This window comes from Mauremys mutica, chromosome 9 (genome assembly GCF_020497125.1).
Source record: "Mauremys mutica isolate MM-2020 ecotype Southern chromosome 9, ASM2049712v1, whole genome shotgun sequence".
NCBI classification, from domain to species: Eukaryota; Metazoa; Chordata; order Testudines; family Geoemydidae; genus Mauremys; species Mauremys mutica.
The window spans coordinates 38,323,475-38,461,667 of NC_059080.1; the positions used below are offsets into that span (position 1 = coordinate 38,323,475).

At 50.5% G+C, this 138,193-nt stretch overlaps 8 protein-coding genes across 18 annotated transcripts; 2 read left to right on the forward strand and 6 right to left on the reverse strand.

Moving 5' to 3' along the window:
• Positions 1–853: 853 nt before the first annotated feature.
• On the reverse strand, positions 854–6,939 carry LOC123377813 (aryl-hydrocarbon-interacting protein-like 1). The gene is given in 9 exon segments (XM_045031111.1): positions 854–1,437; positions 1,439–1,507; positions 1,509–1,584; positions 1,663–2,202; positions 3,611–3,752; positions 4,521–4,697; positions 4,904–5,092; positions 5,710–5,889; positions 6,844–6,939. Coding segments are annotated over 9 exon segments (1,659 nt in total). The 3' UTR covers positions 854–1,247.
• A 758-nt stretch (positions 6,940–7,697) lies between these two features.
• Positions 7,698–18,500, reverse strand: TAF7L (TATA-box binding protein associated factor 7 like). Of its 3 annotated transcripts, none has more exons than XM_045029203.1 (13): positions 18,362–18,500; positions 17,731–17,781; positions 15,817–15,890; positions 14,565–14,643; positions 13,545–13,678; positions 13,018–13,144; positions 12,667–12,725; positions 11,395–11,473; positions 10,801–10,917; positions 10,182–10,370; positions 9,927–10,039; positions 9,486–9,545; positions 7,698–8,506 (listed from the first exon to the last, which is right to left on the reverse strand). In XM_045029203.1, exons 2-13 carry the CDS (start codon positions 17,741–17,743, stop codon positions 8,462–8,464), a joined length of 1,089 nt encoding a protein of 362 aa, XP_044885138.1. In that variant the 5' UTR covers positions 17,744–17,781; positions 18,362–18,500; the 3' UTR covers positions 7,698–8,461. The 3 variants fall into 3 exon arrangements, with proteins under 3 accessions (XP_044885138.1, XP_044885139.1, XP_044885140.1); XM_045029204.1 differs by having other exon boundaries at positions 11,395–11,467; positions 18,362–18,493; XM_045029205.1 differs by lacking the exon at positions 17,731–17,781 and having other exon boundaries at positions 18,362–18,489.
• On the forward strand, positions 18,443–25,900 carry LOC123376921 (magnesium transporter NIPA2-like). 5 transcript variants are annotated; one of them, XM_045029199.1, is made up of 7 exons: positions 18,626–19,155; positions 19,266–19,342; positions 19,921–20,068; positions 21,055–21,111; positions 22,883–22,973; positions 23,111–23,271; positions 24,760–25,900. In XM_045029199.1, exons 3-7 carry the CDS (start codon positions 19,930–19,932, stop codon positions 25,386–25,388), a joined length of 1,077 nt encoding a protein of 358 aa, XP_044885134.1. In that variant the 5' UTR covers positions 18,626–19,155; positions 19,266–19,342; positions 19,921–19,929; the 3' UTR covers positions 25,389–25,900. The 5 variants fall into 5 exon arrangements, with proteins under 5 accessions (XP_044885136.1, XP_044885133.1, XP_044885135.1 ...); XM_045029201.1 differs by lacking the exons at positions 18,626–19,155; positions 19,266–19,342 and adding an exon at positions 18,443–18,492; XM_045029198.1 differs by lacking the exons at positions 18,626–19,155; positions 19,266–19,342 and adding an exon at positions 18,466–18,608.
• Positions 25,901–27,670: 1,770 nt separating this feature from the next.
• On the reverse strand, positions 27,671–30,679 carry TIMM8A (translocase of inner mitochondrial membrane 8A). The gene is made up of 2 exons (XM_045029206.1): positions 30,407–30,679; positions 27,671–28,668 (listed from the first exon to the last, which is right to left on the reverse strand). Exons 1-2 carry the CDS (start codon positions 30,662–30,664, stop codon positions 28,507–28,509), a joined length of 420 nt encoding a protein of 139 aa, XP_044885141.1. The 5' UTR covers positions 30,665–30,679; the 3' UTR covers positions 27,671–28,506.
• Positions 30,680–31,912: 1,233 nt separating this feature from the next.
• Positions 31,913–62,049, reverse strand: BTK (Bruton tyrosine kinase). 5 transcript variants are annotated; one of them, XM_045031402.1, is made up of 20 exons: positions 58,934–59,401; positions 56,011–56,075; positions 48,771–48,962; positions 47,813–47,911; positions 46,839–46,907; positions 45,517–45,598; positions 42,947–43,075; positions 42,715–42,779; positions 41,839–42,020; positions 41,176–41,238; positions 39,221–39,275; positions 38,127–38,209; positions 37,832–37,959; positions 36,565–36,639; positions 36,101–36,272; positions 35,544–35,760; positions 33,618–33,682; positions 33,113–33,231; positions 32,804–32,961; positions 31,913–32,443 (listed from the first exon to the last, which is right to left on the reverse strand). In XM_045031402.1, exons 1-20 carry the CDS (start codon positions 58,974–58,976, stop codon positions 32,372–32,374), a joined length of 2,133 nt encoding a protein of 710 aa, XP_044887337.1. In that variant the 5' UTR covers positions 58,977–59,401; the 3' UTR covers positions 31,913–32,371. The 5 variants fall into 5 exon arrangements, with proteins under 5 accessions (XP_044887337.1, XP_044887336.1, XP_044887340.1 ...); XM_045031401.1 differs by lacking the exon at positions 58,934–59,401 and adding an exon at positions 53,518–53,716 and having other exon boundaries at positions 56,011–56,066; XM_045031405.1 differs by lacking the exons at positions 56,011–56,075; positions 58,934–59,401 and adding an exon at positions 61,871–62,049.
• A 1,551-nt stretch (positions 62,050–63,600) lies between these two features.
• Positions 63,601–67,909, forward strand: RPL36A (ribosomal protein L36a). The gene is made up of 5 exons (XM_045029329.1): positions 63,601–63,727; positions 64,283–64,388; positions 64,714–64,781; positions 67,367–67,489; positions 67,840–67,909. The coding sequence occupies exons 1-5, from the start codon at positions 63,725–63,727 to the stop codon at positions 67,858–67,860; spliced, it is 321 nt and encodes a 106-aa protein (XP_044885264.1). The 5' UTR covers positions 63,601–63,724; the 3' UTR covers positions 67,861–67,909.
• A 2,405-nt stretch (positions 67,910–70,314) lies between these two features.
• On the reverse strand, positions 70,315–79,051 carry GLA (galactosidase alpha). Its single transcript, XM_045031221.1, has 7 exons — positions 78,811–79,051; positions 77,419–77,593; positions 76,430–76,607; positions 73,933–74,024; positions 72,824–72,985; positions 71,875–72,072; positions 70,315–71,607 (listed from the first exon to the last, which is right to left on the reverse strand). The coding sequence occupies exons 1-7, from the start codon at positions 78,990–78,992 to the stop codon at positions 71,281–71,283; spliced, it is 1,314 nt and encodes a 437-aa protein (XP_044887156.1). The 5' UTR covers positions 78,993–79,051; the 3' UTR covers positions 70,315–71,280.
• A 28,334-nt stretch (positions 79,052–107,385) lies between these two features.
• Positions 107,386–132,926, reverse strand: LOC123377536 (glycine receptor subunit alpha-4). Its single transcript, XM_045030578.1, has 8 exons — positions 132,796–132,926; positions 131,938–132,005; positions 129,593–129,816; positions 127,238–127,320; positions 125,280–125,420; positions 124,585–124,799; positions 121,085–121,234; positions 107,386–107,676 (listed from the first exon to the last, which is right to left on the reverse strand). The coding sequence occupies exons 1-8, from the start codon at positions 132,872–132,874 to the stop codon at positions 107,386–107,388; spliced, it is 1,251 nt and encodes a 416-aa protein (XP_044886513.1). The 5' UTR covers positions 132,875–132,926.
• Positions 132,927–138,193: the final 5,267 nt, after the last annotated feature.

A 138,193-nucleotide genomic window follows, 5' to 3' on the forward strand; every position in this document is an offset into this window, starting at 1 on the left:
CAGCATATCCCTCTCGCCCTTTTAATTTGTAATGGGCAGAAGCCAGCAGTCTCTGCTACTAATGGTGGAACAGCATGAGCCCTCAACAGGCCTGGTTGTAGTTCTACGGGGCCTCCCCTGTTCCCTTCCCCAAGCCTCCTCCCATGCTCAGTTCAGTCACAGCATTTGGGAGCTCCCTCCCACCATATGGAAAAGGGAGAGCTGAACTGGGTCCTGACCTGCTGGTGCTGAATTCCAATGCAGACGGCGCTCTGGGCAGGTCAGAAGCCTTTGGACACTAGTAACTTCCCCATCCTGCCTCACATTCTGAATCTAGCCTCTGGTTCCAGGGATTACACCAGTAAAATGGGGACAATTTCCCCCCTTCTTGCCTGCTGCTCCCCATACACCCTCCCCCAACTCTGCCCTAAAGACAAAGTGAAAACAGTAAGCTCCACCCTCTGCCCCGCTTTCAGACAGTGAGCTCTGGGGGCAGACGGCCTCGTTCATGGGAGCTCAGGTAGGGCTGTCTGGGTTTAATAAATAACACCCTCCTGGGGCTAGTTGGGAGGCTGGGATAAACGGGAAGATGCATGCAGGGAAAGCAAAGCTTTTCAGGGGCCAGGAGTGTCCTTGGTCTCCGGGGCAGCCTGGGAGCCTGCTGGCTCAGAGACGACAAACCAATCATACATAGCCAGGAAAGAATCCTGCCAGGGATGCACTTTATTTCTCAGTGAGCAAGCTCAGCAGCAGGAAGCAGGGTTAGCACTGCTGACCCAACACAGCGTGAACGCGGGCTCTAGCACCGAGCACAGGGCGGGCTGGGAGAGCAGGTGCATGAGGCGTCAGTCTGATTCACAAAGATGAAGTTGGCAGCCTTGGCTCCTGCACTTTTGAGTGAGGTTATGTGGTCAGATCCTGCTTTCATTGGTGGCTCAGCAGTGAAAGGGTTTGGGAGGAAGCCTGCACCATACAGATGGCACAGAGCTCCAGCCAATACCCAGTCACCTTTCACTGAGCCAGGGCTGTTCGTTCAGGCCAGAGTCTAACTACTCACAGAGCAGCCCAGCTGGACCTGCTAGTCCCCCACTCTCTGAGCCTGGCCCTGGGCCCCCTGTATTGAATTTCCCTCCCTGGGCTCTCTGCTGTCCTGCACTACACTGATAGGGGCTGGGACCCTGTGCCTACCTCTCTTTGCCTGCCTAGGCAGCCCTCGCGAGCGGCAGCATTGTCCCTCAGTGTGTTAGCAAGGAAGCATCTTGTATTTCTCAACATTCATCTCGAAAGATCCTACTGTTCTCTGCCCCAGGCCCAACCCCTTCCCCCAAGTTCTGCTCTGCTGCTGTAGTGCTGGAGCAACCTTCTGCTCTCCCTCCCCATTCTTTATCTGCCTCTGAGCTCCTCTCCCTGGCTCCTGCCCCACGACTCTCCCTGGCATTCTCTTCTCCAAGGCCTCTCTAGTGGTCCCTTCTGGCCATGAATGCTATGAGACTCTGCTGCACAATCACCTTGGCTTGCTTTTTCCCTCTGCTCTGGAAAATCTTTCTCCAAGACCTGTCTCTGAGTTTCCTTGGCCTCCCCCTGCACCATCGACCCCACAATTCCCTTGGTCTGTTCCTTCCCCTGGCTCTTCCCTCTCTGCTTCTATGTTCTCTTCTGCCCATCCTGTCTCCTCCTTCCCACCATTGACCTCACTATTCCCTTGGTCTGTTCCGTCCCCTGGCTCTTCCCTCTCTGCTCTGGCACTCTCTTCCCCAGATCCTCTCTCTGTCCCAGACTCCCCCAGGCCTTGTTCCCTCTTTGTGTGTGTGTTCTCCTCTTCAAGTCCTGCCTCTCTTGTACCCCGCTCTGCTCCAGAAATCCCTTGGTCTTGTTCTTCCTCCTTGGCTGTGGAGCTCTCTGTTCCCAGTCCTGTCTTCTCCCTACCTTCTCCAGAACCTCCTCCCTCCTCCGTTCCAGCTCCAGCATTCCCATCTCCTCCCCACTGCCCCTTCCCTTTTGTTGCCCGCTTGAGCTGAGGCTGCTGGAAGAGGCCCTGGTATCTCTGCCGCTCTTCCACATGTTTCTCTCTCATCCTCTCCCCCAACAGCCTCAGCTCTTTCTTCACAGCCGCTCCCAGTGATGGGTCCAGTTGAGCCACCCTCAGGAAGTCTTCTCGTGCCTCTTTCTCGTTCCAGACGGCGGCATGGGCCTTTGCACGCTTGAAGTAAGCCTTCACGTTCTCTGTCAAGTGCAGAGAAGCGTGGGGTTAATTCCTTTCCTCTCTCGCCCTGCTCGGCCACCACCCGCCCCTGTCCTGCCTGCAGAAGAGGGCCACAGGAGCCTCCTGCTGCAGGTGCTCAGTGTCCCAAAGGGGCTGCACCAGAGCAAAGATCTAGGCCCCGCTCCCTCCTGTGGCAATCGCAGCAGGGCGTTGTAGCACTACACTGCTCTACAACTTGACTCCCATTGAATTCACTGCCACGCAGCAGGATTCCAATGTAGGAACTGCCAGAGCACCCATCTAGTCCTGTATCGGTGTCTGGCCAGTACAGCTGCTTCCCAGGAAGGTGCAAGAAAGCTCAGAGGGGACAAGTAAAGCATAGCTTGCCCACTGGGGACGTTTCTTAGTAGCCCCTGTCAATCACCAGTTTGCTCATGGCCAGAAGCGTGAAGGTTTCATATCCTAACTGGAGATGTTCTCATCAGCCAAGTCTGGCTTCTGTAATCTTACCAAGCTCTGGGCCTGCAGATCTAGTGGCAGTGAGGGTCACAGGCTGTTACACCTGGTGTGACAATATTCCCTTTCCAGGGCAGAGTTCTCACAAGGGGAAAGCAGCAGATGAGAGAGACAGGAAAACACCCAGTGACCAACCCAAACTCTCAGCCAGAGTGAAGGCTACCAGCCTGTTCCTGAATCTGCCACTCTGCACTAGCATATCAGCTTGCATCACTGACTCAGCCTTCTATGGATCTAGTTCAAGCTCTGCTCGGGCTGGGTTTGAATTCCATGTAAGGCAATACTCCTCCAGCCAGCAGGCCCGCCCCTGAAATGCCTTCTCTACGTGAATGTAAGCCCTGGAGGAAGGGAACAGCTGAAAACAAACTCCTAGGGGAGCAGTAGCAGGGAGGAAGCTCCTGCATGACAGGCAGGGGCGGCTCTACGTTTTTGGCCGCCCCAAGCAGTCATGCGCGGGAGGCGCCCCGTAGCCCCGGGAGCAGCGGACCTCCCGCGGGCATGACTGCAGAGGGTCCGCTGGTCCCGCATGGCTCGGCTGCACCTCCCGCGGCTGCGGACGGTTCACGGGTCCGGTGGCTCCGCTTGAGCTGCCGCAGTCATGCCTGCGGGAGGTCCAGCCGAGCCGCGGGACGAGCGCCCCCTCCGCAGTCATGCCTGCGGCAGGTCCAGTCGTCCCGGGGCTCCGGTGGACCTCCCGCAGGCATGACTGCGGCAGGTCCGCCGGCCCAGCCTGCCGCCCTCCCCGGCGGCAGAGAACGCCCCCTACATTTTGCCGCCCTAGGCACCAGCTTGTTTTGCTGGTGCCTAGAGCCGCCCCTGATGACAGGAGCGCTGAATGCAGAGTCCCATGAGACCAAGAGCCCCTCTCTGGAAGCCTAGTGGAAGATTGGGGCAGGCTGCCGGGGCGATTACCATTGTCCTTCTGGAGGAGGTCGGTGGTGTGCTCTAAGACCTCATAGTATTCCCCCAGCTCTAGCTGGCACTGGCAGTAATTCAGCACAAGGGGCATGATGAGTTTCTCCAGGCTCAGCCAGTCTTCAGCCCAGGGCTTCTCCTGTTCACAGAACCAGCAACATGCAGTATGAAGACACCAGACCCCACTGGCTAGGCAGAGAACTCTCAAAGGGACAGCACCTGTAGCCATGAACAATACATAGTGCATCCCGCGGGGGCTTTGCGGGTAAATGGAGGACTGTAGCTACCATCGAAGTGAAACAGCCAGCATGGAGTGTGCTTGCTGGGAACACCCCAGTGCATGCATGACCTTCAGCCACCTGGCTGAGTATGCCGTTCCAAGAACTGCTGTCGGAGCTTTCTGGCTCCCCTCCTTGCTGGAGGCCACAGCTCAGAAGTGGCTGTTTGCAGCAGGCCCTGCCTGGCCTTTCCCAGTCACTAGTTTTGATTTAGTTTGCAGGACTTTGTACCCTGAAAACATCACCGCGAAGGCCTAGGAGTGCAGGTTCTCCCAGCCGCAGGGAACCACGGTGTGAGCAAAGCAACAGGCAGACGTGGCTGTTATTGTCTTAGGAATCGTATTGGCTGCCGAGGACCTCCTGAAGCGCTATAGCTGGTGTGGGGTGACAGTGCAGCAGTGAGCTGGCTGCATACTGCAGGCAGGGCCTGTGCAGACGGTAGGGGCTCAGCAGAGGAGGGAAGCGGTGCTAGGCATGACGTACCAATGCTGTGGGGCTGGGCGCAAGAAGCCAGAGCAGAAGGTGGCTGTCCCTGCTCCAGCTGAACGCTGGCCCATCACCCTGGGCGGCAGTGCTATGCCAGCCCACCCCTCCCCATTTGCAGTGTCCACCAGGGGGGCGGCTCTCACCTTGGCCTGGACGTTCCGCAGGCAGATGACTGCTTCCTGATACTTCGCCGCTGCTTCCTGGTACCTCTTGAGCAGGACCAGCCGGTTGCCTTCGCTGTGCAATACAGGCACTGCCGACAGTTTCTCCTCTTTGGTCATGGCCCAGGTGTCCCGTTTATAGGATGAGGGGCCATCCATCTGGTGTGTGTGTGGGGGGGGAATAGACCTTCACACCGCTGGCCCCGTATGCTCCTCACACCACACCCCGGAGAGGTGGACCAAGGGCTCCCCCTGCCCCAGAGGGGCTACCAGCCCAGGCTGTGCCACGCTGAGCATCGCGTGGTCTGTCCCGACTTTACTCTCCCTCACCCCAATTGCCTTTCCTCCCCTGGCCCGGGCCTTACTTTGAAAAGCTCCATGATGAAGATGAGAGGCTGGGGGGCCCTCTGGAGCTCATCAAGGTCCGCATAACCCGTGCTGTGGTAGTCGAACATGTTCCCCATCCCGCAGCGGTGCTTCTGCCCCTCCAAGGGGTCCTTGCCCTCCGCAATCCTCCTCATGCCCTTGGAGACCAGCGCGTACATGCCCGTGTGCTGAAATATTGGGGGGAGGGGTGGGAAGGCACCTTGGCTCAAGCACATGTACAAAACATTCCCTCTAGCCCGGGGGCCAGTGAGAGCGGGTGAGAGAGAGATGGTGATGGGAGGCACCTGCTCTCAGCAGGGTGGAAGTGGAGTTAAAGCCACCTGCTTACCGACTGGGGCCTGGAATCTGGGTCAGGTATTCAGACAGCAGGCTAGGAATAGTGTAAAAGCAGCTGCCTGCCACAGCAGAAATAAATGGCTCCTCTCCCTCCAGGGTGAATTGCAGCCTGAGCTGGGGCTTTTCAGTCTGTCCTAGAGTTAGAACCTGCACCCACCAAACCTCAGGAATAAAAGGCCTTGGTGAGGGAAGACATGCTGCTGGACTGAGCAGCCCAGTGCTCCAGCTCCCAGTTACATGCCGCAGGGTGCACGGAACCATGCATAAGACAGGTACAGATGTGTATGCCAGTGCGATCCTGCCCAGAATGTATCTGTGGGCTGTGCACATGTGTAAGTGTTGAGACCTGTGTGTGTTTTGGTGTTAACGCGTTGAGTATATGTGTGTGTGTGTGTGTAAATCAGTGTCTGAAATCTAGGTGTTCTCAGACATGGGGGTTGTCACTCACAACAGCGTCACACCAGAACTCTGCCACTTCTCCGATCCTCATGGAGGTTAGCAAGGTCTCCCACACCTCGATTTTGAATAGTTTCCCCACGATGATCTCCATGGGGATGCCAGCCTGTCGGCTGTCGTCTATCACCGTGCGCTCAAAGTCGTCTTTTAGCGTCTGAAAGTGGAATGTGAGCTGCGCCAAAGAGAGACCAGTGCAGAGTGGGTCAGCTGCAGGCATGACAGTCTGGGATCAGGTCACTGGAGTAGTAAGTAGCCTTCTCTCCCTCCCCTCTCTACCCTAAATCTTGGCTCAATCCCACCCTTAGGTCACTGAGAAGGGGTGACCATGACCCCAGCTTAGTGTTAGTTCACTCAGCTGTTCTCATGGGGTGAAGAGATAGGCTTTGAGGCACTCCACCATCTGCTGTTTATTCATATTATATACAGCTGCTCTCTGCCAATACCTCTTTTTAACCCAACTCAGGGCTCCAGTAGAGTGAACTTCCTCACAGCAGTGCCCTGCAAATATAGCATGCACACTTCATAGCAGCATTATTGCAAGCTAACCACAAAGAAAAACATTAGTTCCCACTGCTAGAGGCTTAGAACACTGGCTATATCTATACAAACAAAGGGCACTTGGTCACTCCCATTATCTGCTCCCTACATGCATCCCTTAGCTGTGGCTGTCACTTGCAAACGCCTTTGTTCCTTCCGTTTGCTGTGCTAATGTGGCTCCAGGAGCCTGAGCTGGATTACAGCATACAAAGCTGTCAACTGGATTCCAGTGGCAGAACCTATTAGTGCCCTTGATGAAGGAGGCAGACAGAACACAGCTGGAATCTCAATGCCTGCAGTTAGAAAAACCTGCTGCCTGGTAAACTCAGCTAATTTGATCTGGACTCAATGAGAGAAGAAATCAGCTGTTTTTATTTTTAGAGTCACTTCTGACTACAGGTGCTTTTAAAGGAGACACGTGTGCAGAGGATTTCAGTAATAAGGGCTCTGGGTCACCCTCTACAGCCCAAGAGCCTGGGAGACAGCTGCTGGGGAACCCAATACTGGCTGTCATTTGAGGGTGTGGGATAACATCTGACCTGCTCTATCCCTCCTTAGCCAGTTTGAGATGCTTGCTGAGAATAGTTACCTTGCTCCCATCTTTGAATTGCGGCAGCTCCCCACGGCCTCCATGTAAAATCTTTTTCTTGACTCCTTCCACATTAAGCAGGTACATTTCATCCATGTTGAAGCTGTTGGCAGATCTCCCGCCTCACCTCTTTGGTTGCTGGTCACACCCACTGTTATTCTCACTCTTCCTGAAGCTGAGTGTTTCTTCGTTTCCGGTCTGTTGGGAGGAGTTTTCTTCCTACTGGGGCTCATCTAACAGTCTTTAGCTACTGCATATCTGGCTTAAGGCTGAATGAGGCTGTGACGGCACTGCACCCTAAAGCCTTTTCTCCCTGCACTTCCCCTAGGTGGAGTTCAGCCGTTCAGGAGCAGAGAGAACTGTGCTGTACAGTAACCACCTTAAGGAGCCAGAGTGGCCCTGTTGTCTGTTATACTTTCTTACCCCTCTGTCTTCACCTCGCTCTTTCCTCCCCTGTGGTAAGGAAGAACCTCCCACCCAACACCCTGTGATGCGTTCTGACAACTGCTGACCGGACTGCCTTTCTAATCCCCTGCCAGGTTAATCTAGGATTGGCCTCCCTAATCTATCTGGGATTAGAGAAAGCTCCCTACTCACAAGGGCTCTACCCAGTAGGGGGGAGGGGAATGCCCCCACGCTGACAGCACAATAGCAGCTTCCCAGTTTTCCCTTGGGAGGATCCCATTTGTATCTAGCTCGTTTTCTGAGTGAGAAGGCAAGGCTGCTGCAGCACCCCACCACTTTTACATCGACAAGCACCAGGGAGCTCTGCTGCCATCAGTCTCCAGCTGGCAAAGGGACAGTGCCAGTTACAGCACAACTCTGAGGAAATAAGCATTACAGGACAGAGCAGCGTTGGAAACACACATACTTTATTCATTCCAGTTTTGTTCAAGCAGATGTTCCCCAAGCATGGGCACAAACTCCCAACACTGCAGACCCATCAGAAAGTCTGTTAAGGAAGCATATGCCCCTCCCCGCCCCCTCAGGGAATGCTGCTTTGCAGGTTCAGATGATAGCAACAACCAGGTGATGCACTGACCTGGCTCTGCTCTTCCAGGCCTGCACAGTACATGGGGAGTTAATTCCTGCCCTTTGCACAGCACAGCTTTCTGGCACCATGAGCTAAGGTGACCCAGAGCGACAGTGCTGTGCATTAGCCTGTCGGGAAGCAAAGTGCCCTTGAAGGAGTGTTCCAAGGTATGAATGATTTCCACTGAGAGAAAGATGGGTCAAACTAGTCAAGGAACGATTTTCCCCAGCGGTGCAGCTAAACCACTAGCCATGTGTTTCTGCTGCTCTCATAGAACCAACTCCAGGTTACTGCCTTTCTTTCTTCAAAGGTTAATGGTTTGAAGAACCATTAACCTTTGATGGTTTGATGTTCCTTGTGCTGCTTTGTCCAGCACAAGGAACATCAGCCAGCAGCTCTAGAAACAGTGTCCAGGAGAATACCGAGTGCCAACATTAACAAGAGTAGGCTTATCGGCAGTGGGGTCATGCCAGTAACATCAGGTCTTCAGCACAGAGGATGGCTCCAGAACCCATGGGTGAAGTGTCCATCTCAGCACTATGCCTGCTTGGAGGATACAGCTCCCACCCTGATCAAAAGCCCTCCTCACTTCTCCATAAGGGATTCCAGTTGTTCTTGCAGAGAGGTGAGCTGTGGAGAGAAGGTTGGAGGGGAAGGAGTGAAGCATTAGAGATATTTTATATTTAAAACTTAGATCTCTCTCTCATACCAAAGGGGTAATAATACTCTTTCTTTTCAAAGGGATCCCCAAAACTTTTTACAAACTATAGGTCTCTATGAAGACACCTACATGTAACTGCCTGAACAGAAATACCCATGCCTAAATGAGGTGCACAATGAGCACAAGTCTTATTCTGCCCCTAAATGGCATGTTAAATAACCAGTTACATGCACAAACATCGGATTTGCTTACACAACTGGAGTAGCTGTGTGCACATATTCGGAGCATGTTTTTAAAAATCAGGCTCAGATGTAAAAACTAGTTTGTTCGCAACTGAAATGCAGCCACTTCTTGGGTGGAATGCTGCAGCTGTCTACAGCAAACAACATTACGCAAGCCAGTAAGTGGGGGGAGAGGGAGGACTATAGTATTCAACTGAAACTGCAGGGAGAGATGTAAAGCAGCAGAATATAGTTACCCAGCTTGGTAATTTGCCAAGTGACCAGAGCTACCCCTACTCTTCAGAAAGTGCTACTGTATCTTTAACGGACACACGTCGTCAGGGTCTTCATTTTACATCTCACTCTAAATATGGCAACCTCAGCCTCAAAGCACCCTCTGGAACAATGTGACTTGGCTAACTAGTGTCCTGGAGAGAAGACTACCACCTACTGTATCACCATTTCCAGCAGCTCCATTGGTTGTAGGCATTCTACCACGTGGGTACTGATCAGGTACAGCCCTGCTTACCTTGTGGCAGCCGATGAGATCACAGCCTGAGGTGGTGTGGTGCAGGGCTCAGAGGGCTTTATACATTAAACTACTGAACAAGCATGCAATGTGTTGCTTCCTATTGCTGAGAATCACTCAGCATCATCCCACAACATTGCACACTTGTTGCTTCTTCTACAGAAACATGGAGGAGACAGTAACAGAGGCTTCCCTAACCTGCTGCTTCTCTCTGTCCTCCTGCTGTTTGAATTCATCCAGCACAGCCTGGAGACGGGTCTGGAAGAAAGACACAAGCAAGAACATAACTGCTGGTGCTTCTCGACAGTGGCCATTTATGTAAAGAGAACAAATCTGCAGTCGCAATTTGATAGCCAGCAAAGTAAAGGGAACATAGCATGGATTGCAGGACCCTTTTCTTCAGCAGTTCCATGGTTTGCTCCGTATCAGTCTCAGGTCATCCACAGATGACTGGCTGGAATGTATTCCTATAGCCACTTTCATCTTAAATTCCACATGGCAAGGCCATGGGCTACTCCAGGACAATAGAGTTAGATGCTTTCTGGTTCCAAACCTTCGCTGCCTCCGCTGAGCTGAACATGACCCCCGAAAGAATGCATTGTTTGGGCTAGAAGGTACTAGATGGTGGACAGCACTCACCTTGAGGGCTAGATTCTCCACTTTCATAATGAGATCTTCCTGGCGCTTTCTCCGTTCCTGGGTCTCCTGGAGTTTACCCTTCAGGTTGTCAATCTGCTTTTGGATCCCCATGGCTAAGGGAGACAGCAGAAATGATCCACACCATAGTCTGAATTATAGCACTAGCAGAGCAACATGCCAATCCCCCCTAGCACCAAGCCTTCCGGGATACTGCCCATCCTCGGCACCAACCTACCACTGCCTAAGACTGCTCACCTATCTGGTTTGTTCCCTCGTTCTCCTGCTGCTGCCCATCAGATTCATTCAGTTTGTCCTGCAGTTGCCTCTCCAAGTCTTCTTCTGTGTCCATGATGTTCAAATCTTCATCGTCATGATGATCTCTCTCATCTTCGTCTTCGCTGCTGCTGCTGATGTCATTAAATATCTCCCGTAGTTCATCATGTTCTAGTGGTGTGAAACAAGGAGAAAAACACTGAGCTGATGAACTCCCATCAGATTCCGGTGTGTTCTCAACTCTCCCTGAAAGGCACTGCACATCCCTATTTTCTGTATCCAGTGTCTATCTTAACACACCTATCATCCTTAACCTTCCTTATGGGATCCAATAAACTATAAGCAGATTAATTCAAACCCCAGAAAATACTGATTTTCTCTCTTCTGCCATGTTCACTAGAATGGCAAATGCATATCTGCTTGACCAAACTACTATTGTCCTTTTCTCTCATACCAATGAATACAATCTCAGCATCCAATTCTGCTCATACAATAAAGTGTGTCTTCCATGTATAACTACCCCATAAAGACCAAAACTAGGTGACCCTGCCTTCTGGCAGTGAAATGACGTTACTAAAAGCATAAGCCTTCGTCAATGTACCCGATGAGCCATGGCCCTGCTTGTGTCCAGACATCCCAGGAGAGGAGATGTCCAAGCCGGTGAGTGAACCATGGTTGTCTGCTTCCTTTGTTTCATCTTCAGCAATGACCTCCCAGCCTGAGAGCGGATACAGAAGAGTCAAGGAAAAACCAGAAGAATGACAGAAGGTGGTACCAGCAAGAGCCCACTGACAGCAAGGTGCTAGAAGAAGTTCTCCAGCTAACACTACACCAGGGATGACTCCAGTCTCTCTTTCTAATTCTGTACTGTGTTGGCAGGGTCACGCAGATGTGGCCAATCTGGCCCTGCAGGCCTATTTCTGTGAAGGCCTGTCTTCTGGGGATGATGCAACCAGTTACCCCAGAGTAGCTGATATACAAGGAGGGCTGTGACGAGTGCCAGAGAGAGGTCATTGAGGAGAAGCAGCAGGTTTTGAACAGGGTAAAGCTCAAGCTATAATTTCAGTATCTGTCACATGCTCATGTCCTGCCTGCTGCTATCCATGTGTATTGTGAAATGAACTTAACTTCTATCTCCTCTGAGCCTTCCTCAGCCACTCTCCTGCTCTGCAGAGTTAATCAGAAGAAAGGATACGGACACTGACAGCTTCAGCATCTGTACTCAGCAGACGCTTCACCTCCTTTTCCACGTCTGGAGACTCAATGTACTGGGCCAGAGAGGGGAAAAAGAGAAGAGACGGTGTTAAACACCCTTGGACAGACAGTTCTCCAATTCAGAAGTATCTTGGCTGTTGGCTGCCTCCCATACCTCACCCCATTCCCAGCCCCTTATTTTACGGCTCTTTTATTTTACTCTATTATTTTAGACTTCGAGCTCACTCATATCCCACCGGAAGATTCTCCCTTGCCACTACCTGCCTTTCAAGACAGTGTTCCATCTTCCTCCTCTTTGCCTCAAAGCTCCTGAATGAGCTGAATCTTCTCACTATCCTGACTTCCGCTCCGTTCTCACACTCCCAACACCTCCTCTGAATAAAAGCCGGCCTGATTGTATGGCACATGAGAACTCCCCAAGGCTGAATTAATTTATGAATCCTCAGTGAAAGGCCTCCCAGGTTTGAAAGTCACCTGCTGAATCACAACAAGGTTTCACTTTTTATGATTATTAAATTTGTTGGGAATGCTGGCTAAGTGTTGCTGCACTTCTCCTAGGGGAAAGTCTCAGTGCTTCCAGGGTCTGGTTTCCCTAACGTTACATTGAAATATTGCTCCATTGTGTGAAAGTGAAGTGCAAAGCAGAGGGAAATTAATTCTCCCAGCCTGTCCCATAATGGGCAGCCACTTAGTATAGCTTAATTTCCCCTCCAGAGTCCTTTATTACTGGGGAATTCTGCACAAAGACAGAATTGGAAGGGTTCATCTGCTCCCACTTCCCTTCTGAAGTCATTCTGGGTGCTACATCGTAGCTGGTTGCTGTGAAAATGATTGGGCCCCACACAGAGGACTGGGATTTCAGGTGGGGAAAGAGGAGGAGCAGATAAACTCTCTTGTTTCTATGCAGATATTTCTAGTAATTCAGAAGGAAGAGACACATTGTATGCAAAATGGACACACAGAATCGATCCATTCCTGCACAGTGGGATTTCCCCACTCCAGGGCATCTTTCAAAAATCAGCCAGGAGATTGCCAAGAAAATGTTAAAATGTCCTAGTTGCCTTCCCCTGTGCTCTGTCTGAGTGAGGTGTGAAGCAGTTAATAAAACCCATGTTATAAGAATTCATCGTGCAAAGACAGATTGTTATGCTCCTGACCCAGCTACGCACAGTACTACTGTCTTCTTCTGTCCTCCACCTTTGGGCACCTCTGACACCATAAGTGCCACCATGGATGAGGAGATGCAACTCACCTTCTTCTTAGCTGTTTTCCTGAACCGCCTCTTCCTTACATTCTTCAGTGGAAGAGTAACTGGAACAAAGGAAACAGGCTGTGTGTCAGGCACGTGATCTCAGGGGAAAGTCATGTGCATGACAGACTCATGGCGTCTGAGCACAGGAAACTCCCACTCCACTGTGAGTGATCCAGCAGCACTTTGGTGGGCTGAGAGCAGGTTCTCAACTACACAGCTGAGTGAGGAGCCCTGGTAAACTACCCCTGTATTGTCAAGAGTGGAGAGGAAGGACGGGGGTGGAGGGGTGAGCAGTGGGAGCTAGGGGTCACGCCAGGGTAAGATAGGTAAAGCACCCTGTACTCTACTCACTGCCATGGTTCCAGATGAATTTCTTCTCTCTGTCCTTATCCTTTTTCTTGTTTGCCTTTGGGTCAGTACTCACAGTTGGCTCTTCCAGAGGGGGGTAGAGATCACCGTCCACAGTACACACAAGCATCTGAAGCCCCAGAACACAAAGGAGCTGATTATAATGTGAGAGCAGAGCTACTCAATTAAATTAAAGGCTGGTACATTTACAACATATACAAGGAAATGCTACTCCCTGCAGCATGTAGTCAGCCTCTGGGATTCACTGGCATAGCTGACAAAATCACCTTTTGTGGATGGATCAGTTTATGACCAACCTTCTCTTCAGTTAGAAGAGAGCAGAAGTCAGGAAAGGAACTGCTATGCTGTGGTGGGAAATTTTACACCACAGCTGCTCCACTCACATTCTGAGGAGGTGGAAATTAGCAGTGGGGTACCATATGTTGCACTGCCACAATGTAAAGGGTCAGACTTTTGTCTGAAGGAAGCAAGCACAGGACACCAGAGTGAACAGAATGGGCAGCCCATACCTGACAAATATCCGCTGTCTTATAGAATGTTTTCTTATCTATGGTTTTTAAGCTCTCAGTGATGCAGGGCAGGTCCACCAGCTTGGCAGCTAAGGGGACGCGATCTACACGGACAATCCCATGACGCCCATCCGCTGCAGAAAACCAAGAAACAAATTAATGCAGTGGCCAGCCCAGTAAATGGCTAACCCGTATGCTGCATTCCTGGGCCAAACACTTTAAAACTCCTGAGTGAACTGGAGGTGCACAGAACTGTCTGGCATTTTCCTGTGAAATCTGTGATGCTCGTAAGCAGCAAGATAACTACAGATAGACTCACAGAAAACACCTCTGAAGGAGAGGAAGGAACAGTGGGGTATGCTCTACAGCTATGGCTATTCTAACAGCTAGAGGCAGAGCTTTCTTGCCTTTGAGTCCTCCAGGGCAGGACTGGGAATTTGCTGATGGAGTTGAGCTAGAAAGAAAATTCTTGGGATTTCCTCCAGGGCCAATGACTTATACCCGTGTTAGTAAGATGGCTCTACCCATGTGATTAGTGCATTACATGAATCAATAGTACTTTACCTTCAGAACCACAAATATTCACATCACAATCTCTGGCAAACAGCGAGATGCCCATTTTGTGAGGTGAGGAGAAAAGCGACAGACAGCTCGGGCCAATCACAATAAAGAGGAGCTGTTCTATGCATACCCTCTTTATTGAGGTTGTTGGCCAAGCAGGTTCTCACAAGATGTGAAGCTTGTCCAGTTGGGGTGTGTGCAGCTTTCATCTACTTTACTAAGATGAACTCCTCTGGGTCTCCCAACGGGAAACCAGTTCTTGGTTTGAGGCACATTTCCACCAGAAATCAGACACCCACATTGCTCAGTGCACCCTCCTTAACATGTCTGTATGATCCCCCGAGAAGCCCTGATGTCTCTTCCAACTCTGGGCTCTGCAAATCAAGTCACTCTCTTTCAAAGTCTACAGTACTTGCTCCTGAGTTGAGAGATTAAAGGCAGCTGATCTTGGCTACTCACGGTGTAATTCGATAGTAAATCTATCCTTCAGGTTGACGCTTCCAGATTGTACTGCCCTCCGCACAGTGGAGGCATATTCCTGAGAAAAAGCAGATGAATGAGACAGGACTAGACCTGTGTGTGTTAGCTGGCAGAATGGCTAAAGAGATAATCTGCTTTCAAACCCAATCTTAATCCATACTTTCACCTAAACACAGAAACTCAACTGAAAAGCGCCATTAAACACAGGAAGAAAAGAGCACTTCTCCTAGAAATGTGCATTAATCTCGTGGCTCTGCTATTCTCAATGTATTTCACAGCCAGCAACCTAATGTAATTTGAGAAAGATTCTATCGCTCGTTTAAGGTCCCTTAGAAAACAGAAGCTACCCCATGTTTTTATGAACTGCTCATGTCTATTTTATTTATAGGGCAGCTGAGTGACAGACCCTTTCAGCAGAACTCAGATGCCCACTCTTACAGCTCCTCTACAATGCCCTTGTGGATAAACAGAGGGGCTCCATCAGGGTCAAGGGGAGATGCCTCATCAGTGTGTTATTTGAAGAAGCTTCTTCCCACATTAAGCATTTATTGAATGAGATTAACTGCACCAAGAGTGAATGATAGAACTGAACACTGGCAATGAGGACAAACTGAACTATCACTTGTAAATGCTTTGCCTTGATCTGCAAAGAGTCCTGTGGCACCTTATAGACTAAGAGACATATTGGAGCATGAGCTTTCGTGGGTGAATACCCACTTCGTCGGATGCATGTGGGATGCACGAAGTGGGTATTCACTCACGAAAGCTCATGCTCCAATACGTCTCTTAGTCTATAAGGTGCCACAGGACTCTTTGCTGCTTTTACAGATCCGGATTAACATGGCTACCCCTCTGATACTTGCCTTGATCTGTTTCACAACACCATAGTTTCTCCAATCAGCAGTGCACCCAGATGCATCTCACAGGCATAGACATGAACAGGAATGGGTAGAAGGCTGGTTTACGAGGAGTCATTTAAGGGAGCTACATTACAAACAGGCAGGGGTTCAGTGAAAATAGCCAACCTGCCTCGATATTTCAAACAGTGTCTGTAGAATTCCTATTGCTTTCACTCATCTCTTTAAACCCTCTCTGCACCTTCCAAACTGGGGCTGGACTGGATGGGTGCCTTGGGAACTTGGTGATTTTTGCAGAGTGATGGTAGCCTTGTGTGGGAATGTTCCTCCCACTTTGTCCTCTTTAGTCTGGCCCAGATCTAAGGGTCTCTTACCGGAGGCAGCCGCAGAATAAACTGGCTTTCCAGCTCATGGGGAGCGTCGTCCTTGTTCTTACTCATCTTTAGTTCTTGAAGTCAGAAAACAAGATAAAACACAACGTCACCATGATGTTTGTTCAGTCTGTTTTGACCTCTGACAGTTGATGGCTACTCAGCATTTATAAATAAAGTGGATATTCTCCCTGTTATAGTACTAGGAACTAGTACTAGGGATGCAGACACCGATGGGATAGACACTTAACTCAGAAACTCCTTAATTGACAAAGCTAAAGAATTGCTGCTGCTGGTCCCCAGTGTTTACATGCTGTCACCAAATTTCTGTAGGATCTCTCTTATATGAATCAAAAGAAAGTACAAAATATTCCTGATCACCAGGATGCATTTGGGACACGATATAAGAGTTTATGCCTACACACACACACAGCATAGAAGAGCTTAAACGAGAGACAAGAGCTGAAAAGAGCAAGAGCAGTTTCTGTGACTACATGGGATTCATTTCTGAAGTTATTTAGGGTAGGATTTTCTAAAACACTCAGTTTTGGCCTAACTGCTCCTATTGACATCAGTGGTACAGCTCTCAGTTACTTCAATAGGAACAGAGCTAGGCCAACACTTGACACTTTTTAGCATTCCTCCCTTAAATTCTATCAAATAAGTTTCTGCACCTAAAACTTACATGATCAATATTCTGTTCTCATGAGAACAACTTTAATATAATATTACAAAGGGGGGGAGAGTGGGTGTCTCTATCAGTTATGTATCTGATGTTACAATTACATGTGAACAGAAGAATACATTAGAGGTGAAATCATGCATTGCCTGAAGTATCTGATATACTGGTCTACCAGCTCTGCACCGCTAGGGGAGAAACTCAGGGTACTACTTCCTGTCCTGCTGTCTTGCTCCTAGAATGGTGGTGCTTAGAGTGCTCAGCTACATACAGCACAAGTCTCCTATAACAATATTCAACTGCAAGAGCTCCATTGACGAAGGGCATCCTGCCCACTTCTCCTTGCTAAAAGATGCCATTATAATAGTAAGACAATATCATCATCTTCAGGTCTCAATAAGAGACAATGGAGACCTTGTAGGGAGAAAGACATGCTTTTGATTCTGCTCCATTAAGTTTATCACACGCACTAAAGATACGTTTTCATTATACTCAGAACTTCTCTGAAAGGAGGACATTCCAGGTGTATAACTCTCAAGCAGAAGTCCAGGAAGAGGCACCTGAGGGAGGCAGCATTCTGTGCTTGTGAATCTAACACAGAAGCACAGGAACCCTGCACTCCACATTAGAAACTGTGTTTAAATATCAGGAGTCCTTGACAATGGGAGTATCTCCTTGAGGAAGCACCAATGGTGGATCCATAGTTAAGGGCTTATCTACATTTACTGGGGTTTGACATGTGGCGATCAATGCATCGCGGTTGATTTAATGGGTCTAGTGAAGACCCGCTAAATCGACCACTGATTGCTCTCCCATCAACTCCTGTACTCCACCTGAACAAGAAGCACAAGGGGAGTCGATGCGAGAGCGTCTCCAGTTGACATCGCATAGCGTGGACCCCACGGGAAGTAGATCTAAGTATGTTGACTTCAGCTATGTTATTCACATAGCTGAAGTTGCATAATTTAGATCAATCTTCCCCTGTATTGTAGACAAGGCCTATGGCTGCATCAGGATTTTCCTTGGGGGCCTTAGAAATCATATATACATAGAGTGTATGTTGTTTGTTCTACAGATTCGATTTCAGCCCCAACAGCTTGGTGTTCTCCTTTGGATACTTCCAAAGAGTTAGAGGGAACACAGTGAACTTATGACTTTGAAGTATCCTTTTTCCGCAGAGAGGAAGCAGAGACAGAGAGACCCAGCACCAGAGAGACATAAGCAAACAAATTCATTACTTGTAGATGTCATCTTGCCTCTTCTTGCTTCACACAAATGTTTATAAACATCTGTATCATTCAAAAGCCAAATACAAATGCCCAAAAGGAAAAAAAAAGAAAAGAAAATCAGTTTTTTAAAAAATAAATGAAATTAAAAGTGATGGGGCAGAATAAAAAAGGCCAAAATAAACTTAAAAACCGCACTTCTGCCTGAGAAGCGTTGACCTGCTAGTGACATAACACCGGCTATTGCAAGAGCCGAAAGGGGAAATACTAGTCCCCACGCCCCTATTTCAGTAGCCCTGTCAGGGCTAACGAGGCCCGGATCCTGCAAGCCCGTGGGCGGACACCCCCCGCGGCAGCGGCCGGGGCCGGGCCGTTCACACGGCGAGCGGGGACCCGACACAGGCTGGAAAGAGGAAGCGCCGTGACTGGGAGCGGATCTGACATCTCCCGCGGCGCGTCCCCGGGCTCAGAGCGGGGCGAGCGGCGGGTGCCAGGACACGAGCTCGGCGGTGTCCTTGTTCCGGCACCGGGCGGGGGCTCTGGCTGAGACGGTGCCGGGACCCGCCCGCCGGCGCGCGCAGCGGGGCCTCGCTACCCCGCGGGGCCTAGGCCAGGGCTACGCTCCCGGTTCCCCGACACTCACCAGGCCCCGAGCAACAGGGGCGGAAGACAAGAGTGACGCGCTCCCGCTAGGCGTCCTCCTCCTCCCGGAAGGACGCCTTGTTCCCGAGGAAGGGTTTGGGTGACGTACCGAAAGCGGAAGTGAAGGGCGAGGTGCTGGTTCCCGAGGAAGGGTTTGGGTGACGTACCGAAAGCGGAAGTGAAGGGCGAGGTGCTGGTTCCCGAGGAAGGGTTTGGATGACGTACCGGAAGCGGAAGTGAAGGGCGAGGTGCTGGTTCCGGAGGAAGGGTTTGGGTGACGCTACGGAAGCGGTGTCGGGAGCTGCTCTAGGTCCCGGCGGGGAAGGGGCTCGGCTCTGTGCTTGCTGCCCCGCGTCGCGGTACAGGGGGCGGGTGGTGCCGCCGCCCTGCGCTGACAGGGCCCGGGACTCCTGTCCCCCTACAACCTGGGGCTCGGGGGGCACCGGGCACTCGGGCTCCTGGGTTCCCGCGGTGAGGGGCGAGGCCCGCTTGGCGGACGGGGCTGTCAGCAGCGTATGACACGCAGCGCTGCCTGCGCTCCCCCGCTCCGGGACAGTGCCCTGCACGCGGAGATTGGTGCTCGCCGGGCGGGGCACGGCACTCGCTCCGGAAAGGGGAGCCTGGTTCCCAGCGAGGAGCGGAGAGCGGCACTTGCGGGTCGGTTGCAGTTGGACTCTAAGGGTTTCAGCTCGCGACTTGGACAAGCAGGAGCTGCAGAATCAGCTCCAGGCACCTGTGCACCGTGAGGGATCTCAGGTCGTGCCCAGGCTTATGATTATTACTGAGACACTGCAGGTACACTGTCGTCTCAAGAGCAAAGTGTCCCGTCTCCCCACCACACACACCCACCATGTAGCTGTCCATTAGGACAGAGGTTCTCAAATATTTTTTTGAAAATATTTCAGACTGTGATGCCCCCCCACACACACTCTGCTACTGGACATAGAATTTGTGGCACCAGTGCACATGCTTACAGAGCTAAGTAACCATACCATGCCATCTTTACTTTGCACTGCTGCCTTCAGAGCTGGGCACCTGGCCAGCAGCCACCACTCTATGGCTGCCCAGCTCTGAAAGCAAGGGAAAAGATGATCTTGCAACCCCCCCTACAATACCCTTGCCCCACCCCGTTTTGGGTTGGGACCCCCAGTTTAAGAAATGCATTAGGAAATGGAAATGTCAATGACCTTAGCACTTGAAGGTGTAGAGATCAGTAAGAGCCCCCCACGAGCTGCCCTACGAAGTGTTTATTTCATGTGCAGCAATCTTTCATGTTCCAGGAGAACACCCTGCAACTGGGGCTTTCCTTAGATTTGTGTGGTGTAATGTAATATAATATAAATGTAATAATTGGAGATATACCAATCTCCTAGAATTGGAAGGGACCTTGAAAGGTCATCAAGTCGAGCCCCCTGCCTTCACTAGCAGGACCAAGTACTGATTTTTGCCCCAGATCCCTAAGTGGCCCCCTCAAGGATTGAACTAACAACCCTGGGTTTAGCAGGACATGCCTAACCTTCTTCTCTCTGTGAATCTCAGTGTTCTTCCTTCCTGATGCAGGGGGCTGTGATGGAGGGCGTGTCAGGTCGCTACGACTTCTACATCGGACTAGGTCTGGCTCTATCCTCAAGTATTTTCATTGGAGGAAGTTTTATCCTAAAGAAGAAAGGGCTTCTCAAGTTGGCCAGCAGGGGCTCCATTAGGGCAGGTACCTTCCATCTTTATTGCTGCAGTTGGCTGTACAGTTATGTTCCCACCATAGGCAATGTTCTTATTGTCCGAGTAGAACAATAAGAGAGTTTTCAGGGGCTTGCTACACATTTGGAAAGATTGCTCTTCAAAAATTGCTATTCAGCTAGATGATGTGAAAACATTTCAGGCTTTAATACAGCTCTTAGTCACTTTAGGATCAGCCAGAAGGGACACGTTATTTTCTTGATCTTGGAGCTGTTAATACAGTCGAAATACCAGACTGCTGTAGTGTATCTTGTAACCAGGTGCAGTCTAATATTGCACAGTATTGTGAGCAGAGAGCTGGAGAAGTGCAGCATTCAAAATCTGTAGAGGGCTGGGACAAATGACAAGAATTTAAATGAATAGAGAAATAGATACCTAATCTGGACAGAGGAACGGGATGCACCATGGGAATATTTCAGCTCCAAGTCTGGCCCAGATCAGTAACCTTACTCTCTGACAACTGCTTAATGGTGTACTATATCATATGAGTTTGGTCTCAGTCCAGTTCTTAGTAGGCAAGTATTTGCTTCATAAAAACACTTACTTCAGCTGCTACCCTTGATGGTATCTTCACCAGAGATGGAATAAAGACCAGACTATCTCCTTGTGTTGTAGATGTGATCCTGGCATGGTTGGGCACATAGCTGAGGCAGAGTGGAAGAAGCATGTGCTGCCACTGTCCATGCTGTACTTATATTTGAGGATAAATTGGACTTCTGTCCCCAGGGATGGCTAGCCAGCAGTCTTCACCAGCATCAAGCTCTTTTTTTAAAGGTGCTAATATCATCTGGAAATTGGCTCCTTTACAGAGGAGGAGGAGTGCTGGAGGATTAGCCCACCCCTCAGAGGAAAATTCATTCCTTTCTTTATAGGTAAAAGAGATCCCGAGTTGTTTGTATACCTTGTGCCATTGGAACCTCACCCTGGATTTGTTGTTGCTCTCGCTTTCTTTCTCAGGACAAGGAGGTCATGCATACCTGAGGGAGTGGCTTTGGTGGGCAGGACTACTGTCCAGTAAGTACTTGCTGTGGAACTGAAATATGAGCGAGAGATGTTCTCTTATTTCCTTTGTCATAATCAAGGCTCGCTGCCTTGTTTTATCATTGAGCAGTTTGAAAGTGGTGTTACCTGTCTAAACAAACCATGTTGTGTGCTCTCATCTTACATATTTCTAAATTTCTCACTTAAAGATGATAAAGTCATTGCGGAAAAACTAAATGGATTCTTTGCTTCAGTCTTCACGGCTGAGGATGTTAGGGAGATTCCCAAACCTGAGCTGGCTTTTGTAGGTGACAAATCTGAGGAACTGTCACAGATTGAAGTGTCACTAGAGGAGGTTTTGGAATTAATTGATAAACTCAACATTAACAAGTCACCGGGACCAGATGGCATTCACCCAAGAGTTCTGAAAGAACTCAAATGTGAAGTTGCTGAACTATTAACTAAGGTTTGTAACCTGTCCTTTAAATCGGCTTCGGTACCCAATGACTGGAAGTTAGCTAATGTAACGCCAATATTTAAAAAGGGCTCTAGGGGTGATCCCGGCAATTACAGACCGATAAGTCTAACGTCGGTACCGGGCAAATTAGTTGAAACAATAGTAAAGAATAAAATTGTCAGACACATAGAAAAACATAAACTCTTGAGCGATAGTCAACATGGTTTCTGTAAAGGGAAATCGTGTCTTACTAATCTATTAGAGTTCTTTGAAGGGGTCAACAAACATGTGGACAAGGGGGATCCGGTGGACATAGTGTACTTAGATTTCCAGAAAGCCTTTGACAAGGTCCCTCACCAAAGGCTCTTACGTAAATTAAGCTGTCATGGGATAAAAGGAAAGGTCCTTTCATGGATTGAGAACTGGTTAAAGGACAGGGAACAAAGGGTAGGAATTAATGGTAAATTCTCAGAATGGAGAGGGGTAACTAGTGGTGTTCCCCAAGGGTCAGTCCTAGGACCAATCCTATTCAATTTATTCATAAATGATCTGGAGAAAGGGGTAAACAGTGAGGTGGCAAAGTTTGCAGATGATACTAAACTGCTCAAGATAGTTAAGACAAAAGCAGATTGTGAAGAACTTCAAAAAGATCTCACAAAACTAAGTGATTGGGCAACAAAATGGCAAATGAAATTTAATGTGTGGCATTGGCCACTGTTGGTAGACAGATACTGGGCTAGATGGACCTCTGGTCTGACCCGGTATGGCCTTTCTTATGTTCTTATGTTCTTATGTAAGAGTTGAGTACTGAGTTAATATGGTGATTGGGCCATTTTGGAAGTTCTGTCACCATGCAAAGCATTCTAGAGCATTATGCAGATTGCCATATGTGCTGCATAGTTGGCTCCTTAGCTTCTGGTGTTGCTGGGTAGTCAGCAGAGCTTCAAGGCAATTCACAGACGTGATGCTAAGTAAAGACTGGAATATTTCACAATGGACACCATTACAGGAAGGCAAAATTATACAAATATATGTTGAACTGTAAGAATGTTAGTATTTCTTTTCTCCACTGATGCTGGTTAGCAGTATATCCATATGTAAATAAGCTTTCTCCTTCATCACCTCTTTGTCTTGCTCAGTTCTTGTCTGCCCTGTCCATACAGTGCTCAAGCAGATGGACTGTGCTATTGCAGATAACAAATTATGGCATTGTGATGGAATCAGCAAGTGGTAGTGGTGCCTCTGTCCGGTGACTAACTGCACAATGGCTATGAGCTGACATGAATTGTGCTGTGTTGGCTCCAAAGTTATGCTGCTCTGCTGTGACTGACTGGGTCTCTCTTGCAGTGGGAGTTGGAGAAGCAGCAAATTTTGCTGCATATGCCTTTGCCCCAGCAACACTAGTAACTCCATTGGGTGCATTAAGTGTCCTAGTCAGGTAAGCAACACAAGAACAAACAGTACTTGTCCCTTTGCCCTTTACCACTGGAAGTAGCTGTCTACCCTCACCCTATCTTTTCCCTCAAATAATGCACCTCCTTGGTGTTTGTTTATCCTTTGCTTTCAATCCTACAGTGCAGTTTTGTCGTCCTACTTTCTGAATGAGCACCTGAATGTCCATGGAAAGATTGGCTGCATCTTGAGTGTTCTGGGCTCCACAGTGATGGTAATCCATGCTCCACAGGGGGAGGAGGTATCCAGCCTGGAGTCAATGGCAGAGAAGCTTAAAGATCCAGGTACCCAAACAAAGTGGGCTGTGTTAATTTCTCTTTCCCCTCCCCCTCGCGTAAATGGCAGTTGAAGGTGGAATAACTTGTCTAGCCTGAGAAGAATTGAATAAATAATCCTTCCATTTTACCCTGCACTGAAGTGATAGAAATGTGCCCATTGATCCATGATAGCTTATTAGTCTCCTTCTTTGTGATGGAAAAGATTAGATTGCTCATGTTTTTGGAGACTAAGAGTGAAAGCTTGTGCTACTGAGATAGATAAAGGCTAGTTATTGTCAAATCTGACACAAGAAGTATGATGCAAGTGTTTGCTATATTTGCATTTTATTTTAATAAAAAAGAAATGGCACTTCTCATCTTCAGGATGTTTTGCCAGACAGAGGTTAAGTGACTTTCCCAAGGCCACAGGAGTCAACGTCAAAGCGGGGATTAGAACTCTGGTACTTTCGGGTCTTAGGCCTGTGCTTAGACCACTATCCATGACCCTTGTGGTTATAATACAGCCCCTTTAATACCAAAGTGCTAAGCAAGCATTACAAAGGAAGAATAACCACAAAACTAGTAGCAAAATCAACAGCAATAACAATTAACCCTAATATAATGCTGGTTTGGAAAAGAGGATTGTCAATACACGAGAGGCAGCATTAGTGGGAGAAGGAGAAGAAAGGCCAGAGAAGAAACTTAAGGTGAAAAGAAACAACAGAAGCAAAGAAGGAAACAGAGTTGCAGGTAGGTAGAGCTCAGAGGAAAAAATACCTCCCAATATGAGAAAGGAAGTTGGTATCAAGGGAGGGATTTGGGCAATAACATGATAGGAAAGAATGAGTGACAGTACAGAGAGGAAGCCTGCAGGGAGAAGGGAAGAGAGTAAAGCGTGTCAATCCCTCCCTCCAAAACCTAAAGGCTTATGCTGCAGTTCATCATAGACACACTGTGCTGATGCCCCAGAACGCCTGACCAGCAGCACCCCTTCCTATCCCAGGAGAGTCCTAATCCCAAGATGAACAGCTCTGCTAGTACCACTCTGGCCTGACTTGCAGCATTTTGATGTTCCAGTCCTGGGCTCCATGTAACTCTGCCAATACTTTACAATCCCACTTTACAGCACCCCCTACTATATCAGTGGTGTATTATTCCCTGCCCCCAGCCAATTCTGCATCTCTACCTCCATCCTGACCTGTAGTTTCCCTATTCCAGGCTTTTGTATTTCCATAACAGAATCTGTTAATCATGCCAATGTGTGTGGTAGTCTTGTACCTTGGACCATAATGCACTAATGAAGAGAGAGAGCCCTAAAATCTCTCTGACATGTAACCACTTGTTTTGAACCCATCACTAAGGTGAAAGGCGAGTATACTGACCCATGGGGGCATATGCCACCCTATCTTGCATCTCCATTCACTGTTCTGTTATACACATAAGTATATGTAACAAATGTACAAGAATGTTAACCACTCTAATGCAAATCCTAATGATTATTCCTTCTTATCAAAGGGTTTATAGCCTTTGCAGTGTGTGTGCTGGTGAGCTCCATTCTCCTTATCTTCGTGGCTGGGCCCCGTTATGGGCGGAGCAACGTTCTGGTGTATGTTTTGGTCTGCTCTGCCATTGGCTCACTCTCAGTGTCCTGTGTCAAGGGCTTGGGCATCACACTGAAGGAGCTGTTTGCTGGGAAGCAGGTCCTGAAAGAACCGCTGGGCTGGATACTCCTGATTTGCCTGGTGATCTGCATCAGTGTCCAGATTAACTACCTGAACAAGGCCTTGGACATCTTCAATACGTCTGTGGTCACACCTATCTACTACGTCCTGTTTACCACAGCTGTCATGACTTGTTCCGCCATCCTCTTCAAGGAGTGGCAACACATGCTCCTACACAACATAATTGGCACTATAAGTGGCTTTCTAACCATAGTCTCTGGCATTTTCCTTCTGCATGCATTCAGAGACATCCCCTTCACCCCAGACCTGCTGCCCCTCTTCCTGAAGCAAGGAAGGGCAGACCTGCATACTTTTTGGAGGGGAGCAGAAAAACACCAGTCATGTCTACACCAGCCTCTTCTGGGCCCAGAGGACATCCACAATGGTTCTCAGAGTGTGGAGGAGGAAGGTGAACGTGTATAACAACTCATGAACCTGTTGCCTGGGAAAGCCTGGAACTTCTACCCAAGAGCTTTCTAGTCTCACTACTGAGCTCCCCTTGGTGAGTTTGCTAGATCAGACTCCACCAGCTACAGGTGTGTTATTGGGAATAAGTAAATGTCTGCTGCCTATTCTGTGAGAGTGTTCTCTGCTTCCGCTGCTGGGGACCTAAAAGGCAAGTGAAGAGACCTGATTGCAATTTCCAGCTGTTAAGAACAAAACCTGGAAAAGATCCCTACCAACACTGTAACTTGAGTTTCCTTTGTAAGAACATGCTGCAGCTGCTATCAGGCCACAGACTTACGTGGGAAGAGACCCAGCAGTAACACCACACTAATCCTTACTGAATGGAAGGACCACTCAGTGTAGGTGGCCTTAAAGCAAAGCTTTTTAAAAATATTTTTATTTAAAGATTTACAAAACATTCTAGCCATGTGCTGAGATCCTTATATGTTGTCCCTGCCCGTACAGCAACAAGGGATAATGTGTTTTAAGATGATGTGCATAGCATGTTATTTCATAACCTCATCTGTACTTTGCTCTCTGTCAGGTGCCAGCTCTGCTCACTCAGAGGTTACTGACCCAAAGCTAAAAGCAGAACTAGATTTCCAAACCTGATGACTCTTGAATGTTGTTGCTGCCACTAAATGATGTGGGTTTTTTGGATCAGATTTCATTGTGGAGTGTGATCCCTTCACCCCAGCACTTATCTTGTCCGGTGGGAGGCATTATAAACCTGTTTTTGGTAATCACCTAAAACCCATTTGCTCAGTTACCAAGAGTGCCCCACAAAGCATTATAGCTGATTGCCACAGAAGCAGCACAGTGCACAAAATGAGTACTGCTTGGGAGAGACTAACAATAGGGACAGGTATGAAAGCCTGAAACTAACCGGAAGGAGAGTTCAAGAGTTTCTCATAGATTTGCTTATTGCAAGGATGGTTGTGACTTTGCTACTGGTTTTAGTGCCTGAAAGATGAGTCTATTCTGTTCTCTCATCTTTGTGTTTGCTCTCAGAAAAGCCCCACTGTTATTCTAAGGATATGTCTACCCTGCACAGTATAGATACTCCTGCTTGTGCTGGAGCAGGAGCTCTGAAACCTGGCAGGAGTGGGGGGGAGTCTTGGAGCCCAGCTGGGAATGTCCATAATGCTATTTTTAGCCTTGGAGCTTGAGTCAGTTGATCCAGGCTCTGGGACTCTTGGGTTTTTCTTTGCAGTGCACACATACTCTGTAGTGTGAATTTACATACAAGAATCAGAAAGCTGTTATTTAGAGGTTAGCTCTGTCCTAGGATTGGCTGGAGAGAATAAGAAAGTTGACTTGTCTCATTGGTCCAGTAAGTCACTTGTTCTCTGGAGGATACCAGTTGTGGGAGACTGCAGTGGAAACTAGCCCAAGTACCAGCTCATATAGCCAAGCAATGGCTCAGAAAAATCACTGTAGACAACTGCTACAAAAGGTGAAGGCCAGCTATGGCACTTCTCCCCTGGGTAGGTAATACACAGACAACTTACATCAGTAAGCACTGTCACCTGATGAGGCATATTAAAGTATTGCTTTATTAGCTTCCACTGTAGAACTCAGAAGTAGCAGTCACAACCATGCTCAGGAAACAGGCAGGACCATGATTTCAATAATTTATTTGGGGTTTCCAGGGAAAGGTAATAGCACAACTAAGCTTTTCAGTTGCTGATTTTTCAGCAACCTGTATAAGAGGAGATGGAAGGTCTATTTCCTGTGGGAAAAGATGTTTGGTTCAGAAACCCCAACTAGAATCACTCCTCTTGTTGGGTGAATCTCTACAAAGGCACAGAGGATCAAATGGTCATGAGAACAAATTTCCTTCTTACGAGAGGTAGTAGTCTGGTTAGATGAGAGAGGTTTTTGCCTAAGGAAATCTGCACCATTTTATCTGCTTTGTGGATGAAGTGGACTTAATCCCTTTTCACAAACAGTAGATTTACGAAGTGGTGGATTTCTTTGTTTTTTAGTTGGCAGAGGAGCTGATCCAGTCCCAGAGGCCATGAAAGACCACTGCGAACAGCAAATCAGAGTTCACAATAGGATATACAGGCTTTCTAGTCAGAACAGATCCATTGTGTTTAACTGTAAGAACTAGCCTGCATATTCTCTCCCTGCCCAAAAATTATTTTATGGTGAACAAAATGGAGGAGGCAAGGAATGTGCAGAGACGCTGCACCCCATGTGAAAGGTAGGTCTGACATCCCCACCAGCCCTCCTACCTAAACACAACAAGCTAATTTTAAAAAATTGATCCAATTAATATTTATTCCAATGATCAGGAGAAAGCAGTTTATGGAACAAATCAATTTTAACAATGTTGCACTTTTAATTGAAACAACTGTTACTTGGCCACATGACTGACTATCTTAAATGAGGCTTAATCTCTTCCCATAGCTACATCCTTAGGCAAATTCTTCGCTCAAAGGACAGAGTGGTACAGTCCTGCAACCCAAGCTGTTGTCCTCCCCTAGCAATGCTTCACAGGCAGGTGGAAGGCACAGATCAACTCAGCTGCAGTGTGGTTCTAAGACCAAGATTCACTAGTCTCTCTCTTAGTGGAGGGTTAATCATAAACGATTCTGAATACAGGACCATTTAAGGTAGTGGTCCCCTTCCTAATCTTCACTTAGTGTTTCATTCCCCACTGTCTCCAGTACGTGAATACTTCCTCCTAGATATCTTGGTGTGCTCCCCCCGTTAAACATTTTGGAGTTAGTGTGCTTGACCTAAGAAGTTCTGTCCACACAATCCCAGTATGAAGCCAGTATATGAAAGGTAGTCAGTGGGAATGAGAACAGTACACCGCCAAGTAGAGTAGTAAATATGCATCTGTTACAGGCTCTCTTGTCTAGCTGTGATTTTCACAAGATTGGCATTTTAAAGGACAAAACAAAAAGCTGATCTCAGCTCATTCAGATGACAGGACACTCTAGAATCTTACAGAGGAAGGAGCCAACCTCCCCACAGCTTGTCTTCTGTAGCTGTCCCATCAGCTGCTCTCCTTTTCCTCTCTCTCTCTCCCATTTGATGTGCAGTTCTCTGTATTAAGGGAACAGAGAAGTCCATGCCCTGCTCAGTCAGACAGGCTCTCTGAGAAGGCTGACTTGGATTTCTGTGTCTGCTCCAACCGGTTCAGAATAAACTGACTGGTATCTATGAATCGCTCAACACAGTTCACAAAACAGGTCTCTGCCCGACTGTCCAGCTTGGGCCCAGGCTTGTCCATGCATTTCTCCTGCTCAAGAAATGAAAAGAACCAGTCAGAGGAGGAGTCAAGAAAGGGTCACCACCTACGAAGTTAACATTTCACAAACAAAAGGTTTGTTATTTGGAACAGCAGATCCATCATAGGCAGTAGCTTTGGCAAAGGGAAGGGTCCTGGCTCTCTCCCACCCAGTGCACACTTAGCATGCTTTGCCATAATGCTTATTGGCCCACTTTACAGTCAAACCTAAATAAGCTGACACGTACAAGCCTGAGAACTAAGTCAACTACGAGGGTGAGAAGAACCTGTGTTGTCAAGTTTCTCTACGCTCGACATTTAGGCTTGGTCTACTCTACACAATAGAGTTAGGTCAACATAAGGCAGCTTACATCGACCTAACTCTGGAAGAGTCTATACTAAAATGTAGCTCCCACCACTGTACCTTGCTCACTCCATCAACTTAATAACTCCACCTCTGCAAGAGGCGTAGCACTTAAATCGATGTAGTTAGGTTGATGCAGTGTCAGTGCAGACACTGGTTTGCTTACAGGGACTGTTGCTGCCTTTCAAAAACCCTGAAATTCCCCACACTGGCAGTTAAATCGGTGCAAGCGCTCCTGGTGAGGAGACACACCTCTGACCCAAGGAGCATAGGGTGGATGTGTAAATTCAATTACTGAGGTGATTGTGTGTCCACGTAACTTAGGTTGACTTAATTCTGTAGGCAAGATTTGCCCTGAGTGTACAGACACCTGCCCCCTCTTCTCAGCTTGCTCCTGCCTTGTCCATTGAGGTTTCCAGCTCCTGCTGCACACCTCCCTTCACAGAAAGCTGCACCTGTGCTCTCCCTGAATTTTGTACAAAGTGGCAGCTCCAGCCATTTTGTCCCTGGCTTCCCCCTGTCCTTGGCAAGGGCCAGCAGTTACTGAAACACTAATTTGTCCAGAATTTCTGCCTACCCATGGTAAATAGCCCAGATTCTACTAGTTTGACACATTACACCAAGTTTCCTCTTATGTTCAGCAAATATGTTCCATTTACAAGTCAAGATGATTTCCCCAACAGCCCGGGAATACCGATTGCAATGTTGCTGCTCTGTCTCACTACCAGGAGTAAAGATGCAATCTCTAGCTGAAAGCTGTTTCTGGGGCTAGACCTAAGGGCATCTCCCTGGCTCTATCCTAGGGGATAATTAGTGTTATATATCCGGGTTCCCGCCAAGCCACTGGTCTCAAGGACGCTCCAGGTACACTACCCTAACACTCTCAGGGTTATGGGCTCCTCATCCCTGGGTTCACACCTGCGGTCTCCTTGTGTTCTGATGGACATCTGGATACACGCTGAAATTCTGTCTTGCGTTTCCCTCTCCATCGCCACCCATCAGCGCTGGGGAGACAGGTTACCGGGACTGGACGTGCCTCCGTGTTCTCCAGCAACCCCCCCCCACCCCCCATACACACACACGTGTAGTGGGAGGTTCCTACCCTTCTCACACAGCGAGCCTCGTGTTGGTGCCTAGACCCCTCTACTCTCCCGGACGCTGTCAGCACAGGCCCCAGATGGAACAAGGGGGTGGGGGGCATGTCGGCAAGGGCCGCACCTGCGAGATGCGCGCAGCTACCTCCGGATGGGGCGGGGACCCCGGTCACCCCCGAGCGAGTGGGGGGAAGTGATGGGCCCCCATTCCCCGGGGGGGGCGGGGAGCATCTGGGGCTGCCTCCTGCTCCCTCCCTGCCGGAGAGACCTGCCCGGCCCGCCCGGCCCCTACCCAGCACAGCTCGGTCATCTGATGCACCAGCTGCTGGAAGCGCTGCTTCTGGGTCTCCACCTCGATGAAATGCTGCAGCTGCGGGTCAGTGGCGCCCAGGCCCGCGGGGGACGAGGCCTCCATGCCGGGCTCCGGGCACGCAGCTCGCCGCCGGGAGCGACCTTCACGTGTCTGCCAGTAGCTTGCTCGGGGGTGGATGATCACCCCACCACGCATGCGCAAGAGGGAAATTGTCCGCACTGCGCATGCTCGGAGCATCCTCACTATTATCCCGGGGCTACGAGGCCTCGCTCTCGTGACGAAGCCAGAGACGAACCAATCCCCGCGCGGCGGATGACCCAAGGCGCGCGCATTCATTCACGAGGGTGGGGGCTGGTGTTCAGAGCGAGTCTGAAGGGCGGGCTCAGCCCGGGGACGGGATCGAAGCGCCTCTCTGCCGGTTGGGGGAGGGGAAGCTGCTGCGCCCTCTGCGGGGGGGGGCAGGACAGGGCGGGTCTCCGCGGGCAGCAGCCTTTGCCCAGCCTCGGGTGCGGGAGGGCGGCCCCCAGCCAGCTCGTGGGGCCGGGCTCTGGCCAGGCAGGCCCAGGGGCAGAGGGACCAGGTGTCCAATACTTGTGGCTTTGTCTTATATGGGCGTTAGCGTTGCCAACCCTCAAGGATTGTCCTGGAGTCTCCCGGAATTGGCATCGATCCCCCGGGGTCTATTGGCAGCAATTGGGAGATTTTAATAGGATATGTTAAGAAAATGACATCATGTCAGGTTGGGGGAAAAATCTCCTGGAACAGTTTACCCCCTCTCCTGATTTTTCACACTTGCTCTCTGGTCACTCTACCTGGGGGAAACATGGCCCAACCAGCCTGTGGGGGCCTGGGTGGTGGGCCCCAGGGAGATGTACCTCAGCCAGCCCATGCCGGTGGGGGTGGGGGGCTGGGTCCAGTGCCAATGTGTCCCAGCCAGCCTGCATCTGCAGGGTTGGGGGCTGGCCGGGCAGGTGCTGGGCTGCAAGGAGACGTGTGTCCTCCTGCCAGGCAGGTAACTCAGGCCAAAATGCACCACACAGTGGGTTGGCATAAGTCGCCTCGTCTCAGCCTCTGTGTGCATGTGTCCATGCTCCATTTTGTCTTTGACCAACATACACACTCACGCCAATGCAGCAAAACCACCTCCCTGACTGACAGGTAGCCATGTGGTCCTACTGGGGATGATGCTGTGAAGGTGCAGATACTGTGCAACCTCTGTCAATCCTACCAGTCCTCCAACAGCTGTCCCATAATGCCTCATTGCCTGCAACAGGGACCACTTTGGTCACAATTGTGACCACCACTGACGGGCCATGGAGTTTGGAACCCATCCCCCATCCCAGTATTTTGGAAATGCCTTTTCTTGATTGCCCAGAGTGGCAAGCACACCTAGTAGCACTCTCTTGTTGTGGGCTACTGCCTAGCCAACCATACCAGAGCTGCACACTAGATAGATAGGCTCTTTCCTGGAGTAGACAGGAGCTATTGGATCTCAGTGACCCAATTCCTCTCACTTTGTACCGTTTTATTTTACAAAAATCCCTAGTTTCTTTGATCAATCTCTGTTCGTAGTTCCTGCACGGGCCATTAGTACCTGGCTATTGCCATTTATAATCCCTTCAGTCTCGGCTGTAGCAAGAGCCCAGTGCAGCAGTGAAGTGCTGCTTTCAAGGATCCTTTCTCCAGGGCGGTTCCTGATCTGTAACGATAGCAATTGCTATTCTTTTTAGTACCAGGAGGGCTCCAACACAAGTGAGTTGTTGGATTGTGGGAGAAGCTAGGGTCCGATGCTGTTTGATGGATCCAGATATTTTCTGCCTTTCTGGGTATGGCGGGCTCTTTCAGGACTTTTCCGGTGCCTGTTAGGGCAGGTTTGTTAGTCACAGAAAAGATAAAATGGCAAAAATAAACACTAATAAATGACAGCTTGGTTCAAGTAGCAGTTCAGGGTTCATCATCTGTTATCTCGAGGATATTTCCCAAAAGGACTCTGAAGGTTGGTCGCTCATCTGCTTTCTGAAATAAACACATAGAGGAAAATACCAGTGAAGTAGAAACCCATGATTACATAAATACTGGAGTCTTGTCTATGCTAGGAAAGTTTTGCTGATGTAAATATACCAGTAATAACTGCATCTATACCAGAAGGATTTTGCTGATTTAGCCATGCTGGTAAAAAAAAAATCATACCCCTAACCAAGTCAGCTATACTGTATAAATTATAAGTGTAAAGCAGGCCTGAGATAAAAAGCCTCTTCCCCGCCCCAGGACCAGATGGCATTTGCCAAGCAAGGTTGGGTTCACTGGATGGAGTGACTATGCAGACTTGCAGATGAGTAGACACGAAGAATGTGTACTGATGGGAATAAGGCCTACCTCATGCCAGCAGCTGTACATGATGGCATAGACTCTTTCTGAGGCCAGCTGAGGCCGATAGAGACGCAGTCCTTGGGTGACGTGTTCTGTTGTCTCACTGTTGTTAAACCTCTCATAGGGCATCTTTCCCAGAGAGTAAACCTCCCACATCAGAACCCCTGTCAAACAGAAATGTACATGGACAGTTCATGGGGCAGAAAGAATATAGGATCATAGCTGAAGCAGTTTCCTAGAGGAGCTGATTCTCTCTGACTCCATGCAACCACTCTTTCCTTGTCAGCAACTTGAAATTTTGTCCTCTCAACTCACCAAAAGCCCAGACGTCAGACTTGCTGCTGAACTTGCTGTACAGAAGGACCTCTGGGGGAGACCACCGGACTGGAAATTTGGACCCCATGGAGCTTGTATATTCATCATCTAGGACATACCTGCAGTAGATACACATTTTATGTGATTTTGCTTCACACTTTTTCCCCATTCATTCACTCTTTCATCTAATGAACCTCTCCTGCACCCAGTCAAGCCTGAAAGGAAATGGAGAGACAAGACAGAGACAGAGCGGGAGGAAAATACACCTGGATGAGATGGATGGGGTGGAGGAACGAGTGATAGAGGGAAGAGACAGGAAGAAGGGAGAAAAAGCTTGGAGAGAGATTTGGATGAAGACAGGTGAATACAGCGAAATGGGAGAAAAGAAAAACAAGGGTGAGAAGGAGGAAGAGAGTGAGAAAGGGATGAAGAAGATAAAAGAGATGCAGAGAAAAAGTGTGAAAGAGAAAGGAAGAGAGACGCATGTGCATGCATGCAAACTGACCTGGAAAGGCCAAAATCGGAGACTTTCACAATTCCTTGGTCATTCACCAAACAGTTGCGAGCAGCCTGTAGGCAGAGATGGGAAGAGTCATAGTATCAGCATTGAATATGGCATATGAAATACACAAAGCCCTTCCCTGAGGGGGAATCACTGCAGCAGTGACCATCCCCCATATCAAACAATGTGCCTGGCACAGAATGGCTTGCCTTGGTCTCCAGGGGCTCAGAGGAAGGCACTGGTTGCCAAACCACAGCACCATGGCTGTGCTGTGCTTAGTTCATGAACTAAGATTTCTTTAGGTCATGTTACTGACACACCAACTATGGGGAGGAGAGAACTGAGCTTAGCAGAAGTTGGTGTTTCACCCAAGATATGTCAGAAAGACTTGGCAGATACAGATGCACCACAGCTGACACCATTCCTGCATCGCTACAAGGTAGATCAGGCCAGGTTGGAGATTTTATGAGCAGTATTAACCCTACTCACCATCTTCCCAGGTCCTTTAACTAACTCTCCAGCATCAGGATTAGAACTGGAAATTCTGCCTACATGTTACCCAGCTGAATGGTTCATTTTAGCTCTTGTATTAAATTTGCAGCCTTCTGTCCCAAATATCTCTCAAGTGCTGAGGCCCTGACTTTTAAAGCTGTCTTCGGTTTTGCAATGGTAGTTTATGGATGCCAATAATTTTTCTCATTTTCACACCCACAGGTATTTGCAGGTCTGTTACATTAGAGCTTTAACTACCTGATACGGGGGTCCAATCAGACAGACATCTAGGTGACGTTAACTGCATTGGCAAATTTCAGATGTAAAAAGAGAGTCCTGCTTTTAAAAATGCGGTCCTGAGATTTGGCCTACACGTAAAATTTAGATTGACATAGCTAGACATAGTTACATCGGTCCAGGATGTGAAAAAACCACAACCCTGACCTAATTCCCAGTGTAGACACAACTCTGTTGATGGAAGAAGAATGCTTCCGTTGATGTAGCTAACTTTGGGGAGGTGGTGTCCCTACACTGACATCAAAACCCCTTCTGTCTGGGTAGGTTGCATCTTACTAGGGGGTTACGCTGGCATAGCTACGTAGACACAGCCTGAGTCTGTTCTTTTTTCTACTACGTTTGACTCAAAAAGAATCCTGCCTGTGTTGCCTAAAGCAATGTCTACCACTGCCTGAGACCAGAGAGATCTTCCAGCCCTACTTATTTGCTGAGAACACCAAGTGGGCAAAAATGTGGTTGAAAAATCTTGTGCTTTCTTCAGTCTCTCTACTAAACCACAAGAGGAGCAGAGGCTTAGGAGGGCTGGACTGTACATACAGTACACACTACTCATATTCTGGGAGGGAAAGGAGGGTGAGAGAGATGCTTTGCAGAGAGAAGGCTGCATTGCTGCCTCTACATGCTCATGAACAAGATGGACTCAAATCAAACTGGTCAAATTAATGTAAAGGAATATGTAGAACTTGCTTCACTGAATCAGTCCATTAGTTCCTCCAACCCAGGATCCTCTCCAGCAGTAGCTGAACCCTTCAAAGGATGCTAAGCCTTTGGCTCTTCCTGGGAGGAAATTCTTTGCTGACTCCTGCAGCAATCCGCTGATTGTCCAGAACATGAGATTTGAAGTTGATTTTCCTCCCCATTTTTAATCTACCTAACTACAACTACGATCAAGCATTGAGTTGTCCAGCCCCAGGATATGACTGTGACCTCCCACATCAGTGACTCTCACAGGGTCATTACACCCTAAGTGAAGAATCATTTCCTGTTATTTGTTCTCAATTCACCGCCCATTAGTTTCACTGAGGAGAACTAGATTTTTTTTGGTTTGTCTGTAAGTTCAGCCAAGGCTTCTTTAAAGATGCCCAGTGATTCTCACAGCACAAGATGTGTGTCACTCATCATGTTCCTTATGGACCCTACCAGGTCTCGGTGCAGGAACTGCTTGGATTCCAGGTACTCCATGGCCTCACAGACGTCCTTGCACATCTCCAGCAGCTCAGAAGGCTGGAACCGCCCCCGGGTTTCCCGCAGGTAGCTCAGGAGGCAGCCCTTGGCCATGTACTCAGTGATAATAAAGATGGGGCGCTGCTTGGTGCAGACACCATACAGTTGTACCAGCTTCTCGTGTGACAAGTTCCTGCATTGTAGGACAAGAAAGGAAATTAAACTTCAGAAAGTGGCTGGGGAGAAGCTAGGAGCATGGAGACTGAGATCCTGGCAAGGGCAAGCATTCCAAAACTGGCACCTGCTGGCAAAATTGTGGGAAGGAAGCTCAGGAGGTGGGAATGGCAGTGGCCTCTCATCGCAGAACAGGGTAGTTCCTCCAGGGCAGGGTTGGTGTCCATAGGTGGAGCAGTGCAGGAATGACCAGGAGTGAATGAACCTGGAGGATGAATTCTGAGGATGTAGCAAGGCCAAATGAGACATCTCTGTAGTAAAGACCCCACAGAAGACACACAGGATTTGTTGCCACTTACATCATGACTTTGGCTTCCTCAATGAACTCATCCTCTGACATGGAGCCCTCTCTGATCATCTTGATGGCCACATCAAACTGGCCTCTCCATTTCCCATGCTTCACCACTCCAAACTGCCCAGTACCCAGCTCCTTCAGGAAAGTCAGGTCTTTTGGGTCAATCTCCCACGACCCTGTAACAAACAGCAGCATGGGCAATGATGTGGAAGTAACGCACCTGGACAAACATATGCATAAGAAGGGATGCTGTTGGGAAAGGTGCAGGTGTCCTGATTGCAGGGAGCCCTCGCAGCCACCCCAACCCTTTTCTGTCCTAGAAGGGAAGGAACCTGGTAAAGGATGTTCTAAGAGCTCTGGCAGGGGAGCAGCAAGTCACTGCAGGGAATGGTGCAGTAGCACTGAAGGCAGACACAAGTGGTAACGTGCAATACCATCACACACATATGGAAGAACAGCGGGCATTACCATAGCCCAGTCCTGCTGTGGAGGGGGCATTCTTTTGTTGTTGAGACACAGGGTATTTCAGTCTGGAGATGAGCCCTGAAACACAGCAAAGAGGTTACAGTGTGATGGAGGTACATCCCTGCTCTATGTACCTCCTGATGTTCCAGAAAAGAAGATGCAACTCCAGCATCCACCAGAAGACAAGGATATTCTTGCATCAGCACAAACCTACAGTCCTTGCTTTGAATTCCAGCACTGTCTGTCCTGTTGTGCTTCCTGAGGCCCAGAGTGTGACAGCATTCAGAAACCGGGTGCCACAGGGTGGCTGGCCCTTTTAAAGGCAGTCAGACCAATCTTCCTGTCTTTAAGCCAAGTGAGCCCACCTCAGGCCACCTGTAAGCAATTAGCTGCCAACCAACCTCCTATGCAGTCAATTGACTAGCGAGTCCCTAGGAGTTCAGTTGGAGGGTTGCAGGTTTACAGAGAAGGGCTGCTCCCAAAGAGAGGCACGCCTAGAGACACTAGCAAGGGAAGGTTTCTGCCTACTGAGTTCTCCCACCCCAGGGAAAAGGACTAAGGTAAAAAGAGGCCCCCCCACCCGGGGGCTGGTTGGATGTCATTGGCTACCGCTGGCCTGACTTGAGGAGCACTGCCCAACAAAGAGGGCAGTGGGTGTCCTGGGCCAAGAGGGAGGAGCCTGACAGGAACTCTGCTCAGCTCTGCTGGACTCTAAGCAGGAGCTCTTTTGTGGGATTCTCATTACACCAAATAAATCAGACTCCAGGAGAAAGGGAATATTGTTTCAAGCTCTGGATGTGAGTGGTTTATTTCTGAATCCAAGGAGAAGGGGGAGAATGCCAGCAGGGTCTTGGTGTGCCACAAGGGGGTGCTCTGGGATGGCACCCTGCCACTGGGAGTGTTCTAGTAGACCAGCCCCTGCATGCTTGTTCCGCGCACAGTAGCACCACTGAATGCAAAGATAGAGTTTCATCCTGCCTTTGCTTGGACTGTTTCACCCCCCTCTGAATTGCTGCCTCCTCTTTGAGAGGTGGTTTCTTATCATGCCTGTGGGCTTCTGTTCTTCTAGGGACCCCAGCGATAGGGAAGGGAGAAATCATGCCATGAATTGTTTCTCCCTTGGGTCCTGCTGCCAGAGGTCAGCTGGATAGGAGAGCCTTCAACCCCTTCTGATCCCATTGCTGGAGAGGGAGATGCAGAGCCTGTGTAGGGTATGGGGCCCTGACAGAAGTCTGCTCTGCTCGTGTCCTCTTTCCTCTTGCGTACTCACCTGCAGAGTTGTGCTGATGGTACGTGATGAGCTCCGGGATGGTGTTGAAAAGATGCTTTTCTGCCAGGTAATACTGATTCTGAGGTGTGGAGCACACCACGTAATGGCGGATGACTCCTTGCAGGTCCCTGCGGAGCCAATCACACTCTGAGTCAGTGATTGCGGGGGGTGCCAGCTAGTGAGGGAGGTGGGCCTGGAAAGTGGGCATCAGAGCCGGGGGCAGCAACGGGACAGAAATGAGCCAGCTGTTCATACTGTGTCTAATGAAAGAAAAACAGCCTTGGATGGCGCTTACCCGGAGGACTTGGCAAACACAGAGACTGTGTATTTTCCTGTCTTGCTGGTGGAATCTCGGACAATGTAGCCTCCTTCTTTCCCCTGAAATACAGAGAGAGGGGATGAGGGGATTCAGCATGGAGGACAGGGCTGGATGTCTGTGAGGAAACAAGGGATGGAACCAGAGATTCCAACCCCCCCCTCCCCCCCCCCACACACTCGTACTCATTCCACAGGGGAGTGGGCAGGCAAAGGTTAAAGTGAACTGGGTTCTGAGGGGCTGGCTCACCGAAAGGGGGTGAAAAGAGGGCAGCGTCTCCACAATCAAATGGGGAGCCCAGCATAGGCTCTCCTTCCCCTCAGCCTGGAGTAGATCCCTTGGGTTCATTTTGCTTTGTCTTTGGCCTTGGCCGTCCCACCCTGGGCTGGGGCTAGTGGACTCTGCAGTGCAGCCCTCTGGGACCATCCAGCTCTGCCTGATTGGCAAAGCCATTCCACAGCAGGATGTACGCCGCCTCCTAGTGTTAGGAACATACCCCCGCCTAGCTCAAAGGAGGCAGCAGCTTTATAGTCTTGCACATCATGCCTAGGGTGACCAGATGTCCCAATTTTATAGGGACAGTCCCGATTTTGGGCTCTTTTTCTTATATAGGCTCCTATTACCCCCCACCTCCATCCCGATTTTTCACATTTGCTGTCTGGTCACCCTAATCGTGTCAGATCCTCGGCTGCTGTAAAATGACCCAACTCCACAGACTTCCGTGGAGCTACCATGATCAACACCAGCTGGGGATCTGGCCCAGCCTAAAGATGATGTTAATTCCTATTGAAACGGCATCACTAGCCAAGCCAGCGCCAGCACTTCTCTGATCCTTTCAGCTGGGATGACAGCGAGGTTCCACTGCTTCTAGCAGAACACGACAGCTTTGCTGTGTCCTGCTGGGGTTCAGAGGGCAAGAGAAAGAGCAAGGAGAACATGCTGTGGGGGTGACCCATAGCTTTCCTTGCTGGAGTGAATTGGGTCTGGGCTCTGAGAAGAGCCCAGCAAAGACTGCAGCGGAGAAAGGCTCCCAGCAGAGCTAGGTTGCTAATATTTGCTGATGTCTCAGTCACCTCTTGCTTCAACAGTTGCTCAGCTTGGCTCCGGGTTATGTTTTTTGAATACCACCTGGAACAAGAAAACATGGCTGTGATCAGGGAGAGGCCCCGGGACGGGAAGCACTGTGGGGGTGGACACACAGCTCACTGGTGACACAGAGGTAGGGTGTCCATACATCCTGTTTTGGCCGGGACAGCAGGGCCGGCTAGGAAGTGCGGGGCCCAATTTGAACATTTTCGGCGGGGCCCCGGCAGGGATGACTTAAAAAAAAACTGTAAAAAAAAAGCCTTTCCATTTCTTAGCAACCGGTTCCCTATAAAAAGTTCTAATTTAAGGGATGTGCCACAGTATGTATCTTTTTGTACCAATAGGGTTACCATACGTCCGTATTTTTAAAAATTCCTCCTGGGTGGCAATTTAAGAACCAAAAAGTTGGACATGTCCGGGAAAATACGGATGTATGTTAACCCTACCTAAAGTTCTTTTTTAAAAAGATGGGCCTGAACTAGAAATGAGCTCCGTTTCACATGTCTGGGTCCCCGCCACTCCCTGGCGGTGTGCTAGGGTGACCAGATGTCCCGATTTTATAGGGACAGTCCCGATTTTTGGGTCTTTTTCTTATATAGGATCCTATTACCCCGCGCCCCCTGACCCAATTTTTCACACTTGGGGCTAGAGACAGGGCAAGGGGTCTGGGGCTGGTGCGGGCAGGGCAGGGGGTGCAGAGCTGGTGCGGGCAGGGCAGTGGGGGTGGGAGGGGCTGGCTGCGGGCAAGGGGGGTGGGGCTGGCTGGAGACAGGGGCTGGTGCGGGCAGGGCAGGGGGTGTAGTGCTGGCTGGAGATGGGCTGGCTGCGGGCAGGGGGTGCAGGGCTTTCTGCGGGCAGGGCAGGGGGTGAGGGGCTGTGGGCAGGCCAAGGGGTGCAGCAGGGGCTGGCTGTGGGCAGGGGGTGAGGGTACAGGGGGTACAGCCCACCCTGTATGGTGAGTGCCCCCTCTTCCTCCCTCCCCCACTGGGGTAGCAGCAGCAGCCCGGGGCTCGGGGGCTATTTAAAGAGCCCGTGACTCCCCTGCTTCCACCGCCCCGGCCCTTTAAATAGCCGCAAGAGCCCTGGGGAAGCGGCAGGGCTCTGGGGGCTATTTAAAGGGCTGGGGCAGTAGAAGCAAGGGGAGCCCCGAACTTTTTAAATAGCCCCCAGAGCCCCACAGCCCTACCCCAGGGCTCCAGCAGCGGGGCTCTGGTGGCAATTTAAAGGGCCTGAGGCTCCAGTCCCTGCTGGGAGCCCCAGGCCCTTTAAATTGCCCCCTGGGAAAGCCAGGACACCCCGGTACAGTGTACCAGTGGGGCTTGGGCGCGGGGCCCTCTTAGGCGCAGGGCCCGATTCAGGGGAATTGGTTGAATTGGCCTAAAGCCGGCCCTGCGGGATAGTCTCACTTTTCAGCTCTGTCTCGGCCATCCCTACTTTTTCACCAAAACTGCACATTTATCCTGGCTGCAAGGCAGAGCAGGAGAGCAGCAGCTGCTGTCTGCGGGGGTCAGCTGAAGGCAGCCGTGCCCACCAGCAGGAGAGCAGAGAAATTTGCTGCTGGCAGGCAGCGCTGCCTTCAGAGCTGACCACCCGCGTGTTGTGGAGGTCAGCCCCAGCCACAGGCAGTGTGGAGAGGGCAGCTCTTGCGAGCCCTGTGTGGGGGAGGTGGAGGGGGCAGAGAGAAATATGGTCACCCTACGCAGAGGGCCTGGTTGTGCGACAGGCAGTCGCCGTTCTCCAGCCCCACGTTCCAGTGCTATACCCTCAAGCAGGCCTGTGACAAAAGCACAGTAGGAATGAAAGGCTCTGGGGCTCTGTGTGGGGCAGAGGGTATGGGAGCGGCAGGGGGCTCTGATGTTAAAAGCTAAACTCTACTACTTAATAAAGAAAGGTTCCAATAAAGCCCGAATCCCCAGCTGGCCCCACGGCTTCTCATACTCACTCAAAAATCTCCAGGGAATTCTTGGCTTCAGTGACGTAATTATTGGGAATGTAACCTTGCCTCCTACAGGAGAAGAGAGAACCCATCAGCCTCTCCTTAGGGAGCGCAGGGAGACCCAGGATTCCTGCCCAGAAATCCTGGTGGAAAATGGCCACAGAGAGACTAAAGCCCACTGGGGCCAAAGAGTGTCTCTCCATGGACTCCAGTGGGCTTTGGATCAGGTCGGTACCAAGGGCATGCACAGCCAGTCCCTTGCAGTCCTCCTCCTTCCTCTGAACCAAGTGAATGAGCTGCCCCTCCCTCCCTGACGCTGGCACAGACTGTTAGCCTGCGCCATGGAGCTGCAGCAGGCCTGGGGTGACCCCACCCAGAGGGGGCTGTCCCCAGCACAGACTCTGCCAGCATGTGTCTGCAGGGCACAGAAGCTGCCTACATTTAGTTTTCAGTGAGCAGGATGCTGGGAGAGGGGACAGTTCTCCACTGGCTCCTGCACCATTCTGAGGGAGGCACCCCCACATGGGGGTGAGGTAGTTGCGTGCAGGGGTACGTGGGTGTGCATGTGCTCTGGGGGTGCTCTCAGGAGGGGGCTAAGTGTGTGCAGGATCGTGAGTGTACAGGGTGACGTGTGTCCCTCCCCCACATTATCCACGCCAGGGCTCTTACCCATTCTTGTCCCGGGCTCTCCACCAGGGCAGGTTGCTCTCCTCCAGGACGAAATACTCCTCTCCCTTCTGCAGCTGCAAGTCCTGGGCATTCATCGGCTGGTAGTCGTACAGTGCCACCACCTTCTTCAGCTCACTCGCGGCGCTGGAAGACGGCTCGGGAGGCAACGGCTTCAGCATCATCTTTCCAGGGTGTGGGGAAGCACAGAACACAGTGAGGGCCCAGCATCCCGCCCCTCACCGCGTGCAGTACAGAGCGCTGTTTTAGGGTTCGGTCCCTGAGCGTGCTACCCTGGGCCTGGCACTGCCTTTGTCCCATCTCAGCTCCCCCTGCATGTTTCTCCAGTGCACTCACCTGCACCCAGGAAGGGGTTGAACCAACATGTCCCCTCTTGGGGTCTTGTTCATCGAGTCCTTACAAAATATGTACAGTTCCTCTGCCCTGTCCAAGCTCTAAGCCTTCCTTCGCTCAGGGATCACCTCTCCCCAGGGTCCCAGTTCCCTCTCAGCCGGGGGGTCTTGCCAATCCTACTCTGGCCCCAGGTGCAACTTTCCCCCAGGCATTTTCCTTGCCCCCCTAGGCTCAAACTCCTCCCCTTGCCACAGGGGCTCCACAGCCCTCCTCCCTGGGGTTCTGCTTGAGCACTCTCAGTCTTGCCTAGCCTGCCAGCATCAGGAGCCTGGAACAGGGGAGCCTTCCTGCTGGCCTCTCTCTCTCTCTCTTCCTAATGCTCAGCAGGCTGGCACACCTGGTGATCCTGGAACCACCTGTTCTGAAATGCCTTAGAAAAGGCGTGGCTGGCCCCAGTCCCCCACTGCTCTCCAAGGGGACAGACCACCCTGTTACAAGTACTGATCCCAGCCACTCCTCTCATACCTGATCCTCGTCAGGGGTCCGGGGAAGAGGCTTCTTTGTCTTGCGATGAGACCCGGTCTTTAAACCTTTAAGATAAGAAATGAAGCAAAAGAAGCTAAAAAACTTATCAGGGTCAGTGGCTGGTGAGACGCTTGGAAGGTGATCCGGATCTGCCTTCCAGAGACGGGGCGAGGAACTGAAGCACAGAGAAGGGGAATGGAGGACAGGCTGGGGGTGGAAGGTGGTGTCTTACTTCCATTCCTGCTCTCCAGGACCTGGCAACCCATTGCGTTTTTGGCTGTCTGAGAGCAGCATAGGTACTGGCCATCAATCCAGAAGCAGGGGTGGTATTTCTGCACCAGGTCATTGTTGTAACGGATCACTGCAGCAGAAGAGAAAGCCTGTTTGTACAATGGGCATTGCCTCCTCCACAAGGGGTAAGAACTTAACTTCCTAGGTGCTCCCAGAATACAATTAATAAACAATCAGATGAAAAGGATGGGAGGCTTCTTAGTAACTCACGTCAGCTCTTCATTCAGTGCCCCCCTCTTGAATCACAGTCGCACCTACCTATTTTTTTTCTATCTAGGCCTTACTCTCACACTCAGTACTGGGACATCTGAGTGTCCTGGCGAGCCAAAGCCCAGTTCCCCCAAACTCTCATTTATCCAAAGGCTGGATCTCTCCTCCAGGGTTTGACCGAAGCTGCAGAGCTCCTACACAGAGCTGCAGAGCCTATGGGAAATCAGCTGGCTTTTTATCACCTGGGGACCCCAACACAGCTATCAAAGCCTGCTGGCCCAATAACCCAATCCCCCATTACCTGAAACCTTCAGCCCTCCCACAGGACTTCAGGCAATGGGGATTGGCCTGTCTAGTGTTCAGTCATTCTTCTTCTCCTTTGGGTGCCTTTTCCCTCTGACTGGTTTAGAGAGGGGTGAGACAGGCCTGCTATCCAGCAGGATGTACCTTGGCCTGCTGAGGTTTGGCGAGTCCTGGCTTTCCAATGGTCTTGAAATCAGAGACTCCAGTGGACAAGCCAGGACCAGACAAAGGGGAGTGTGAGAGGGTTTTAGAACAGCTCTGAGACCATAGCACCTTGTACCCCCGATTGTGCTTGGGGAGTTGGTGGTGGATCTGAGTGGGTTGAGTTACTGGCAATACTAGTGATAGTTCAGTAGCTGTGCTGGAAAGACAAGAGGGAGGAAGACATTATAAACTATATGCTCAGCCCAGTAAGCCTACTTTGTATTGCCCCAGGAATAGAAACCAGACAACTGGCTTGGTTGTCCAGCTGTGGACTCTCCTTGTGCAGAAGGATCCTGCAGGGGAGTGAAGCCAGCACAGCACTGTCCTCAAAACCCCTAGCTTGGGGGGATGGCTGAGAGAAATGAGTGTGGCTGGAACGCCTTAGCACTCCTGCAATCCCAGTCTGCTAGGACAACTCCTTGGAACTGCGCTGACGGCAGCCCTGAGGCTACTCTATGATGTTCCCAAGAACATGATTATGCAGCACAGCCTGTGAGCAGCTCCCCCTGGAGTCAACAAGAGCAACAAGAGCAGCTCATAGCCAGCTGCTGCACAGTCGCACTAGGGGCCTGACTCTCTGTAATTACATCCTGCCTCCGGCAGACCCCTTCCTCCTTTAGCCCAGAGCAAGGGAGAGAAGGGGGCCCCTAACTCAAACTCTGTAAAGCCCTCACTGTCCTTGCACAGCTGTCACTGTACTGGCCTGTTGCCTTTCCAAAGAACTGCTGTGGGGAAAGTGACTATGGGTGGTTAATTCCGAAAGCTGCCCCTTTTCTCCCAAATGGGCCCACTCCAGCCCTGCAGCTGGAAACTCCCGTGTGCTGAGGAAGTTCAGCTCTGGATCTGGAGACACACCCAGGGCAGAGGAGGCTGCTAAACTCTATGTGGTGGCACTGGAAATGTTAATTTCACTCCCTCCTTGTGCAAGTCTCACTTTGCCTGCCTGTTCAGGAGCCTCTCCTGATTCAGAGACCCCCCCAGGACCAGGTACTAAAGCAGCTGTTCTGTCCTTGTTACTAGGCATCAGATGCACCAATGTCCCCGCACGCAAGGTTCCATGACTGTCATGGCAAACTGTCACAGATGGTACTGCGGCACAGCACCACCCCTCACTGGAGAGACACTCCCTCCTCTCCCAGGAGCCAGAACCTGCTAGTCCACGTGTTCTCTAGCAGCAGCCCTGGGTTCAGTGTGTGGCACTTGATGGGCAACCAGAGCTCTGTTATTCTGGGCTGAGTTTGGCCACTGAAGGCAGCAGCTGCTGAGGAGTGACATTAAGGGCTGCAGCGTGGAGAGCTGAAGGGGCAGCCAATGCAGGGGTATGGTTAATGGGGAGACCAGGGCACACTGCCAGACAGAGTGGAAGCAAGTGGTAGGATCCAGGCAGAGTAGTGTGAACACAGCACTGTCACCCAGTGAAAAGCTGATCTGAGCTACAGGCTTTGCTAAATGCCTGCTGTTGAAGAAGATGGGAGTTGTCATGCAATAACTGACTTCCCCGTTATCAGACTGACATCCTTCCGGCTTGCATGTGTGAACTTCCCTGTGTCATTTCAGACAGCTAATCTCCCCCCTCACACACAAGCCCACACACACACAGCTCCATCAGATTTCAGCTGCCCACAAGTATTACAGCCCTGCTACACTGCATCATTGCAATATGGTCCCAGCTCAAATGAAATTATGATGATTCTAACCCAAAGCTGATGTCATTGCCCCGTGCGGAATACAGGCACCTGCCTTGCCCCATGCAAGGTTTTTTAAAAGGTTTAATTGTGAAAGCCAGAGACTCACCGTTTTTCAGCTGGTGGATCCAGCGTTTGCGTAACTCCTCTGTCGGAGAGAAGACGTAGAGGGGTCCTTCATCATACACCACCTGCGGGACAAACAGACTTACGCTCTCCAGAGCAGCCAGGGGAGAAGGTGGGGACTGGGGCCTTTTGCTGCAGAGCATAACCCCTTTAATTTTGTTCTGGCCCCTTTGCTGTGCTTATGAGACTGTGACCAGGAGGTTATAAATAAGCCCCCTCCCCCAAGACTTTCCACTTCCTCCTTTGACTTTCAATATGTCAGGGGCTGCTTTGTTCACCAACCGGGACTCAGACAAGCAGAGAATGGGCAGGCAGCTTATGGGGCCCAGTAGCAGTTTATGACTGGATCAGAGAGGGCTAAGGAGGGGAGATTCATACGGAATTCAGTCCACAAAGAGCAAAATGTCTTTAAGTCTCCAGAACTAGAATCCAGAAAACTGTGTCCGTTTGTAGCTAACCAAGATATTGGAGATGGACCTGAACCAAATCCGCAGATCTGAACACCCCCAGATCCAAACTCTGCAGCAGACCCCAGGTTCTCTTGCGGGTAGAACCAAAACTCTGGATCTGAAATTTGGGGGAAGTTTGGATCTGGATTCAAATGGTGCACCTCAGGCCCAGATGTTCACCCTGGCTCAGACACCAATGTACCTACCACATTACAGCCAGCACAGTAAAACTGTGAGAAAGTTACTGTATAAGCAACACTATATAATAGAAACTAAGGCTACGTCCATACTATGAGCTGGGGTGTATGAGCTCGTTGAGCTAGAGTGAGTATAAATAGCGTTGCCGCAGTAGCACAGGTGGCAGCAGGCTGAGCTGTGCCAAGTACATACCCACTGGTTTCACATCAACATCTAGTTTTTATTTGGTCCCCGCAGTGTCTGAGCACCTCCCAGTCCCGTAATGTATTTAGCCTCACAACACCCCTGTGAGGTAGGGCAGTCCCATTATCCCCATTGTACAGATGGGAAGTTAAGGGTCAGAGGGACTAAGGGTTTGTCTACACTTGACAGTTAATTCAGATTAAGGTTGGGTGTGAATGCAAAGCACAATAGCTATCCCAGATTAGCACCCTGTGTGGGTACTCTGATTCTGGAGTAAGAGCGCAGTGTTCCTGGTTAGCCTATCCCACTTTCAAAGTGGATTAAGCACAGCACCTTGCATGTGATCCCAGTACAGCAAAGCATAGGAACACTAGCCCTACCCTCCACCCCATCCCTGCTGCCTTCTCCTCATGCAAAGCAAGCCTGAGCTCATTGCAGCCAGCCCCAGTGGGAGCTGAGGGGAAGAGTGACTCACCTGGAAAGGGTACGGGAACCGCTCTATGATCGAGATCTGCTCCATCTCATTGTAATCCTCCCCCTTTCTCTTCAAGAGACAGACAGAGAAGGTGGATTTATATTCTGGAGCATTGCTACCAGTGCCTGCAGTACCCAAGTACCAGGCCCTTAGCTTGGATGTGCACAGTGTCCTGTTGGCTCCACAGATTAGTGCTGTATAACGAATTTGCTGTGTGCTCTATGGCTCTGGATACCAGGGCTTTGTAATACGGGCAGCTCCCCGGTCTTTGGGGATTTGGGATCTTAATCTGCTACAGCCTTTCGCCACCCTCTGGCATGTCAGAGCACACAGAGCCTGCCCATCGCCCAGGCACCCAGGGATCTCAGAACGAGGCTTTTGGGCCAGTATGAGAGCTAACAGTAGACAGACAAACCCAAAGCCTGCTCCCCTGCCTCTGCTTCTCCAGGCATCAGGGCTGGGAGAGGCCTATGAGATTGGGAAAGCAGCTAGCAGTTACCCCCTACACCAGGACTTGCTTCTGGCGTATGCTCTACCTAACATGCCATTTGTCATGACAGAGCAACAGGGCTAACAGCCATGCAGTGGGGGCCAGTGTGCCCAGATGACTAGAGTGCAACCCCCAAATGCCCATCTGGAAATGGAGTGGGAAGCTCCCCCATTTTCTGAGGATTGAATCAGGGAACCCCCCACCAATGTCCCAAGGGGACTGGAAAAGGCCTTGCCCCCTAGTTCCCTAGGAGCCTGCAGCCAGAAGCCCCGACCTTAATTCCCCAGAGGACCTGCAGCCAGTGGCATAGGACTCGACTCCCTTTCCACGAAGAACTGGGGCAGGAATCTCCCCACAGGGGCTGGGCACACCCTGCAGGTACGGTGGGGAGAAGGGCTGCCGTCGGCCTGTGTTCCTGCCAGGGACAGCTGGGCTGGGAGGAAGCACTGGGGATGGGAGGAGGGGGGCAATGTTCCTTTCTTACCGGCACCTGCCGCTCCAGGGGAGGATTATTCTCTGGAACCACTGTCTCCACACAGGTGATTTTCTCAATGTCCACAGACCCCTTCTTACTGCCTCGTCGCTGCAAAAGAGAACAAGGGAGAGGAATTGGGGGGAGGCAGACAAGACCCCCCATGATTCAGACCCCCAGAATTCAGCACAGACCCTGCCCCCAGAAACCTACACGTAACTCCCACTGACTTCAGCATCCGAGGGCAGGATTTAGCCCAGAGCCTAATACTCCTCTCCAGCAGTTCCTGGAGCCATCACAAGGTACCACCAGCAGGTTCCCCCGGAGATCCTGGGATGTTGGGCTCTGAGCTGTATTGGCAGTCTCCTGAGAAACTGCATTTGGAATAAATGCCTGGCAGGGCTCACGCTTTTTTACCCCGGTGAGCTGGGAAGGCAGCTGTCAGTTCCTAGACTCTGTTGCAGCCCCATGGCACTAGAGAGGGATGTGAGCTGCAAAGATTGGGTGTGGATCAGCATCTGGGATCCAAGCTTCCCCAGAGTTTAGGAGGAGGAGGAAGAGGAGGAGAGGGGAGGGGGGTTCCCATTATACAGAGAGAAAGGGGCCAGCCACTAAGCTTGGAGTCTGATCTGCACCCAAGCTGGCTGCAGGGTTAATCTCTAGGCACCAGCCTGGACTGTTACCCCAGTCTCCGTCTCTGCCTGAACAGGATGTACTGACACAGTCGGACGTGCACAGTGACTAGGTCAAACCTCAAACCCATACATTTCCCTTCCCCCTCATCTCTATCCCTCCGAGCACCCGCCACACTCCTGGCCTGCTGCCACTGGGAGTCATTGCTTGACCCAGGGAAAGAGTGTTCCTGTGTCTTCCAGCAGGGGATCAGACCCTGGTGGGGCTAACCCTTCTGCAGAACCTCCTTTGCCCCATTAGTGATGTCCCCTGCTTTTCTGTAGGCCCTTGGACTCACCCCACGCTCAAAGTCATACTCATAGTAGGAGAGCTTGCTTTCCGTCAGGAGGAAGAGACGCTTCTTGAAGTTGAGAGGAGAAGTTTTTTTCTTCTGCTGCGAGCGCTTCAGGAAGATGCTTTCCAGGATAGTGGAGGCCATGTTGTTCTCCTCCTCCTCTTCTTCCTCTGCACCACACTCGCTGGGCTGCCGCTGCCAAAGCAAAGCAGAGACCGGCCAGTCAGTGAGCAGCCCACCAAATACTGCCAGATCATCATGCAGAGTTCTAGACCTTTGCCCACAGTCCAGTCCCACAATTGTCATTGAAGTCAACGGGACATCGTGGATGCTGGTGCGCTGTCAGCTCACACTGTCACCTGGGGAAGGCAGAGCGAGATCCCAGACTGGCATTTCGCACCCACTTCTACTGGGATCTAAGCAAGCTGAAGATGTTAATAGCTGGATACATGGTCACAAAGATGCAAAGGGAAGGGGGAGTAATTTACACACTTGATCTTTATCTTTCAGTTTCCTGTTTTACCACTGAATTATTATTATTTTTATTGCTGAGTCCCAAGAATGACCAAGAAAGATATGATGGTATCTAAGCAGGTTTCAGCTACGGTCAGATCCCTAATGCTGATGCTGGGAACATCCTCAGGCTATGACAGGCTAACCTCCCACATGACGCTGGCTAGAAGAGGAGGGGGGAAATGGAAAACCCCATCTGAAATCAGCCAGTGGAGACATAGCTGACTCTTATCAGTGACATACAAGAAACCTCAAAAAGTGTGTGTGTATGTGTGTGTGTGTGTAATAGTGTGTGTATGTTGGCAGGGGGAAATTCATTTGTACTGTTTCTTCATGATTCAAATGTGGGTGATATTTCTGGAGAGTTACATGGCTGATTGCCATGTGATGATATCTTGGAAGTGTGCAGCTAGCATCTGGCTCCTGAACAAAGAGGCCATAAAGCTACCCTAACTGAGTAGCTTCATCCCATCCTCCCCCACTATCCTCAGTATAGGGGATACCGTAGGCATGTGCCTGGGGGAGTGGGCAAGGCTGGAGCACTCTGCTGCTTCCAATTCACCTAACTTGGGATCTGTTACCACCTGGGAGTTAGAACAGCCCTGAGGCTGCTGTAATTTACAACAGACCTGGTCCCTGACAGCCCTGGGGCCTGGAGAAATGTGGAAATGATTGTCCGTTGGCCCTGGCCCCCTTATGAGGGAAGAGGTTAATGTAGCTGTGTGACTGGTTGGTCAAATGCCTCCCAATGGGGCTTAAAAGAGGGCAGCTGGGCCCTAGGGAAGGAGACAGGAAGAGCTGGAGTGAGCGGCCTGTGAAGGAGGCAGGAAGCAGTAGGGGAGAACTGCCAGACACAGAGAGGAGCAGTGGCAAGTGTTACTGGGAGAGAGCTACAGGTGAGGCAAGCCGGACCAGGGAGCTGTGGAGGAGGACTGGCCCAGATTCTTCCTGCAGAGGGCCCTGGGCAGAGCTTGGTCAGGGCAAGCTGAGCCCAAATTGGGAGGTTTGATGCTGGAGGGCAGATTCCAGGAGAAGGGGAGAGAAGTAGAGAGATCTGAGTGGAGCCCTGGAGGGAGCTCTCTTGTGGGAGAATAGACTTGGCTGTGATTGCAGAGTCGTGGGACAGAATGACCTGATGGTTGGCCTGGCGAGTGGGGCCCTGGAACAAGGGCAAAGGAACTGGGAACAGACTGGACTCTTAGGTGGGTGACCTGGAAGTGATGGCCCTGGAAGGGGGAATGGGAAAACTGCTGTGTTTGTACCTGTTGTGCTTTGGGGTTTGGGGAGAATGGTTTTGGCAGGATTACTGTACATGCATACATTATGCCCAGAGATGATATTCCTAGCTATGCACAAATGGAAGGGAAACTGAGGCAGGTGTACTGGCTGTGTGCAGGCCTATGAAGCCACCGTTAGTGCAGGCCCTTTTCTGACCACAGCGTAGCAGGATCTGAGGCTCAGAACTTTGGTTCAAATAAGCAACCAAAGCACCTTACGTTGCGTCATCCACTCCATCCATCCACAGCAGCAGTAGAGCAATTCTCTTTAGTGTCCTGGTGAACAGATCCAGGTAGAAAGGGGCCCAAATCAAAGCTCTAGATTCAATCCCCTTGCTGCATTTGTAAGTACTGGAAATCCAAACATGGACCTGAACTTTGCAGCATGCATCCAGGGGCTCTCCCTGGCGATACACGTTAATCGTGTGCTCATGGGTTTGCAAATCACGCTCTACATGGTCATATTTTGGAACTAAAACTATATAACTACTAGGGCTGTCAAGCGATTAAAAAAATTAATCGTGATTAATCGCACTATTAAAGAATAATAGAATACCATTTATTTAAATATTTTTGAATGTTTTCTACATTTTCAAATGTATTGATTTCAATTACAACACAGAATACAAAGTGTACAGTGCTCACTTTATATTTATTTTTTATTACAAATACTTGCACTGTAAAAAAACAAAATAAATAGTATTTTTCAATTCAGCTAATACAAGTATTGTAGTGCAATCTCTTTATCATGGAAGTTGAATTTATAAATATAGAATTATGTACAAAAAATAACTGCATCCAAAAATAAAACAATGTAAAGCTTTAGATCCTGCAAGACCACTCAGTCCTACTTCTTGTTCAGCCAGTCGTTCAGAGAAACAAGTTTGTTTACATTTGCAGGAGATAATGTTGCCCTCTTCTTGTTTACAATGTCACCTGAAAGTGAGAACAGGCATTCACATAGCACTGTTGTAGCTGGCATCGCAAGATATTTACGTGCCGGATATGCTAAAGATTCATGTGACTCTTCATGCTTCAACCATCATTCCAGAATATATGCGTCCATGCTGATGATGGGTTCTGCTTGATAATGATCCAAAGTAGAGCGGACCGACGCATGTTCATTTTCATCATCTGAGTCAGATGCCACCAGCAGAAGGTTGATTTTCTTTTTTGGTAGTTCGGGTTCTGTAGTTTCCTCATCAGAGTGTTGCTCTTTTAAGACTTTTGAAAGCATGCTCCACACCTTGTCGCTCTCAGATTTTGGACGGCACTTCAGATTCTTAAACCTTGGGTTGAGTGCTGTAGCTATCTTTCGAAATCTCACATTGGTACCTTCTTTGCATTTTGTCAAATCTGCAGTGAAAGTGTTCTTAAAATGAACAATATGTGCTGGGTCATCATTCGAGACTGCTATAACATGAAATATATGGCAGAATGCGGGTATAACAGCGCATTATTTTTTTAACGAGCATCATCAGCATGGAAGCATGTCCTCTGGAATGGTGGCTGAAGCATGAAGGGGCAGACGAATGTTTAGCATATCTGGCACGTAAATACCTTGCAATGCCGGCTTACAAAGTGCCATGCAAATGCCTGTTCTCACTTTCTGGTGACATTATAAATAAGAAGAGAGCAGCATTATCTCCTGTAACTGTAAACAAACTTGTTTGTCTTAGCGATTGGCTGAACAAGAAGTAGTACTGAGTGGATTGTAGGCTCTGAAGTTTTACATTGTTTTGTTTTTGAGTGCAGTTATGTAACAAAAATAATCTACATTTGTAAATTGCACTTTCACCACACCGAGATTGCACTACAGTATTTGTATGAAGTGAATTGAAAAATACTATTTATTTTGTTTATATTTCACAGTGCAAATATTTGTAATCAAGAATAATATACACTTTGATTTCAATTACAACACAGAATACAATATATATGAAAATGTAGAAAAACATCCAAAATATTTTATAAATTTCAGTTGGTATTCTATTTAACAGTGCGGTTAAAACTGCGATTAATCATGATTAATTTTTTTATTGCAATTAATTTTTTTGAGTTAATCATGTGAGTTAACTGCGATTAATCAACAGCCCTAATAACTACATACTTCCCATATATGGAATAATTTGCAGCCTAGAAGCTCTAATATTTGAGTGACTTTTACCTTAATATGGAAGGCTCCCAAAATGACCCCAAAATCTGGCTAAATCTAGCTGAGGGCCTGGACAGTTACAGATGGAAATCTCAGTTAGTTACTCTAAAATGCTGCTTGGCTATGCCCATTTCAGCATGCCCAAGATTTAGCCAGTTTACCATCATTAGCACTGGATGCCTGTGAGTCACATGTGATGTCCATTTCACTTGATGTTAAAATCACTTCTGTTTTCCCTCTTGCAGAATGCTCCTAACTAACGATAACATGAGGATGCTCTAAATAATCCTTTTTTAAAAAAAAGATAAAGATTTATTTTGTCTAATGCCTTTCCTGGAGTGCAAACTGTATCCCAGAGCGCTTTGCAGGGCTCAGTAATTACAGAGATACGTAATAATGAAAGGAGAGATGCTAACGGCAAGGGAGAAAAGCTGTGATCCAAAAATAGAATAAAATTGTTTTAAGCCACTATTACAAGCAGCCCTCTTACAGGCAGGGCCATGGCCTATTCATTTGGAGGGAGAAGAGCCAGAAGTGATTTGCTGGAGAAACAGGCAATAATGAATGGTTCAGAGAAGGCCAGCGGAGAACTCCCCTTCCCTTCCCTTCCCCCTCCTATAAGGGCAAGGAAGGCAACACATTCCATACAGATACAAGGGCAGACTTCTTTACACAAGGGAGGTACTGTGAAACTCACTGCTGCAGGGTATTATAAAACTAATTCAGTAAAATTCAAAACCACAATATATGATGCACGGGAGTAACATTTGCAGTTCCACTAGGTGTTCTGGAGTTACAGGCTTACCAGTCCTCGTGCTTTAAGGCTTAGTCCTGCTGCCACTGAAGTCAATGACAACAACCCCATCAAAATCAATGGTACAGCAGAGTCTCGTCCTTGGTGTATAGGCTGGTCAAAAGTTGTCCAGAAGGAATTTTTCTTCCCACATACAGCATTGCACAACTGAGCACACAGATCCATTCAAAGGGGGGGAGGTTGCCTTTATCTGAAACATCATGCAGAGGACACTGCCAGATACTGGATCCAGTACCTCTACAATTTGCCTGGTCTGCTGAGGCAGTTTCTACGTTCCAATTATCAAAGAGTAGAGCTGGTTGTGCATTAGCAGCAAGACTAGCTGTTATAAAAACCATCCCCCTTCCCTTTCTCCTGGCTCAGGAATCATTCACAACTCGATCTTGATTCCATTGTTCAGAAGCATCCACAACATGCTCAGGCTGCAAGTTGTTATTAATTAACGTCACAGAGTTTAGGAGCAGACGGGACCCCCCAGATCACTCAGGCTGACCTCCTGTATCGCCCAGGCCACCAGCACCCACACACTACACCCCACAACCAAAATGAGACCAAAGTATTGCAGCCCATGAGAGACTAGACTATGACATGCCCCAGACAGAGAACGGGAGGGACTGAAGTACACCAGTGCCCGAGCCGTGATGAAGTGAGATATGCCCAGATAATCCTGGCAAGTGACCTGCATCCCGACTTCCACATATGGTGATCAGTTAGACCAGGGGTGGGCAAACTACAGCCCGCGGGCTGCATCCGGCCTGCGAGCCATTGTAACCTGGCCCACGAGCTCCTGCTGGAGACCGGGCTCAGCCCTGCTCCAGCCAGGGCCCAGTCGGGGGCCATACCATGTGGCTCCCAGGGGCCACAGCTTGGCCCCAATCTGGCTCCTACACATTCCAATGGCCCCCTCCGGTACTCCAGTGGGAGCTGCAAGGGCGGTGCCTGCAGACAGGGCAGTGTGCAGAGCCACCTGGCTGCGCCTCCACATAGGAGCCACAGAAGGGACATGCCACTGCTTCCGGGAGCTGCTTGAGGTAAGCGCCCCTCAGACCCTGCACCCCATAGCCTCTCCCCACGCCCTAACCCTCTGCCCCAGCCCTGATCCTCCTCCCACCTTCCAAACCCCTCGATCCCAGCCCAGAGTACCCTCCTCCACCCCAAACCTCTCATCCCCAGCCCCAACCCAAAGTCCGCACCCCTAGCAAGAACCTGCACCCCGTCCTGCACCCCTGCCCTAGCCCTGATCCCCCTCCTGCCCTCTGAACCTCTTGGTCCCAGCCAAGAGCACCCTCCTACACTCCAAACTCCTCATCCCCAGCCCCACCTCAGAGCCCGCACCCTGCTCCAGAGTCCTCACCCCCTCCCACACCCCAACCCCAATTTTGTGACCGTTCATGGCCCACCATACAATTTCTATTCCCCGATGTGGCCCTCAGGCCAAAAAGTTTGCCCACTCCTGAGTTAGACCTATAGCTTGTGAGCAAGAACCAGCCAGCCAAGCAGTCGTTAGTTACGTTTTGCTGTGCTCGTAAGCATGCTGTGATGCCTGGTAGTTCACATAAACTGGCACAGTCCCTGCCTTGAAGATTTTGTCTGTCTGATATTTGTATGGCCCTTATCGCCAGAGTATCTGAATTTTGCAGTTTCAGATGAGAGACAAACAACTGAGCTGGGGAGCACAGAGAGGGCTTGCGGTAATTAGCTACGTTCTTCTGAGGAGTGGCCCACGCACAACTTCACTGAACAATTATTTTTCTGTACAGTTTTGTTTAAAAATATCTCTGACAAATGGGTAAAAATCTGTACGACTCGATTGACTCGCACCTTGTGGGCATTGTGGCACAAAAGAGCCTTAAGGATCTGAAGGGGGGGGGGGAAAGAGGGTGGCTGAGGTAAACTAGCTGGAGGAGGGAATTCCCTATGGCAATGGAGGCAGGATGGCCTAATGGAAAAGGCACTAGAGTAAGATTTAGGTTCAATTCCTGGTTCTGGTCTACTGGGTGATCTTGGGCAAGTTGTTCCTGCCCCGTGCCTCAGCTTCCCCAGGTGTAAACTGAGGATAATGATACCGTCTTTGTAAAGTGCTTTGAGATCTACTGGTGAAAAGCACTATAGAAGAGGTAGGTATTTTATTATTACTGTTAGCAGGCTGTTTGCCTTGGCTGTATGGTCTTCGTGGCATGGGACCGGTTACCTGACTCCCACAGCATTATTTCTGCTCCCTGGGTAGGTGACTGAATAACAAACAGGGACTGCTGAATCACACAATTAATTCTGGTGATAATGACTTTTCATAGGAATAACCATTAGTATGCCATTGCCCAGAAGGCCTGGGATTTTCGGCCATGTCCCCAGATCCCCGGACCCTCACAAATCACCAGCGATCGACCCTAGGAGTTAGGCTGAGCTGGATCTGCCGCGTCAGCCCCAAACAGAGTTGTCAAACTAGTTACCCCACTCTACTGCCAAGAGTGAAAAAGGCTTTACCTTGCCACGTAGCACCCGAGCAATGGCTAGCATCCACCTGCAGGCAGGACAGCTCCTCAGCGTGTCTTCCAGGGAGAGCCCAGTGACAAAGGAAAGGAAGATAAATACCAAGGGAGGACCAGGTCCCTTGCACTCTATTCCTATGGCCCCACAGACAGTCCAGCCACCTTCATCCTTGCTGAAATAACACCCAGCTTCTCCATCAACTAGGCATTGCTCCTCAGCCCAGGGTGTGTCTTCTAACCTATGTCCGGGCAGCACCCAGCCAGCACAACAGGGGCCCAGCCTTGACTGGGACCCTCTAGGCAGTACCTCAGTTGAACCCAAGTCACTACCCTAGGGGCTCTGCTCCCAGCCCATATTCCCATCTCTGCTTCTAAAGGGCCAGCCACTGCCACTGGGTGACTCCCCAGCCCATTCGCCACATACCTCGCAGTAAGCTGTCCATTTCTATCAAAGTGAAAGCACAAGAGTGGGAGTAAGAGGATGGCTCCCCCTCTGCCTGGCTAATGTTTCTTCCTGTAGATATGACACTTTGGTCAAATGTGCTCTGACAAATGTGGGACGGCTGCAAAGTGTCAAACCCCAGAGCTCAGTGAGGCTGCGTGATGGGTCTATTGGCAGCACCAGGTTGGGTGCGGGGGAGGAGAGAAAAGGAGCCTCCAAGGGTTGTCTGGGCAGTGGTGGCTCATGAGATCTCTAAGCTAGGGCCCAAAGAGAAGGGGGTGGTCTTTTCTCCCTTCAGATAAGGGGGATGGAAGTGGCTGTGTGTGATTCTCTGATGCCCCCAACTGCATGTGTGCTTGGCCTGTCACATGTGCTATCCACCGGATGCTCCATGCTTGTGTCTGAATTTAGCATGCCGCTATGTAATGCATTCTGGGCTGTCTGGATGTACACCACAGGGAGGTGCTGGAAATCTAAACCCAAGCAACAACAGGGAGGGCACCCTGAGCTCACGGTTCCTATGCCTCCTCGCCCCACTCCTCTCAAGCAGTGGGGCCCTACAGATGGATCTGTGCATGTACATTGCACCCTGGGTCCCTGCCCGCTGGGAACAAATGAGATCTGTGCTTAATCTGTCATTGCTTGGGGGAGAGAAGAGGGGGTCCCCAAGTTCTGAGGCTTCCTGGGGAATTCCCCTGGACCCCTACAGTAGAGAGAGAGAGAGATCAGCCCCTCCTTCCCCCAAACTTCCGCAATCCATGTCCATCTTTCTGTCCTCTCACTCCGCTTCCTTGCATCTGTCCATCCTACAGCAGGAAAATCCCCTCCCCCAGCGCTGTGGTGAAAAAGAATGGGAACACTCCCCCGCCCCGCCCCCCAGCTGTATTCTCTCTGGCAGGGACCCTCTGCTGTTACTGTCTCTGATGTAAAGGGCAAAGAACAACCCCAGGTGTAAAAGTGTGTCCCAATGAGGCCACTATAGCTGAATGGGTAACTGCTGGTCATCAGTGTAGCCATGGGGAAGAGGAGAGGTTGAATGATAGCTGGAGCCTGGGACAGAGGAGCACTGTACAATAGTTAACACAGCAACTAAAGGGTTACTTCTTTTGTGGTATATGCAAAAGTAGGAATGTGGGGTCCATGTCAATGACTGGGTTCCTCTTGCCTAGTGGGGCCTGGGGGAAAAAGCAAAAGATGGTAGACCAGGATGCTGTTTTTAACTGTAGCTGAAATCAAGGGGAGCTGCAATGTGGAATCTGGCCCAATATATTGTTTCAACTAATGTTCTACGCTGCATCTGTGTACAATTAGTGTGGAGACAGAGCTAAGCAGAAGAGCCGTTTCAAAGAGGCTGATCACAGAAAAATGTGGCAGCTGCTAAAATGCTGAGGCTGCTTTTTGGATTACGTGTTCCTGGCAATATAAGTTTGTTTCTAAGTTTAATAGATGCTAAGCTTTTGTTCAGGAACCCCAGAGGGATCCTGCAGCACACAGCTGCGCCAGTATCCTGTTTGTGATTTCTTTGACTGCCCCTCCTCCCTGATCATCTTGTCCCTGTGCTGAACGTGAGACACACGTGGCTGAGCTGAGCTACAGCCCTCAGCCCCCCTGAGAGGAACCTGCCCAGCTCACTCATCTGTGCCACTGTGGGGATTTGCATAGCACAGCCATCAAGGCTCTGCAGTCAAACATGCTGCTTTAACTGGAGCCAGGTTTGCTCTCAATGAGCGCTGGCGCCCTGGAAGCAACTGAAGATGCCCCCAAGGGCAGGGGCAGAGTTCTCAAATGGACTCACTCGGGGATTCCTGCTCTGTTGGGGCTTGGCTCCTGGCACAAACACAAGGTTTGAGCACAGAGCAAAGGCAGAGTGGAGCTGGACTCCCTGGAGTGTAGCAGGAGATGGGAGGGGTTGGAGAGCAGGGCTGGCTGGGTTCACATTGGGGATTGGGGCTGGAGCGGGCAGGGTAGAGAGAGGCCCTGATTGCTCCTAGTTGCTCCGTTCCTATGCTCAGTGCTGCAACGGGGAAGGGGAAGGACCATGCCATATTCTGGGGTCATTTGGGGCCCTCTCTGGCCCCTGGTGCAATTTAGAGCAGCCTTGGGGATGCTCTAACTTATGTTAGGGCTGCCCAGGGCCCCCTAGAATTCATGAGAAGCAGATAATAATTGAAATGCAGCATCCTGTGCCCCCCCCCCCACATGTCTCAGACATGCCAGGTCCTGGGTGGCGAGGGTCTGCATATAGCCACTCCGCCAGTTTAACCTTAGACAGGAGTAATTCCCACTGCCAGCCCCACTTCTGACCCCAACATGCTGTGGGATCCCCATTCAAGTGCCATGGCAGTAGTTTGCTGAGTCAGTCCAGGTGATGGAGCAGGCAAGGGATGGTCTGAAGGAACTCCTCAGCATGGGTGTAGGGGAGGGAGTGGGGGTTCTTTAGCAAGGGATGGATTCAGAGATAAAACAGTGACGACACCTGAGTTCAGAGCTCTGAGAAGTCCGGGGTTAAGACAAGACATTTCAGGAGGCTGCTGTGCCTGGATCTCCTCACTCCCCAGCGGGGTTAAATTTTATGTCCTTAGCCTACCTAGTGCTCAGTCCTGGGAGCAACTATCTATGTCTCTGGCTGTGCAGTTTGATTTCACTTGACGGGGAGCAGCCACTTCAGGCTCGCAGCTTAACAAGAAGTTTTTACAAGAAACTATCTTTGCACTTCAGAGTCTTAACTGAGTGAAATAAAATTCAGTGACCAAAAAACTAAGGGGAAGGCGAACACGCTATCATCTTTGCCCTGTCAACCCGCAGCGATGCGCCCAGCCCTGAGGTACCGCCGCACCCAGCGACACGCCCAGCCCTGAGGTACTGCCGCACCCAGCGACGCGCCCAGCCCTGAGGTACTACCGCACCCAGCGACGCGCCCAGCCCTGAGGTACCTCCGCACCCAGAGACGCGCCCAGCCCTGAGGTACTGCCGCACCCAGCTCTGAGATACCGCCGCACCCAGCGACGCGCCCAGCCCTGAGGTACTGCCGCACCCAGAGACACGCCCAGCCCTGAGGTACCTCCGCACCCAGCGACACGCCCAGCCCTGAGGTACCGCCGCACCCAGCGACGCGCCCAGCCCTGAGGTACTGCCGCACCCAGAGACACGCCCAGCCCTGAGGTACCGCCGCACCCAGTGACGCGCCCAGCCCTGAGGTACCGCCGCACCCAGCGACGCGCCCAGCCCCGAGTTACTGCCGCACCCAGCTCTGAGGTACCGCCGCACCCAGCGACGTGCCCAGCCCCGAGTTACTGCCGCACCCAGCTCTGAGGTACCGCCGCACCCAGCGACGTGCCCAGCCCCGAGTTACTGCCGCACCCAGCTCTGAGGTACCGCCGCACCCAGCGACACGCCCAGCCCTGAGGTACCTCCGCACCCAGAGACGCGCCCAGCCCTGAGGTACCTCCGCACCCAGAGACGCGCCCAGCCCTGAGGTATGACTGCCTCCCCTCTGCTAGATCACAGCACTTTAGCACATTCCTTTAGCAAGGGAGCAGGATTTCATCATGTCTAGGCAGCAGAACACCTGGGACCCCACTCATCAAACCACAGTAGTGTTCAAATTGTGCTGAGACTCAACCGTGTGTCCTGTATCTTAGAAAGAAATCCCTCATTGAGAGCTGGAGCCCCTGCCCCCGCGCCCCACTCGCTAGCAGAAACAGGTGCCATTTTGGCATGATGGACAGAAGCGGCCACCCTTTCCTGTCCATCATTCAGCTCGGCCAGCTCCCCCCTCCCCTTGCTGGAGGAGCTCAGATGGACCTGGCCAGCCAGAGAAGAAGAAAGCCATTAGCCATACTAAACTGGATGCTGGCTTCCTCCTTCCCTGCAGCATGCTGCAGCCAGTTGGCTGGTACATCAGCAGGCCAGGCCTGCGCAGACGAGACGGACAAAGGGAGGGCAAAGTGGGAGGTGCAAGGCTGACAACTAGGGAAGGAGAGGCAGGAGGGAGAGACAGCCAGAGACAGGGGGTGCTGGAGACAAGAAACAAGGGGCACCCTTCCCCATATGGACTCTCCCCTGCTGCTCCTCCCTCCTTGCTCTGCATCTCTCCCTTCCACCCTCTGCCCTCCCGGCTGATGCTCTGGACTCGGCAGTGTCTCTGCTGCCCTGCAGGTGGCGCTATATGAAGCTGAGACGCTCCAGCTCAGTTCTGTTGTTGCCCGTAGGTGGGCGGCTAGGGAGGGCAGTCACATCTAGGCATGCTTTGCCCACCTTGACCTTCTAGCCATGGATCTCAAAGCCCTTTACATATAATGACAATGCCTGCAAGGTGGGTGCATGCCATTATCACTATTGTGCCACAGGGGAAACTGGGTCATGGCAAGAGAAAGTGACTGGCCTGAGGTTACACAATAATTCAGTGGTAGACATGGGAATGGAACCAGGAATCCCGACTCCCACCACCTTGTTCTGTCTCCTTAACCCCTGACCCCTTTGTGTACACCAGTGACCATGTTATCAGCCTGGGAGGACATCAGGGCCCCGTCACCCACTGTGTGAACCTTATGGGGACTCTAAGTCATGATGAGCCCCCAGACCAATCCTGACCCCACGTGAATTGCTGCTACTGATACCTGGGGAACTCATTGCCACAAGGCACTCCTGAGACAGAACCAAGAAGGATCCAAATAAGTACGAGACATTTAGGTGAATAATATCTGCAGTCCCACAAGCTAAAATGGACATGTATAAAGGTCATGCACCCTCCTGCTTCAGGACTAACTGCCTAGGAAGAAACTTCCCTTTTGGACATGGTCCTGCCCGATTGGTCATTGCACTGTCCTCGGAACGAGCTGGCACTGGTCACTGTGAGAGGCAGAATCCTGGACTCGATGGGCTACTGGGCTTCTGTGATTTGACAGTTCCTACATTCCTGTATCTGACCCTGTGTGTGATTTCTCCGCACCTCTACCCTCTCCAATCCTAACCCTATGGACTCTGACCCCTTGTAGACTCTGGCCTTGGGTGCAGGCCCTGGATGTGCTCTCACTCTAGGTGATCTCTAGGTGTCTTCTTAACCCTCCAGAGTCTATGGGGTCCCCCTGTGTAGCCCATGAGATGTCCAGACACTTTCCAATCCTGCATCTCATGTTGCTCGTGTCACAGTGTGCAGCCACCCTTCACAGTCACTCCGCCTGTCTGGCACATTGGTTAGGAACTGACGATGGCTTTCAGACCCGCTCCTCCTCCCTTCTGGATATCACACCCCTTGTTGGGCATTGCTCCCAAGCATGGCATGTCCTTCTCTGCTTACTCCATGTGGCACTCCCCTCACAGTCTCAGTGCAACGCACAGCAGCCGCCCTCTCAACCCTCATCACCTCCCCTCCACATACCCAACAGGGTCCAATCGGTCTCCAGAAACTTACTGGTGATCTCCTGTCACTCCTTCTCCATGTGCCTGCCCCAGAGCTGGCTCTCGTCACTAAGGGTGGCTTCCCAGTGGCATTCAGACTCCGGAGCAGCCAGTGGGCAGCTGGTTTGAAATGCAGGAGTGGTTGGCTAGTGATAGGAATGGCAGCAGGCGACTCATTCTCACAGAGAGCTGAGAGGGAGGAAGGAAGGCCACTGAGAGCTAACCCCACCCTTTCAGTTCCCTTTTTTGGTTTCTGACTTTAGCCAGTAGCTTTGTTTCCTCTTGATCCCACAGGCAGCCTCCAACAGTGCCACCATGAGTCCTATGCAGAGAGGGCACCAGCGCAAGGCCAAGGGGTTGGCCTGTGAGTGGCAGGAGGTGTGTCTGCAGAAAGGCAGGGTGGGACAATGGGCAGGGGCACAGCAATGGAAGGAGAGGGACACAGGGCATAGGCAGGATGAGGGAGGACAGATGGAGCGACAAAGGTCAGACAGACGTCAGACAGACAATAAAAGGGAGATCAGATGGAGAGACAGCACAGGCAGGCAAGATAGAAGAGGACAGGCAGAGGAGCCGGACAAGAGAGAACAGGGCAAGACAGATGAGAAATGTGGAACAGTTGGGTGGAGACAGTAAGGGTATGTCTACACAGCAATAAAATACACGTGGCTGGCCCAGATCATGTGACTTGGGCTCGTGGGGCTGAAAAATTGCAGTGTGGACATTTGGGCTCAGGGGGAGGGTCCCAGAATCCGGGCTCCAGCCCAAGCCTGAACATCTATACTGCAATTTTATAGCCCAGCTGACCCGGGCCAGGTGTGGGAGTTTTATCCCAGTGTAGACATACCCTTGGAGCTCCCTCCCCATGTGGGACAAAGGGATGTGTTGGGGGAGAGGGGCAGAGCCAGCCGCTCCACATGTAAGGCAACGGGGACTGTAGGGGTGAGAGGGGCAGAGACAGCCCCTACTAATGTTCCGTATTTAACTGGAGCTTTCTGGAGCTGGAGGCAGAGACATGGCCAGACACTTCCTCCTACTGAGTCATTAGCTAAGGGTAATTTTTTGCTGTTGATAAAAATGGTAACATAAGAGGAAATACACTTCTGCATTTTTGCTGCCTTGGCAGTATTATGAATTTCTTTGTCATTTAAGGATTTCATTCCCCAGCAGACACCCTGTTGGTATGGGATGGAATGACTTGCACCTTTGCACGCGTTCTGTCTGTGGAAAGGGTTGGTAACACTCAGGAATAATGCACAGGGCAATTTTACTCCACAAACTACATCCATTTCCCTGAAGAACATACCGAAATCCCCAAGCAGGGGAGCTGAACTCTGCACAGCCGCACCTGAGACCAGCAACTGCCAATGACTCCAGTGTCATCTCTCAGGGTCAGGCCCCTAGGGCCTCATATACAACTAGAGAACCCCCAACTATACCCAGAGGCTGTGGGTGCAGTGTAAATACAGACATGCCTGCACACAAGTCATGCAGTGTATCTGGCATGTGCAATGCACCTTTTGTACATACAGCTGAGACATTTCACTGTCACACAGAACCCTTTCCAGCACCCTCTGCCACACGCTGGACGGGAGCTCAACCAATCCGAGGCTCCCCTTCGTCTTTATGGCCCATACTGGCCCAGCCAGGATCTTTCCCAACCAATGAAGGGTCTCCTTTCATCCTTCTCGGCAATACCTGCTTCTCTCCAGTAGGTGGCGCACAGCTCGCTGCTGCCACACTCCATGGGCGCCACCCGGCGCTCTGGTTCGCCCCTTTCACTCGATTGTTCCGCCCTAGTGTTTATTCTCTTCCGCTTCCGGGTCAGGTTCCTTCTTTCCGTGCAGTCGCTGCCGCTGCTGGCAGGATGGTGAGCGGGGGCTGCTCTGGGTGTATCCGCCGCCATCCGCCTCGGGGACCGCCCGCCTGAGCCCGGGGCCGGGCCACATGCTTCGGGGAGCCGCTGTGGAGGGACTCGGCCGGGGCCGATCCGGGAGATCCCGCCGCGGCTCGGGCGGGTGGGACCGGGCCGGGCCCTGTCCGCTCCCGGGTGCGAGGAGAGGCAGGAGGGGGTCGCTGGCCCCAGGGAGCGAGCGGAGCCAGCGTCTCCCCTCTGTTAGCCGAGCCCGTGGGGGGCGGGCATGGGCCGGGGGCGCTCACCCGGCACTGCTGGCTGCACTGCTCGGGGCTGGGCGGCATCTCCCACCTCCCCTCGCTTTACCTGCTGTGCCGGGGCAGTGGGATTGGTGGGCACCGCCCGCCTGTGCCGGGAGAGAGGCACTCGTGTACTGGCTGTAATCACAGTTGCGGGGGGGGCAGGGCAGGGTGACATTGCTCATGCTTAGCCCTGCTTTGGCTGCCATGCTCGGACGCCCAGGCAGATTACATGGCAATTATTCTAACATGCTGCACTGTTCTCTGCTAGGTGAACGTCCCCAAAACCCGCAGGACTTACTGCAAGAAATGTGGCAAGCACCAGCCCCACAAAGTGACCCAGTACAAGAAGGGCAAGGACTCTCTCTATGCTCAGGGTAAGGGGCAGATCAGTGCATTTCTAGACTCCTGGCTCCCAATGGAAAATTAATTTATTACTCTGAGATATGTCACCAATGTGGACAGTAATGGGGTTATGATTAGTACTGGCAGTGGGAGCCCAGGGGGTTTGAATCCCAGCTCTAATGTATTGCTCCTGAGGTAATAAACACATGGGATAATGGAGTGGATATGTGTGGAGAATTTGTTAGGTTTCACAACTGTTTAACAATCTATAGTGATTATGGGGTGGAGGCTTCCAGGATCCTTGGACATTCGTGAGTTTCAACTGTTGGCCTGAATAGTTTTGTTTCTTCCCCATAGGAAAGAGGAGATATGATCGGAAGCAGAGTGGTTATGGTGGTCAGACAAAGCCTATCTTCCGTAAGAAGGTGAGCATGCTAAAGGGAAGAGGGTGTTGAAACTCTCTGGTCAATTTCATGTGCTCTGGTAAAGAGAGGTAATTCAGAGGACTCCTATAGCCTTGCATGATGTTTGTTGAGTAGAGACTCATAGCATGTGTAGGTAACCTTGGTTAGGGTTGTCAGTGCCTGTTGGCATGGGTCTAGACTGGGTGCAGTGAGTGTAATCTTGCTGTTCTTGAGGCTCAGCAACTTGTATTGATGACAGGTTTTGCCCGTTTGTGCCTGAATTCATTTCTTTCCTCTGCTGCTCCTTGGCCAAATGGGAAATTTTTCCTCATGGTAGATTGAAATAGCATGGCTTTGTCTAGTGTAGGGGTTGGCAACCTGCGGCACGTGTGCCAAAGGCGGCATGCGAGCTGATTTTTACTGCTGCTGCCAGCCGGGGTTCTGGCTGCTGGCCTGGGTGGATGGAACCCTAGGCTGGCAGCAAGCTGAGTCGGGGCCGGGACCCCGGCTGGCAACGGAACCCCAGACCGATAGCAGTTCACCTGCTGCCAGCCAGGGTCCTGGCCGCCGGCCCCTTGCCAGCCGGGGTGAACAGAACCCACACCCGGCAGCAGGCTGAGCGGGGCTGGTGGTCGGGACCCTGGCTGGCAGGAGCCGGCAGAACCCCAGACTGGCAGCAGGTGAGCCGCTGCCAGTCTGGGGTTCTGTCTGCCACCCCGCTCAGCCTGCTGATGGTCTGGGGTTTCGGCTGCCGGGCCTGCTCCCCTTGCTGCAGGTCTGGGGTTCCAGCCGCCCGGCCTCCTGCCAGCTGGGGTCCAGGCCTCTGGCCCTGCTCAGCTAGCCCAGGGCTCTGCTCCTGGTTGGGGCCCAGTGCTCTGCAGCCACTCTGGGGTACCGGCAGCCAGCCCAGGGCTCTGCAGCCACCCCCAGCTTCTAAAAAAAATCTTGCATGTCTACCACCCCCAGAAAGGGCATCTTGCACCCCAGGTTAAGAACCACTGCACTAAACTGATAAGATCTGCATTTTAATTAAATTTTAAATGAAGCTTCTTAAATATTTTTAAAATCTTGTGTACTTTACATATAGCAATAGTTTAGTTATATAATATAGATTTATAGAGAGACACCTAAAAACGTTAAAATGTATTACTGGCACGCAAAACCTTAAATTAGAGTGAATAAATGAAGACTCGGCACAGCACTTTTGAAAGGTTGCTGACCCCTGGTCTAGAGAGTGGGTACATCACACTTCTGGGCTGGCCAATGTGTCTTGAATGACAGAAGGGAATGGCTGTCCCACTGACTTTTTTAAAGTGACATAATGGGGATAGAAATTAAATTACCCCTTTCACTTGCTCATATTGCTGATATCTTAAATCATCACAACTGAAATAATTTTAAAAATCCAATATCTATAAACAGTGTCAACACAGATTTACTATTATAACTATTTTGGTTAGGAATATGATTTTTGCTTTAAAAAAAAAAAGTTATACAGTGTAACAATTGTGTAGCCCAGGCCTAAGACTATATGTTAAAGGTGATCTCTAGGGGGGAAATGGGTTTGTACCCTCTTTCACTGCTTCATAGGTATAAAGGCTGTCTGGAGAACTACTCTTATTTAAAAAATGCATGGGGAGATTTACTTTTGTTTTAACCATAGAAATATCCGGAGTGTCATGTCTGGTTTTCTGTTTTTTGCTAGAAGATTCATTAGATGTCTGATAATGGGGACTGGTGAACTCAGCGTATCATCTTAGTTTTCTGGTCCTCTCTCGGCTTCCAGGAAAAAGATTGCATCTGAAGAAGTGGGTATTCACCCACGAAAGCTCATGCTGCAAAACGTCTGTTAGTCTATAAGGTGCCACAGGATTTTTTGCTGCTTCTAGGAAAAAGATTGGAATTTCTAATGTAATTTTAAAAACAAAGCAGAATTAGCCCCATAACTTTTTTTCCAGGTCATTATAACTAACAGAGGCACAACTCAGACTTTTTCATTTGCAGGTCGTCTTTTAAGACTGGTGGCTTTTCAGTGTAGCTTGGGTCTATTAGGAGCATAGGGAGAGACATTGCAAAGTAGCTTTAGCATGCTGGCTGTGTGGCACAGTTGGTGACTGCCGTATGGATTGGAGTCCTTGGGTAACAAGCAGAAGGATGGGTGTGTTCAGTGTGGTTTCATGTCTGCCAGAACGATAATATAATCTGGTTTGCTTGGTAGTATTGGAAACCATTGTTTGAGTAGCCAGTGGTAAAAGGAATGCTGCTGGTTAGGATTACCAGTAATCTATAGGACCCAGACTAGAACCTGTGGACGGACAGAATATTGCAGGCCAGGACTGAAATGTGGTAACAGATCTGTGCTGGGAAACTGGCCTCATGGCTTTGTCAGCTCTGTGCTCTTCATTCCGAATAGGAAGTTGAGTTTGTTCCCAGATTTCTTGTCTCCAAAGTCCCAAGGCTGCTGGGTTTTTGTTCCCAAAAGGCCTTGGAGCACCTAGCCTGCTGTGTACATCATGACGAACTGTTCCTCTCTAGGGCTAAATGATGGCTGGCTTTGCCTGTTACTGGGAATATTCTGTTCACTGACTCTCTCTCTCTCTCTCCAGGCCAAAACCACAAAGAAGATTGTGCTGAGGCTTGAGTGTGTGGAGCCCAACTGCAGGTCCAAGAGAATGCTGGCCATTAAGAGGTGCAAGCACTTTGAGCTGGGAGGAGACAAGAAGAGAAAGGTATGTGCTGAGAGGGGTTGTGGGTAAAAGTTAAACTGTGGACTGTGGCCACTCTAGTGCTGAGCATGGTGAGAAAACTGCACTTCCAGAGCTGGCCAGCAGATCTTAAGCCACCTCTGTATTTAATGTAAAGATCTTGCTGCTCGTTGGCTGTAACTGTTTAATGGAGAAACTAATGAGGTTGCAGAGTTGGCTTTTGGCAGGGAGAGTAATGTTAGTCACTGGATTTTCAGAATGGCTGTGAGAGGTGCTGTATGAATAATGCTCCAGAGGGGTCCCTGAGGCGAGTTGAAATGTTTGTGGTAGGGTTCTGTATTGCACATACTCAATCAGTCTTTTCTCTCTTACAGGGCCAGGTGATCCAGTTCTAAACTCCATCTTGTTCATTGTTATGGAATCCATTAAAGTTTGTGGAAAGAATCTGCTGCTTTTGTATATTCCCTTATTGCTAGGGAGGAGCTTCTGGGTGTATCAAACCCAAATGGGAGTTGCCGCTATGAATAAAGCTCTCAGGGACTGGGAAATCTCACCAGTGGTTGAATGTTGCTTTTGTATGGGCTGATGCTGCCTAAAAAGAGGTTTTAGAATAAATTTTGTCTGCAGCTAGAGAAACTTTTTAATCCACACTCAAAGGTGTCAACTCCTGGGAGGTTGCTCAGGGCCTACTAGTCTGATGTACCAAGGTGGTGTGGAAGCAACATGTTGCTACTGTCCCAGGTCCCTTACTTCCACAAAAGGGAGTAGAAGGTAGGGCTGTGTCTATGTATAGGACTCCATGGGACTGTCTAAACAGAAGTTGCACTGGCTACCCTTAACTGACTTAGTTAAATTAGTGCAGACTCTCATATGTGATCACTTACCTGTTCTAAACCTGCTTCAGTAGTTTTGCTTGTTTCTGAAAATGTATGGCCACAAGCTAAACCACTTTAAGACAGAGTTAAATTGATTTCTGTGTACAAAGCTGCAGCAGTTTAACTAAATTGTATAAAATCCCATCTTTATTATAGTGATATAGTTTGCATGGACCAGGCCTTACTGTATTAAGTGCTTTTAGAGAAAAGGGAGGGGTGGGTAAGATCAGCTAATCCCCTAAGTGATGGTCCTAATGCATGGGGGAGGGCTGGCTTGGCTTGGCTTGGCTGAGCCTACTGAATAGCAGTTGGCCTCATTCCTTATGCTACAGAGATATAGAGGTGGCCTCATTTTAGATCCCTCTTATCTACAAGCACTAGTAGTAAACTGAAAATTATAGGGAGTAACTGTACAAAGGCCCTTGTGGCAGGGTCTAGCTGCCCTAATACAAAATGTAGACATTTCATTATGACAGATTCACCTCCTCTTTCCAGTACCATTTTTAGGCAGTGATCATTTATTGCTATTCGTAGATGTGAACGTGCTGTGGGTAGCTCAGAGCAGAGCTGTATGGGCTAAGCTTCATGTATTTAGCCCGCAGTCTGCTTCACCCTCCATGTTGGAAAGGGAATGTCTGATTAGCCCATTCAGCTAGAAGCAAGTGTTTAAAATGTTTAGCCTGATCCCATCCTTAGGCATAGGCTTGAGAGAAACCTGGCTAGCTTTCTGTTTCACACCAGCACTTAACACCAACCCAAGATCCCTTTACATTAATAAAGCACAAAGCACTAAATCCATGTCTGAAGGTTACAGACTACCAGCTAGCACTAAAAAAAGTCAATGAGATCTATTAGAATAGGAATTGCAGGTGCTGTTCTTTAGAGACTGACCTCTACTTCAAAGGAGAGGAGCCCTCTAGTTTTCTTAAATCTTAAGCTGTATAGAGGATGCCAAGGAGCATCTGGCAGCATCTCTGTAAAATTCAACTTGATACTAAGACTAAACTTTGGCAGAAAAAAAGGGTAATGTATCTCTACCCACACACAACTGAGATTCTTCATATGCAGCAACAGAAAGGTAGCTCTATTAAGTTTTAGTGTATATGCCTCATCTAGCATAACTTTTACAGCATTAGCAGGAGGGGAAACTCCTTCCACGTTTTGTAACAGAATAGTGTCTGTCAGCTATCAACTCTTAATGGAATGATTTTTTGACAGAATTCAAAGCTTCAGCTTTTATAGCTAAGCTGTTCTTTGCAGTGGAGGTTTAGAGTGGCATCTTAAGCAAGTTGTTGATAGGATATAGGTTCCTGTAGCAATTCTGCATGTAAACGTAGCACCTTTTAGGCCTGTTGAAATAATTGGTAGTATCTAATGCTTGATGAGAAGACCGCCTTTGATGGTGCATCTCCAAGGGCAGGTCTACACTAGGAGGGCGGGGGGGGGGGGGGTAATCGATCTAAGATACGCAACTTCAGCTATGTGAATAGTGTAGCTGAAGTCGAAGTACCTTAGATCGAATTACTTACTGTCCTCATGGTGCGGGATCGACATTCGTGGCTCCCCATGTCGACTCTGCTACTGCTGTTCGCGTTGGTGGAGTTCCGGAGTCGACAGGAGCGTGTGTGGGGATCGATATATCGCATCTAGATGAGACACGATATATCGATCCCCGAGAAATCGATTGCTACCCGCCGATCCAGCTGGTAGTGAAGACATACCCCAAGAGAAGGCAGAAATCAACAGCACCATCTGTTGGTGAAGTGCTTTACTACAGTTATCAAAGGTGTTCAGGAATAGGTAAGCTAATTTTTTAGCAAGACTTGTGTACAATGTTCTTTATGTACAGGTGTCTTGGTATGTGTGAACGTGATTAGTTTCGCAAGAGAACTAGAAAACCTGCCGCAACAGAAATCTCAGATCACACTCAAGCTGAGTGTAGGCTCAGTTCCACACACCATTACAAAACGCATCAACCCCCTCTAGTATTTATTAAGGTAGATTATACCACACAGGAAGGAGATGCTGGAGGAAAGGAGAACGCACCAGTCAAAATCAGTGGGTAGGGGAGATACCCCTTTAACACACCATCCTCAAGCTCTGGGTTCCTAATGATTAATCCCCGTGCACCAAAAACTATTTCTTTAGTCCAAAATCCAGAGCCAGCAGTGGAACATACAGCTGCTGGCACCAAGACAATCAGTAAGCTGCTGAAGGCAGCTGGGTGACTGCCCTCCCCCGAAGAAATATGGATTTAAAAAAAACCCCTAGAACAAAGTGAAAGCCACATGAGTGGGAGATATGACTACAGGGATGTAGTGCCCTTTTCTCAAATTAAAGGGAGACAGCCAGCAAGAAAGCGATAGCCTTAAAAAGTACTGGCTTAAGACCCAGTCATCACAGCAAGGTGAGAGCAGCCTTAGGCAAAAGGGTAGGGGGTGACTGACTTCAGGTGGGGGTTTGAAGGTGGAGTGTGTGTTTTCTTGCAGCTGGTGTACATCAGTCACACAGGCCTGAGAGGAAGCTGTTAAGGCAGGAGGGGAGCACTCTTCCCCTGAGTCCTGGCACCACTGAAGAACCTCACTAACATGGTATGTGCTTGCTCTGTGTTTTCTCACCTGTTACCAAGGCTGTTAGGTCTTTACAGAAGGCTGATCCAGTCTAACTGACCGACTCAATCCTTTAGCCCCCAGAGAAAGGAAGGTTAGGTCACATGCTACATTGAGCAGGACTGATAGATCTAGCAGGGACAAGTAAAAGGCACCCTCTCCCCAGTAATTGCAACACAAGGATGGAGAGAGATTACAGTACTTTTTGCTGGATTAGGGTTAAAGTTCACCCATCACTGATGGGATCTTCAGCACTTATTGCCCATGGATGTGGAGGGGCAGGATTGGAGCAAGGGAGCTCTGTTGCCTGGGGAATTAGGTCACCATTACATTATAAGATATCTGGAGATGGCTTTTTGTTGATGTTCATGACAGGCTTCTCAGCTGGGGACTCCCCGATCACCACCACCTTCAGCAGCACAGTACCCGTTGGGTTCACCTCAGTGTTCAAGAATGAGACCCAGTCGTGTAGTCCCCAGTCCTCACTGGTGGGGAGGATCTGCTGGATGGAGCATGCAGGGTTGCATGCCAGGCCATTGCCAAGGAAAGAGGTAGAGAAGCTGAAGATCCGGGGTCCTCCAATCTCCTGTCGATTCATCACAGCCACAGCATAGGAACCCCTTGACAGAGGCCGCTCCCAGAGCTCAAAGTTGTTATCCTGCCAAAAATGGAAACCGAACAAATGTTTGAGGGTGGGACTGACTCTACAGGTCCTAGTCATCCTCTCCCTAAGCAGGCAGCAGGAAGGAATGTGAAACTCAGTTCTCTGTGGGTGGATGTTTCAAAACTCTACTCTCCCCAGTCTACTCTGAGGAAGGCAAGGGAGGCATACTGCCCCCAGTAACCTAGTTTTACCTACAGTCTCAGACCCCTGAGAGGAGAGGAAATCTCTTCCCCATTTCAGTGGCTCCAGCCCCTATCATACCTTGGTGATACAGTATCCTTGCTTGCCCAGTGGGTCCTGGTTGATGGCAATCACATCTTTGTTCTGGAGCAGCCACTTGGCCTGGGGGCTGATATGACGTAGATCATTGGACATGAGCAGTGGAGCTGCCATGATAGCCCACAGCGCCATCTGAGTCACCTGCTGGTCCCAGCTCAATCCAAAGTTGCCAATCACCAGCTGTGACAAGTGTAGAATGAGAATGGTAATACATATGGTGCCAACATTTTTATCCTAGTTAGAAAACCCAGAGCCTGTCATCACCAGCTGGTAGGAGGAAGTGGGGCAAATGCCAAGGTCATGCAGCTATTTGGGGATCAGGAACTGGAGGAGTTAAGCAAAAAGTTATGGTGGGGGTAAAGGAAGAAGGTTGTGACTGACCGGAAGACAGCACTAGGAGCACAAGGCTTAGTCTGAGGTCAAATACTCCTTAAGGAGTGGCTGCTAACTGTGTGCCCAGCTTGGGCCTGTTTTCACCTCTGGAGAGGCCTGAGTAATTGGCATTCTGAGAATTGGGCCCAGTGGGCCTCAGGCTGGGCAACCAGAGCTAGTGCCCACTTCTGAAAGCCTTGGGCTTACTTTTCAGAGTGGAACTGCTCATAAACAACGGCTCCCTGCTGAGCCTGAGCAATGCATGCAGGTTACATTCCTCATCACTGTGGATATCCTAACCCATCCTCACATAGGCAGCTTGGTGGCTATTTTCCTGAGTCATGGGCCCCCTTTGATGAACCCATTGTGCTAGGACCACAACAGAGGGTCCTCTGCCCCCAGTCAGTTCCTTACAAAGTTTCCTCCTGCTTCCTTCTTTTGCTCTCAGGAATGGACTCCCACAATCTTGCATTGGTGCTGCTCCCCACCCCTTATTCTTTAGACAAGTAGAGGCCTCCTCATGGTGGTTGCAGTGTAACAAGAGCTCGGGTGTTCTCACCATGTCAGGGTCATTCCAGCCCCCTGGCCCAGCAACATCCACAATGCTGTCTTGGTGTAAAGCCGTCCACTCCAGGGTATTCTTAACACTGTTCCAGGCATCATAGATGTCAGCAAAGTTCCTCCAGTGATTGCAGTAGTGTTTGATTTCTGTGTAATTGGGCTGCCGGAGGACAAAGAGCAAGAGGGTGCACATAGGAGATAGCTTGAGCATTTAGGATAAGGAGGCATAGAAGGATGGATGCACTGGGGAAAATCATAGATGGAAAAGACCCATAAAGGTTATTCAGTCCATGTGCTGGGGCCAGTGCAGGATTGTTCCCTATGGTACATTCTCTGGTACTTGCCCCTCTCTAGGGTGAAAGCATTTCAACCACTTCCCCCAGGAGAACATTGCATGGCCTCCTAAGTCTTCCTGATTGTATTCAGCCTAATGTCACATCATCAAACCTACTCATAACTGGTACCACCCTAAGTAATTACCCCTGGTTCTTGGGGTTTACAGCTTGCAACTTCCAGAGGATTTAGTCCCCTCTTTACACAGAAGAGGGTGGCTACATTCTGCCATGTCACAGCACGAAGGAGCCAGCTACGGGTGAAGTCTTGCACTCTAGTCCCTTTATGGATTAGGATTTTGCTTACAGATTTCTCCCACCCTACCAGTGGAAAAATTCCTGATAGCTCAGTACTCCAAAATCCCCATTGGTGCAGGGGATTACCCTACTGGCAGATAGGCCTAAGGTGGGGGATTCTGTAATCCTCTGGGAAGCCCAGAGAGGAAGAACATCACAGCACCAGTTCTGCACAGATCACGCCTATTCAGCAGTGTGGCCAAATTGTCTCAGAGTTCCTCCTAACAGGTAGGACAGAGTAAAAGGATGCCTCTGCCATGAATTCTTAGCTAGCTGAGACCCACCTTAACCCTCTGCTCAGTGTTCATTCATCAATACTTCTTCCCTTCACCATCTCCCTTCAGCCACTTTGGCTCCTTTGATATTCAGCCAGGATTCATGCAGACACACTTGATGATCTTGCAAGTTAATTTATTTCCTTAATATTCTGAATCACTAATGTCTTCCCAGCATGCATCACATCTGACTAGGGCCTTACCTTCTGCATGGGTCTCATGTAGAGAGGCCATTCACAAGAGTACACAATGCTTCTGCCAGTCTTATTCAGGGCCAGAGACATGTTCCTGTAACCTGAAGGAAGAGAACAGCAGCCTGGTTATACCACCTACTGGGGCAGAGGGAAACGGGAGGGTAACACAACTCAGCACCGTTGGGTCTAATGTCAGATCAAAACTCTTGTAAAAGTGGGAGTGGGTTGTGTGATGACATTTCCCATGGTATTGACTGAAAGTCAAAACCCCAGCTAGAAAGGAATGGATTGTCATAGTCCAGCCAGATGTCTGCAGTCCAGTTGCCTGCCTTTCAGGAAGTTGGAGCAGGTAGGAAGAGGGAAGTAATGTGGCTTAGAGACAGAAAACTCAACAGCCTCAGGGGAGCTGGGTTCTATTCCTGGCTCTCAGTGCCTCGGTTTCCCCTTCTATAAAACAGGGGTGATACTTCATCTTCCTTTGTGAAGAGCTTCAAGATCTACTGATGACAAGTGCTATATAAGAGCTAGGTGTTATAAGAAGGTGTTGTCTATTGCTTAGAGCAGAGGATTGGGCCTCAAGTCAGATACTCCTTGTTTCAGCCACCACCTTGCCGTATGACCTAGGTTAAGGCAGCCATTACACTGCTCTAAGATTCAATGTACTCATCTGTAAAATGGGTATAATAATTACATACCGCTGTGTAATGGGGCTTCCTCCCACCTCACTGTATGATGGGTTCTAGTCTAGATAGTTAGTATTAAGCAAACTCAGTTTTTTGCTTTTACAGACAGCTGCTATTTTAACTTCCTGAGCTGTTCTCCATGCTGAGAGCGGTTTGAGTAAAGCCTGCTGCGGCTAACAACTGCACAGCTCAGTAATGCGTGCTCCTTACCCTAATGAATCCCTAAGCCTTTTGGATTCAGAGGGTCATGTGTAAGCAGTAGGAGACTGTCATAAACAGATAGTTAAGGGTTAAGGTCTCTTTTACCTGTAAAGGGTTAACAAGCTCAGTAACCTGACGGACACCTGACCAGAGGACCAATCAAGGGACAAGATAATTTCAAATCTCGGTGGAGGGAAGTCTTTGTGTTCTTTGTTTGGGGGCGGTTCTCTCTTTGGATCTAAGAGGGGCCAGACGTATTTCCAGGCTCTCCAAGCTTCCTGAAGTATTCTCTTCTATTTAGTATAGTGAGTATTAGAAAGGCGGATTAGTCTTATAATTAATTTCTGTATTTGCAAATGTGTGTTTGCTGGAGAAATATCTTTTTCTGTTTGCTGTTATTTTTTATTATTCTGAGAAAGGTGGGGGGGAATCCCTCTGGTTTATAAGCTAGACCCCTGTAATATTTTTCATCCTGGTGTTAGTGTACTTTCTATCTCTGTTTCTTTCAATAAAATCTTTCCTTTTAAGAACCTGATTGATTTCTTCCCTTGTTTGGAATCTCAGGGGAAGGGAGAGGGGGAAGGTGAGTCCCTTTTGTTTGATTCAAGGAGCTTGAATCAAGGTGATCTCTCCCGACGGCTAAGGGAGGGGGAGGTGGGGGGAATGGTTTATTTCCCTTTGTGTTAAGATCCAAGGAGTTTGGGTCTGTGTTCCCCAGGGAAAGTTTTGGGGGAACAGGGAGTGTGCTAGACACTGGAATTTCTAGCTGGTGGCAGCGTACCAGATCTAAACTAGGAGTTAAGTTGAGAGGAGTCCATGCAGGTCCCCATCTTGTGGACGCTAAAGTTCAAAGTGGGGAATTTGAGTAAAGCCAGCTGCGGCTAACAACTGCACAGCTCAGTAATGCGTGCTCCTTACCCTTATGAATCCCTAAGCCTTTTGGATTCAGAGGGTCACGTGTAAGCAGTAGGAGACAAAGCCAATTGGGTGAGATTCCAGTATCACTACTCTCTTATCTTTGTACCTAGGAGAGCCCTGTCCTGTTTTGTCCTCTTTGATTTAAAGAATAGACAGGGAAAGTTCCTTTGCTATCCCACTTAAAACTCTCCTGGAGTCACAGAGAATCTCTGCCAAGAACTTCCAGCTTCACTAATGACTGCCTAAAGGTGCATTCCAGCTGTGGGCCTGGCACTTGCAGGCACTGAAGTTATTGTGTGTTAGACTAATCAGCTTCGACAGGACCCCCTGATCAGTTTGCTCTGAGGGAGTGCAGAACCAGCTCCAGCCTCCCTGCTGACAACTGACACTCTGATAAGGACTGAGTCAAAGAGGAGTCCTCTTCTGAACTGTCCTCTTCCCTTTTATGTAAGTCTACCATTGTTAGACAGCATGTCTGCCTGGGGTTGGTTACCTATGTGTAGTGAGGGATGAAGATGACCTGCAGCATGTATGCCTGGCCTGTCAGAGAAGCTTCCTTTTAGTTCCCCTAGGTTCTCAGATGGCACCCTCCCCCCCTCGTATCCTCTGTGCCAGTGGATATGTTCAGTGAAGAGCTGCTCTTCTGAGACAGTGCTGACTGTAAAGCATTCCCCACTCATGGAATGTCTACAGTTGGCACATACCTTCTGCCAGCTGGTCCTGTGTGCCGTAGTTACAGCCATCGAACTTCAGCAGGTCCACACCCCAGTTAGCAAAGGTTTGGGCATCAAGGTCATAGTAGCCATAACTGCCAGGGAAGCCAGCGCAGGTTTTGTTTCCAACATCCCCATAAATCCCCAGCTTCAGCCCTTTGGAATGGACCTGAGGGGAGCAGATAGACATACAATGAGAGCCAACAGCCATGGGCAGAGAGAGAGAGAGAAACAGCGGTGCACAGTAGGAGAACAAAAAAGAAAAAAGTGAAATCCCTTTGCACTACCTTAACCACATAGTTGCTGAGTGAATTTCCCACTCCTCCAAGAACAGGCCCATTCGAGAGAGAATCACTACCCAGAAACCTCTGGGATCCTACTTTCACTGCCAATATAATTCACAGTCCTAGAGGAAAACATGAATGAGAACCAAACCTCCCTCCCACCCCAGGGGCTAGGACCCTCTTAAGGATTTGTTCAGAGGTCCTTAGAGGCCAGGGTTAGAAACCCGTGTATAGAATTTGCTAGGCAGCCAATCTGAAGAAGATCAACCATAAAAAACCTTCCAATATATCAAGCACAATAGTCAGTTTTTGTAAATCAGGGAAAGTCCCCAATCAAGTGCCCTCTGCAGAGAACATCTGCCACCCACCTCCACAAGTTCAATCCTGGACTGCATCCAGTTTAGTTCTGCCATGCCCTGGTGGTGTGGAGTCGTGAGGTCTCACTGCAATAGCCTGGCTCTACGCCATGTAGGGCATTGAGGCTAAGAACTGGGTTTGTGGAATGGATCTGGCATTGGATAAGTAGCCACTGGAGAGGGCAGAGTATGGGTGTGATCCACTTGCTTGTGCTGCCTTCTCCCACCTTTGCACCTTGGAGAGTGGCAGGTGTACCAATGTCAGTCATGGAGAATGCTGATGCAAGGGATAACAGAGACTCCTCTGGGGATTAGGTACCATCTCTATCTATACACTCACATAGTCGGCCAGTTTGCGGATCCCACTGGGGAAGCGTTCTGGGTCAGGTTGGAGCCTGTCCTGATCATCTCGGGTCAGAGACATCCAGCAGTCATCAATACAGACATACTCATAGCCTACATCCTTCCAGCCATCTGACACCATCAAGTCAGCCATCTGCATAAACAGCTGCTCACTGAGGGACACAAGAACCAGGGAGTCATAGGAGTCCAAGTACCATGATGGTTAGTCAAAACAGGGTGTTAAGATTTATTATGTTGTGCTAAATCTGATCTTAAAAGCAAACAGGAGATCTTTCAGCCACATTGTTTCTACCTGCATAGTTACTTCCTAGGAAAGACACAGAGATGCTACAGTGCAGTATAAATACATCAGTTGGATTAAAGACAATACTACAAACAGCTAATATTTGTAAAGTGTTTTTCATGCAGAGATTTCAAAACACTTTACACAAATGGGTCAGAGTCCGCTAGTGGGAAATCCACATTCATGTGGTAATATTAGCCTGGGGAAAAAAACAGCCAAAGGCCCATCTTAAAGATCTGAATGGAACACTGGCCAATGCCAAGCAGAGGATTTGTTTCCAGCCCTGGAGGAGATATCACACACCCTTCCCCGTCAAGATTGCTAAACCTTTTACCGACCAAGGTTCAAGTCACTGTCTGTACTGAAAAACAACATGGTTATCCCAGATGTGGAGAGAAAAAAGATCTGCCTTGGAATGCAAATGAGATTGGACGATGTATTTTTAAACCACATCCCAGAATTACGCTAAAGCCTTGGCCGTAGTTGTATTTAGAGACAACTGCATTGTCCCTGGATTCCCTGCCCAGTCCCTTTGCAGTGCAGGTTTAGAGGTGACCCTAATCCTCTGATTGCCAGGATGGAAAGACAGGGTGGATCGCTCCATAATTGCCCTGTTCTGTACATTCCCCCTAAAGCCCTGGTACAGGCCAATGCTGAAACCAGGATACTGAGTAAATCAGTCCATGGTCTGTCCCACTAGGGCAGCTCTTATGTTCGGACGGGCCCTTAGGGAGAAGCGAGGCCTCATCAGTTCCCTGTGCTCTGCCGGCACAATTAGAGCGGCTCTTTGTTCCTTGTAATTAAACCTGCGGAAAAGGGAACTAGTAGGTGAGCTAGTCACGCTCTCCTCGTTTGCGTCTGAGCCGCAAGGTTCAGTTCCCAGGCACCTGACCGCTTTCCTCCCACCCAATCCCCACCCCACCACTGCAGCGGCCCGCGGCTCCGAATCCAACCCCAGCCCCAGCAGCGTTCACACGGGGCTGTGGCTCCCACTCCTCGCCTCCTCCCCCTTCCAAGGGCGGCCGCCTGCGGAGCGCAGCTGACTGCAGGACCCCAGAGGCGGCCCCGGCGCCCCCCGCCCGGTACCTGACGCAGGAGAGCGGCTCGCGGGCGCAGTCGGTGGTGCACATGAAGCGCTCCCAGTGCAGCCAGCCCATGGTGGGGGTCCGGGCCAGCCCATTCTCCAGCGCCCCGGCCCCGGCCAGCAGGACCAGGACCAGGACCCAGGCCAGCATAGCCGGCCGCCAGCTTCCTACCGCCGTGCCCATCTGCCGCGGGGACAGTCACTTATCTCAACGCGCGCTGGCCTGCCAACCTAACCCCGGACGGGCACCCCGGCTGGCCAATCCCGGCCTGCCGCCCTCACACTCAGCCAATCAGAGCACGTAACTCTACACGCAGCAGGGTAGGTGCGGCCCCAACCTGGAAGCGGCGCTGGAGACAGAGGGAGAAGTTGTCATGTGATTGGAGTGAAGGGGGGGTCCTGTCATATGACATGGGTGCAGGGTGTCAGGTGATTGCCTCTCATATGTGCCAGTGTCTCCCAGAGGGAAGGAGGTGACCTTTCCCCTCCCCACCCCACCCCATGGAGTGGCAGGGGTGGGAGGTGGCTCCCTTTCCATGACCCAAGCTGGGTGCTGCCCAACTCTAGAGTCCTTTGCTACAACATGGCCATGGGTGGAGCGAGGTCCCCCACACTGCTCGCCCCTGCCCCGGCTTGCAGGGCAAGAGGGCAGTTTGGTCACTAGGGCCCAGTCCTACTTTAAACTGTGTCCAACTCCTGAGGCTGCCCCTACAGGCCTGGTTCCTCCAGTGTTGCTAACTAGGTTTTATTTAAAGTCTTGTGATAGCGGGGTTTTCCTTAAAGCCCCAGCTGCTGAATCAGATGACATGAAAATCTCAGCTTCCATTTACCTATATATAGAAAATTGAAGTGTCTAGTCTTCAGAGTTGCCGAAAAAAGCGTGAAACTGTAAAGTGGCTGCACCCTAAAGGCTCTGGAATCAGAAAACAAATAAAAAGAATCTAAAATATATTATTTTTTAAAAATAATCTCAGGATTTTCTGGGACTTGACTCATTAATTTTGAATGTTGGGGGTTGGGTACTGGCTCCCATACTCCCACTGAGTTAAATAATACAGTATTGCTGATAAATCACAAATCAGGCCCCTCAATAATCATAAGATTTAAAGGAAATAATAAGTGGGTTATTTTTCTTAGCTTTCTGGTTTCTGAGGCATAACAGTGCATTTGGTTCAAAACTTCAAGGTCTTCTCTATGAGAGCTAGAAATCTTTTTTCCAAATGAAAGCTAAGACTCAGATCTAGGAGATGGGGGTCTTAAAAAAAACAGTAAATGTCACATGACTCGCAATACAATCATGAGAGCTGGCAATGCTACCACTGCTAGCTCTGGTGCAGCAAGTTGGTTACTGAAAAATTGTATAGAATTTTCTAGCGTAGAAACACTCCAGTTAATATGGATAGGAGCAAGATCAGGCCTCAAGTTGCTAAGAGGGGTAGGATAAGGTTAGGATAATGGGCCTTGGAATCAGGAGGGTTAAGTTCTACTCTGGCCTCTACTGTTGTCTTGTTTTGGGTAAGTCATGCAACCTCTGTATGCTTCAGTTTCCTTATATGCAAAATGATGATGACCTGTGTCAGTGTGGAAAAGCACTTTCAGACCTGTGGATGGAATGGACTAGAGAAGAGCAATGTACTAGGGTTGTCAACAGTCCCTTATTACAAGGGACATCCCTTATTTTTTCCATCTCTGTACAACAAGATTGGGAGTTGCTGAGTGCTGCAAAAAGCAGCAAGAAATAACCCTTGGTGAATGTAGGTGAGTACTGATTATTAATTATGAATCATTATTATAATTAATAATGATAATAATATTGGGAGAAGGAGTTGGGTGGGGTGCTAAGAATACAGTCCCTTATTTTTGAAATGCAGTGTTTGCAACCCTACAATGTATTTGTGCCTATTGTGGTGGTGGCTTGTGTGATGAGGAAACAGGCTGAGAACCATTGGCAGGGGGCAGTCGATAGGCATCAGATGGTAATAACCGAAGCTGGATAATTCATTTGAAAAATATCAAAGAACTCAGTTATTTGAAGAATATTATTTTATAAGCTGTGGTAGCAAGTTTTCAGTCACTACTAGCCTGTGCTGATTCAAAACTGGCAACCTAATGGGGGAGCCCTGCATAGCTCATCTTCAGTTCCATAAGCCACCTGCCCCCTTTTCTATAGGAAGCCTTACTCTATAGGGTATGTCTTTGCTGCGGTCACAGAGTGTGATTGCTGATCAAGTAGATATATACCCCTTAGCTGTAATCTTGCTCCATCATGGAACAGTGGAGCTGGGGCAGTGTGAGTTTCAGCACAGACTGTACAAACCTGCCCAGAACACTTGGTAATTACTTGCAGCTTAAAGCTGCAGTCACACCCTGTGATTGCAGCATAGATGTACCCTAGCTGCAAGCAGCTGGTGAGTTTAGGAGGCACTACCCTTTCCTTGTGGACCACCACAGAGGCAAGCTGCATTTGAAGGGACTTTTTGTGGTGCAGTAGCATTGAGATGAATGGTTGGGGATGTGCATGCCATGGACATTGCTGAGCACTTTCACATTGCTCTACTTAGGCCTTTTTTCCCTCACTGCCCCTGTATTTATGATACCACTGGGTTTTGGAAGTTGCTAAAGGGTTTGCTTGGCAGGAGCATATCCCAGCCACTTGCATCTGTAATGTTTGCCTCAGCATGTCATGCTGCTGCCTCTGCTGGTGTGGCCCTGGCTGCAACACAAGCATCTGTGCTGCTTGGGCGATCATGGCCGCACAGCTGGTGGTTACTCAGAACCATCCTGGCCTCTGACTGTTCTGTGTTCAGAAGGGGCTCTATAGGGTTGGTGAAGCAGGGAGAAGAGGGAACTGTCAAGCAAGCCCTGATTTCAAGAACCCAGCGCCACCTGGGGACCTGTTCAGCCTCACTGTGGGGCTCATGAACAAGCAAACCTTTTGACCTAGAAGCCTTGCTTGTTCCGGATCTATCTGTGTATTCTCCACCAACCCCACAGGCCAGCTCACTTCCACATTCTGGTATGTGCAGCCCCAAACCGGCTGTGCTCAAGATGTCAATTCCTGCTTTTACTGCAGGTTTAGAACTTTACTTCCATATTTGGGCTCAGCTAGTGCAGCTCTTTGCACCACAGAGGTTATTGCAGGAATCTACGGCAGCACGACAGCAAGGAATCCTCCCTGGGAACACTCCCTCTTAGGAGCTGTGTTTAGCGACATATTGGACTTTAAACTCAAAACTTGATCTGTACCATAAAACTCAGACCTCATGAGCAGAAATCCTTTTAGAATCCAGAGATTTTGTTTCCATCTCTACTGTTCTGTTTGTTAGGACCTACAAAAACACAGTGCCTTGTGCTGGCCTCTGCTCTTTCCTATTTAATGCTCTGGCTTCAGAAACAGAGTCACAAGCAGCTGATGAAGAAATATTGCAGTGTGCATTCGTTCAGCCACTGACTCACCCCTCAGGATCCTTCCCACCCTCCCCTCCATGAATATCTTCACCTCCCCTACAGCTTTCTTCCTTTATTGCTGCTGTCTTTTCCTATCCCCGCTTCTGCTCTTTTCCCTATCTATCCTGTGTCCTCCTCCTCCAAAGGGTTTTGCTAGTTTCAGCTCAGCCATGTACGTTTGGCACCTTGAGGACCAAAGCAAGTAGGTGAGAACCCTAGCTGATTCTGAGGGAGTGTTCAGAATCAGGGAGGAAAGGGGGTGGACTTTACTATTCATTTAACAATATTTTATTGTTATCCATATTTCTAAGGTGCCAATCCCAGTGGTGTCAGGGAGCTGTTACCTACATGCGTTTAGATGTAGATCAGTTCCCTCGAGGAAGAGGAACAAAGATCACAACCATTTGCCATAGATTAAAGCTTTTTACTTAAAAGTACAGTAATTAAATCTGGGTTGGTTATATCCCAAAGCTCTAGTCAGGGTATTTCCCTGCTCTCTTCCCAATGGATGGTTTACTGAAAGAAATGAGTCCTGCATTCGGTCCTATATTTGGTTAGACTTGCCTATCCTGGTTTACAGTGGCAACGGATTCCCCAATCAAGTGCCCTCTGCAGAGAACATCCGCCACCCACCTCCACAAGTTCAATCCTGGACTGCATCCAGTTTAGTTCCGCCATGCCCTGGTGATGTGGAGTCGTGAGATCTCACTGCAGTAGCCCAGCCTTACACCATGTAGGGCATTGAGGCTAAGAACCAGGTTTGTGGAATGGATCTGGCATTGGGTAAGTAGCCACCAGAGAGGGCAGAGTATGGGTGTGATCCACTTGCTTGTGCTGCCTTCTCCTACCTTTGCACCTTGGAGAGTGGCGGGTGTACCAATGTGAGTCATGGAGAATGCTGATGCAAGAGAGAGCAGAGATCTTTCTAGAGCTGAGATTTGTCTTCAGCTCAGAATTAACACCACGAAGAGCCAGGTTGGCAAAACAGAGACAGAAAAATGCTGGTGGGGGAAGAAAACAGTTATTTCCAAACTTTGAAGAGCACCAGGACTACAAAGGGTTAAACAACTAAACCAATAGCAAGCATGGCCCATCTGTGTCCTTGTGGAGATCTGTCTGTGTACGAACCATAACCCACATTGTGAGTCAGCTGGCAGCTGGCATCTCTGCTCATGTCCTCAGAGCTAAGCACAGCAGAAAGGGATGCCTTTCCTGTGTAGAACGGGCCCGCTCCTGAAAGCTACAGAGTGCCCACCGAGGATGCTCGGCACCTTGGCAGATTGGGCCCAAATTTAGATCCTGCTCCTGCGCCAACTGATATCATCAACAAAGTTCCCACTGACCTCACTGTGAGCAGGGATTCTGATCCTGGTGAAGTCAACTGTAGGTGGGGAGGGATAGCTCAGTGGTTTGAGCATTGGTCTGCTAAACCCCGGGTTGTGAGTTCAGTCCTTGAGGGGCCCATTTGGGGAACTGGGGTAAAAATCTGGGGATTGGTCCTGCTTTGAGCAGAGGATTAGACTAGATGACCTCCTGAGGTCCCTTCCAACCCTAATATTCTATGATTCTATGAATTCCCATTTGACTTCAATGGGACAAGAATTTCTCCTTTACAATGCTGTTTCTGATAGAAAAGAGTCTGAGCAAAGGCAGTTGCATCCAGCGCTATGCTCCTTAAGGCTTTTTCAGAAGGGCTTGCCAGAGGAATGTCATGTTTTTGGTGGGGGAGCTAACACTGGCTCCGCAGACTCTTGGTTATGATTATTTATTGTTTGGGCTGCAGTACAGATTGCAAAATGATTTCGGAAAAGCAGATTGTGGAGCAACACAGATTACTTGTAATGGAGTTCTGGGTGAAAAGGCTAGTGGGGGACAAGTTGTGGAACAAAGGACAAAGTGATGGAGGCTCCTGGATAGTCTGTGGTTTAAGGATGAAGTTCTGTGGAGGTTGGACAACAACCAAACCAACCACGATGATACCAACACAATTTGGGGGAAAATATCCAAACACATCACAGAAAGGGCAGAAGCTGTCTGCGGGCGAATGAAAGAAGGGAAATTCCATGGCCAGGAGACGTAGTGCTGGTCTAGTGGTGTGCAGAAGGCAGTAACAAGGAGGAAAAGTTTAAGCAATGGCAGAAAGTAAGAAGAGCAGGAAGTGGTGAGGAATACAAGCAGGAGGAAAAGGCAAAAAGAGCTATTGCAGAAGCCAAGGGCCAAGCACTTAAAGGCTTATATGAAGGGTTACTTGTTAAGGAAGTGGGGAAAGGAATGTATGGGTAAGCCAAGATTGGGCAAAGATTGGGCAGAGGACTTGGGAGCCATGAAGTGTGTCAAAAACAAAAATGGAAGAGCAATGGTGGAAGCCAGTGAAATCCTTAGGAGGTGACAGCAGTTTTATGAGAAATTACTCAATGAAGAGTTTCAGAGTAGCAGCCGTGTTAGTCTGTATCCGCAAAAAAAACAGGAGTACTTGTGGCACCTTACAATAAATAAAAGTACTCCTGTTTTTTTTTACTCAATGAAGAGTATCTGAGGAAACCACTGAGGGAAGTATGCACAAGCAACAATCTCGTACAGCTTATCACTGAGGTGGCGGCTCAGACAGCACTACCAGTGATGAAACATGGGAAGGCAGTGGGACCGGACAGTACCAATTGAGGCATTTAAAGGATTAGGCCATGAGGGAAGGGCAGCGATGACAAACGTCTTCCACTTTATCCTCTAAACCGGAAAAATGCCTGATGAATGGAGAACGAGTATATTGGTCTTTGTCTTGAGGAGAAAAAGGGACGTGGAAGAATGTAGTAATTACCAACCCAGCAAGTTAACGAGTCATAACATGAAATGGTTAGAAAGAATTATTGACTTAACGTCTGTGCAACAATTTAAATGTCTCGGTTCAGCGTTAAGCTATGATGGGAATGTGGATGTGGATGTTAGGTATCATATGAGGAGCGCTTGGTACAAATGGAGGGAGTTGATGGGAATTCTCAGCGATAAAATTATGCCATATAAGACCATGATTAGGTCAGCCATGAAGCATGGGTCAGGGTGCTGGCTAGCAAGGAAGAAAGAACAGTATAAGAAAACAATGGGACAGTATTGGACAGCATGATAGGCTGCGGTCTCAGCACACCATATGTTGCTTCTATTGTTAATGGGCTAAGCACATCTTAAAATGTATAAAGTAAAAACCTCTTCCTACTCAGTTTTCACTGATTTTTAGTGGGGCCTTATCCCGGAGACACTGAGCAGACACTCGGGCCCAGATCCTCAAAAGTATTTAGGCTCCTCACTTCCTTTGATTTCGGTGGAAGTTAGGAGTCTAAATCCCTTTGAGGATCTGGGCTTTGCTCCTTAAGGAGGAGCGTCAATCCTTGGTTCAGGTTAGCTTCTTTTATGTTCCAAAGTAGCCAAACCTGTGTGATGTGAGGGGTGGTTTTAGGCCTGGGAGTTTCTGAACACTTGTAACTATTTTGATAGAAGCCTGGGGAAGAATCAGTGTGGCTGGGAAGTGGGAGACCAGGGCTCTCTAGTGTCCTGTGATTTATAAGGTGTGCTTTGCTTTCACCAACTCATGCCCCTGTTCAGGAGCGATTGCGTGGCACACAGTGTCCCTTCCCAGCTAGGACATCACCCACTCCTGGAGTCCTCATCTCCCTCACTGCTTGAAAACCATGATACTGCAGTTGGCTGTGCAGGTGCGGAGGTACTGCCGTGAGGATGGCCACTGGGGTGCAAGATCTCTGATACCACAGGAGCTCTGAGAGCCTCTGTCAACTCCTTGACCTTGTGCTTGTACAACCTGAATGCCCCAGTGTCTGTGGTATCTGGCTGTGTCTGACTCTCAGATCCTGTGCCAGCTATTTGGGTCTGTTCTGGGCTATAGGTCTCTTATGTAACAACCAGCCTGTTTGCCAGTGAAGCAGCAGAGTCCTGCAGAAGCAGCAGGTGCCTGCCTGTCAGTGCAGGCCATTACATGAGCTGATACAACCTGCTCTTTCCCTTTCCTACCTAGACCAGGGGAAGCTATGCAGTCAGATCCTGGCCCCTTTGAATTAGGGAAAGGGATTAAAGGCATCAGGTGGGTTCCATGGCTCCTGTGTGTCCAGGAACCGGCTCCCGTGCCCTTTGGGGGAGATGCCTCACCCCGATAACATTCCCTCAGGGTTGGGCAGTGTAGACTGAGCCCCTGTTACTGCTCTTGGGCGTCCCCATTTACTGCATGGGCCCCTGACAAAGGACTCTTTACAGCTGTGATCCTGGACTCCCTGCCAGCTGATGAAATCCTCTTTACTGCACCACATCCTCACCCAGGAGTCCTGAGCTCCCAACATGGGACGAATCCCTCTGGACCACACCAATTCCTAGGTCCCCAACACAGTGCCGAACCCTCTCCAGAACTAACCCCTGGAACACGCCTAAGTCCTCCTAAACCTCTGCTCTGTGGACTGGTATCTGTGACTCCATCTGGATTTTGCCTCTGACAGAGGCTCTGGGTTCTAGCAATTGCTGCCTTTGGGTTTCTGAGGCTGAAAGGCTGCTGACTTACTGTAGTCTCTGATCTCCCCACTAGGTGCCCCCATATCCCAGCTCCTGGGTCTACAGAGGGCAGCGGCTGTTACAAGTGGAGAGAACAAAAGTGCCTCTGTGCTGGGAGTTTAATAATTGCTTGTTGTTTAAGAGCCTTGCCCCTTCCCTGCCATCCCCTTCAGGGCCTGAGGCTGGGGCAAAGGCTTCTCAGAGAGTCAGACAAAACAAGCTGGTTTGAGGGTTGGAAAAACTCATTGCCCTTGTTTTCCTTGTGCAGAACCACTGCCTGGGGGCTGGCAAGTGTGTCCCATTTATCTCAATCCGCAGAGTTCCAGGGTGCGGCAGTGATGATCCAGCTCTACATCTTGAGAGGCTAAACCCTCCTTGGTGGGCTGGCCCCTTACATCCCCTAGAGACTAAGAACTGGTCTCCACTAAGAACTGTCACTAGTCTCTACATCTCGCAGCGGTGTGAGAAATCCACCCCCCTATGCTCCCCTCACCCCCGGTGTCAATAGGCTAGGGAATTCTTCTGTCGACTTTGTTACTGCCTGTCAGGGAGGTGGATTAACTACGCCAACAGGAGAATCTCTCCTGTTGGTGTAGATAGTGTCTATGCTGAAGCACTATAGCGGCCCATCTGCGGCGATGCAGCTGCATCACTGTAGCATTTTAATCGTAGACATACCCTAGCCTGGATAACGAGGTGCATGACTGTGAGAGGTTGGTCTCGAAACCTCAGGGGTTTGGCTTGAGCCTCAGGATTTCTCAGGGCTTCAGCCCTAGAGCCTCCCACCTGTCAGGGCTGAGCGCCAAGGATACAACAGGAGGGGACTGGGTGAGGGGCCAGGCAGAGCACAAAGGAAATGGCTCAGAAGCCCAGCAGCTCTTCGGAATAACTTACAGCAAGAAAGGATGAAAAGCAACGTATTTAATGTAACCCCCCTCTGAATGAAAGAGAACTGGGAGCACAGGGCCCAGGCCAGCTGGGATGAACACTTTCACACAATTCATTTCCCATTTCTGGCAGATCTGGGCAAACCACTGCATTAGTTCCAGGGGCTCCCTGGTTGTTAGAGATCAAAGCAGGAGAAACACCCTTCTGTTATACTTCATTCTGGTTGGAGATCATGAAGGCTAGAAATGGAAAAGCCTATTAGGTCCCATACTACATCTCCCTTCCAACATAGGGCTGTTCTCTATGGTGCATTTACTAGTGTTTTATTTTGCTTAGGTTTAAATGCAACTTCCTTCAGGATCCTATTGCATTTTCATCATAGTGGTTGGAAATGAATGATTAGAAGTAGTCTCCTTGCTTTTGTGGCTAGCTGTGTCTGGTGTTAAGATGTTTGTGTGACATTCTATACCTTGGGGGAGCATGCTGTAATGCCCATATGCCTCATTTTCATATAATCGTGATCTTACATATAAAGCATGCCTTGTAAGGTAACAGGGGAAAGGGTATGATCTGCTGAAAGTCATTTCTCTATCCATATATGAGTATCATTAGTGCATATGAAGTTATGAGAATTGTGTGGTATGGTTGTCACTAAAACATGCTGTAAACTGGGAGAAATCAGCCAGATATTAGCTCCCCACAGGCAACAGCAAGGAAAGTAACCAATGCCCGGGCGGGGTGAAACAACCCATCAACAGCCACTGTCTAGCAAGGAAGCCACAGTGCAATGACGCACCTGCATGAGGCCCACACCAGGGGAATTGCTCAGCCTTGCTTGGAGAGACTCAGTAATGCTCACCTGACTCTGGGGTGGGGGCAAAACCAAGAGGAAAGAAAGGACGTGATAAAAGGACATGCTCTCTCTCTTCCACCTACATCTACAGACACCACCACCACCAAGCAACTGAAGAGCAGCCAGCCTGTGGTGAGATGCATCTAAATTTGTAGGGTGTTAGGAAAGTGTTAAGAAAGTTAAGAAAGTGTTAAGATCAGCTTAGAATGCGTTTTGTTTTTATTTCATTTGACCAAATCTGACTTGTTATGCTTTGACTTATAATCATTTAGACTCTATTTTATAGTTAATAAATCTGTTTGTTTATTCTACCTGAAGCAGTGCGTTTGGTTTGAAGTGTGTCAGAGGCTTCCCTTGGGAGAACAAGCCTGGTACACATCAATTTCTTTGTTAAATTGATGAACTCATACATGCTTGTAGCGTCCAATGGGCATAACTGGACACTGCAAGACGGAGGTTCCTAGGGTTGTGTCTGGGACCAGAGATATTGGCTAGTGTCATTTGCTTGCAAGTAGCTGGGAGCAGCTTACATGCCAGAGACTGTGTGTGAACAGCCCGGGAGTGGGGGTTCTCACAGCAGAGCAGGATAAGGCTGGCTCCCACAGTCAAGGCTTGGAGTGGCCTAGCAGATCACCAGTACGGATAACACCAGAGGGGAACGTCACAGTTTGGTGGAGTGGAAGTGATGCCATAGTTAAAGGAGCAAAAGAACTTCCATTTTGGCAGGATAAACATAGTAATAGAGACAATGCTGTACCACACACCCATGTCAAGCACCCAGAACTGGGGAGGTAAAGTCAGAATCCAAATCTGGATCCAGATCTAAATTTTGCAAATTAATCCTATTTTATACTGGATTGAAACAAAATACCTTCATTCAAACACATAGGGTGCTGAACTCTGAGGTGTAATCCTGGGTTCTACCATTGACTGGTAGTGTGAGCTTGGGCAAGTCACATCAATGTTCTTTGCCTCAGTTTCCCCATCTGAAAAATAGAAATAATGAGACTGAGCTCCTTTGTAAAGCGCTCTGAGGTCTCTGAAGGGAAAGTGTTATATATATACATATGTGGTAGGTTTTATTATTTTACCTAAGGGGCCCCAAAGAGCTGTTCTGCAGTAATTGTTGCTTCCATGTTTTACCGTTTTTTCTGTCTCCAGGGCTGTTTCAATCCAGCACCCCTTCCCAGCACAAAATTCATTTTAAACAATGTGCAGTGAAATTATGGCAATGGGGTTGGGTACAGCATGTTCCTTAGCTTGCAAAATTCCCAGCATGCACCAGGAGCAACATGTGATGGGGACTAAACAGGTGGGAGATGCAGCCCAGGGAGAATTTTCTCCTTAGTTTTTCCAGAGACCCATTTGATGAACTCCAAACCCACCTGTCTCTAAGGGGGAAAGAGACCCTTCCCCATCGTCTGTGTGTGTATGCATGTGTGAATGGAGCGCTGCCTGCCCTTTGCTTCTCGGGGCCTGGGAGATTTGCAAGGAGTTGGGAGACTGTGCTGAAACTTGGCTGAGCCAGTGATGCATGAAGGGACATGGGAGCGATGGCAGAAAGCAGGGGGACAGATTAACTAAAAGGGTTAAAAATAGAAACAAAAGAATGTCAAATTAAAACAAAGGACGCTTCCATCAAGTCTGTGCCACCCTGCCTCTGTCCCTCCTCTCTGCGAACAGCCAAGAATACAGCTTGTGTGCCTTCTCTTCAGTTCAGGAAGGGCTGGAACTGTACTCACAGATCTTATCTATCTATCTATCTATCTATCTATCTATCTATCTATCTATCTATCTAATCTCCTGCAATTACACACAAAATCAAACAACTTCTTATCCTTTTGCTCTGTGTTGGACCTGCAAATTATTTTTCATTAGAAAGGGTTTGCTTTTTAACCTATAAGTTACAGGCTATTTACCCATTTCTGTCCCAGGAAAAGGGTCTGACTGCTGAGGCAGAAGTGAGTATGCATGACAGGGAGAACCGGAGGGAGGGGTAAGGAATAAGTCAGGGAGCGAGGAGAGTTTGGTCCCAGGGAATATCAATCTCCAGTTACAGAGCCTGTCTATAAGGAAAGCACCAATCCTTTCCCCTAGGTATGGGTGGGAGGGGAGCATCTAAATGAGGAAAGGATTCACATATAAGGCCCGATTTTCAGAGGTGCTGAATAATTAGAGGAGTGAGGGCTGAGCACCTCTGCCAGTCACACCTGTGGAGGCTGAGCAGAGAGATGTTTGTCCTGAAAATATACCAGCCCAGACACAGAAACTACTTGTCCACATTTCCGACAGTGATGCTAACAGGAAAAACGAATGTCTTCCTTGCCCAGCCAACACACAGTGTTACTGATGGCGGGGAGCGGGGGAAAGGGGAGGGAGAGCTTCCTCAGGCCGAGTTAGGGAGTGTTGATGATTATGAGGACAAATGCAGAAAGTGTGAGCCAAGAGCTAGAGCCCTATGGCATGGACGTGCAGATGCTGAGAGATTTCAAAGACCTGGGGGATCATTTCAAAACACTTGGAAGATATATTGGGAGACGGAACGTTCTGCACCCACTGAACTGTATGGCTTCTCAGGGCTGGCTCTTGCTACATGGTGAGTGTCCCGTGTGAAGTACTGAATGCTGTCTGCTCCCACTAAAGTCACAAGGAGGTGAGGATGCTCAGCTCCTCGCAGGCCCTGAATGATTTGTCTATAATGTAAACAGCAGTCAATAGGTGTTGCACTCCACAAGCCAGGATCTATATTATGTGCCACCCTCTGCCCATGCTCAAGCAAATGGCCCATTGCAGTCAATGCCTCGCTGATTCTGGAAAAGGTACAGTGTGGCGGAGGCTCTTGCTGTGCCTCTGAGAGAAACCATCCATGGGATTCTAACGAGGAGGTTGGGCACAGGCCCTGGACCAAGATCATCTGTGAGACTGTACAAACCTGGACCTGCTGTTTGCAAACCAAAGGTGGACCAGATCCTCAGCTGGGGTGATTGGTGTAGCTCCATGGACATTAGTGAAGCCATGCTGATTTACACCAGCTGTCTGGGGATCTGGTCAATAATACCATATGTCCTGTTTGAAGTGCTGACCTCAGATCTGTCCTGTGGTACCTGAGGCAGCCCAATGGGTCTGCTTGTGGGATCTTGTATTTAAAATAAATATTCGCTCCCCTCATTTACCTTCTCCGCCCCACCCCCAGTAGCAAGGAAAGAAAGATGCAGAAAGAGGGAAGAGCAAAAAGATCCTGGATCTAGTTGATCACAAGTAGAAGGGAGAAGCTGTGCCTGCACTGTTGGTAGCTGGAGGGGACTGAGCAGTGGTCACTAGTCTCCCAGAAGGCCACCCCCGCTGCTGTGCCTCTCTTCCCTTTGCACAGCCAGATCCTCCTCTACCCCTGTCAGCAGCACAGGGCGCTCTTTGACAGTCCCCTCTACAGGAGGAATCGGGGGCCGTGCTGCTTCCAGGTACAAGTGGGTGGTAGGATGTCTGCAGCCCACACAACAGTCACTCCTAGCTTCTGAGACAGGCTGATGCTCAGGGCATGCTTCCCCATGGCAGTGCTGCTCAGCCCAGAGAGGGGGCATGCCTTTCACTGACAGCCACAAGGGCCCATCCTGCCGGCTGTTCTGGGAAGGCAATGAGACAGACCTAGGGGACCTTTCCCCATAGGCCAGATTCAGGATTCAGATTTAATTACATGATCACATACTTTTCCTTCCCAGGACCTCTGCCTCGTTCAGGGCACAGGATGGACGGTGCTCACTTAATGAGCATCTATTTCAGCATTTTGTTTTTTCCTCCTGGTTCAATGTGTGTCCGTAGACCTTATTTACTGCACACCATTCAAACCCTGCTCTGACGGCAGAATTGTTAATTTCCCCAGGGACTTTTCTATGGCGGACATCATTCGAGTACCCGAGTGCTTCGCAAAGGTTAATGAACTTATTTTCACAGGAGCGTTGTGAAAATAAGTTCATGGAGGGGGTGGCATGGAGTGGCTGACCCCTTTATGGGGAGTCTTGGCCTGGTCTACGCTTGCCAGGTTCTTTAGGGAGAGCAAACCTGTTTTGGCCCACTTGTAGAAGTCAACTGCTTAGGTTGCTGCTTGGCAGCTACTTGACTGATGAGCATCTGGACCTAATAAAAGGCTTCCAGAGCACCCAGCAGGAGTCATTTGCTTGTTCAGCTCTCTAAGCGTAGGGAGAAAGGGCTGAGTAGGTAAAAGGGGCTAACTGGCCTGAGTTACCAGCCCGCTGCAGGCAGGGCTGGCTCCAGAGCCCAGTGGGGCAAGCAGCCGCGTGGGGCGGCCCTTTCCCGGGGGGGCGGCAGGTTGGGCCGGCAGACCTGCCGCAGTCATGCCTGCGGGAGGTCCACCGGAGCCCCGGGAGCAGCGGACCTGCCGCAGGCATGACTGCGGAGGGGACGCTCGGCCCGCGGCTCCAGTGGACCTCCCGCAGGCATGACTGCGGCAGCTCAACCGGAGCTGCCGGACCAGCGAACCGCCCGCAGCTGCGGGAGGTTCAGCCGAGCCGCGCGACCAGCGGACCCTCCGCAGTCATGCCCGCGGGAGGTCCGCTGCTCCCGCGGCTCGGGGGCGCCTCCCGGGCATGACTGCTTGGGGTGGCCAAATTTGTAGAGCCGCCCCTGGCTGCAGGAGGGGGGCTGGGAACTTCTGACCCACTGAGAGAGAGATTATACCCAGCTGCAGGACTAGGGTTGTAATAATCCTGGCTACAAGGTGGGTGAGTATATCTGAGTTATCACACAGGCCTGGGGAAGGCTGTGGGACTCCTGAATTTTGAAGAGGCCTGCCTGGATTTGCACCTAGGCTCCCAGAAAAGGAGTGGTCATGAGGAGTGGGTTTCACAGATGTTTCCTGTAAGCAGAGGAATGGTGAGACTTAGGAGTTCTGGGTTCCATTTCAGGCTCTGGAGGGGAGTGTGTCTAGTGGCTACAAACTCTTCTACCTATTATTCCTAAGCTGGACCCCCTTCTACCCTGTCCCCTCAAAGCTGTCCTTGCTCCAGTGCTGTCTCTTCCGCAACCTTGATCCTCATCCCATCCTCCTCACCTAGCCACTCTCAATCTCCAGTTCCTAGGCTTCTCATCTCAGTCCTTGCACAGCAAGTCTAATCTCACCGCTATGGACTCTCCACCTCAGTCCCAGTCTCTGTCTCCTCCATTCATCTGAGGATACTTGTCCAGTCATTCCCAGTTTCCTCTTTACCCTGGCTCCTTTTTCCCCAGTCTCTTTGCCCAGCCAGTTCTGGTCTTCCTCCACAAAGCTCATTGTCCCAGTCTGCTTCCCCCCTCAACCCCTGCCTGCAGGTCTGGCCACTATCCCATTTGTACTGGACTCTGGCAGCTTCCTCTTCCATGCTGCCTGTACCCAGTAAAGGGGGCACTGAGATCACTGGAGAGGCTACCTGCCCTTAGTTCTGGTGCCCAGCTTTACCTGGCCCATGAGAGCCTGGAACGGCAATTGCAGGGAGAGTCCTGCTCATCTCTGTGCTGGTGTGGAACATGCTGTGAATCTTCAATGAATGTACCTGTTAAGTTCTAGCAATCTTCATTGAACATGTTCAAACCACACATATTTCTCCCCCATGTGCCCCCCACCCAACTTGGCTGACATTTCTCACGCGGATGGCAAAAGGCAAGCCCTGGCACACAGGCCACCCCCATGCCAACCTTCAAGTCCCTGCTCCAAAGCAGGGGGATTAGAGTGTCTCAAAGAAAAAAAGCTTCCAGGGTTGTTTTTAACCTGGGTAAAATAACATACCTTTCCTTAGCATTGTTCTCAGAAACAGCTGAACCATTTTGGCTGAAATTTTCCAAAACTCTACCTGAGGCAGACACCTGCCATGGAAAACTTCAGCCCAAATGGTTAAAATTTGGCAAAGTTAAATGCAACTGAAAATGGGCTTTTATAATGGGAAGTGTCAGGTAACCTTAATCATAGCCGGAGCTACCAGCCCTGCCTGTAATATCTGTTTGTTTGTATCTGTATCTGTATCTATATGTCCCTAACTAGCCATTTGGCTGGCAGTTCAGAAAACACCAGTGCTGATTAAATTTGCCTTACTGCCTGAGAGCCAGATTAACCCCTGGTATAATTCCAGTGATCTTAATTTACACCATCAATTAATTTGGCCCTGGCTATTGGCTTGAGCTGCTTCTCTGTGAGAGTCTGACAACCACTGTGGTGTCTCTCTAGATTCAAACAGAGCAGGCAGAAAATGGTCTGTGTGCCTGATGTGAAGCCCAGTGAAGTGTTTATGTAAGGATCTTTACGTCAGTGGGCAGAACACAGGACTGGCAGCCAGGAGTCCTGTGCTCTGCTCCCGACTTGCTGTGTGTCTTTGGGAATGGAGCATGCTTCGCACCTCAAAGGAGCAGGCCCTTACTTTTGTAATCAGTAAAGTGGTTCACAGCCTCCTGCATGGATGGCAATGTCAGGCTCAGCTTTGTGTGCATCTCCCTCTGGGGAGGGCTGGGGAGTGAGCAACCCCCTGCAGTGCTGTGAATATGGGAACTGAGAACTGCACAAAAGTGCTTGGGAGCCAGGAGGGAGTTTGGGCTGCTTGGTGCCCCTCGGCTGGCAGTGTGTTTCTAGCCTTGGAGAAGGGGAGAGGGGCAGTTGCACATTGCCATTCAGGCCCCCCTCTCCCCTCCCACGGTTGCACTGAGAAAAGAACCATTCAAGCCACTATGCCTGAAGGGCAGAAACCCAAGTGCCTTCTTCTATCACTGCCTCTCTTACAGGGAGGCTGCTGGTTGTCATGGTTACCACATCAGTCAGACAAGGGAATTTAAAGTAGTAATTCTGGGACAGAGCCGCTGGCTAGGGAGGGAGACCTCAGGCAGCCTGGCAGGGGTGAGAAGAGTGCCTTGCTCCTTCCCAGTTCACACTGGGGGAGTGGGACCCAGGGACCTCCTGGTGCCAATGGGCAGAAGGTGCAAGGGGTGCATAGGGTTTTACAGGGATCCCCATGTCAGATATTTGCATAACAGTTCACCAAAGGGTGGCATGTAAGGTCTCTAGCTGAGAACCAGTAGCCCACTGGTTGTCATAATCATTGTGAAATGCATGGCTGGAGGAACTTAAGGCGTTACATATCTATACTGTATACTGGCCAGGGGGGCCATGGTAGGTAAAGGGGTTGGAGAACAGGGTGGGTGGTCCAGATTGGGACCCAAGAGAATCAGGGAGTGGCCCAGAGGAAGCTGCAGCAGGGGCTGAGGTGGATAGGCCTGCATGGGCAAGTATAGGTGGGCTAGACTGAACTAGAAATACCAACCACACAAAGGTCACGCTCACTGGAAGTACTGCACCTGCTGGAAGCCACCTCAGCCTGTCAAGGAGCTGGTGTTTCTGCTGCTTAGGTAGTTCTGAGCAAGGCCAGTTTGAGCACCAAAAAATGATTGCCAGCTTATTTCACTTGTTTGGCCCTAAGCAGTGAAGCAGGCTGAATTGTCTGTGCCCATTTGTGATGTGGAGCCTCTACTAGGAGGTAAGGCCAGGAACAGGCCAGCATCCCCACTGAAAGCGTTCCCCCAGGGCTGAGCAAAAGCAGTGATGTTTGGGAGAAGGCTGAAGTCAGGTTTGGGTGGAGAAAAGGGGGAGGCAGATGGTTCTAAAAGGTACGAGCCAGTGCTTTGCCCTGCACACCATTAGTGAGAGGCCAGGGCTGGGCTGTCACTCAAAGATCAGCTCTATTGAAAGTTGGCTGTGAGGACAGAGGGAGATTGATGTTCGCTCCAGAGTGGAGCAATCAGCTGTGATCTCTGCCTCACCCTGATGCCAGCTGTCAACAAAAGCGCTGGCCCTTCATGGTACTGCAGAACTGTCCAGGCTGCCCTAAGTCTCCGAGGACAGCTGGCAATTCTCTAATGCTGGCTTCTGACCAGCTTGGAGACGGGAGGGCAGATATGGGGGTTGGAGGTGAAGGGGCACCAGGGGAGGAGCTGTCACTTAGTTAACTGCTCTCCTCACAGGGTCGGCTATGTCCCAAGTAAACCTCACCCTTTACTTCCCACGGGTGAAATAGCTCATAGAAGTGGGACTTGGGGTTTCTACCAGAGATGAGACTCCTCATTAAGATCTCTTTCCCCTTCTCCCCCACCTCCGTGAGCTTGTATTGCTTCCAAAGCAACTGGAGCTACTGTGTGAGACTCAGCGTCTTTCTACAACTCTCTAAAGATTGGTTTATTCTCACTGTCTCTCTGGAAGCCACAGAAGGGGTCAACCTCTGAAATACATGCCCCAACTGTAGCTCTTGCATGGGGGCTGTGACCAGGCAATTGGTGGTCGTGCTGTCTGGGCAGTGGGCTAACTTTGGATGCATCCTGGGCAGTTAATATAGGGCACTGAAGTAGGGATGAGAGAGGAGGGAAGCAGGTCCCAGGGTCGACATGATGTTGGCTGGGCTGTTTTGTAGCAGTAGTGGTTCTGTGAACTCATTAAAGGGCTACATAGCGGTCTGGGGAAATGTTAATTAAGTTGTTAATATCACCCCAGGGTATATCTCTATTAGGCTGTGTGTGTGTGCCTAGCACTGCAGAGGAGTTGGGGGGTGCAGAGGAGAAAAAGGCATAATTGGCTTTTCTAATGGAAAGAAGAGGAAAGCACTTGTACCACCCTGAGGGGTTAAAAGGAGAAAGGCCGTGTGTGTGCATGAGGGGAAGTGTAGGGCTGGATTCATGGAAATTCATCCTGTGTGTCTAATTCTGATCTTACACCAGTGAAACTCCATTGATTCCATGATCTGACTTACACCAATGGGAGTGAAAGTAGACATCACCTACTTATGAGTGAGATATGCATCCACCTTATTCCCACCCCACAGGTCCCACAAGCTCAGCAACCTGAGGGAGCCAGCCTAAGCCCCTCACTAGAAAGCTGACTTTCATTGTAGCAGTGCTTGCTCTTGGCTCTGCTGGAGGGTGGGGTGGGGGTCTGGTAATTCTGTTGTGAGAGAGCCACAGGATTTAGAGACTGTTCATTTCTTGGAAGGGTTGGAGCTTCTTGTGGATTTTTGCTATGACAGCAGATAGGTTGTCCCCCATTCCCACTGCTTGACTCATTTCCAAGGTCGGACCGACTGGATTCTTGAATCTAGGGAATCCATGTGCTGGGGTCTGTGGGACCTGGGGTCAGAAGACTGTCAGGTATGTTACAATATAAAATGTTTCTGTCACAAAGTCAGGATTAACCTGAAATGAGCCTAGGGAGACAAGCTGACGTGAGTGGCACATACTATGAGTCCTGAGACTGGAGGAAGGTAATGCCAGGCCTGCTGACCACCGGATGGGCACACGGAGGACACAGTGGGAGTTCAAAGGACACTCTGAGCAGCTTTTCATGTTCTCTGTATGTATAAATATCCCCTGTCTGTGTGTTCCATTCTATGCATCCGAAGAAGTGAGCTGCAGCTCACGAAAGCTCATGCTAAAATAAATTTGTTAGTCTTTAAGGTGCCACAAGTACTCCTGTTCTTTTTGCGGATACAGACTAACACGGCTGCTACTCTGAAATCTGAGCAGCTTGTGATCCTAGCTGGGACATAATGACGTGGTGTAAAACATAGGAGACCCAAGGACAAAGGGAGGGGCATAGGCCACTGAGTGACCATAGCTGTGGAATGTTGGGCTGAGTAACCATAGAAGTGACAGTGGAGACTTGGTGACCACAGGTGGAGATGTACAAGAAGCTAAGGCTTTGACCAAGGCACATCCAAAACCATTTTGAGAGTCCGTCCTCTGAAGTTATTAGGATTAGTGAAGGAGAAGATGCTGAGGAAACTCCAGGGGGATTCAGCCAAGGTTTTCTCATCTGCTGCTCCGATAGGGGCATCCGCACAGGGGAGTGGAACTGGGTCTCCACCATCAATTCCTGGGTCCATGGAGGAGAGTGGGGGACAATGTTATAGATGTGACTCTTCACAGGTTTGAGATGATGGTGGAGGGGGCTATGCCCCTGACCCCTTTCGGGCTATGCCTTCACTGCAGTGTTAATGTCAGTGATCGGCACTGGGCATGAGTAGCCACACTGCAAAGCCGTGTCTGAGGCCTTGGGAACAAAGGGAATATAAAGGAAAATACCAGCCTAGCCATGGAGGCTGGAGGTGTAGCCTGGGGAATTCTCCACACACAGTGTGACTGGCACTTCTGAGGGGAGCTTGGTGGCAGCTGACTGAGACAGGGCTTGTGAGGGGGCATGGGTCCCAAGCCAAGTGGAGGGATAAGTGAACTGTACCCCCATCCCCACAGTCAGCAAATGCAGGAGGCTTCCTAGCTACAGGCTCGGAGTGCTGGGCTCAGCAACTGGCTGTGTAATGTCTAATGAAACAAGACAATCACTGCCAATTATGTCAGAAAAATCACCGCTGGAGATAACTACATCCCAATGCAATTCTCTGCCAGGGCTGCTTCCCACCTGCGGCTGCCCCAATCTCCAGTCCAGGCTGCTGCATGTGCTGTTAGCCCACAGCAGGGAAAGCAAAGAGCACTGTTTACAATTGATTGAGGCCAACATCGCCCTATGGAAACAATATGATACTGAATGTGGGCTTTACTTAATGTGCACTCCCTGCACCAGGCTTGAATGCCCACTAAAGGCATTCTTATCATCACCTCCCCTTCTTCCGTGACCAGCTATTGTATTGTGATGCACCTGCCACTGTGAGATCTCATGGTGGTTGACATCCCCTAGTGGGTACAATTAGTACTGCTTTCACTGTGTCAAGGACCCTGTACTGCTCAATGGAGATTCTCCTTTGCTTCTAGGGGCAGATGCATGTGCTTTTGGAGCAGAGGGATTTGAGATCTTGCCTTGATGCTGCTGGGAAGTTCAGAGTGGCCATGGCATGCAGCATAGTGACAGGCCCAGGAGACATGGATTTGTAATTTCTCATGGGAAGGCTGCACTCAAGACAGAGCAGACCATAAACACAAGCAACATAAGCTTCTGTGGGCCCTTCAGTTATTTGTCCTACTATGTGGGGAGAGAGGCCCTAGACTACTTCTGGGGTTTCCACAGTAATTTTCTTGCTCAGGGCCCTGCTGGTTATAAGGAAGGCCTCTCGTCCAGTGATAGGAGTGGAATGGGGCAACATGCCCCAAAGGTTGTGCTGCAGGAGTGGGGTGGAGAGAATCTGTGTTATCTGCTTAGGCTGATAGTTTCCCATCTCCTGGCTTGAGCCCTCAGCACAGGAAGCTGCTCTAGAAGTGAAGATGGGAGAAGGGGTGGGAAAGTGTGTGTGTGTGTGAGAGAGAGAGAGAGAGAGAGAGAGAGAGAGAGAGAGAGAGAGAGGCCCTGGAGGATGAGGCCATCTAGGTATCCACAGAAGTGAAAGCTTCTCCCCTTAGTGTGGCTCAGCACCAATATGAAGTGATGGGGAGCTCAGTCCTGGCCTCTGCTGAGATGGAGAAGGGGCCAAATGCATGGTGATGGGGAAGGGATTGTGATGGGGACACCTGTCTGTGGAGTACCATCAAATTCATTGCACACAGGCCAAAGAGCAAACGTCAGACCATAACAACTTTAATTCACTGCCACAGCAAGCTGGGTCTAAATGCGTGACCCCTGGCCATTACTTGGTCTACACTGAACCCTGTCTGGCAATCTCCCACTGCTGGTCTAACACAGATTTGGTTCCAACAGCATTAGGAACAGCAGAAACACTAGGGTGTGTCAGCCACTGACTGCGTAACCACAATTTTGAGCAGAGTTAGGTCAATGACACAGCTCTTTCTTTTCTTTTTCCCTGTCTTAGATGAAAGAGAGCCTGTGACTGATCTACACTAGTAATCCCAGTGCTAGAGCAATGGTGAGATGTTTCAAAGACAGCTCAGTGCAGATGCAGCAGATAAGGTGAAAGGCTCCAGTCCCCAGGGCTGGTCAGCCCCCAAGGGCCTGGATTTTCCTTAAGGAAGCCAGAAGACACTAGTAGAGGGCAGCACTACCTAATTCTCTCAGCGCCAGAGGCCGGGCCTGACACCAAGTCTTGTGTCTATGGCACTCCTTGTACAGGAGCACCTGGGAAAGTTTAACTAATGTGATCCCTCACTGCAGCTCTTTTTCTTTGACATGCAGCCTCTGCACTAGCTTGTCCTCTCATCACTGATGAGAAGGAGCTTTTGCAATTTCATTTAAATGGAGATGATTGAAAATGAACCTCTGTAACCAGCCCAGCGTCCTTGCTATTTACAACACTTAACATCCTAGGAAAAGAATAATGAATATGCAGTGGACTTCTAGTCACGTTTCCCCTCTGAGGAACAGGGATGGTCAGTGTAAATAAGTCTCCTTTTTTTTTTTTGGGTAACAAATGAGTTTTTGCTTATTTAATTTAGACTAGTACCTGTTAGTAAATATTAACCATTTGATTGTCTTTTTTTTCTTGTATAGTCAATTCATTTACATATTACCTATTCTCCCCAAATCTTTATGGTATTAGCAAAAAGTGCATTTGAATTCTAAGGCCAGGGTGTTGGTTTTTAACCTATGAGTGACCTATATTCAGGAACTTCATGTGATCAAATATTAGACTGTACTTCATTATGGCTGGTGCCTCCAAGTCTATAGGAAAATAGGGTGTCTCAGGGAAGACCCCTACAAACTACTAAAAGTGCCTGCAGCCATATAAACAGAAGTGGGTGATTGACCAGGAATACTTGTTATGGCAGATGTTTTCTGTAATGGACTGGGTGGTCGATAAAGGATAATTGTTAAGACAAATGGGTTCTGTAAGGGATGAAACAGTACTAATGAGCAGATTAGAATTCCCTTTAGCCTGTTAATCATGTAACCTAAGAAGGGTGGCTCTAGGCATCAGCACAGCAAGCAGGCGGCAAGCCAGGGGGGGGGGGGGGAGGGCGGCCTGCCGGTCGCTGTGAGGGCGGCAGTCAGGCAGCCTTCGGTGGCCCGCCCGCAGGAGGTCTGCCAGTCCCACGGCTTCGGCGGCAATTTGGCGGCAGGTAATTCACCTGACTGCCGTGCTTGGGGTGGCAAAAAACATACAGCCGCCCCTGAACCTAAGGATACCATCAAATAAATTCTATAAGTAATGAAGTAAAATGAAAATGTCAGAACAGGAGACACAGTGAAATTAATCACTGGGAAGTATTTTTCCCTCCACAATGGTATTTATTTGTTTCAGACCCTATAAAAAGGCAGAGGTTTTAGGAATTAGTGCCAGGAGTGCAAACTGGTGGCATCCCACCAGTTACAGAGAAGAATGTCTCAGAGACCACTTCTTTACTGTACACCAGGGGTGATAATGTATCTGTTCTTCCTGTACTAGGGCATGTCTATGCTTATAGTGGCACAGCTGTACTGGTATGTGGTGAAGATGCTCTTATATAATCATAGATTATTAGGGTTTGCAGGGACCTCAAGAGATCATCTAGTCCAACCCCCTGCTCAAAGCAGGACCAATCCCCAAATGGCCCCCACAAGGATTGAACTCACAACCCTGGGTTTAGCAGGCCAATGCTCAAACCACTGAGCTATCCCTCTCACCCTTGCAAATGGGAGAAACTATGTTGGCAGGAGGAGCTCTCCCGCTGACATAGCACTGTGCACACTAGCGTTTATGCCAGCATAACTGTGTTGCTTGGGGGTGGAATATTCACAGCCTGAGTGACCTAAACTTGGCTGACGTAAGTGATAGTGTAGATGTAGCCCTAATCTATGACTGATAATCTTTGATTGCATAATTTCATTTGAGCTTGTTTGACAATCTCAAATTGGTATTACAGTAGATCCTCAAAGATACAAACACCAGAGTTACATACTTACCGGTCAACTGGACACTCTCTGGAACTGGAAGTAATCAGAGAGCAGCAGACACCTCCCCTCCCCCAAAACAAATACTTCACTGCCTTGGGGCTTCAGCTGGGATGGGGGGGCCGTTAGGGCTGCAGCTGCAGGGTGTACGTGTCAGGGGTCCGGGCAGGGAGTGGGGGTCAGGGCTTCTGACCCTTGGGAGCGCTGGGGCTTGGGGCTTCAGCACTGCAGCTCCTTTCCTGGCTTTAGCCCCACATGGGGTGCTGAGGCTTGGGGCTTTAGCTACAAGGGGAGTGCTGGTTTCAGCCCCAGTACTCCCCCTGTAGCTAAAGCCCCAAGTCCTGGCACACTCCCTAGCTGAAACTGGGGAGCAGAGCCACAAGGAGCCCCGGTGCCCCCTGCAGGGAAGAAGCTGGGATTGTTGCCCCGAGCCCCAGCACTCCCCTCAGATCTACAGCCCTGAGCCCTGGTGCTCCCCAGGGTCAGAAGCCTGAGGGTCTCCCCTCCCACCCCAGGCTGCAACCTCAACCTGCCCCCCGCCCCCGATGGCTGAAGTCTGTAATGTCTGGTTCACAGTTATGGACAACCTCCATTCCCAAGGTGTCTTTAACTCTGAGGTTCTACTGTAAATTCAAACGTGCAACACCATTAACAACATTCTAGCCAAACTACCAACGTTGTGTTTGTCTGTATTTACTCTTCTGAAGGGAAGGAATACCTTGCCAGAGTGAGGTCCTCGATCAAATCGAAGACTGTATTGCAAAACTTCCAAAATTCTCACAGAACAGTTTGTCTCCTAACTGGCTATGAGGTGTTTGTGCCTGACTGCCTACAGTCAGACTGGGCTGATTATGTATGTTGTAATTACTGTGTGACTACCTAGAGCTCTTAGGTTGTCACTAACTGCAGCTACATAGTGACAATGGAGAGAAGATAGCTCCAGCCCCTATCGTCGGAGCTAAAATAGAAATGTCTATCACCTGTGAGCTGTCTAGGGCCTATAACACACAGCAGAGAGTGGGGCATTGAAAGAACACTTAATGGCATAGCTGGGGTTTTTGATGCAACAATGAGTTGGGGGACACCAAGGTTTGAATGAATAGGGAGACTAATTTCCCCTCTGACCCACGGAAACTGTGGTTTCTCCTGTGCAGCTTGAGGGTTGTACGCAACTTGTGTCAAGACTGAAATGACCATGGAGACTGAATTCCTTCAGACCCCAGGAGAGGGTGGTTTCTCTGCGACAGCAGAGTTCAGATCTGTTGATGACAAAGAGCGAACAAGGGATGCACAGGTTTGAATGACAAAGGAGACCAAATAGCCCTTGTGCTCTTGAAGATGCTATTGTGATCCTCTGCTTCACACTGGGGACCAGTGATGGAGAAAGCAAGAACAGGCAAGAATGGTCTCCTCTTTGAGGGGAGTAGGAGGCATGTGAGAGGTGGCAGCAGGTCAAGACTGACAGGTGTTGTGTCAATGTTAAACTAAATCCCTTCCTCTATAAATAACATTGGCATTATTAATGAAAACCCCAGATACATTTTATTTGTGTAGGAAGATCAATGCTGTTTAAAAATCCCTCATTTCAAAACTTGACACTTCTCCACATGCCGTACAATGTATGCACCTCTGGTGCATCAAGGCTCCTCAGTGCCAGGAGAGAACAATTAGCAGTTTTGCAGTATAGAGGAAGTGACTTTATACCAGGTGGAGGATCACTTCCCGTGGCCTCAAAGACTTGATCTGTCCAAAAGCAAGTCTTTAAATAGTCATGTTGGGTTGTTTTCGGGCCAAACCTACCAACCAGGACTCAGAATCAACAACAAAACAAAGGGAGAGAAATATCTAGTAAGCCTGCATGACTTATGGGGACATTACTAGGCCCCATCAACACGGGTGGAACAACACAATGTAATTGATTTGTGGCCAAATAGGGTTCTACCGTAGTCTGGCCACTCCTTGAGGAACCCTGGCTGTTACACTGACTCCTTTGAACAAGTCACTTCAGCTTTCGGCCACCATTTCGATGTCTGTAAAATGGGAACAGCAATATCTACCTATCCACTGATCCCAAAGGGCGGGGCGAGATTTAATTCATTAGCGAATGTTTGTAAAAGTTTTGGATGACAAAAAGCGCTATGGAAGCCCAATCCTGTGAGGTGCTGAGCATCCTTGTTGGGTTAAATCCTGATGTTCTTACTCTGGCAACTGATGTCAAGGGGGTAAGGCCTGAGAAAAGACTAAGAATTCTCTGTGTCTCTAGATTTGTATAAGGTTTCCCATCACTGTGGTCTCTGGGCACCTGATGTGACTGCAGTAGGGAGCTGAGGGCACTACACCTTTTGCTGGGGTATTATTATAGCAGTGAGAGCTGTTGTGACCTGCACTCTGTCCCTTGTTTCCCTGGCCAGCGAGGCTGCTCTCCGGTCTTTTGGCTTTGATTCTGTATATGCTGGGACTGAGGTAGGGGTCTGGCACCAGCTGACTGGGGGCCTGGCTCCAGTGAAAGAGGCTCCCTTGTTCAGCCCCGTTACTGTCCCTTGGGCATTGTCCATGAAGTTTTTCAACAAGGCGGATTTGTGCCGTTTGCCCATCTGGACCAGATCTACAATAAGAGGCACTGTGAGATATGCCAAGACCTTGCCCTCTTTCTGCAGCCTGGCGCTTGGTCCCAGGCATGCAGAGATTTAAAGGGACACCCGCTGCTCACTGTGCTGTGGCTTGCATTTGCCTGTAACGAGCTTCTAGACAAGTGACCATCCTACTTCTCCTGACAAGGCTGTCCTGGTCCAACTGGCAAACACTGGTTCCCTCCCCTACCCCACCTTGTGAGTGGCGTGGAAGCCCCAGACAGGGCTGTACAGCATGAGCACCAGCATCTCTGAGGAGGTGAGCTATGCTTTGGGCACTGTCTGGGTTAGTTACATGTGAGCAGAGGGAACAGGCAAACTCAAAATGCCAGAGAGGGAGAATGATAGCACAAACATGGTGTTTTGTTTTGTTTTGTTTTGTTTTTTGTAGGACCTATATAAACATTGCCTTTTGCTTTTATTTCTTGGGGCAGAGCAGTGGATTTTTCTAAGCTATTTCAGGTCCGCTCTTCCCCAGATTATTAGACTCCTTAAGATTTAGGCCTAAGTTACTTGACAAAACAACCTTGATGCAACTCCACTGACTTCAATAAAATTGCAACAGGGGTGAATTTGACCCAGTTTAAAATGAGCCAGAGAGCCTAGTGGTGTTGGAAAGGGAAAACAGGCGGGGAATGGAAGGAGATTGGTGAGGGCCAGTACTTCCTCCTGCTGCTCTTGTTATGGTTGGAAAACACATTCACCCTTTCCTGTCCCAGCAGGACTATATCCTGCTCTCACTGCAGCTGGAGGCAACTCCACAGGCGAGATCAAAGGTGCTGATCCAGGGACACTAGCCATCCCCAGACTCATTCCCCTCTGGTGTCAGACACGAAGGCCAACAGCACCTTAGAGAACCCTGCTGCCCAACAAAACCTTTTAAGAGAGATCAACTTTGGGCCTGATCTTGCCAGTTAGTAAGCACCTCCTATTTGGTTCTGATCACCATTAAGTTCCAGTTTAACCAGTGGGATTTAGGGGTGCTCATCACACACAGGATTGGGCCCTTATTTATTCTGACCTTTTAAAAAACCTTCCCTTTCACTCCTGCACCTGAAATCCGTGTTAGAGCTCTGCATAATGTGCAAACTCGGGTGGCTCTGTTCATTTCGACATGAGATGAGAAGGGGAGTGGACTGGCTGGATCGTGAGGAGAATTGGGAATGTTTCTTCACAGAGTAAGTCAAGAACATAAACACGGCCCCCTAGACAGACCCTTGAAGCCTTTTCCTTTACAGTGAACCATCTCCAGAGCTGGCTCCAGTACTTTCTGCCTTACTGCCATTTTCATGCCCCAGCCTTCTGACCAGACTCCTCAGAGTCTCAGAGGAGGCTGGGTGTCTTGCACTTGACATGCTCACCAAAAGGGGTGCTCCCAGCAAGCACCTCTGCTCCATGGCCATAAAGAATCAAAGGTAAGAAGCGAGGAGACGAGAAGGCTAAGAATGTTAATATCAGAGGAAGAGTTGATTACCCTATGGTGTCCATTGCTGCCTGGCCTGGTTTGCATGGCTGGATGAGCTTTGCCAGTTTAAGAAGAGCTCAAAATCTGGTTAATAACCATAGTGGCAGTACAGCACCCTCCATCACCATGCTAGGTTATTGGCCGCTGGAGGATGGTACACAACACTTCTAGCAGCACAGTGCATCCTAGCACCATGCTGGGGCTGTGTTGGGAGCACTGTTATGGTGACTTTCATCTAGGCTGACCACAAACTGACTGTTGTCCACATTTCCACAGCAGATTATGGAGGAGGACAGAACCCCCGGGAGCATAGCATTACCAAGGTAGGGCATTAGCAGGTGGGTTATAGCTGGGTTAGGGAGGACAGCACCTCCAGCAGCAAATACCCTCTGTCACTTTGCTGGGGTGGTGGGAGATGGCACCTGTCCAAGTTGTGGCACACGGTAGCCTAGCGCCCCCAGCTCTGTGCTGGTGGGGGTATTGGAAAGATGGAGTGTCCCGTTCTAGAATGATACGCTCCCAGCAGTACATTATCCCATGTTACCATGCTGATTATGTATCGGGGGATGGAACATGTCTCTGTTTTGGAGGGCAGCAGCTCCAGCATCTTAGCACCCTCTAAAGCCATACTGGTTATGGACAGCTGCAGTGCAGCACTCCCCAACTCCCTGCTGGGAGATGGAGTGTGTCTAGATGATAAAGGCCAGTGCCTCAAGCAGCACAGCAAACCCCAACGCCATGCTAGAGTATGGGTAGATGGAGTACAGCCAGGTCCTCACAGGCAGCATTGTGCCCAAGTTTCTCAGCTGGTACTAGAAGTTCTGGGTCAGAGAGAGACAAGGTCCTGGCAAACCTACTAGTGTCTGACTGGTGCTGGTGGAAGGTTCCAGCCCACACCTCAGTGCGCACATGAGACTGGGAAGACATAGCAGCTCCCTGCCTGGCGCCATGTCCCGGGTTGCATCAGGGTGCCTGGTGGATGTCCTCAGACCGCAGCACTTTGTAGATCACCCAGTAGAAGATGTTAAACACCAGGAAGGTGAAGGGGAAGACGGCTCGGGAGATAGTGTCGATCCGCTTGGCCCTGTCGACATAGCGCCTGAGGATTGCCTCTCCCTCCCTCAGGAAAGGCGTTGGTGGAGGGGGGCTGTAGATGCTGGGACCCTCCACAGCACTGCCATCCTTCACATGCATGCAGTGGCCTAGGCCATAGCCACGGAAGTAGAAGCGGCTCTCACGGACAACCTCTTCCTCCTGGAGAGATGCAGATGAGAGGGGAAGGGAATGACATGTGAGTTCAGTGTCACTGGCCACAGTTAGATGCCAGACAGTGAGAGAAGGTGTTGCAGGAGTGTGTCTATTCAGAGAGTGTATATATACACCTGAAGAAGAGGAGTACTTGTGGCACCTTAGAGACTAACAAATTTATTTGACCATAAGCTTTCATGGGCTACAGCCCACTTCTTCGGATGCATAGAATGGAACATATATTGAGGAGATATATATACACATACAGAGAGCATGAAAAGGTGGCAGTTGTCTTACCAACTTGTTTTGATCATATACAGTGTATATACTGTATGGAAATGTGTGTGTGTGTATGTATATATACACACACACACAATATCTATACCAGCACATGAATATATAGAATTTAGAAATACCAAATACCATCACACATTTATGAGCCTGGATCGTGCAGGTAGAAGGGTCAGGCTAGCAGATCCCATAGCAGGGAGTCCCATTGGCTACAGTGGGACACCCTGCTATGGGATTGTGCATGGGCCCAGGGGTTCACACTCACGCATGCCTTTGCTGGACCAGGGCTGTGCTTTCCATGCATCTGTCCCATAGGCAGTGATGTGTGAGTAGCTAAGACAGTGGTTCTCAAGCTGCAGGCTGCTTGTGGCCCCATCAGCACACAGCTGCAGCCCATGTGATATCCTCAGGGCCATACAGTGTGTGTGTGTGTGTGTGTCCCTCACATAAACAGAGAGAGATGCATATGCGGCCCACAATGGTAAATATGTTGAGAACCACTGAGCTAAGATAATCCATTTCCACACAGTGTACCTCCCCCAAAGACCTGGAGCAGGAACCTGTTACATGTACATACCAGCATAGAAAAGCCAGGAAATCACAGTTAAGTGCTTATCCAGCCCTGGTAACCTCCTCTGGATTATTTTACCCACAACATTCCCACCTCCATGCACACAGAGTGCAGCCTGCACCTCGGATCAGGTGGCCGGACTGGGAATGGCTCTTTTTGGATTGCTCAGGAGGTTGAGGGGGCGTAGAATCATAGAATCATAGAATCTCAGGGTTGGAAGGGACCTCAGGAGGTCATCTAGTCCAACCCCCTGCTCAAAGCAGGACCAAACTCAACTAAATCATCCCAGCCAGGGCTTTGTCAAGCCTGACCTTAAAACCTGTAAGGAAGGAGATTCCACCACCTCCCTAGGTAACCCATTCCAGTGCTTCATCACCCTACTAGTGAAAAAGGTTTTCCTAATGTCCAACTTAACCCCCCCCCCCACTCTGCAACTTGAGACCATTACTCCTTGTTCTGTCATCTTCTACCACTGAGACCAATCTAGATCCATCCTCTTTGGAACCCCCTTTCAGGTAGTTGAAAGCAGCTATCAAATCCCCCCTCATTCTTCTCTTCTGCAGGCTAAACAATCTCAGTTCCCTCAGCCTCGCCTCGTAAGTCATGTGCTCCAGCCCCCTAATCATTTTTGTTGCCCTCCGCTGGACTCTCTCCAATTTATCCACATCCTTCTTGTAGTGTGGGGCCCAAAACCGGACACAGTACTCCAAATGAGGCCTCACCAGTGCTGAATAGAGGGGAATGATCACATCCCTCGATCTGCTGGAAATGCCTCTACTTATACAACCCAAAATGCCATTAGCCTTCTTGGAAGGAAAGGGCTTGCATGCATAGTGGCAGGTTGCCAGTGGATGAGTGTGTTTCAGGTTGTTGTGGTTGATGGGAGGAATGGCGTGTTTGTAATAGCAGTCACCAGGGCAGTCACGAGGCTTGGGGCAGCAAAATACCTAGAGCCGCCCCTGTCCCCCACATCCTCACTTGCCCCCCATGTTCCTCCTGCATAACCCCTCGCCACCCCCTTGGGACTCCCCCATGCTTCTGCTGTATGAGGGGTGAGCAGAGCAATAGGGGTAACCAGAGTGAATGGGGAAGAGGATTGTGGTGGGGGAGGTCAGGGCCTCAGTATTGGTGCTTGAAGGATTCCACAGCGCACTGAGGCAGCAGCCCCGCTGGGAGCCCATTGCCTTGGTGCAGATGCCGTCTCCCCCACTGTTTGCTGGTTGGGATGCTTGAAAGACATGGCAGCAGGGTCCGGAAAGCCAAGTGTCCCTGCCTGGAGACATTATCCTTGGAAGAGTTACCAGGCCAGGTCTGGAGAACAGAAGAACAGCCATACTGGGTCAGACCAAAGGTCCATCCAGGCCAGTATCCTGTCTTCTGACAGTGGCCAATGCCAGGTGCCCCAGAGGGAATGAACAGAACAGGTAATCATCAAATGATCCATCCCCTGTTGCCCATTCCCAGCTTCTGGCAAACAGAGGTTAGGGACACCATCCCTGCCCATCCTGGCTAATAGCCATTGATGGACATATTCTCCATTAATTTATCTAGTTCTTTTTTTAAGCCTGTTATAGTTTTGGCCTTCACAACATCCTCTGGCAAGGAGTTCCACAGGGTGATTGTGCGTTGTGCGAAAAAATACTTCCTTTTGTTTGTTTTAAACATGCTGCCTATTAATTTTGTTTGGTGGCCCCTAGTTTGTGTTTTGAGAAGGAGTAAATAACACTTCCTTATTCACTTTCTCCACACCAGTCATGATTTTATAGACCTCTATCATATCCCCCCTTAGTCATCTCTTTTCCAAGCTGAAAAGTCCAAGTCTTATTAATCTCTCCTCATATGGCAGCCAGTCCATACTCCTAATCATTTTTGTTGCCCTTTTCTGAACCTTTTCCAATTCCAATATATCTTTTTTGAGATGGGGCGACCACATCTCCACGCAGTATTCAAGATGTAGGCATATGATGGATTTATATAGAGGCAATATGGTATTTTTGATCTTATTATCTATCCTTTTCTTAATGATTCCCAACATTCTGTTCGCTTTTTTGACTGCTGCTGCACATTGAGTGGATGTTTTCAGAGAACTTCCCACAATGATTCCAAGGTCTCTTTCTTGAGTGGTAACAGCTAATTTAGACCCCATCATCTTATATGTATAGTTGGGATTATGTTTTCCATGTTTATAGAGACTTGCTGCAATCACTGGAGTGTGAAAGAGAGGGACTGTAATACAGAAAATGTTAACAACCCCTTAACTCTGGGTCACTACCAATGCCTCCATGATGCAGGAATACGGTGGCAGATGGTGTAAAGGCCTGATCAGCATCCTCTTGGGATGGGTGAGTGGGCCCTACTATCCCTATCTATACATTGTGAGGACATGTTGTGAACTACACCCATTGTTGTGTGTCTATAGAACAAGACTTACAGACATAAGCAGCCATATTATAATAGGATTGCAGGCAGTGCTCAGGGCCCAGAATTGATGCCCAGGCTGCCGGGGCACGGTAGGTGAGCTCTGAGCTGCTGTTTCTAACCCTGTCTGCTCACACTACATTATCATCCCATAGAGCAGTGCCGTGTCTGGCTTGCTCCATGGGGAGGGCTTTAGCATGCCTGTCAGTGTGGGGTACTTATAGAAACACACATACAGTGATACAGATCCAGGGGGGAAACCTTTGCATAGCTTCCCTGGGGTCACCTTACCTAGATAAATCCGGAGGGCTGAACCACCTGTGCTGGATAGTGACTCTTTCATCCAGCATGACCATAAATTGACTGTCACCCACATTCCCACAGTGGATTATTTTGGCCCTGGTGTTTTTGTCAAGACACCCAGAAGGGGGCTCTGTAGCCTCACTCGTTCCATATGGACTGTGGTTTTCTTTGAGACAGAAAGTTCTTTTCACTCCTTAGTAAGCTGATCCTTAAAGCTCATTTCTTCTTTCAAACAAGATGTAAAACTGAGGCCCTGACCCCGGTGGCATTTTTCACCAGGGTAGCAGTATTGACCCTTATGTTCTGGGCAAATTCCAGTCTGGATAACGACACTCAGCTTCACTTCCTCTCATGGGTAATGTTGCTGTGTGCTGGTTAACAGCTGCTGTTTGACTCCAGAAGTGGCTGCATTTCAGTAATGGGTCAAATGAGCCATAGTCATTCCTTACCTACCTCAACGAGGAGTTCCAATATTTAGTGGGCCAAATTTAGCCCTGGCATCAACAGGATCCAGCGGCACTTCAATGGTCTTGCTCTCAACTATGCCAGTGATTAATTTGGAAAGAAATATGATCTTGAGGTTAAACTATGGGGCTGCAACTCAGGTGACTTGGGATCAACATGTGGCTCCGCCACAGACCTTGGACAAGTCATTTGATGTCTGTACCTCACTCCCCAAGCTTCTGTTTGTATGTTGTAACCCTTTTTCCTACCCACTGTCTCGTCTGTTTAGGTTGTAAGCTCTTCAGGGCTAAGACTGTCCCTTTCTGTGTAGAATGGCTGATAACAATGGGGTTCTGATCTCAGTTGGGGGGTCTCTGAACACTATTGTCATGAAAAAGGTGTCAGTAAGGGGCTATCAGATCCTCGGATGAAAGGCTACAGAAATGATAAAGCATGATTATTCATCATCATCATTGTGCTTATTTCAAACTTTCACAAGGGTCCTCAGCACAGACCCGCTCATCTCATTGCATGAGTGAGCAGGGACCATACTCCTCCCTGATGTTAGTTTCTGGGGTGGAGAGCAGCCAGCTCAGGGGGTTCTCATGCAGAGAGAGCACTGATTTGGCTCTTTAACAGATAACCTGCCTAGTAAGCAAGTCTCTCCCGGGGGGAGAACAGAAAGCTGGTAAATTATTGATATTAGTTTTCTTTCATTGCAGAGATTTATTTAGCCCTTTCTTTAGATTTACCGCTAGCTGCAAAATCCAGGAAAGCAGAGAGAGCGCTTGGAAGAATGGCGCACACAGCAGGGTTGCTAAAGGTGAACTGCCAAGCCAGACAGAGGGTTGTGCCCTTCACTGCTCCTTTAGGAGCTGGAATGATGACCTCAGCTTTTTCTTACACTGCAGAAATAGATGCGGTTTGACTCACCTCTCTTGGCTGGAGGAGTTTGGTGCTTTTGGGAAGAGGATCACCAAACCCCAAGGCTGAACCCTGACCTTCAGTTATATTAGGCCTTGCCTAGATGGAGGCTGTGTCCCAAGAGCTGCCATTACTAGCAGCAACAGAGCAAATGTCTAGTGTAGGTAAGCAAACCTGTCAGCCAGGTGAGCTGCACTGGCGCAAACCGTGGCTGATTGGCCAAGCTCTCTCTGCATGGGGTTTGTACTGGTGCAGCTATGCTGGCGGCTGGAATGGGGGAGAATCCCTAGACAAGGCTCTGTCGCTGGGCCGGAGGGTCGGCTGGCTGTGCGAAAGAGAGACTGAAATCAAGAGATGTTAAACTTGACATTCAGAATGGAATTCCCTCCCAGGCCGAAATCCTGCTTTGCCAGTTTCATCCAGAAGAGGGAGCAGCTCTTGAGTAAAGCCCTGTGTGGGCAGCAAGCTTGAGCTACTTTCTGCAGCCAGGTCCTTCCATTCTGTGGCACTCTGGTGCTAGGGTGACCAGATGTACCGATTTTATAGGGACAGTCCTGATATTTGAGGCTTTGTCTTCTATGGGCGCCTATAACCCCCCACCCCATCCCGATTTTTCACACTTGCTCTCTGGTCACCCTATCTGGGGCGGCCAACTAGAGATTCGGTGGCAGTTCCAGGTATAGTACTAGAGCGAGGGTTGGATTCACCTGGACATGAATAATGCAGTCACTAGGGAGTCCTCTCGGTTTTCTAATCTGATATGACCTTCTGTTTGTTTTATGCTGCCCTCAGATTGTACATGTCCAACCTGCTGCAGAACTTTGTATGGCAGCAGCATAACAAGCTGGCAGCAGGCAGTGAGTCGGGGAGGTAGTCTGGGTTTCTGGGATAGGCATTCTAGCTGGGTGTTAAAACAATCAGCAGTGGAACTATGTTGTCACTGAAATTAGCACCATGTGTCAGATTTTAAATTGAACGCCCCCTTGAGAGGAAAGGGGCAGTTCATCCCTCAGAGAATTATTCTTTCAGCTGTCTACAGACTGCTGCACTGGTTCCATTTGCGTCAGGAAGGTTTTCTTCCTGGCCATAAGGGCTAGAAACACAGACTGAGGTTCTCTGTTGCATCTCCAGGAAGCACTCCACAGAACTCTCAGCCCTGTGGGAGGGCGGGCAAAGGTGACTTTAAGCCAGGAGCCTGTTACAAGGTCTCCTCCTGACAGCACTGCTGTTAAAAGCAACAACATAATGCCACCTTTGTGCCAATCCCCATCCATGGACTGCCACGGGGAAAAGCAGGTGGCTGACTCTGGCTGGAGGGCTTTGCAAAAAACAATCATTTCTTTCTGGCTTCAGCAAAGGTTCCACTCTAACAAGTGGCTCTGTGCAAAAGGCATTGTAGTCTAGTGCGTCCCATGAGCCAGCAAGACTTTGCTCTGTTACACCTGTGCAGTCCCACTCTCTTCAGATTAGACCCTTGGTGAGATGCATGCAATTCCCCCTTCCCCCCGACCCCCTGCCCTTTGCAATGGGTTTGCCCATCTGCCACAGACTGGCCTTGTCACGAGGCACAAGAAGGAACAGACTCCTGCTCTCTCTGTCTCCAGTGTTGTCTGCACTTGGGGGTTTGCCCCAGTTCCAGCCAGTGATTCCTGGCCACCAGAATAGCCTCCCCAGTGCAAACCTCTAGGGTAGCCCCGTTACGCTGCTGCTAGCACCAGTGGCGCTGGAAGCTGGGTTACGATGCACTCGGGGAAAATGGGAGCTGCCAGCACTTTACTCTGTCTACATTTGGGGTTTGTACCACTGCAACCATGCTGGTGCCTGGCCACCAAAGTCTGAAATCAGGTCTCCCTGCCAGCACAGGCAGGCCTTAGCTACGCAGGCTCTGCAGCGTTAACAGCAGTAAAACTCAGCACACACTTATGATAGTGGCTCTGTCAGCAGCTCTGGCTCTCCTCCAGCCCAGGGGCTGAGATCTGCTGAGTAAGAAGGTGTCAGTTCTTAACAAACCCTGTTCAGAATGGAGCTGTGCTTTCAACAGCTTCAGTTAGGGCCCCAACTACACTCCAGACATAACCATGTCAGGGGATCCAGTAGCGACACTGTAATGCTGCCAATCTGGAGCACAGATGGGCCCTTACGATGTAAACTCCTTGGAGCAGGCAGCTGGGCCCAGTTCTACTCTCTGCAAGGCTGGTGTAAATCACTGGATTCAGTAGGTTTGTCCCAGATTTACACTGGGGAGACAGAGCAGAATGTCTCCTCTTGTCTTTAATGGATCTTTAATTGGAAGGATTGCATACGCTCCGACGGCACAAAATATGCCGGTGAGTAATTATGCAGAAGGGAAACCAGGAACATCCAATCTAAGTTGGCGTCTATTATCCCTTTTGAATTATGGAGCTGTGTATTCAGAGTAGGAAGCTGGCTCTGCCGAGGGAGATGAGTGGGGCTGAGGCAGCTCGGAGGTGTGCACAGATGACTGGTAAGACAGCTGGGCTTTCTGGGGCTGCTGGGGGTCTGCAACAGGATGCATAGTGGGGCTGGGAGACATCACAAAGGGAGAGCAGAAGGGGAGGAGGCATGCAGGGTTACAGTGCTTTGTTGTCAGTAGCAAACATGGACATTTCATTCTGTCTGACCGTGAAACTCTTTAGAAGGTTCCTTTGAGGATGTTGGGGAGTCCAAGAGCAGTACTAACAAAAATACAGGAAGCCTGACCTGCCCCGAGTGTGACAGTCCTGATTGCACACCTAAATACACTCTCCCTGCTCTGAGCTGCCCCAAGTGTGACAGTACTGATTGCACACCCAAATATACCCTCACTGCTCTGACCTGCCCCGAGTGACAGACCTGATTGCACACCCAAATACACCCTCACTGCTCTGACCTGCCCCGAGTGACAGACCTGATTGCATACCCAAATACACTCTCCGCTCTAACCTGTACTGTGTGACAATCCTGAGTGCACACCCAACTACACGCTCACCGCTTGAACCTGCCCCAATTGTGACAGTCCTGATTGCACACCCAAATACACTCTCCCTCCTCTGAGCTGCCCCGAGTGTGACAGTCCTGATTGCACACCCAAATACACTCTCCCTCCTCTGAGCTGCCCCGAGTGTGACAGTCCTGATTGCACACCCAAATACACTCTCCCTCCTCTGAGCTGCCCCGAGTGTGACAGTCCTGATTGCACACCCAAATACACTCTCCCTCCTCTGAGCTGCCCCGAGTGTGACAGTACTGATTGCACACCCAAATACATGCTCACTGCTCTGACCTGCCCTGAGTGACAGACCTGATTGCACACCCAAATACACCCTCACTGCTCTGACCTGCCTCAAGTGACAGACCTGATTGCACACCCAAATATACTCTCTGCTCTAACCTGTACTGTGTGACAATCCTGAGTGCACACCCAACTACACCCTCACCGCTTGAACCTGCCACAATTGTGACAGTCCTGATTGTACACCCAAATATACCCCCACAGCTCTGACCTGCCTTGAATGTGACAGTCCTCATTGCACATCCAAATATACCCTCACTGCTCTGACCTGCACTGAGTTTATTAGTTCTGTTCCCACCCTCACCACTCTGACCTGCGCCAATCCCTGTTGTTCTCACTGAATTTAGCATTCAGGTTAGAGCATTGTTTGCTTTCCCTGCACTCACCTGCCCCACCTGACTTCACCTGTTGCACCTTTCTGAACCCCATATGCATGTCCTCACTGTGCTGGACTTTGTGTGTTTATGACCAAACAGAATGTCTCTGCCCAGGGGTTCTCCAAGGCCTTCTTACGCCACCTCTCTCTCAGTGCACTGGTCTGTCCAGCTGTGGTCACTCTCCTCAGGCGTGAAGGCTCAGGGGGGCTGCTGCCCACTCCTAGGAGTGTGTTTGGAAGAAATTCCCAGGATCACTGGTAAGAAGGCTCTGACTCAGGGGTGGGCAAACTTTGGAGCCTGAGGGCCACATCGGGGTATGGAAATTGTATGGCAGGCCATGAATGCTCACGAAATGGGGGTAGGGGTATGATAGGGGGTGCGGGCTCTGGCGGGGGGTGCGGGCTCTGGGGTGGTGCCAGAAATGAAGAGTTCAGGGTGCGGGAAGGGGCTCCGGGTTAGGGTGCGGGGGAGGCGGGGTGAGGGCTCTGGGGTGGGGTTGGGGATGAGGGGTTTGGGATGCAGGAGAGGGCTCCAGGCTGGGACCGAGGGGTTCAGAGGGCAGGAGGGGGTCAGGGCTGGGGCAGGGGTGTGAGGGCTCTGGCTGGGGGTGCAGGCTCTGGTGTGGGGCTTAGGGTGCAGGAGGGTGCTCTGGGTTGGGACTGAGGGGTTTGGAGGGCGGGAGGGGGATCAGGGATGGGGCAGGCTGTTGGGGCACAGGAGGGGTGAGGGCTCTGGCTGGTGATGCGGGCTCTGGGGTGGGGCTGGGGATGAGTGGCTTGGGGTACAAGAGGGGCTCTGGGCTGAGATCGAGGGGTTCGGAGGGCGGGATGGGATCAGGGCTGTGGCAGGGGATTGGAGTGCAGGGGGCAGGGAGTCAGGAGTGCAAGCAGCTCCTGGAAGCATGTCTTCCCTCTGGCTCAGAGGCATGGCCAGGCAGCTCTGCACGCTGCCCCATCTGCAGGCATCACCCAGGCTGCAGCTCCCTTTGGTCAGGAACCGCAGCCAATGGGAGCGGCGGGGGCAGCGCCTGTGGATGGGGCAGCATGCAGAGCCACCTGGCTACACCTCCGTGTATTACGTAGGAACCAGAGGTGGGTCATGCCGGCTGCTTCCTGGGAGCCGAGCGGAGTGGAGCAAGACCCCGACCCTGCTCCCCGGCTGGAGCTGAGGGCCGCATTAAATGGTCTGATGGGCCACATGTGGCCCGCGGGCCGTAGTTTGCCCACCCCTTCTCTGACTGGACATTCTTCCATGGTCCCTAGAGAGCTGCTTTGTCTGCCCATGGGGAATCCATAAGAAGTAGTGAATGGCACAAAGGAAAGGAGATTGCCCTTCTGAGGAGAGATGCGGAGTAGAAGCCTCAAAAGGAAGAGTGGGAGATGACTAGACACAGGATTGGGGGTCAGAATGCCTGAGTTTTAGACCCAGCTCCGCCATTGTTTCTCTGTGGGGCTTTAGGCAAGAACTTTCACGTCTTAGTCCCTCTGAGGGATGTTTGCAAAAACGCTTTGGAGAAGGTGCAAGTCATGGAATGTGACGGTGTTGTTTCATAGAAATCGTACCACTCTTGTGATCATTGATCAGTCACCCCCTACCCGAGGTACTTATCATTACCCGTATTTTACGGAGGGGAAAACTGAGGCACATAATGGCAGAATGCTTTGCCCCAGGTCACACAGTGACAGAGCTGGGATTGGAATCCAGAAATTCCTGCTGTGTCCTAGTCACTATGCACCCTTGTCCTGGACAGTGAGACTGTTTCACTCCCTTTAAATCCAAACCCCACCCCCACGCCAAGTATTTTTGTGGCTCTCATCTTCCTAGCCTTTGAGCATCCCTGCAGGATAACTTTGCTGTGCAGCCAGGCCAGGCCATGGATGCAGCTATCCCCAGTGGAAAGGACTACCCCATTTTTTGTGGCTGAGGGTGCAGGCGTGAGGGGAGGTTAACATAAGAGAAGGGGACAGAATGGGCTGAGCCAGGGAGGTTTCTCACAGTGGGGGGTGGTTGGTTTGCTTTTACCCTGGAGCTGGAGCTGGAGCTGGAGCTGCAGAACTGAGAGAGCGTTCCATAGGTGGGCTCGCGGCTGGTCAGGCCATTCAGCTGCTGCAAGGACTCCAGGCTGGGCGTCTGGCTGGTCAGGCCCTTTTGGAATCCAATAGTGCAGACCAAACAAAAACAGGACAGTGGATGATTGGTGGCGCCACCAGCCAGCACACGTGCACAGAAGCTTTGAGCAAAGGCCGTAGTGCCAGGGAAAAGGAGGGGGGGTATAATGGGCAAGGGTGAAGGGTGCCCACCTGGTGATGCAGTGCTGAGGAGAGTGAAGTGGCAGGTTATGAAGGTACGTATCTCTGGCAGCACAGCGCCCCTAGCATGGGTGTCTGGAGAGGTCGGACAGCAGCACTGTGCCCACACGCAATACGGATGTGCCAGGAACATGTCCAGACTGAGGGTCTGATTCTGGCAGTGCTGAGCACTCTGATCTCACATTAACTGCAGCAGAAGATGCGGGCGCGCGTCCCCATGCAGGACGGAATGAGGGAGTGGGGCTGATGGCCTGATTCTGCCCTGCAGCTTTGGTAGTTTGTTCACACCTGGGCCAGGGGGCTGTCACACGCTCCCTTCTGGTAAGAGGCAGGGAAGAATCAGGCCCCTTATTGACCAGGCTACATTGAGCCTTTCTTTCTGAATAACCGGGATCTGCAGTTGTTACAATATCCACCAGAGGGCGCCCACCCAGCCCCTCTGAACGTAATGAGGACACTGGAAAGTGAGAAGCACAACTTAATTACAAATTGAATAGGAAGGCTACAAAGCGCCAGCCCTGGAGCTGGCTCCCTGGGCCTGCCAATCTCATGGAAGTCAGGCCTCGTCTGCTGGCTGCTCTGCTTCTTCCAGGGGACGCCTATCTGCCTTTTGCTCCCTGCTTTGGAGCCCTCTGGAAGGCAGCGGGGAGGCTCCCGCTGATGATGGGGTGTTGGCACAACCAGGGCCGGCTCCAGACCCCAGCGCGGCAAGCAGGCGCGTGGGGCGGCCCTTTCCCGGGGGGGCGGCAGGCTGGGCCGGCGGACCTGCCGCAGTCATGCCTGCGGGAGGTCCACCGGAGCCCCGGGAGCAGCGGACCTGCCGCAGGCATGACTGCGGACGGTTCGCTGGTCCCGCGGCTCCAGTGGACCTCCCACAGGCATGACTGCGGCAGCTCAAGCGGAGCCGCGCGACCAGCGGACCCTCCGCAGTCATGCCCACGGGAGGTCCGCTGCTCCCGCGGCTCCGGGGTGCCTCCCGCGCATGACTGCTTGGGGCTGCCAAAAAGGTAGAGCCGCCCCTGGGCACAACCTCCACTTGAGCAGACTGCAGCATGGCCCGGGCAGCTGGCTCTGCTGGAGGAAGAGGAGCCTAGGTGAGGGTTGGTGTCTGAGCCCAGGCCCCACTCATCTGCCGCAATCCACGGCCGGTTGGTGCAGAGACTTGGGGAGGTTGGTTTTCTGCCTTGGCCGGGGTCGCTTGCCGGTCGTGAGCGGCAGCATATGGGCCTGGCATATGGGCACTCCCCAGCCTCTAGCGCGAGCAGGCAGAGGCCCTTCACTTCAGATCAGAGCTTCACTATTAACAAGCACCATCTATCTGGGCTTGGTCACTAGGCAACCAATGCACAGCTCGGCAATGCTGCTTTTATTTATTTAGAGCCTGTTTGATGCCCTGACTGTTGATCAGCAGCATATCCTCTGTTGCCATGACGACATACTGATAACCTTGCCCCTGGGACGGGGGGCGGAGGGCCATCTCCCCCCACCCCCCAGCACACCCACACCTTAAAGCACAGAGAGTGATGGCATTTCCTAGAGGAGGAAAGCGGCTGCCCTGGAATAATCCCTGTGGCCCCGCTCAGCCTGCTGACCTCGGATGGGTCTCCAAGTAGACATCTCTGGGGACCACACACACAGTCCTTTCTCGGCTCGGTGTGTTGGTGCCTCCCGCTGACAGGGGTTCTAGGCCCTAGAGAAGGATTTACCAGCTCTTCTGTTTCCACACACTGAGTCTGGGGTCAGGATGGGCAGTGTGACTGAGCTAGCAGCTGGCGGCACTGCGTCTCAGGCCTCCTCCATCTCGGGCCTGATCCGGTCCCAGCCACAGCAATGAAAATCTCTCCTTGGCTTGAGTGGGAGCAGGACTGGGCCCTGCAAGACTCATACTGAGGGCAGCAGGATGCTTCGGGGATATTTTACAGGTGTCTCGGGGCTGTGGGTTTCCAGAGCTGCTCCCAGGTAACAGAACCCTCCAGCCAGGCTTGGGACCATGGGCCGTAGGCAGAAAGAATAAGGTGCCATCAGGCCCTTGGCAGGCCACTGTCTCCCCCAGCTCAACGCTATTACTAGGGTCTATGCCCCCCCGCAAGGAGTCACTGCCTGCTCCCAGCCCCTGTGATGTCATTCTAAACTGGCTGGGAATTTGTGACCGTATCTGCCCAAGCCGAGTGGCCATTCCCAACCGGGCTATAGCTGGGCAGCAGGATTGCAGGTTTTAAGTCTTGTAAGGCTTGCTTCCCGGGTGCCCCGAGGCTGGGTGCATCTCGCAGGGCTGTCCCTTGGGCTCCCTGGAGCAGAAGCACTGGGACACGACTGAGAGAGCCTGGTTAAACTCCTGGTGCAGGCCTCTCCAACCGCTCAGGGCTCTGGGGGTGGTCGGGTGCAGCGTATGGGCCTGGGAGGGCCAGCCGGGGAAATCCCCGCCAGCCAGTCCCCATGGTAACGCTGAGGATGCAGTGTGTGTGGAGGGTGTGGGGGGACTCACCATCCTCTGGCGCCGCTGCCTCCTGCGCAGGCGCATGAACTCCTTGTGCTGGCGGGAGACGAAGTTGACGGCCGCGTATTCCAGCAGGGCGGCGAAGACGAAGAGCAGGCACACGGCCATCCAGATGTCAATGGCCTTCACGTAGGAGACCTGCAAACCGGCATGGAGGGAGGTCTGGTCAGAGAGCGCAGGGCCTGGGCTGCTCTGGCCTGTGGGGACAGGGCCATCCTCTGGCCCCAGGCCTCCCACACCCCTCTGCTAGACAAAGCCTCTCACCATCTCCTCCGGCCTGCCCAGCCCCTTTCACTTCTCCCTCTCTCCTCCCTTTTTCAGCCATACTTCCCCCTCCCCCACCCTTGCTATCTCCCTCTTTTCATTCCCTTCATCTCTGACCCCAGAGGTGATTGTGCTAAAGCAGTGAGGAGAGCAGCCCTGTGCCCACCCTCTCCTGGAGCCGCCATGATGGGGCAGGCCCCATGTGGGGCCGGCAGGGGCCACGAAAAGAGGGGAAGAAGAAAATAAATTATGCAGCACTTGACGCATTTTCCACCCATGTGTCTCCTCCCAGCTCCTGCTTTTATTAACCCAAAGCAGCTTTCGTCTCCTATCGTCGCTGTCGCTGCTTCACTGGTCCGCTGGGCAGAACATCCGTGGGGCTCTGCTGACTTGGCTAGCAGCCCTCCCCGGCATGGTGCTCCTTCCAAGTGCTGCAAGAGAGGAGGAGCATCTTGCTCCCCCTCAGCCCTGACTGACCCAAGGGCAGGCCCTTCCCAGGCTGGCTTCATGGCCCTTCCTGAGAGCTAACTGAATGGGAGCCCCTTAACCAATGCCACAGTAGACAATGCCAGTCCCAGCCACTGCTCATGCCTGGGAGCATGAGGGAGGTTCAGTGGCCTGAGTCAGTCTTTTCTTAAGAACGAAGAACGGATTCGAGAGCTGATTAAAGTCAGGGGCTTGTCCCATCGTCGCCTGTACATGGGGCTGGCAGGAGCTGAGCTAACTTTGCCAAGGCACCTTTGTCCTGGTCTGGAAATCCATTTCTCTTCCAGTCCTGCCCCACTCCTCACACTGCTCTGCCGATGCCCCTCACTCCTGACCTGCAGCCCCCTGCTATTCCAGCCTTGAATCTCCCTTGCCAGTCCTGCCGTTTTATGATGTGTCAATGGGCAGCAGGACAAGACATCCCAACTCACTTTACTTGTGATCGAAACAAAAACCTCTAGCTTGTGGTGATGAAAAGTTGGTGTTCTGATGCAATGCACCACTCATTCACTCTCGGGGGCAGGTCTGGCTCTTACTATGTGTCTGTACAGCACCTGCTATTATGGGGCCCTGCTCTGAGTCAGGGCTTCTACTGTCACGTGAATACTGAATAACTCATAACTAGCTCTTGCCCCTGTTTGAGCTGAAAGAAGAACCCTTAGTACAATCCCCTTCCCCCTGCTAACAACTAGAAAACCTCATTTAAATTCCTCACAAAATCTGGACTCTGTCAGCTTTGGAAGAACATGGAGCCAGGTTTTCAACTGAGCTTAGCACCAAATGTGCATCCAGCATGCTGAGATCTTTGGCCCACAGTTAAGCAAAGACTTTTCCTTCCCCGACCCCTTAACAGAACAAGAGGGAGAGCTTGTAACTCCTCTGGAGCTGACCCTGCTTATGCTGACTGTCCTCTCTGTGCATTTCCCTCTGCTTGGACACTGGAGCTCAAGGAGGTCAGATTGAGTTGTTTAGAACTGGTTTCACTCCGAATGAGTCAATAGCAGGGTTGCAAATGCTGCCAGGGGATGTTTGTTTGCTTTAAAAGACAATGGTTTCTGCTGGAGTCAGAACAGAAAGGCACAGGAATGTTCCCTCTCAGCTTAGCTCTTCAGGGCCAGGTTTACCCTGTTAGCATCCAAGACTGTGTCTCCATCCCTTACTCCCCCTCCCAGACTCCAGGTGCTACAGCTGTGCTTCCTCTAGTGCCTGCGGTTACAGGGACATCACCAACATCTAGGGCAGGACTCTTGGAACATGTGCTTACTGGCTAACAGCATCATTTGTTTGCTCTCTGTGCATGGGGTTAGCTGAAAAAAACCTAGCATCATCCTCAAGATGTGCAGGAAGCAGGAAGAAACATTTTGCTTCTGAATTAGGAAACTATAAATAGTCCCGGTGAGCAGATGGGCTGAACATGTTGACAGGAGCCGGCCTGGCCGAAAGGGATCTTTTCTGGCAGCAGAAAGGTAAAATTTGAAACACCTCCTTCAACTTCACCAGACAGCGTGAATCGCTTGTGAACTGGGGACTTGGAGAACAGACTGGCGTGAGGCATAGTGCATGCTGGGGAGGAGCAAGCTTCTCCTGAGCTCAGCTCTGCCAGAGTACCTCAACCCTCAGCTGCAGAGCCCCCTGCTATTCCAGCCCTGGGCTCCCCACACCCACTTTGCCAATGCCCCTCTTTCCTGACATGCAACCCCTTGCGAGTCCAGGTCTGGGCTCCCCACACTGCTCTGCCAATGCTCCTCAGGCAGGGCCGGCTCCAGACCCCAGCGCGCCAAGCGCGCGCTTGGGGCGGCATTTTGCCGGGAGGGCGGCAGGCGGCTCCGGCGGACCTCCCGCAGGCATGACTGTGGAGGGTCCGCTGGTCCCGCGGCTCCGGTGGACCTCCCGCAGGCATGCCTGTGGATGCTCCACTGGAGCCGCGGGACCAGCGGACCTTCCGCAGGCACGTCTGCAAGAGGTCCCCCGGAGCCACGGGACCGGCGACCGCCAGAGCGCCCCCCGCGGCGTGCCGCCGTGATTGGGGCGGCCAAATTCCTAGAGCCGCCCCTGTCCTCAGGCCTAACCTGCAGCCCCCAGCTATTCCAGGCTTGAGCTTCTCAGTTCCATTTTCGAATGCAGTGATTGTAATTACAGTGTAGTTCTGCTTTTCCATCCTTGCAATTGCTACTAAATTCACATTGTTGGGAGGTTAACAACGTGACTGAGAGTGATCCTGGCGTGAGGACAGTTTGCTGCAGCACTGGAGAGGAAGCAGAGCTCCAGTGAGGCCCAGCGGTGGTAAGGTGAGACTTTTCTCCACAGTGCATGCTCCTGTAGGTTCAGCAGGTCCGGAGCGCACTGAGAACAGGGGCAAGCTCCTCAGCTAAATCAGTGTTGCTCCATTGACTTCAGTGGAGCGACATCATTCTACTGCAGCTGAGGATCTGGCCCTTGGTTACTGGTACCTGCACTGGGTTCTACCCCACACAGGATTTGAGACCTCTTGTGTCTGGGACCTGACATACAGTTACCATCCAGTAGGGGGAGGGGGAGAGTACTGGGGTACATGGCTTGTGCCCAGGAAGTTGGGATAGAAGCAAACAGCTTGCTCTGGGCCTGCTTTGCTCCAGATCTCCCTGCACGGCAGCTGGGTGAAGCCGGAGGAGTGGGAGGAGCAGTGGTGTTGGAGCACGGAATAGATGATATGATGGCACAGGCAATGCTGACGTGATCCGTAACCCCCTTCCACTGACCTTTGGCAGAGAGGCCCGGGAGCCCGCACTCTGGGTGGTCATGGTCAGCACTGTGGTGATCCCCAGCCCTACCCGGGCGGGTGCAGCATCCATATTGATCCAAAAGGAGACCCAGGAGAGGATGACAATCAGCAGGCTGGGAATGTACATCTGGATCAGGTAATAGCCCATTTGTCTCTCTAGGTGGAACTTCACCTCGATGCAGGTGAACTTTCCTGCAAGGAGAGATAGAAGGACAGGTCAGCGCCATGGATGGTCACTAGGTCTGGGCAGCTGTAAGAGAGGTTGTGGTGACTTGGTCAGAACTCCCTAGCTCATGGCACATGAGCTGGGGTTCTGGGGAGACACAAAACCAAGGCATTGGCCCAGTGTGGCCATTGGCGGCCCCCTGGCACTCTTTGTAAGAGTTGGGGCATTACCCTGTTGGCCTGGCAAGTGATAACTCAGGGAGATATGCTCCCAGCTTCCCCTGCTGTTTCAATCAGAGACAATCTCCAGCCACACTTCCAGGCCTAAACTGTTGTTCCTGGGGTGGGATCAGGATCACTCTCCCTGTTCTGATCGCTTGCAGAAACCTCAGGGTGGAGTTATATGTGGGGCAATCTACAGGGGTTGTTTACCTGTGCTGTGATGCTGTCAGGGCAGACTTCTACTGGTGTGTGTGTGTGTGTGCGTGTGTGTGCGTGCGCACTTACCTGTGTTGTAATACTTTGTACAATATCCCAAATCCTTTTCATCCCTCAAAATAAACTGTGGGAGCGTCAAGCCCTCTGCCACTTGGACAGCTTCTTGCTCCTCCAGCCACTCAAAGATCAGGTCATTCATGGTGTAGCCAACTGGCAAACCGAGAGAGCACAAGAGAAAGTGAGGGTGGATGGAGCAAGGGAACGAGGGGAGAGAGAATGAAAATTTGGAGACGCTTCTCAGAACCCTCAGGCCAACTCTAGAAACAGGATGATGGAGAAGCAGATTTGAGGCTGCTCCGTGTGCTGGCACAGGGCATTCCCATTGAGGTTAGTCCATTAGCCCACAGTAGCTGTGAAGGGCTGTGGTGCAGTGGAGAACTTCCCCTCTAGATGCTTGACTTCAGTCAGATTGGCACAACTGGTTTTGTGCTACATCTTTATTCAGGCCTAACATTCCCAAGTTGGAATTCTGCCCTGTCATGTGAGCAGGGACGGCTCTACAGTTTTTGCTGCCCCAAGCAGTGCGCGGGATTGCCGCCATGGGCGGCGGGGGCAGTCTGTGTGCCCTTAGGGCGGCAGGCGCGTTTCCGTGGCGGCGGCAATTCGGTGGCAGCTTCTATGACAGCTAAACATAGAAGCTGCCGCCGAATTGCCGCCGCCGCGGAAACCCGCCTGCCGCTCTAAGGGCACATGAACTGCCCCCGCTGCCCACGGCGGCAATTCCGTGCGCTGCTTGAGGGAAAAACAACAGGGACTGCCGCCCCTTGCAGATTGCCGCCCCAAGCACCAGGTTGGAATGCTGGTGCCTGGAGCTGGCCCTGCAGAGCTGGACATGTTGAAGTGCTGCCTGCAATGCGCGCTGTGAGTTCATGCATTCATGCCTTGGGACTAGAGCGGCGTAAGGACTTGGAAGTGCTCCTGTTTGGAAGGGAATAGCCATAAATGTGTAGATATGCATGCCATGTAATAGACACACATGCATGTGCAACGCACCACAGACAAGCATGCACTAAGAGATTCACACATGCAATAGCAGACACAAATGCATGCACATCATGCCATAGAGATGCACGCCTCCACAGAAATTCATACTCATGCAAACCTACTGACGAGCACACCTGGGATATGCAGGCTATTCGCACAGTGACAGCACTCACAAGATGGGCACAGCACTCTCAACTCTCTCTCTCTCTCTCTCTCTCTCTCTCTCTCTCACACACACACACACACACACACACACACACACACTTGTAATAATTCCCCCAAGCATAGCATCAGAAATACACACTCACTTTCTCTCCTGGAAGTAGAGTATGGCGTTTTTCTAGCAGCCATGATCCTCTTGCCAGGGTCTCATATAAGTATTAGGCCTATTTTCTCCCCGCTTCCCCTCCCCCTCCTGCAGTGTAGGACACCCAGTCCCAAAGTGAGGGCCACTCACCCCAAAATGAAGGGAAGGCTCAGGGTCAGAATTCCCCCCACACGGTGTCTCTCAGCTGCTCACTAATCGTGCCCCTTTCCCTCCTGTGCCCACAGTCCCCCTCTTCCTTGGCTCATCTTCTCATTGCTGCCACCATTTGCCCCTCCTTTCCACCTTTTCCTCCCCTGCTTCCCCTTCACCTCCATTCATCCCTTTCCCCATCTCCCTCCATTGCACCCTTCCTCTTTCTTCTCTCCTGGTTACCCAGCAGCCCCCTCAGTCACAAGCAGCAGCAGGGGCTGCAGATGTGTGTGGGCCGAGGGGGCCCAGGCTGCAGGAGAAGTGGGGTTACATGCAGCCAGCTCTGGAGGGGGCCAGCATGGGAGGCATGTACAAAGACAGCTGCTGGACACAGCCTGCTGATTGTCCTTCCCCTAGTGCTGCTGCAGGCAGCCACCACAGGAGCAACCTGGAGAGACGGTGGGACACGGCCCTCAATCCTGCCTCACATCCTTATCCCTGCCCTGTATTCCCAGGGGATACTCACAGCTCTCCAGCTGCATGGTGCACGTCTGGATGTCCATGGGGAAGTTCTTGAGATCCATGGGGCAGGAGAGGATCAGCGTCAGCCTGGGAGGAGCCGAAAGAATGGAGCAGGTTTGCCTGAGCCTGCTGCATTTGGATAGCCCTTCCCGCCCTTTGTCTTCCAAAGCAGCCCTGGGACTTTGTGGGGGTCGGCGAGCTGTGCTGCTGGCCCATGGTTAACAGCAGGCACAGAACCTCTCATTAGTTCTCTGTGTAATGGCTCCCGCACCAGGGGGCTTGAGCCAGGAAACTTCAGCACTACAAGCATGGGCCTGTATCACTCCAGCTAAAGGAATAACTCCCTGAGCTGGTAATAGTAATAGGCTATTCACCGCTGGGAGGGACATATGCAAATCAGTGGGGTATACATGCCATGTGTGATGGGGTAGTGACCTCACACGGGTGATGAAAGGGTTAATGTAGGCCTGAGCGGCATCTGGAGGATGCATCTGTTGTAATTAAAGATGAGGCCCAGTTGGGGAAGCGCTGGGTGGGACTATAAAGAGAAGTCTGGCTCAGAAGGGGCTGTAGGCAAAGAGCTTTGCAGTTCCTCTCTGGCAGATGCAGGATCGGAGCAAGTTCCTGCAGCTGACTCTGGCACAAGGACAGGAACTGGACCCCTGGGGAGAAGCCCTGGGAGGTGCTGCTTGTTACCAAGAGCCAAGGAAGGGGCTGGGGTAAAGACCTGAAGAAAGGCTAATGGAAGGAGTCCAGGGAGGCAGCTGCAAGGCATCTGACAGAGCAGACCTTGGCTGCTCGTCCAAGGGTCTCTGGACTGGAACCCAGTGCAGAGGATGGGCCTGGGTTCCCTACCAGCCACTGGCTGTAAGAGGATAAGGATGATCTGAAGTCCTGAGAGACGTATATAAGGACCACAGGGCTGAGAGCTGGGGGCCTGATGCGAAGATACTGGATTATCTGTGAGACTTTGTCATCTTGGAAGGGGTAGAACTGAAATGTGACTCTCCCGGAGGGCCAAGTTGTAAGATGAGGCACCACCACAGGACCAGAGTGACCAGTGGCAGGGGGTGCTGGAAAGGACAAGGATGCTACACCATGTCCAGCCAGGCCAAGGGGCGCCTCTGGTGAGTGCTCCCTTCTACACAAGTCAGAGGATCAAGAGTTGAGGGAAATGTGGTCCTGATGAAATCACTATAAGGGGGATGCACACCTGATTGAAAAAACATACTTGCAATAGTTATCAATGGCTTGCTGTCAAATTGGGAGGATATATCTGGTGGGGTAGGTTCCCCAGAGGTACATCCTGGGTCTGGTACTGTTCAGTATTTTCATTAAGGACTTGGATGATGGAGTGGAGAGTACACTTATAAAATCTATGGATGACACCAAACTGGGAGGGGTAGCAAGACCTTTGGAGGACAGGGTTAGAATTCAAAATTACCTTGATAAATGGGAGAGATGGTCTGAAATCTACAAGAGGAAATTCAGTAAAGACAAGTGCAAAGTACTTAAGAAAGAAAAATCAAATGTACACACAGCTACAAAATGGGGATTAACTAGCTGGGTGGTAGTATTGCAAAAAAGGATCTGGGGTTTATAATGGATCACAAATTGTTAACTCATATTCAGTGTGATGCTGGCAGGAAAAAGGCAAATGCCATCGTTCTGGGGTGTATTCACAAGAATAATTATTCTGCTCTACTCAGCACTGGTGGGGCCTCAGCTGGAGTATTGTGTCCAGTGTTGGGCACCTCACTTTAGGAACAATGTGGACAAACTGCAGAGAGTCCAGTAAGAGCAACAAAAGTAATAAAAGGTTTAGAAAATATGACCTATGAGGAAAAGTTGAAAGAACTGAACATTCTTAGGTTACAGGAAAGAAGGTCTGATGAGTGTTCAGATATGTTAAGTGCTGTTATGAAGAGGACAGCGATCAATTGTTCTTCACGTCCACTGAAGGTAGGACAAGAAATAATCATCTGAGTTTGCAGCAAGGGGGATTTAGGTTGACTCTTGGGGAAAACCTTTCTAACTCTAAGGGTAGCTAAGCACTGGAACATGTTACCTAGGGTGGTTGTGGAATCCTCATCAGTGGAGGTTTTGCAGACCAGGTTAGAGGACAAACACCTGTCTGGGATGGTCTAGGTATATTTGGACCTGCCTCAATACAAGGGATGGCCTAGATGAGATCCCTCTATCCCCATGTGTCCATGATCCTAAGACTCATTCTTGATCCCTTTTTCCCGGGATGACCCTGCCTTGTTTCCCCCCTAGGTAGGCGGAATCTCCTCTCCTGCTTTCCCTTCACACACCCAGAAAAGGGAGCTCTCCCCGTTTCTCCCTGCCCCGTGGGTACCTGATGCTGTACAGCACGTTGCCATTCTTGAAGATGCGCAGCAGCTTGTTGTCGGTGGTAACCTCATGGAAGTTGGCCCCCTTTTCGTTGGCAAAGAACAAATCTGGCTTCCAGATGGAGTCCAGCATGGAGGGGTCCAGGTCCAGTGAGTCGTCCGGGTACTCCCTGTACGCCAGGCGGGGGTCGTTCCACTGCTGGCGCAAGAAGACGTTCACCCGGTAATCCTAAGGGGAGAGGACCACCTATCACAACCAGCTGGGGAGGAAGAATATTCCCTACTATCAAACACCTATCGTGCCTCAAGGGACTTGGCTCTAGTGTGATGAATGGGGCTGGAGAAAGAGGGCCAGGTTCCTGGGGAAGAGCAGTCAATTGGAGCTGCTGCAGGAAGCAGGCAAAGCTCTCCTTCCTCCGCGCGGGGCGGAGAGGCGTTCTTGGGAAGGGCTGGGTGGGAGGGAGCAGCCAGTGACAGGTACTATGGCACTCTGGAATAGTCGGATTTTTAACAACCCTATTGAAATATCTAGAACGTTTATAGTGACTGTGTTCCTGGCTTCATGGATGTGTCCTACAGGAGTTAACGTCAATCAAGGTGACTAATGCAAATCCCCAGTTACTGAAGATAATGCAGGTAACAAATCCTCTTGTAGCTGAGAAGAGCAGACCGAGTGACCTGGCTCAAAGTTCCTGGCAAACAAAGTACTTGGAACTAGACAGGGACAGCCCTGATTGCAGAAGGGGGTCGGTGTCTCATGTTCAGGCCAGGAGTTTGTGACCAGAGACAGGCCTTGTGAGAGGATTTGGGGTTGTTTCAAACCTGCCAGGGTCTCCCTATGGAAGATGGGTAAGCCAGGCCTGCATATAAACTGTCTAAAGTTTTAAAGATACGTTTCTCTGAAATGCCTTTTTCCTCTGATAGTTCTCGCTTTCACAGCTGTTGGCACTTACTGTAAATTTACCACTGTCTTAGGGCCCCCCGACTCCCCTGCCACCAGCAAAGAAGTCACGGTTCCTGTGCTAATTGTACCTCTAAAACTGTCCTCCCCATTTCTGTGAGGGCACTGCACTTAGGTTGCAGGCCCCTAGCCACAGGGTGGGATGATCCATTCCCTCCTGCCTGAGGCTTAGCCTAGAACTCCTATGATGGGTTTTTTTTTTGTAATTTCAGCAACTCTGACTTCAGTTCAGCCCCTGCAGCCCTCTTCTCTCAGGGTCACATGCCAGAGTTCTCCCGTGCCCATTCAGCTCTCCTAAAGCAAAGATCTGTTTGTTCTGACCAGCAGCACAGCTTTCTGCTGCACCTCACACTGCTCTGAGTTACATGTGGGTGGCTACTCGCTTAACTCTGCAACTGGTGGGTGGGGAGGGGGAGTTGGCAGCATTAACAGTTGCACACACTGAGGTGAAGAGAGGGAGCTCAACGAAGAAAAAAACAAAAAACATATCATCAGCTCTGACCCAAACATCATGAGGGTTTTTTAGTCTCATGATTGGGTGGAGGGTCTGACTCACGGTTGTAGGACCTTGGGGGTTGGCCCTGCTGCATATGGTTCATCTCTGCTGCAGAAGGTGCCCTAGGGTCCTCGATGGCCAGGAGTGACCATGGCCTTTCAGTTCAGTCTCATCTACAAGACTGACAGTGGGTCTGGCCAAAGGACAGGACTTCTGGCTCCCGCTGCCTGGCGTGTCTTAAGGAAACCGTGAGCCTCAGGGGCCCCGCCTCAGGTGGGGAAGGCAGCTTGGGTACTTGGCTGGACATCGCTGCTCCTCACAGGGGGGCTGAATGTACTGTGCCAGGCAGCGCTACCCCACCCCATTGGGGATGAAACACTCCTACAGGAACCAGTTCAGAGAGGCCTTGCACATCCTTGGGGAGCAGCAAGACTGGCCTGCGGAAGGGAGCAAATACTAATCTCTTTCCTGCATCCCTCTCTGGCCCCCAGAAGGCTCCAGCTTCTCACGAGGTTCCTGCCATCCACCTCTCCCCACCACAATGCGGTTCCTAGTCCATTCTCACACCCTTCCCCCAAGGCCCCCCACTGCTTAGCCCCTTGTCCCACAAGGGTCCCACCACTTCCCCATAAGTCTCCCAGTACCATGGGCAATGGGTCTCCATGATAGCTACAGGATTAACACTACAGCTGGGGCTGAACAAACCTTCAGGTGGGCTGGATCTGACCCCAGATCTCATGGTTGCCCATTCCAAGATCCTGGTGCAGGCACAGCAAAGAGGGCCAAATTCCCAGCCCTTGATGGGAGGTGCCACACCCAGCTGTCCCCTCCGCAGGCTTCTGGGGGAGTGGAAGGGGCTGGGAAGAAGGGTGGGACAGATGGTGAAGTCTTACCATGGTGGTTTCCGTGACAGAGCCAAAGCTGTTGATGAAGATGTTGCATGTCACATTGACAGGCAGGCCTGAGAAACAACCAGACAAGGTGTGAGCCCTCCTTAGAGCAGCTGGTCTGAGGGGAATTGCTCCCCCTCTGCACCCCAACAGTCACTCACCTCAATAAACACACAGGCACTTGCCTGGATAGATATACAGTCATGCACACACAGAGAACCCCCGTACACCTGCGTACACACATGCACTCTAATGGGATGGGGGGGGGAATTCCAGACCCCCCATGGGTTCATTTACACTTACAAACTCTGTATCTGTGGGTTTCTCCAGGGGACGGAGAAAAGGCCATGGGGGCAAAAATCTGGCTGGTTCTTCACCTCTTGAAAACTTGTAGACAAAAGCAAGGGCAGTGGGTTGGGAGTCCAGAGCCCACAGTTCTGGTCCCGACTCTGCCACTGCGACCTTGGGCAAGTTGCTTCCCTCTCTAGGTATATGCTTCCCCTCCCTCTCTTTGTCTGTCCTATCTGCTAGACTGTGAGCTCTGTGGGGCAGTGGCTGTCTCTCACTGTGTGTGTGAACGTACAGCCTGAGCACAATGGGGCTCCAGGCAATACTGTAATCATAACAACTGGCCTGGAATAGTGGGTGGCTGCAGGTCAGAATGGAGGGGCAATGGCAGAGCTGTAGCAGGTTCCCAGGCTGGAATAGCAGGGGAGGCAGGTCAGGGTTGAGGGGCATTGGCATGGGTCCTGCACCAAATCACTTGCTCACACTGTCCCTGGTTCTAGTCAGTGCTGTCTGAGAGACTCTGGGTTTCAGTCGCTGTGGGATTTTTAAGCCTTATTTGGGCCCCATATTTACCTTTGAAGTTAGGTCGAATCCGGGCGTCATACCCTGACGTTTTTCCCATGAGCTTGTCCAAGAAATCAGAGGGTGACATCGGCTGGCCAGAGCCTGTGGAAGTGGATTTAATCTCCTCTTTCCCGGAAACCAACCTGAAGGGGGAAAGGATGGAGGTTAGCAGGCTGGAATCCTTCCTCTTGGGCCAGGAATGCCTCAGCATCTGCCTCAGTGCTGTATGGAGAGCTGGGGAGAAGGAGTCTTCAAGGCACTGCTGTGGTGGAGCTCCTAGAGCCAGAGACCTGCCTGGCACAGACAGGCCTTCGGGTTGAAGAAGCTTGCTGTCATCCTGGCTGGTATTGCCAAGGCACTGCTTTGAGGAAGCTCACAACCTGCTAGCATGGTTATTTTCAATGTCAGGGTTGGGTGGGAGTATTGTAAATATCGAGGAATTGGACAAGCAGCTGTTCCCCCTTGCGGTGTGTTCGAAATACTGTACGTGACCAGTGCTAAACAGTCACATGCAGCTGGGGAATTGCATTGCCGGCAGCAGGGAGGCGTTCACTCTTTGCTGGAGCTGTTCTTTCTCCTCTTACCTATAACAGCGTCTGGGTCTCTCTCTGAGGAGTGTCTGACCTGGGGGAGAGCAGCTGCAGCATACAGCCCTCGGTGCCAGTTGAAGCAGAAGCTTTGCAGCAGGGACAGAATAAGCCATGGGCCTCTGCCCTGCCTGACTTCACACAGCACAGATGCCTTCCACTGGTGGCATCAGCTTGCTTACCTATGCTTGGGCCCAGGGTCCTGCTGGTCTATGCTCGTGAGCTTGTGGTCATCGTGTGTCAGGGTGGGTACCCCATTCTGTGTGCTCTGGCTCTGTGCCTGGAGTTGGCTCTTGGCCTGAGCTCTTTAGGGCAGGGCCTGTCTCTTTGTTATGTGTTTGTACAGTGCCTCACACAACTGCGGTAATAATGCTGGCCTGAACACCAGGCTGGGAGCCAGGCTTCTGGAGTTCTACTCCTAGCTCTGACAGATACTCTCTCATCTCAGGCAAATCATTTAGAGTCTGGACTTACCATAATGAAAATTGATACAGACAAGTGCAGAGTACTGAACTTAGGAAGGAAAAATCAAATGCACAGCTACAACATGGGGAATAACTGGTTAGTGGGTATACGGCTAAAAAAGGATCTGGGGGTTACGGTGGATCACAAATTGAATGGGAGGCAACAGTGTGATGCTGTTAGGAAAAAGGCTAATGTCCTTTTGGGGTGTATTAACAGGAGTATCAGATCTGAGACCCGGGCACTGGTGAGGCCTCAGCCTGAGTACTGTGTCCAGTTCTGGGGATCACACTTTAGGAAAGATGTTGACAAATTAGAGTCTAGAGGAGAGCAATAAAAATGACAAGAGCTTTAGAAAACCTGACCTATGGCTAAAGGTTACAAAAACTGGGCACGTTTTGTCTTGACAAAAGACTGACCCAGGGGGAGAGCTGGATAACAGTCTTCAAATGTGTTAAGGGCTGTTCTGAAGAGGGTGTTGATCAGTTGTTCATGACCACTGAAAGTAGGACCTGAAGTACTGGTTTAATCTGCAGCACGGGAGGTTTAGGTTAGATTCTAGGAAAGCCTTTCTGACTGTAAGGAGAGTTAAGCAGTGGGATGGGTGTCCAAGGTGTACAACCCCCAGCACTGGCAGTATTTTAAGAACAAATTAAACAAACTCCTGTCAGGGCTGGTCTAGGTTTACTTGGTCCTGCCTCAGCACAGGGGGCTGGACTTGATGATGCCTCCTGGTCTCTTCCAGCCCTGTATGTCTGATTCTAGGATTTAACCTTTCTCGATGGGTGAAATCCAGCCTCCAGTGAAGTCAATGGCAAAACTCCCATTGACTTCAACTGGGGCCACAATGTCACCCTATGTCTCAGCTTTTCCATAGTATGTATCCAGTATCTCTGCCATATTTACCTGCCTCCCAGCGCACGAGGATGGACTGGTTGACAATAAAGCATAAGTGCTAGTAAAGCCTGTTTGCCTCACTGTCTATGTAGGCATTGATGCCTTCTGCAGTATGTGAGCACCTCTCCCAATGGTCATGTAGTTTGACACCAACAGGACCCCAGCTCTGTGGCACTGGCTCTGCTGGAGTCATGTGCAGTGGGTCCTGTCACTCCTCCAGGGCTGTGAAATGCCTCCTAACCCTGCTGATAGTGAAGTGATCTGGTGCGGGGACTCTTTGCTGGTTCTGGCTGGGCCTGGACCAGAGCAGGAAGAGGTGAGTTCCCCTAGTGGTGCAGCAAAGGGGTTGGGGGGGCTCTGTGTCCAGCCCACTTGCAGCAAGGGCTTAAAGTGACTGAGGAGTGCAAGGAGGTAGGAAGGTGATGGATAGAGGTGTCGCCTCCTGTCTAGTTCTCGGTCAATCAGCTGTCAGCTGGTAAACTCACTGATTAGAGGGATTGACTCTGCTGCTGCTGCTGCTGCTGCTGCTGTCAGCGTGTTTGCCCTGCAAAGGAGGGAGGGTTACACACCAGCTCAGTCTGCCTGGCTGCTGGCAGAGCTGTGAGTGCCCAGGTGGGTGTGAATGGATGGATGAAGATGCTGCGCCCACATACAAATACACTGGGGATGGGTGGTGGGGAGTTTGCTGCCTCCCTCCTTTCTTCTCTTTCTTAATGATTGTCTCTTTGGAAATAACAGCACCGCCCCATTCCAGGGAGGCTGATGTCCCGGTACCGGTCTCCGGTGCTGAGTAGTGCAAGGCCAGCTAGAGACAGGGACTCTGCTCAGGGCCTCTCCGCTCATCCATGGCCATCCAGGCACGCTTCAGTGTCGTCCCGTGAGGACAGCTATTATGCGCAGGACCGCGAGTCAGATGTGCCCACAGGGGTCTTCCAAGAGGCACAGGCCCAGGACCTAGGCCCACACCACTGGTCCTTCTGGACACCTTGGGCGTACCACCAGGCCCAAGGTGCACCAGTAGTCCCGTCCCGCTCGGCACCATCAGAGCACCGGGTGCCAGAGGCGACAATCAGCTGTCCCCCTCCGACTGGTGCGGCGGAAGCTCCAGTCCACCCACCGGACTCCCCCGTCCCACTGGAGCAGGAGGTTGCTCAGGAGCAAGAGGCCACGCAGGACCCTCTCGTCCCAGGTGTCTCCTCTTCCTCTTTCCAGATGAGGCGGTGGCAGGGACATCCTCCTCGGGCCCTCCTCCAATCGACCTGAGGGCCCACCAGGACCTCCTCAGGAGGGTAGCACTCAACATGAACCTCCAGGTGGAGGAGGTCTCAGAGGTAGAGGACCCGGTAGTGAGCATTCTGTCGGCGGATGCTTCCGCCAGAGTGGCCCTACCATTTATTTGCACCATCCAGGCCAATGCCGACACTATATGGCAATCGCCGGCCTCCATCCTACCTACGGCCAGGGGAGTCGAGCGTAAATATATGGTGCCCTCTAAGGGGTACGAATATTTGTATGTCCATCCTCCTCCCTGCTCACTGGTTGTTCAGTCCATTAATGAGAGGGAACGCCATGGCCAGCAGGCGGCAGCCCCAAAATCGAAGGAGGCTAGGTGAATGGACCTGCTCGGCCGTAAAGTGTACTCAGCAGGTGCCTTACAGCTCCGGGTGGCAAATCAACAAGCCCTCCTCAGCCGCTATAGTTACAACACATGGGCGGAGGTGGGGAAATTTACAGAACTACTCCCTCAGGAATCCCGCCAGGAGTTCGTGGCCTTCTTGGAGGAAGGAAAAAAGGTGGCCAGAACTTCCCTCCAAGCCTCGCTCGATGCAGCCGACTCAGCAGCCAGGACTCTGGCCTCAGGTGTTGCCATGAGCGTATCTCATGGCTTCAGGTTTCCAACCTCCGCCCCGAGCTGCAGTACACCATCCAGGACTTGCCGTTCGATGGTAAAGGCCTCTTCTCGGAGAAGACTGACCCTAGGCTGCAAAGCCTGAAGGACAATAGGGTCATAATGCGTTCTCTAGGCATGCACACGCCAGTGACCCAACGCAGGCCCTTCCGCCCCCAACCTCCCCGCCCGTACTTTGTGCCTAGACACAGACAGGACTTTGACAGATGGCGCGGCCGAGGTGGGCGTAGACGCCAGTCAGGACCCCAAAGGGGCCAAAATCAAGGTCCCTCGAAACCACCAGTGGGACTGAAATCTAACTTTTGAAGGTACGCCCGAGGACAGCGTACCAGTTACAGACCAGGATCCTTCTCCTCCCTTCTCCAACCATCTCTCCTACTTCCTCCCAGCGTGGTCCCAGTTGACTTTGGATCTCTGGGGTCCTACGCACGGTGGAATATGGATACCACCTCCAATTTGTTTCAACCCCACCCTCCCACCCCGTCCCTCTTCAGGGACCCCTCTCACAAGCAATTCCTCTTGCAAGAGGTGCGGTCGCTCCTCACCATGGGGGCTATAGAGGAGGTGCCAAAGAACGAAAAGGGCAAGGGGTTTTACTCCCGTTATTTCCTAATCCCCAAGTCGAAGGGTGGTCTCAGACCCATCCTAGGCCTGCGAGGACTCAACCAGTTTATGGTAAAGTTGAAGTTCCGTATGGTATCCCTGGAGACCATTATCCCGTCCTTGGATCCTGGAGATTGGTATGCTGCCCTCGATATGAAGGACGCATATTTTCATATCGGCATTTTTCCTCCGCACAGGAGGTACCTCCGCTTCGTAGCCGGCCATCAGCACTTCCAGTTCACAGTCCTGCCCTTCGGACTTTCCACAGCCCCAAGTATCAGAGGGGTAGCCGTGTTAGTCTGGTTCTGTAGAAGCAGCAAAGAATCCTGTGGCACCTTATAGACTAACAGATGTTTTTGCAGCATGAGCTTTCGTGGGTGAATACCCACTTCTTCGGATGCAAGTAGTGGAAATTTCCAGGGGCAGGTAAATATAAGCAAGCAAGAAGCAAGCTAGAGATAACGAGGTTAGATCAATCAGGGAGGATGAGGCCCTGTTCTAGCAGTTGAGGTGTGAAAACCAAGGGAGGAGAAACTGGTTCTGTAATTGGCAAGCCATTCACAGTCTTTGTTTAGTCCTGAGCTGATGGTGTCAAATTTGCAGATGAACTGGAGCTCAGCAGTTTCTCTTTGAAGTCTGGTTCTAAAGTTTTTTTGCTGCAGGATGGCCACCTTAAGGTCTGCTATTGTGTGGCCAGGGAGGTTGAAGTGTTCTCCTACAGGTTTTTGTATATTGCCATTCCTAATGTCTGATTTGTGTCCATTTATCCTTTTCCTTAGAGACTGTCCAGTTTGGCCAATGTACATAGCAGAGGGGCATTGCTGGCATATGATGGCATATATTACATTGGTGGATGTGCAGGTGAATGAACCGGTGATGGTGTGGCTGATCTGGTTAGGTCCTGTGATGGTGTTGCTGGTGTAGATATGTGGGCAGAGTTGGCTGCATG

What these genes read in the sequence shown, in the direction of transcription:
- LOC123377536 (XM_045030578.1), bottom strand. Translation starts at nt 132,874, where the DNA reads ATGTCACCCTCTGATTTCTTGGACAAGCTCATGGGAAAAACGTCAGGG. An exon ending in AACGTGCTGTACAGCATCAG is followed by an intron (nt 127,321 to 129,592) that starts GTACCCACGGGG and finishes GGCTCCTCCCAG; the next exon opens with GCTGACGCTGATCCTCTCCT. An exon ending in CACCATGCAGCTGGAGAGCT is followed by an intron (nt 125,421 to 127,237) that starts GTGAGTATCCCC and finishes TCGGTTTGCCAG; the next exon opens with TTGGCTACACCATGAATGAC.
- TIMM8A (XM_045029206.1), bottom strand. Translation starts at nt 30,664, where the DNA reads ATGCTCCGAGCATGCGCAGTGCGGACAATTTCCCTCTTGCGCATGCGT. An exon ending in AGATGACCGAGCTGTGCTGG is followed by an intron (nt 28,669 to 30,406) that starts GTAGGGGCCGGG and finishes TTTCTTGAGCAG; the next exon opens with GAGAAATGCATGGACAAGCC.
- TAF7L (XM_045029203.1), bottom strand. An exon ending in ATTCATCTGGAACCATGGCA is followed by an intron (nt 12,726 to 13,017) that starts GTGAGTAGAGTA and finishes CCTTTGTTCCAG; the next exon opens with TTACTCTTCCACTGAAGAAT. An exon ending in AGGACAGAGAGAAGCAGCAG is followed by an intron (nt 8,507 to 9,485) that starts GTTAGGGAAGCC and finishes TTCTCTCCACAG; the next exon opens with CTCACCTCTCTGCAAGAACA.
- LOC123376921 (XM_045029197.1), top strand. Translation starts at nt 19,132, where the DNA reads ATGATTATTACTGAGACACTGCAG. An exon ending in TTATTACTGAGACACTGCAG is followed by an intron (nt 19,156 to 19,920) that starts GTACACTGTCGT and finishes TTCCTGATGCAG; the next exon opens with GGGGCTGTGATGGAGGGCGT. An exon ending in GTGGGCAGGACTACTGTCCA is followed by an intron (nt 21,112 to 22,882) that starts GTAAGTACTTGC and finishes TCTCTCTTGCAG; the next exon opens with TGGGAGTTGGAGAAGCAGCA.
- GLA (XM_045031221.1), bottom strand. Translation starts at nt 78,992, where the DNA reads ATGGGCACGGCGGTAGGAAGCTGGCGGCCGGCTATGCTGGCCTGGGTC. An exon ending in ACAGGACCAGCTGGCAGAAG is followed by an intron (nt 74,025 to 76,429) that starts GTATGTGCCAAC and finishes CTCTTCCTTCAG; the next exon opens with GTTACAGGAACATGTCTCTG. An exon ending in GCTGGAATGACCCTGACATG is followed by an intron (nt 72,073 to 72,823) that starts GTGAGAACACCC and finishes CACTTGTCACAG; the next exon opens with CTGGTGATTGGCAACTTTGG.
- BTK (XM_045031401.1), bottom strand. Translation starts at nt 53,691, where the DNA reads ATGGATCTGTGTGCTCAGTTGTGCAATGCTGTATGTGGGAAGAAAAAT. An exon ending in CCCTGGAGCGGCAGGTGCCG is followed by an intron (nt 46,908 to 47,812) that starts GTAAGAAAGGAA and finishes TGTCTCTTGAAG; the next exon opens with AGAAAGGGGGAGGATTACAA. An exon ending in TGTACAGCTGCTGGCATGAG is followed by an intron (nt 32,444 to 32,803) that starts GTAGGCCTTATT and finishes TGTTTATTTCAG; the next exon opens with AAAGCAGATGAGCGACCAAC.
- RPL36A (XM_045029329.1), top strand. An exon ending in GGACTCTCTCTATGCTCAGG is followed by an intron (nt 64,389 to 64,713) that starts GTAAGGGGCAGA and finishes TCTTCCCCATAG; the next exon opens with GAAAGAGGAGATATGATCGG. An exon ending in GAGGAGACAAGAAGAGAAAG is followed by an intron (nt 67,490 to 67,839) that starts GTATGTGCTGAG and finishes TCTCTCTTACAG; the next exon opens with GGCCAGGTGATCCAGTTCTA.